This window comes from Bombyx mori, chromosome 1 (genome assembly GCF_030269925.1).
Source record: "Bombyx mori chromosome 1, ASM3026992v2".
In the NCBI taxonomy this organism is placed as follows: domain Eukaryota; kingdom Metazoa; phylum Arthropoda; class Insecta; order Lepidoptera; family Bombycidae; genus Bombyx; species Bombyx mori.
In genome coordinates this window covers 7882444-8026622 of record NC_085107.1, presented here as the reverse complement: position 1 = coordinate 8026622, position 144179 = coordinate 7882444, and the positions used below count along the sequence as shown (strand labels likewise).

The following is a 144179-nucleotide window of genomic DNA, read 5'->3' as shown; positions in this document are numbered from 1 at the left end:
GGGAGCAAATAATTTTTTTTTGCACTGTATGTGTTGACGAGCTCAGGACCTACACGGTGGTAAGATGTCACAGACACAAATGCTTATCTCATTGTGGATACCTACATTCGGACATTCTGTCATAGTTTTCAAACTGGAATGAATGACTTGTAGCAGAAAGATACTGGCACAATATGGGTATATTGCACCATCGAAAATTGCTCGTTTTTATAAGTTAATCTTTTATCGTGAGAGTCATTTTGACTGCCAATTTATCGTTCCTTCTAAATGACTACGATATTGAACACTACTCAAAATACGCCGCAACAAAAACAAAACTGTTGGATTGTTGCAGCGAGATTCGTTAAAATTGTGAATCCTTTCTTTAAACGGGTATTTTTCATTCATCAATTTTTATTTAATCCATATTAACCTAACCAAAGTTTTGTGGAACCAATATTTTGTGGAATAAAATCGATTCGCACCATCAGGAATCCGGTTATCTGAGATTTACGACAGGCATTTTGTTCAGATAATCAATTAGAGTAACTAACATGATAGGTTCATTTTTTGTAATTCGGCCGCCGCTGTCATGTTGAAAAAGCAACTGTATAATATTACAGAATGAACGAATGCGCCGGTAATACTCGCAGCGTTCACGACAGGACGACGTACACTTCCTCGAATGCATAACGATAAAATTCGTTACGATTTTTGTTATGTAGAAACGTCTATTGTTAGTGTGCGGGGACCGTGAGCGCTTTGGAACTTTTTGAGCAGCTTTAAAAAGGGATAAAACCCAACGTAAAAACCCACTTCCAAACTGTACATTTGATTTAAAAGACCATTCTATTATTAAACATTTATAAGAGAAAATAACAAATATACAAAGGCTGTGTTTAATTTGTGTAATATTCAGTTATTCAAGAGATCCAAAAATAAGCTGGAGTGCTGTAGAGTAATTAGATAATTAACTTACATCTAACTATACGATTAGCGATTAGGTCAGCACTGCCCGAAAGCAATTTAATGTCTTGAAATCGACTGGTATAATAAATGACTGTGACCTCACTTACTCATTAACAACGATATAAAACATTATTCTATCAAGACCCGTTAACGTTTCAATTCAGCATTTCAATACATATAAACTTATATGTATATGTTAGGAAACATTCAAACCTTCAACAGCATTCAATGTGATCGCGGCGTTTTATTATTCTCTATCGGTCGTCGTAATACGTATTATGGTAGGGAGGTTTATGAGTACGATATGTTGAACAGCGGTTATTTAGACTACGACTTCATATCGCTAGGTGGGTGGTAGAATTCAGGAGTCGCTCCGGTAATTATTAAGCATTGAGTTGTCCAAGGTCTCGTTCACTGACCTATGTAATTAAAAAACACATAGCGATGTTACAGCAGAGACTTCTTCAGCTATGAGCAACCGTTGGCTACATGGGTTCATAGCGATCGGTTGTACGATGGTGAGTTCTTCGGGATGTGGATTATAACATATATTAAACCAATGAGTCTCAGTTGTGACCGAAAACTTAAATGCTTATCGGTCACGTCCGCTAGGACGTAGTTTTGGTATACGACAGTGAATCCAGATGAACCAAAAAATATCTAAAAATCGATGTTGCAAAATTTAATTTAATTTTCCTAATTGAATCTTCAAATATACTGACTGGCATCTTTATCTTATTATTCTTTCCAAAGATTGTAATCGCAAAGTACTTAGTAGTCGTGAAACTCAACTAAAAGATATTTTGTGTAAACCAAATCTATACCCAAACATACTCAGATTCAATTATTAAACGACATCAAGTTTTCAATTAAAAATCCGTGCATTTGACGTTCAGTCGTTCCCGCTAACGAGCTGATAAGGTTCTTATATCGCCATAACGTCTCACATTGCCATACACGTCATGTCACACACGAGGCTTTCAAGTATTAACAAGGTCTTGGCCCAAAGTAGGTTGTCTGGTTTTGACGCGTGTCTTCGGCACTTGAAGCTCGTAATGAGCCTCTTACATCGTTACATGGTTCGGAGAAAAATGAATTTTGTTCGCAGTGTCGGCTTATAGTACATATTTACCACATGCTTCATAGTTCGTAGATCACTTTTTATCGAAAAGCATTTTATAATTGTTTTTATTATGTATGAAGATTTGATTTATATTTAATACGTTATAATTCAATAAAGAGCTCCTTTTTTACTGAAGTGTTCTTTATTCAAGTGTATTGTTTATTATAAAATGTGGCCCATAAATCGTTTACCAATCGTAACCTTCCAATATTACGGAAACAATTTTGCTATACTCCTAACGTTTTTCGGTCGCTACGTAAAATCAAACAATTTCATAGTGCAAGCGTAAGCAACACAGTGCCGTAACGGAAAAAAAAAACAAAGAAATGCTTGATGGCACAATTTTGTATAATAGGTTAGATTAGACCAATAAAAAAGAATTGCTTTTGCGTTAAGGCTTCGACGGAGACGCGTTATTGGCCACAATATCAGTAATATTGTTACCACTCGTGTTGACTCAGTGGAGCTAATCGATGTGACGCGTTATTACATTTTATCGGGGAGACGAGAAAAGAGGCACTCCCGTACGAAAACAATGTATCCAAGAGATAATATCATTTATGATACAATACAAACCTCCGTGATACGGATACAATGATTCGTTTTACGATACCGAACAGAATTTTAGATTGGTTAGTATCGAGGTTAGGTTAAACTAATCAGCAGTTTGTGTTTGAAAGAAATGAAAAAAATACAAACTAAGTTTTACAATCTATTTTCCTACCTTCTTCTTTTTCTCCACCTTATCCCACTAGGTGGGGTCGGCACAGCTAATTTTTCTCTTCCATTCTCTTCTATCAGCCGTCGTCTCAACACTCACTCCTCTCTCTCGAGAAGACATGGATGGAGTGTGTGAATGACGATACTCATATCGTCATTCACACACTCCATCCATGTCTTCTTCGGTCGACCTCTTCCCCCATTTCCATACATCTCCTAGTCACATGCATCTTCTCTCTACGCATCACATGTCCATACCACGCTCTTTTCTATTTTTCTACCTAAAATATGAAAAAATAGTGGTATGACCTCTTGTTAGCTCACTCGTCTGTTTTCTATTATCCTGTTTGTTTCTGCCGTGAAGCAATCATGCATTACACTACAAATGATTAGATTGGTTGAACCAATTTAATTGAGGTCCAAACGTTATATCTCTAGGTATTTTTTGGTACATACATTAGCTTCAGTAAACGCTTATTACAAGGTGCACGAACAGTTTTTCTGGCCTGTTATAAAATTGTGAGCCTTTTATGCGTAAAACGTACACTCGGGGATCATTAAAATAATTAATAGAATGCTAGTTTTAATAGTATGCCTTAAGATTGAAATCCGAGCTTAATCACGAATCACACACACTTCAATACTTAAATTCATTTTGTGTATTACAGTTTACGTTTTATCTTGTTGTTTTATTTTTTAAAAATAAAATTACTATGTATTTACAAATAATTTAATATTAAGGCTAGTCGATAGGTGGTAGTAACTAAAAAAGAAACTTACTTGATAAATAAATGAATATGGAAAGCTATGGATTTACAATTCGTATATCTATAATCGAGTATTTTTTATTATGAATCTATTTCGTTCATTATAAATATAAAGCCATTACTTCGTTGCTTAGTGGCGGAATATTGAAATTATTGAGCGAAGTTTTCAATTTACTTACCCACTCAATTTCTAAAGTCCGAAGAGGGAATGAATAGGGTAGGTACGACAGGTTAATTATATCCACTGATAAGCAAGATCCGACCTTCTACGCTCTTCTAATACAGAAAAGCCCTTCAGAGATATAACAATCACAAACTTGGTCCAATAACTTGTTTAATTGAATTTTTTTGAGGTTTTTATTGGGTAAAATATTTCATTAAAATATTAATTATTTCTACAAGCTTAAAATATAGTTTATGTTTAAGCAGAGGAATTTCTCCCAATTACAATAATGTAGGTAGGTACTATTACACATTTGAAATTTTTGTCCTTTGCTTTTAGTTAACGTTTATTGAATTTTCAAAGGGTTAACCGCCCCTAATTGGTTAATTGAGGGAAAGGTCTATCTTTGGACCTTTTACTGAATTTGTCTTAGTTAACGAATTATATGGGACGACATTGGGTTACTTATGTTTTATTTAAACAGGTGTCCAGAAAGAATAACGTCTTTTCTTTATATTTGATTAAGAAAATTATACTAAAGTCCTATAACAAGGTACATTGTAAGAGCAAACTGAGGAAATAATAAGAGGCAGCGTTCTTTGAATATTATAAAATCATACACTTAACATCCGCTGGGCCGAGAATTCCTACACCAATCTAATGAATAAAAAAGTAAATTTTATTCTTATAAAGTTTAGTTTAGAATTAGCGTTTAGTCCATTATGCAATCATTTTAATAAATAACTGAATGTTACTATTTAACAAACAAAAAAAAGACTCTTTCCACTCATCCCATATAAGCCCGTGGCGTGGCACAAGTAATCGCAAACCTATTATTTGTTTTCCCGAATGTCCCATAAAACAGTAGGAAGCGTTCTCAGCCAGAAAATTTAATACTGCACCGCCCGACTTGTCACGTTGGCTGTGTCAAATAAAATAACAGATTATCGAACGGGGCCCGTGATCAGAATAACAAATGGCTAATGGCTAAAGCGGTTTCAACTAAGCAGTCACGTTGCTGAACTTAACAAACTCGAAGTATGTTAATTTCGAAGCGCACATTTACAATGTTGATTTTTATGAGTATTTCGTAGGCTCTGGAATTACAAAAAAAAAATCCATCATTTAAATTCGCAGTCACATAAAGTTTTAATGTCAATACGATGTAAAAAATTTAATACATTATAATTAATGATCATTGATTTGTTGATTATTAGTGAAATCTGGTCACACTTCACGATGACTGCCGGTAAATATATTATAATGAAAAATATCGATATGTTGAAATTACTTACAGGCCATTTGTTAGTTGTGTTTGCTGATTTTGGGAAATGGTTTATTTTTCAAAATCTTAATGAAGCAAAAGAGAAAATGACGTAATTATACATAAACTGAATCTAAATAGTGAAATGTCAATGATTTTGGTCAAATTACGAGATCAAATTACGATTTGCTGGTGGTAGGACCTCTTGTGAGTCCGCACGGGTAGATACCACCACCACCCCGCCTATTTCTGCCGTGAGGCAGTAATGCGTTTCGGTTTGAAGGGTGGGGCAGCCGTTGTAACTATACTTGAGACCTTAGAACTTATATCCCAAGGTGGATGGCGCATTTACGTTGTATATGTCTATGGGCTCCAGTAACCACTTAACACCAGGTGGGCTGTGAGTTTGTCCATCCAACTAAGCCATAAAAAAAAAACTAGGCGTATGCTTTATATGTAAAACTAGTTCGAAAATATATACATAAATCAAAGATTTTAAAAGTTGACTCTAATTTAAATGATCAAGAAAATTAATAAGTATATGTAACAATAGAGATTTTGGCACCATAATGAGCAGTTTTGCGGTATGACCGTAGTGGCTCTAAAAGGAATCCAATTAACTTAATAGTGACTGGATCCTAGCGTAGTTGTGGGTTAGAAAAAAATACTTGGACAGAAGGTTCACATTTCTATGAGAGCAGCGAATTTTTATTCAAGAAACACAATTTTGTTGGAAAAGAAGAAATAGTCGTTTTGAAGTCTATCAATTTTTTTACGAATATTATAACGGCTATTTCATCAAAAATATTACGAGTAAGTATATTAAGTTTAATAAATTAAAAATTGATTGATAATTTACGAGTGTGACGATAGCGTTTGTTACGATGAACTTTGAGTTTCAATTTATAAATAACTGATATAAATGTCTACGTTATGCAAAGGAGATTGTGTGTGTTGTTGTCCACGCGCAACAGTGACCTCTCACCATCTGGTGCTCTACCTTCCTAGGTAACAAAAGCCAACTGGATGTATTAATTAAATTATCGCCTAGTACAAGTACATAATAAAATCAGGTTGGGTGTGTTTCCATGCCTTCTGTACAACGTAACTTTAGAGCATAGTAATGCGATTTGCTTAAAAGCCTTCATTTATAGCCCATTGCTATTAATCAATATACGAGCATATAGTATATAATACGAACAATAGTACTCGTATAGTTTTCCCGGCTTATCTTTAATCGTGGAACGCGGTTTAAGGATTATTTATATATTTTTTTAAATTATAATTATGGTAGCCGATCAAATAGATACCTACCTTTGATACGCTCCCGTTTTAACTGTAGCACCACCTCCCACCTAAGCAGAGTTCATTCAACTATATAGAACTGCTACGCACATTCACAGTGATTAAAGATCTTTCAACTAGAGATCTTTTTTGTCACATACATCGTGGCTTAAAGGATAAGATGCCCGGTGCATTCGTATCGAGCGATGTGAGTGCTCCTGTGTTTAAATCCCGCAAATAGGCACTATATTTCTAATGAAACACTTAACTCATTTTCACGAATTACTTCCACAATGAAAGTATAATATCATATGATAAAAATCAAAGCCGCAAAAATTATAATTAGTATAATGATATCTTGAATACAATCATCTTGCGTAAGGATGTCTTTTGTGCCCGCATTGTAAATCCGTATTGCGTTCTGATTTGAAGAATAGGGCAGTCATTGTAATATACGCACGTTCCAAATTGAGTGACGGCAGTAAGGTTGTTGATGTTTATCGGCTCCGATAAACATTTAACACTAGATGGGTCATGAGCTCGCTTACCTGTCTAAGCCGTAAAGAAAAAAATTGACGATGTCCCGAACGTGACGACGTGTCCTTTTTCAGACGAGGTTTTTGGTGAGAGATTTAAGTTAGGCAGCAGCTTGCCATTGCTGAACTCCATAAGTGACAGCAATCACTCATTATCAGATGGACCGTATGCTTACAAAGGTAACAATTAAAAAAGTCAAAATACACATCTTATTCTTGTCTCTAAGTTTCTTTTTTTATTACCCTTGTAGGCAGACGAGCATACGACCCACCTGATGGTGAGTGGTTACCGTCGCCCATGGACTTCAGCAATGCCAGGGGCAGAGCCAAGCCGCTGTCTACCGCTTCATACTCTCCACAAGCCTCGTTTGAAGAAAAATGACATGTCGTCATAGCGCTCGCGAAACACCGGGGAGGGGAGCTCATTCCATAGTCGGATGGTACGTGGCAAAAAAGACCTCTGGAAACGCATTGTCGATGAACACAGGGGTTCTAGATAATATGGATGAACTCTGCTCCGATGGCGAGAGGTGCGACGGTAAAAAGGAGATGAGGGGATCATCTCAAACAATTCCTAAGAGCACACCCCTATTCAAGTACTTCAACACTATGTTACAATATTAAAGACATTGGAATTCTTCAGTAAATTCCATTTTCCATGACCGCCCGCGCGTCGTTTACCAAAGTTTTTAAAAGCAGATGTCTGAGCAACCTGTGCGCTAACTTTTCATGTCGCGAACTCGACGACCGTTCGAGTCTTTAAATTGTGTGAAGAAACCAAACTATTTCGTGTGGTATTTCAATTATCTCGAGTCGGCAGCGTAGCGTTTCCACTTTATTTCCTCTTAACAATGATCGAGTACACGAAATAGGTGGCCATTAGTAGTTAACGTAAGTAATTTCGAATGCAGCAGATCTGATATTTGTATTCATGAGTCATGAATGCATTGTGGAACACAATCGGATCAGGTATCTCGTTAGGCTTTTATCAAGCAACAATGTGCGATTAAACTACAATGTGAGTTAAATAGAACTCCACATTTGCTACGTGCCTTGACTATTTTCAACTGATCAAAGGTACTCGTCGGATATATGCGTTGGCGGTTGTCAAAATGTAGATTTCGCTCCCGCTGACGAGCTTATTTACGCAACTAACGGTTGACTGCATCAGTATAACAGTCATATGAATCTAACCTGCGGTGTTTTACATTAAAAAGTCATAGTAGCCTAATTATTAAGACCCCTACGGTGGCAATGAGACCTCGCTAGCAGGAGCCAATTTTACCGAACAAATAGGCACAAAATATATTTTCGAACTAACAGCTTTTACATTTTACATTGTGTAATGAAATGAGTGAAATGATTTCATCATCCCGCCTATTGCGGTCGTAGTGCAGCAGTCCTCCTTCTTAGTTCAAAGGGGGGGTACAGCCGATCTCACAATACAATGAAGTCTTCAAGGTTGTTGCTCATTCTCTATGACTTGATAGCATTCGATGGGATGTGAGAACGATCAAATGTCAAGCACAATAATAAATATCAAAAAACCTATCGTGAGATTTTAACCTCTAAGGAACCGTAATTACTAACAAATCACATCCAGGTTTACCTTTAAGACGCAGCGCCATCAAAAAAGGTGTCTGTCGGCGTGGAATAACAATTATAATTGAATAATGGCAAGGAAATTAACAGAGAGCGGGCAATACCGTGTCTGAATGGAATGCTTAATATTATAGTTAATGCCATCAATTAGTCAACAAGCATATTGTCCTAAGCTGGAGTACAGATTGGTACCTGACCTCTGAAGACCGGCCGTGACCCATATAATCATTGGTATTATCTAATAGTGCGTGGTGAGAGATTGATCACGAGTGCTACCGATTAATAATGTAGCTCAGTCATCCGTGACCACGAAAACTGTAAAGCTATCTTTATATTGGACATAGTAAAACAAAAATGTGACAATGGATGGCAAAAATTTATAAATTATAGCGGCGGTATTATTATATTACATATATATATATATAGGTATATATATTTATAAATATATTAGGGTAGCCGTTGTAACTATACTTGAGACCTTAGAACTTATATCTCAAGGTGGGTGGCGCATTTACGTTGTAGATGTCTATGGGCTCCAGTAACAACTTAACACCAGGTGGGCTGTGAGCTCGTTCACCCATCTAAGAAAAAAGAAAAAAAAAGCGGCCCGCTCAGGCGTCGCTCGGGTCTTTAACAAAAATTTCAAGATAAAAAACTATAATACGCACACAATACATTAACCCTTACATTTGCGTAAGGTTTCTAAAAATAGTAAATCATAAAGGTAGGTAGAATAATAATTATTATTTTAATGAACTTTTACTATCATTTAAATAATATTTGTTTTTATCTATTTTATTTTTATATTATCTTATTATTTTTATATTATTGTTTTTCTAATTTTCGTAACATTATTGGAGTTTTAGTAAGGATCCCTAATTTTTTTAAAAAGAATATAACCTATGTCACTCGAGGATAGTGTAGTTTCCAAACAGCGAAAGAAGTTTTCAAATTGGTTCAGTAGTTTCGGAGCCTATTCAATACAAACAAACAAACAAATCTTTCCTCTTTATAATATTAGTATAGATATAGGCAATATTAAGTGTATAGATTTTTATGGAACACAATGGCGTCGAGCCGAATACAACGTTTTAGTCAAAGACCGAATTTCTAGATGTCCCTTTTAGTAAAATTAACATTTCAGATTGAGGCCTCATTCTTAGCTTGAGCCTTCAAATGTTTTGAAATACGTAAATATAACGTCGGAAAAACGCTAGGTAAAATTTATTTACAAGTTCTATAAATACCGACCGTTTCGAATAAGGTTTTATATTTTTAATCAATCAGCGAGCATGTCTGTGCTCTGATATTAATTCCTTTTAAGCGTTAGAACAAAATTCACCTACATGTGGAGACGTATTCTTGACGCTTAACCTTTCTACTAATGCAGTTTACGATTTCTACTTCGACACGCTACCAATACCGTCTTTACCATAAGGGCACACGGGGCCCGTGCCCAGGGCCCCCATACTTAGGGGGCCCCGAAAGACGGACAATTTCTCTCACACGTTTATTCTCAAAACATTGTTGTCGGGCACATTACCTACACTTTTTTCACAAATCAGTAATCAGAAGGTATTTAGAAGGCATATACTATGCCTATAATAGAAGATTTTGCTCAACAGAAGTCCCGAAAGAAACCGTTATCGAAATCGTAACCAAAAAACCAGCAGCATTCTAATATAATTAATGACATATTATATCATACTGTATTTGATTACCTATAATAAATGGTCATACTCAGTAAAAAAATGTTATTATAATTCGACATTTTTACATTCCAAAAGGGCCTCAAATTCTTGTGTGCCCAAGGGCCCTATCCTAGTTTAAGACGTCCCTGCACGCTACCCATATCTTAAAGGAAGGGAGTAGAGAACAGAGGGCAGTATAACTAAAAACCCGCTGTCACTTTATGATCGGCACCTGACCCGCGCATTTCATCGATTTTACGTGCTATATCTGCCTTGCTGTGTTACTCCCATCATCTCATTCCCACAGGTGTAGGCGTAAGGACGCCGAATTAGCAATAAACTGATAATTTAACGTAAAAGAAAAAGTTTTTTTACAAAAATGAACATCGCAACTTAAAAGAAAAGCAGCTGGTGGATTCCTTCTACGTGTCTCCTACATGAAGCTATACATAAATGATATTTTTTGTGCTATATTTTATCTGTTGCAATCTAGTTGTCTTTATGTTTAATAACTTTTATATCATGTATAAAATCATCAAGCAGCGTCTATTTGGTATAGTACAGTCTCGAATGGTGAATTTCTTCGGACACGTTTCGCGACGAGATGGCCGGTCCATAGAACGCCTCGTTGTACAGGGAAGCGTTGATGGTACAAGACCGCGCAGGAGGCCACCAATGCGGTGGACCGACCGAATTAAAACTGCAGTGGGAGGTCCCCTAAATAAGTGCAGTAGAATGGCCTCGAGCAGGGAGAGATGGCGCGACATCGTGAGACGCATCAAGTCTGCCCCTTCCAACACTACATGACGATCACGACCACTCTGTCAAGAGTAACACGACTGAAAAGAAGAAGAATATCATGTAAAGTTTAAAAGGCCTTAATGACTGAAAACTATGTTCCGTAGTAAAATATTTTTCATAATATTTCTAATTTACTTCGTGCATCTACCTCATAATAATGTACGGGCTTAAATCTAGTCCAAGCTCTAACATACTTATTACACTGTCTTGCATTATCGTAAATCATTTTACGGTACATTGAAAAGAAAATTATTATCAGCAATAGAACGAAAGTTATTTTATACTAGTGAACGTGAGAAAAGATAATATTCTATCCAATAAATTACTTTAGGTTCGTAGCTTGGTCTACGATAATGGTATGGGAAAAATCCTTTCGGTAAATTTTTCTTTTCGTTAGCACGTTACGTTTCCGAACGTTCATAGGGACTAATAGTTGTGTTTAATATTCTCATACTTATAACATTCTCACTTAATTTTGTTGGTGTTGATTTATAGTAGATTAAAAAAAAGAATACATTAAATATTTAAAAAAAAAATATTTTAAATTTTCTATGTTATATTTATATCTCTATAATAATAATAAACCTAAATCGCAGTTCAATTTAGAATATTGGATTCAAAACATTGATTTTTGAAGTGAATTTTCATATCGCATATTGCAATATGGAATAGAAATCTATTTATTAACTTTTTGCCCCTACCTAATCGTTGTTAGCCTAAGGGGCTATTCCAGTTACACTGATACTCACAGGGCTCAACCTGAGAGAGCTTGCTAAAACTAGTGCTAGCAAGAGCAGTGCTTCACCGAATCTACCAGCGGATGGGGATCGTGACCTATTGAAAAGATCCGCAAAGAAACAAGTGAGTTGTGTCTATGGGCTAAGTTGAACGTTGAAGTCGTGGCCGTATTCGAGAACGGTAACCGATGTTTGGAGAGCCTAAAAGTCCAAGAGAGGGTCCGGAGGATTCGATAAGACGTGGTGAGGATGACGGTGGTTTTGCATTTTCTCTTCGCCTGGGTCGATTATTAAATTAGAGGCCACCACGATAATAAGGTTATCGTGTCGCGCCGCTTTTTAGAAGAAGAGTTCTGACGCTATCTCCAGATACTTATGTACTTGTCGTGAGAATCAACATTCCTCATCATAGTGCCCCGACAGCTACCCTGCATTAAAAAGATACTGAAGCCTGCGGAGGGGGATTATTCTCCCCTTAAGCCACATCGGAAACTGCACACACCAATGTCATCTCATCATCATCATACCGAATCACAAAAATATATCTCCACGGTCATCACTCTCATTATCACATTTATGAATATGTTATTCCTCGCCGACATTACTCATCACCCCTGATAGGCAGGGAAATCAAACCCGGGTACGGGAATTCCCCGGGTCCGACCCATGCCTCGGTAAGGAGACAGGACTACCCGTCGACATTTGAGAACGGCGCCCCAAAGTTATAGCAATATACAGCTCTCTACTGAAGTGATTTCTTTTTACGTAATTTTTTTTCAGTCCACGCATTTCCACTTCATGACATCAGCCTCCCCAAGGTTCGCCAACCAGGTGTTACGGACGTTTTACGCAATACCTAAACCAAGTTAATCTTCAAATTCATTCGTTTTCCACTAAATGCTAATAAATGATGATCAACAATCATCATCAATGGTAATAGGCAAATTGTTTACTGTTAAAATGTTTACTGATAAGTTCAGATTATTTAAAAAAAAAACGGAGATTATTTCTTCAATAAACGATTTAAACTGCTCTTCTGACAAATGAGTACGCGTCGAAGTTACATCGTTAATTACATCACAGGTTAAACGCGCGAGTTCCAATTAACACTACCCAGGTTTTCGCGAGTGAATTCGATGTAATGCTAATGTCAATGCAAGGATGCTTCAGTGTATCTCGTTTTGATTTTGTATTTTTTTTCTGCACAGAGGTTTACGGATATATGTATGTGTGCATATGAAGGTCCTTTCACATAAAAATGGTAATTAGACGGTGTTGTGGGTCTTTTACGCTAGTCAACCAAGCTTACCTAAGTGTAAATATCTCCATATCACGCCCTGCCATCAGTTATAAAGCAAATCAAATTTTCGATTCTATTTTGTTTTCATCGTGGAATTTATCCGGGCGTCTTTTCTAAGAACAAAGTACTCTTAGTAATCGCCTTACTCGATATGATTGCACAGGGCTTATTACTTGCGGAACTTGGATGCTCCACTATACTTTATTTCTGGTTAATTGTTTTTTTTTTTACTAAACTTAGCTTTAGTATTTGGCAGGTTAAAAAGCAGTTCATTGGCAACCCTGTCCGTTAACAATGTTAAATACGACACGCGCTCATTTTAGTTGTTGTACCAACAATTATGACCGGCTGATAAATGACAATATCACATTTATAATCAAATAAATCAGATATTATTGAAAAGCCTTATTAATTTAAACATGTTCATTTTCATTTTCGGGTTTGCTTCATTGTTTCAAGTTGCTTAACTTCATTAGTATCGATTTTAGTTAAAACATTTAAGCGGAGTAGGAAATTAATTTGGTTTGTGGTTTATAATTGTTTTCTGTAATTGGCGTTGAAAAGCACCATGTTTGGTTATTAGCGTTCTGTTTTAATTACGGAATTATTGTATTGTAATTAGTTTATGTAGAGAACGCTCTAAAGCTTGCTAAGTAGGATGAGATTTTTCATACGAGTGTAGTTAGCTCTTATGAACACATTAAGCTATTATCTCACCTTGAAATAGCTACTTGCGACGGTCGCAATAAAATTTTTACACGTTTTTTATTTTTTATTTAGCATACTTTATCTCTGCTTTACTGAAACGGTATGTAGGGGCAAAAGTGTCAAACCAAACATAAGATTCAAAGTAACTCACTAATTACTTCAATTGATAGCCACTGAGTTTCTCGCTGGATTTTCTCAGTGAGTCGCGATTCCGATCCGGTGCTAGATTCTGCGAAGCACTGCTCTTGTTAGGGCTAGTGTTAGAAAATTCTTTCAGGTTGAGTCCTTGAGCCGTCACATACCCGTCAGCGCGAAGACGGAATAGCATTTAGAATTTACTTAGAATTTACTGGTGGTAGGACCTCTTGTGAGTCCGCGCGGGTAGGTACCACCACCCTGCCTATTTCTGCCGTGAAGCAGTAATGCGTTTCGGTTTGAAGGGCGGGGCAGCCGTTGTAACTATACTGAGACCTTAGAATTTATATGTCAAGGTATGTGGCGCATTTACGTTCTAGATGTCTATGGGCTCCAGTAACCACTTAACACCAGGTGGGCTGTGAGCTCGTCCACCGATCTAAGCAATTAAAAAGAGCCTCTGAGACTACGAGCCAATAGGTAAGGGAGAAAACCAACCTCATGTTTCATGAAACAATGTAAAATTCTTTTAACTAGAGGGTGTAAATATCATCCGATTGCTTAATAACAATGCGTGTAGTCAAGCTACGTTCGTTATAGCCGACGAAATAGCAGCAATAACTACACGCTGCGGGCTTCATTGTCGCGAGAACTGATACGCTGACCTCGTGCAGTAAAACGCACGTGGCGCTCCAAACTTTATTATAAAGAAAATAACGCTTGCTCATTTTACTCGTACTATTTATTATAATGGAAAGTTTACAAACATAATGTACGTCAATCTTATGTCATGCCCACTGAGTTTCTCGCCCGATGTTCTTAGTGGGTCGCGTTACCGATCCGGTGGTAGATTCTGCGAAGCACTGCTCCTGCTAGAGCCAGTGCTAGCAACACACCCGGCTTGAGCCCCGTGAGCTCACCTAAACGTCAAGGAGAAGCTGATATAGCCTCTCAAGGCTATCAGCATAGGTAGGAATAAAAAAATTAAAAAAATTTAAGTCATTTGTTTACGTTTGCTTGTCATCAATCACTAAGGATAAACTCCAGTGGTACCAGACAATATTAAATTCTATTAATGGTAATAGGGTGCATAGTAAGCCCTCACGGATAGACCGGCATTGCTACTTATTTTTGCCGAGATAAACTTGTACATTCCTATTTTATCGGTGAGGGACCCGTGATATGATACAAATGAGACTCGATCTCATGACTCAAGGGGATGGCGCTTTTACATTGTTATTTATAGACATTACCACTATTATTATTATTATCGCGTTATCTCCTATGGGTTAAAATAATAATAATAGTAATAATCGTGATAACGTGTACAGCAATTTCATAACTGTATATAAACATAACGCAAAGTAACTTAGTATATTACACTTGCAATATTACACTTTCTAGACGCTCGGGCTACTAGAATGTTTTGTTTTGCACAGGTTTGAATTAATTTGGGACCGAAAAAACATAGCGCACGATAAAAAAAAACTATAAAATGTATTATCGCCACTTGATTCAAAATGAACTAGCGACAATTCTGTTAATTCATTTTGGTTATTTGAAAACTTAACAATATTCAAAGTTTGTACTATTCACACATTTACGGGTGGTAGGACCTCTTCTGAGTTCGCACGGGTGGTACCATCACCATGCTTATTTCTGGCGTGAAGTAGTAATGCGTTTCGGTTTAAAGGGCGGGGCAGCCGTTGTAACCATACTGAGACTTTAGAACTTTTATCTCAAGGTGGGTGGCGCATTTACGTTGTAGATATCTATGGGCTCCAGAAACCACATAACACCAGGTGGGCTGAGAGCTCTTCCACCCATCTAAGCTATAAAAAAAAGTAAGTTCAGATATTTTTGTCGTAAAAACGAAACCAAGAACAAGTTAAAAGGGATATAAAAAAAATTAAAATAATTATTAAGTATTCCTAGATCTAATTTTGATCAAGGATATTATAATAGGAACTTTGTCACTGGATACGCCTTGGGCTGCGTTAACGTGGACATACAAACATGCGTCTTTGAGATTTGGAGACCTCCTAGGGTTGAAAAAGCATTCCTTACATTTGCATTAATCAAGATTTAACCAAGTAATTAATTAATTAATTAAAAATTAATTAATTAAATTAATTAATTAAAAATTAATTAATTAAATATGTATAATGTATTTATTTATTTAAATCAAAATACAGTTTAGCTTTGTAAAACTATAGCAATTGAGTTGCTCTTATAAAGAGAAACAACATTTAAAGCTATTGCTTCACCATTATTTTTATATCTTTTTTATATTTTAATATTGCAAAAATGCTCTTTATAATATGTCTAATGTTCTAATGTTTCAATAATCGAAATTCTATTTATGTCATCTATAGAAGAATGATATAAATAAAATATTAACCTCTTTAAGGATTAATCGTATAGAGGTTACATATGTATTAAATTGATGAATAAATCGTTTCAAAATTAACATTTGAATATTGATATTTCGATTTACTAACATTGTGATAAAATTATAAGAGCTTTAGTGTTTTTTGTCATCGTATCGCCAAAGCATTTTGGGTAGCGCGAGTAATTTCATCTATAGCTTCAGTGGAGCGTGCCTAATTCTCATATTATGTTTATATTTAAATCATAACAAATATTAAGTCTTTACGTGTATGTACGCAAAACTGCAATTACAATTTTTTATATGGATTTTATTGAAAATATTGAATTAACAATTGGCTTTCTTACTGTTTTATCTGAACCTATCAATTAGAAAATAAAATACTGCGACAATAGTCTTTTTCAATAAATTAAATATGTTTTTGGAATTCATGGAACGGTTTTTGATAGACAACATCAACGTAAGATAAGTGGCGCGTAAGTCGATACATCTATACAAATAAATAAAATTGGAGTGTCTGTTTGTAATAATAAAATAACTACTTTTTACTAAATGCGTAAGTATGTATACCACCGTGCATATACATTTTTTTATTATTTTTGTGTGTCTATTTGTCTGTCTGTTTGTTTATTCCGCCTAATCTCTGGAACGGTTCGACCGATTTTGACGAGACTTTCACTGATAGGTAGCTGATGATAAAATATAAGGAGTAACTTTTTTAGACTAGCTTCACCCTACGTCGTCACCCGCGGTACGCGGGTAGCATCGTGGGACTCAGCTATCAATAATAAAATTTAATATTTCCGAAGCGAAGCGAGGGCGGGTCGCTAGTAATGTAAATTTAGCGATGCACAGCGGAGCATGCTCGGTATTTACTAGTTGATTATTGAAATCATTTATTTTATTTGTTGTCTCTTTGCTATATGGCTAATCAGGTCTTACAACGCTGATTAGAATTTTTGTTTGGATGACGCGTGTAATTGCCTCCAAGCAAATCTAAAGAGAGCCGAAGCGCAAGAGGGTACAGACCGCAACCGTGGCAGCCCTACACAGCTGTTATCACCACAACATCCCATTTCGGCTTAGTTAATAACTTTTAGAACAACTTTCAGAACCCTTCCGCTTTCCAACGCTCTTCAAAACTGGACGGCTGCAATGTGTTCTCAGCACAAAGGCGAAACGTTTATTAATAAGGATTATATTTGTTTATTCTGTGTGAAGTGTTGGTAATATGTTTGCTATGCCAGCACAGAGAAGATTAATTATAAAGTTAATTTAATTACTTTGCCTGTACTCTCACTCGAGTGTACGACTTTAATTATTAAACGACATTGAACGTCATAGCGTGATTAATTAAATCAAATAAAAATCATATTATATTTATTTCGTTACTGAATACGAGCCGCTAAAGTAAAAACATATTATTATGTATGTACTAAAGGAATTTCTGATTACACTTAAAAAAAATTGATGCGATTGAATTTTTGAAGTGCATTAACTTTGTAAAGTTGAGTGAGTTTAAAGGTTGTCGGGACGGACGATTCTCGCGACACAAGGGCTTTCATCTTGATTGCAACGCTCCGAACTCATAAGGATTTACGGCGGACAAACGTTGGTCGGCCCGCTTCAAGAAATAAATAAAAGACAAAAGTTTGGAAACAAAAAAGTTTTAAGTTAATTTAGAGAGAAAAAAAATGCTTTTGCTAGTTGTAGGGCTGCATGCCGCTTCGGTAGGCACAAGCAACCTGCAATAAAATTGAGGTTTCGACCTCGGGTCATTCGACGTCATCCACATTGTCAGGTTCATGTCTATGTCGTTATGTCTAACACTAGGTGGGTCGTGAGCTCGTTCATCCAACTTCAGCTATAAGAAAGTGAAACCGCTTTATAACAATGAAAACTTGCTTAGTTGCAACAATTTTTAATTATTATTATACATTATTAAAAGTAAATCTAGGTCAGAATAATGAAAGAACAACAATCTTTAATAATCGCATATTGGGTTATAATAAATTTGACACTGATCAAAATCACACGTACTAGAAGTGACGAAAGAAAATGAATATAATAATATAAAACAAACTCCCTTAGCAACACTCACCACAGCCTCCAGTCCAAAATACGATCCTTCCCGAGCCCACAAAACGTTTCTTATGATAGATGTGCCCATTACCAAAAGATTCATTATTAAATGCCGGCAAAAAGTATAACAAAGAGTCTTTATTCACAAGAACGACATATTCCTCGGGGAATAGCTGCTTCTACACGCAATAACTGAAACTGTACTACTGTTTACTAAATGTACAACATTTAGAAACATCGTTATTCTTGTAGCTGATCGGAAATTTATTGAAAAATAATTTAGTATCGAGAATCAGGCAGTCAATATAAAAATGAGTACAGCTACTGAAAGTATCGTTTAAATTTCCTTGACAGTCAAGGGGCTGCTATAATTTAAAATCAATTACGCGTAAGTACAATGAATACGCACTTGCCGTATTTATGTGGATCCTGAAGTTTGAAAATTGAATTTAGTGGTTCCAGTCAAAATTGTGGCGTAAAAGCAGAGACAGTTGGAATCCTTTAATTCCTATCTTTTGATAGCTTTGTTGGTCTAGTGCTTAGTGATCTTACTTCTGTACTAGTGAGTGAGGTTTTAGTTCCGGATTAGATGTGTCGACCGACGTCCAGTTTTGGAGTAATTTGGAGGGCATAGCCAATTTGCCGTCAAAACTGCGGGGAGCTCTTAATAGATCGAAGCGGTATGTCACGCCTAAGCTTTTGCTTTTAAAAAGCACAAAACCAACCTCGCGTGGCGTACTGCTCCCACCTCTGGGTTGAGGCTCTCAAGCACCAGCTGCTTGAATTTTACTTCACATACTCGTAGATGAAAGCCGGCTTGGCTCTGGCATTGTTGACGTCCACGATGGTAATCACTCACCCTTGGGTGGGCTGAATGCCCGTCTGCTTATAAGGGCAATAAAAAAAGACCAACGGTAGTTTTGATCCAGCGGAATTTTTCGACAGGTATCAGTTGGCAACATTTTCAAGGCGATATGATCGAGGTCCAGACAAAAAATTCCTCTTTGGGGAAACCGTGTTAAAACGAAAATAATTAAAGTTTTAAAAAAATCAGCTATAGCTGCGCGGATAAGGTTATGACGTTAGTAATGAATGTTATTGTTTTGAGACATGAACATCCTACCCTACAAATCAGCCTACGTGCTAGCTTCGTGGCAGTAATGGGCAGGGAAAGTGATGGTATCTACTCTGGATGGACGTGCACCAAACTAGAATAAATTGAAAACGAAATCCAACTTTGTTTCTTACGAACTGAATGAGATGAATAAACTAAAATTTTGTTATTAGCGTCGTCTGTAGTCATTCTGGTGCGAATTGTTCTTAGGGAACTTGAATTGAAAAGCCTTCCAGGCTCAATTTGAATGCAAGAAAACTTTGCAATGGCTTTTATTCCTTGTTGGGAAGTAAATGAATTTATGACTGGCGATGAATTCAGTGTTTTTTCTCAATACGACGGTTCAGTTTGAGTGTAAATGAAAATGAAGAAGTTTTTCTGTTCTCGATACCTCGTTGAAACGAACTGCGGATAACGAATCATAGCTTGGATAGCTTACCAGACATTTTAGTAAATATCTCTATATATAAAAATGAATTGCTGTTCGTTAGTCTCGCTAAAACTCGAGATCGGATGGACCGATTTGTCTAATGTTGGTCTTGAATTATTTGTGGAAGTCCGGAGAAGGTTTAAAAGGTAGATAAATTAATGAAAATGCTCGGAATTAAATAAAAATAACAATATTGTTTTCCCTTTGATGGATCCCCCGTCGGACGGATTCCTTTTGTTTGTTTTAAGTTTATTGAGGCACTACGAAGTCTTCACGGGTCAGCTGGTCTCTAAATAAATATCTATCTACCTTCAGATGTACCTATTTTTAATGCATACCGTGCAGTAATTAATTTCAACTGAATTTCAATTGTAGCTCTAATTTTTACTAGAGAAAGACGTATATTCGGGTGGTACGAAAAAAAAAAATTATAATCAAAATTTTTTCTCATGATTACAAACACATTTACAAATAAATCAGCGAGATTGATCATGCGATTTTTAAGCAATTTTCTGTTAAATAAATGATATGTAATATGTGCCAATCGATTTTATTTCAATACTTTTTAATATTAGTCATTAGTTGTTAGCAGCACCTTGATTTATGGCTGTCAATGTCGATTGGTAAACACAGTGATACTATCTCACTCTTCAGATCACATGACATTGCTTCACTGCAGATATAGCTAGAGTTATTTATTTTCTGTGTGATCGAGTTTTCCTTGTGATTTGAAAGTCATCGTGGCCTAAAAGATAAGATGCTCGGTGCATTCGTATTATGCGATGCAATGGGTATTTGGATTCCGCAGACCGGTACTAATGAAGTTTTTTAATATAATTTACATTATTATATTACATTACATATATTTAACATCAATTCATTCACAATTCCACTTCGACTTCCACAATGAAAAAATTACATCATGTAACAAAAATAATCCGCAAGACATCCTGTGAGTCCGCACGGGTAGGTACCACAAACCTGCCTATTTCTGCCGTGAAGCAGTAATGCATTTTGGTTTGAAGGGTGGGGCAGCTGTTGTATGTGTTGTACTGTAAAAACTGTGTGAGGCTTTAGAACTCGTGTCTCAAATCGGGTGGAGGCTTTTATGTTGTAGATGTCTATGGGCTCCGGTAGCCACTTAACACTAAGTGACCCGTGAGCTACGCCTACCGATTTAAGCTATAAAAAAAAAACAGGAACAAAGCCGAGCTTTTATCGGTAGACAGATTTTTTGCAGCAAAAAAGCAGTGACATTGGCCGTGGAAGGATTGCGGCATACTTTAGCATTTACTAAAGAATTCCGCAATACATATTTATGTAGTAACATTTTCGTAAGCACGTGTGACTATAAAGAATTAATATTAATAATACGCATAAATATTAAAATATTATTCTGCAAATTCTGAAAATTGCGTCTAAGTGAATTTACTACGTAGATAGAAAATGTACCTTGATTTATCTCTTTAAAATTACTAAAGAGCAGCTGCTAGTAAGTGGGGAATGTAATTCAAAGGAATCTTGACGAGCTAAGAATCAAATAGTCAAAGCTCTTGTGAATGTAAATTTGTGCTTTTGGACGGTGAAGCATAATGTATAAGGGGGAAAGCATGTGATTTTCTTGGTGCCGATGTCGAATTGGTAAAACCTCCAGTGCGGACTGCATGGCAAATGAATTGATTATAATAAAAAAAGACTTGTGGCACTCGGGGACTGCCGCGGTAAAGCTATTGCAAAGCATTTTTTATCAACTTATGGAATTACAATTAGACAATAATAATTTAATATTAAAACAATAATAAAAATAAGACCACGCTATATTTATAAACATTAACAAAAGCAAAACATTAACTGTCCCCGTCACACTCATAAGCTAGACCGCGTGAGAGAGGATGGGCAGACTTTTCATGATGCTCATGCAGTGCGACGTCACGCCGCGCGCTTATTCACAAACATTACACCAGCGCAACGTGTGAATGTGTTGAACGCGAGCTACATAGTAGGCGTAGTGGGGGTGTCAGGTTATTTTTGTTACGGAATTTCTTGATTCAGTCGCCGCGCTCAAGGCCCGCGATAGAAGCTATGCAATAGTTTAAAAAAATCATACGAAAAACAACATTATTTATTCAAGTTGCCATGAATAACAGAAAATGAATTGAGTAACTTCTGAAATTAAGATTTATCTAGAACATGAATGCTAAGTATTGTTTATGTGAAACAATACAAAATAATTGAATTCTTGAAAATTTTTTGTTTTTTTTAAACACCACATTGATTTCACTGATCTATAATTAATTGCTATAAATTATTAAGAATACAATAATTTGAGCAGGAACTTCTCAAATCTTATTGTTATTGGTAACAATAATAGTTTCTAATTAAGAATACAGCTTGCTTATACCCACAAGAATAGTTATGAGATGTAATAAAACTGGCCGTATTTATATATTATTTAATAGTCATTCGAAAAATCCATTTATCACGTTTATGCATAACGCTACCGAAATACGAGTTTTGGTAAATGGAATTAGTTTCCCTAACAATTGACGGAGACGTAATTAAAGTGTGATTTAAACTGGAGGCCACAACAGCATGGACTTGTCGACGCAAATTAATTAGAGTAGCTAAGCAAAGCCTTTTGATCGTTGATGCTGCACTAACATCGACACGGATAAATAAAATTTGTGTAAAGCACTGTTTTTTTATCTATAAAAGCATCACGTAATAAAAATATGTATTTGTTATTAGAGAGAGAGAGAGAGAGAGAGAGAGAGAGAGAATACACTTTATTGCACACCAAAACACAATTTACATTCAAGAAACAATCACGATACATTTGTACAATAGGCGGTCTTATCGCTAAAAGCGATCTCTTCCAGACAACCGTTTAATTTACAGAAATTCTGGAAAATATAAAAATATAGCAGGTTTGTTGCGGTGTACTATAGATAATACATTATTATAGAAAGGCAAATTATTAATGAGGCGACTAACAACTTATTAGGCGATTAACTACATGGTTCCAAAAAAAATCATTTGGTAGTGGTTAAATATTTTAGCAACAATTATATTATAATGAGCTACAAAACACAAGATCTATAATAACTAAATAACGGCTGCCACTATAAGATAGTAAATATATTAAACAGGAAAATGAAATAATATGTGAGGTATTAAAAATAATGACTTGGCAGCTAATATTAACAGTGGGATATCAAATATTGTATTGTAGTAACTATTGGCTTCCATATAAAAATACACCTTCGGGCAGTAATTTCAAGCAGCTATAAAAATTAAAACGGGTCCCAATTTTAAGTATTAGGATATGAGAATTTTTGTTGTAGAGTTGTAAAGTATTGAAAAAATCGTATTTATTTAATTATAATAAATTGTTGTTGTTGTTGATTGTAATAAAAAAGTATATTTAGTACCTAATGAAGAAGTTAAGGCTACGGGTATGACATATGATAAATCATGACATACATTTGATGAGTTCAAAGAAAAAAACTTCGCATTTTGGAAAACCGAATTACCTAATGCAGGATGGAAGCAAGGCACATGCACGTGTCCTCAATTCTTTAAAATATACATCTGTAAATATATATTGGGTCTAGCCATACGGCTAAAACTAACCACTCCACCTTTAGAGGCAAAATTGATTCCGATTGGACTCAAAAGAAAACGTGGGCGCCCTACTAAATCAAAGCCTGCACTAATATTGCAATAGCTTTTTTATTAGTTGTAGTACTTTTTATCTACCTTGATATAGCTTCTTTCATTTATAATGTTTCATAAATAAATAAAGATAATTGTTCTACTTTTGTGCCTTTTACTGTTTACCATTAAAAAAAATAATAGTATACCCCAATAACATTTATTGCATGCCGCAATTTGCATTATTTAGACCTTATAAAATGTCGCAAAGAGTATGTTTTTTATAACTATGTGCATATTTTATTCTCATCTCAGTTAATTTTATAAAAAATCTCATTGTATAATATATAAAGGCCTATTCTCTACTTTATATTCGCCGCCAAGTTGTCGCCTAACAACAAATTCAGTTGCTTCACCAAAAAATCACTGCCAATTTAAATTTAAATAAAGCGAATATAGCGAATAGAATACAATATAAAGTTGCTACTTTATACTTAAAATGCTATTTTACTGTAGCTGCCTAACCCATTATTTTTGCTACCCGTTTTAATTATTTTTAAAATCCTAAACGAGATTAGTTTGTCGCCGCGTTAAATACATGCCTTATAGAAAATATATACATACAATAAATAAAATATATACCGTTTACATATATGTAATATGAAATATATACCAATCTACATACTTACATACAATATATACTAATATGCTTACATACACATAATACCGCTTGGATGGTGAATGAATTATCAAAAAATAATGATATTAATGAGAGTTTAATTGTGAATTTAAGTAGTTTAAGAATGCGACTTCTGTGACTTAGTTATACAAATATATAGACCTGCTAAGTCCTAAAATGCAAATGAATTTATCACAATGATTACGTATTTCACGGCGAATGCCGACCACATTATTTATTCATTGGAAGCATGATCCCTGTGGCCGTATCATGTCCTGTTACGCTACTGACCAGACTGCATTTCGCCTCTAATTAATTAGAACTAGTTCCCATATTGTTGTTTATTGAATAGAAATTCTAAATTGGATCTAGTTTCGTCCAGTTTGTTTGACGAAAGTCTTTTATAGGAAAAGTATTGTATTAATTTCTTTATTTAGGATTGATATAGTGAGTTTCTAGACGTGATCTATTGGTATTGTATATAATGTACATTGAAGTCGTTTTTTTGTTATTTTACAAATTTTACATGTACATAAATATTATAAAATCTACATTAAAAATGTATGGTATTACAGCAATAAGCTGAATTAATTGGTTACAACTTTAATTATCGTGACTTCATTTTTAATGACATAATTATTAATTAAGAAACAAAATAATCCTTATGCAGTTATTATTAAGTATTAATTCTCAGAAAATATTCGATACGAAATGATGAATCATGGATGTTTTATGTTTAGTTGACCGTTATGATAAATGCGCCACAAATTCAATGCAATCGATTACTAGGAAATTTATCAGCAAATTTTGTGATTTGAAATAATAACAAGCGTTACGTTTTACTAAATACTATTGTTTTCTGAACTGTACTTCGGACTACATATAATAAATATTGCTGTACTGTACATAATTGTCGTGGTTATTTTCGATAGCTTAAAATCAATTTATTATAATTATTACTTTTATTATTTTTAATATGAATATGATAGAAAACAATATGAGGTTTGCAGTTTGTAAGCAGAGGTCTTTTGTTCCGCTCAATTACCCCCGAGTACCGAAGGCAGACTCGTGATAAATTCTTGCCGTGACCTGCATTAGAAATCACGAATAAACTCGACGGGTCTTATCTCTCTTTTGGCGTATTGTATAGGAGATTTTTGAGGAAACACGGAAAAAATATCAGGAGGCTGTTATAAGGTGAATTTAAACTACGTGTCTCAAATTTTCCTTAACATTTGTGTATGAATTTGCAAACTTGCAAATTAGAAGCATTTGAAAAAAAACTCAGATTTTTCATTTGTTTTAATTAGTTGATAAGTTTCACCTGATTAGTTCCAATGAATAATGGTATTTGTTTTACATCCAAATCATCAAACATGGGTGAAATTTATTTTATTAAAACGTTTTTAATTTTGATTTTGAAATTTTTTTAATGCCCTTGTAGACAGATGATCATACGGCCCACCTGATGGTGAGTGGTTACCGTCGCCCATGGACTTCAGCAATGCTAGGGGCAGAGCCAAGCCGCTGTCTACTGCTTTTTTACTTTTATAAGTGAAATAAAACAGTAATTAAGGAAAACTAGTTTACTAGAGCCGTAGTATTTATTTCATTAATTTAATTAAAACTACTGACACCAGATATCTGGTTTAAGTTGCGTATTTCTCTTCGAATTATTTTGAATTGCTTACTTGGAATTTCTCATTAACGTTCAGACATTTTATTATTTTATCCGATAGTCATTTGTAATATTTTAATTATTTTTTCAATCAACCCTGGCCAATGCTCGTACAGAAATCTTAAAAAAATTCAAAGTCATCAAAAGGGAGTGTTCCAGCGAAAACTCATTCAGCAAAAAGGGTCGAACAAAGAGAAACGATAATTATTGAGTTTCACGACCAACTGCTTTTTGAAAAGAACGAATCAGTTTCATTTCGGAATCTTACCAAAGTTTAATTACTAAGAGGATATAATGTGGTCATTAGTCACTTTAAGGAGATGGAGACACTTCGTTTAGGTTCGCATCGATACATTTTATTGCGCCGGGGCGCCACCTGATTCATTTTATTTGATTTACGATCGTAATTCTGCACGGAAACGGTGTTTTCAATTTCGAAAGAACGCGTACAGAGGAATCCCAATGAATAATGATGTAAATTGCTAAAGACCCTGTTGTTACGCTACATTTCCATTTTACAATTTTAGGCAAAGTGTCAATAGCTTTATTATGAAGAGTCCACGTGTAGTCGTACCTAGCCTAATCTGTGGTAGAAACCTATTTTCTAAAAAAATCCCGTATGTAATACATATTTATTCCCCAAGTACTATTACGATGATGGGATAACATCAAATTATCCAGCAGTATAGCGCAATATGGCCTCCCATGTGTGGCTACCACTGTCCTGACTATTCTGCCGTGAAATATTCTTGCATTCCGATATCAACGTTGGTAAAAACTTTATTTAAAATATAATTGATAGATTTACCATATAGGTCTCCCTTGTTGTTTTGTTGAGTGCTAAACAAAGTGAATTTCGAGTTCGAAACCATTAGTAAGCAGAACTTAAATATGGGTCATACACATACATAAGTTCAGGGTGTATGTTGTTTAAAAAGAATGGATTTTATTCAAATTAAATTATATCGGGACATGAATTACAGTTACCATTTTAAATACAAATGGTAATCAAGCAAAAAATTATTAAATTACCTTTTTAACTTATTTTTTAATTTCGCATTATCCCTTTCTGTGGAGTGTTCGCAAAGGCAGTTGCTACATTTCGATATCATTTAATGTTGTTTGGTGAGAGTTATCGCACAATGAAATGCAAATATATCTTTAGTATATATGTCAAATATTTAAAAATATGCATATAATTATTATAAATACATTAATTAATAATAAAAATTTAAATAAACATTTAGTTACTCGCAACCGCGTCACTTCTGGACTTAAAATTTTGCCAAAAAAATCAATATCTACCAAAAGTACTACTCACCATATATTTTTTATACTGGCCACATTATAGAGCTATAGTAGAATTATTTTGTGTCCGTGCAGTTTGGGTCATAAAACACAGCCCGGCTAGGGCGGTGAGCATGTTGCGCGGGCGCAACGCCATTGTCGATAAAAACAAATGAACTTGCCGATCGGCTAGATCCTTTGGCACTGCGTAGGGATCTATCTTCCCTATGCATACTTTATAGAATTTACAATGGGGAGTGTTCCGAGGAGTTGTTCAATTTAATAGAAGCCGCTGATTTTCGCAACCGATCGTCTCGCCGAAACTATCATCCGCACCATCTGGATGGTTGGCGTTCCACTACAATGCGTTTTAAAAACAGTTTTCTGCCACGCACAGTAAATCTCTGGAATTCGTTGCCATCAGCGGTCTTCCCCAACAACTGCGATATTGGGTTATTCAAGAAAAGAGCATATTCTTATCTGAAGGGTAGGCAACGCACTGGCGTAAACGCTGGTGACCGTGGGCGGCGGTGAATCACTTACCATCAGGTGACCCGTCTTGCTCGTTTGCCTCTTAGTTGTTATAAAAAAAAAAGTCATTGATTCTATTGGTACTGCATCAGCATCAACCGTCACTGGACTAAGAACACCATCTCCGCTCGAATCGTTTTTAAGCACACCGTCTCCTGAATCGACAACAAGAATAGTCCGTCAACCACTAACCCCACGGAAGCAAAATATAGTATATACTGACTCAGATGACTCAGTAACCCCCAAAAAATCCAGATTCCATACATTCTTTGAAACCATCGACACGGAGGACTCAATTGCATCCCCAAAAAAAGTTAAGTGTCAGTCGCTTTTTGATGATAGCAATGAAGAAAATGTTTAAAATGTATTTATATTTTAATATAAGTAAACTACTGTTTAGACAAGTATATTTTTTCAATTTTGATTCTTTTCTGTACGAGTCTGTCCCTTCTGTGGTCAAGAAAAAAGTTAAAAACCCTGTATTTCAGCAAAACCTGAAAAACGATCTCGTTTTATATCTATATTATAATTTAGACACTATGATTAATGCTGTTCGTTAGTTTTTTTTTTTTTTTTTTTTTTTTTATTGCTTAGATGGGTGGACGAGCTCACAGCCCACCTGGTGTTAAGTGGTTACTGGAGCCCATAGACATCCACAACGTAAATGCGCCACCCACCTTGAGATACAAGTTCTAAGGTCTCAAGTATAGTTACAAGTATAGTCTCGCTAAAACTCGAGAACGGCTGGACTGATTTGGCTAATTTTGGTCTTGAATTACTTGTGGAAGTCCAGAGAAGGTTTAAAAGGTAGATAAATATGAAAATGCTCGGAATTCAATAAAAATAACAATTTTGTTTCCCCTTGATGTGTCCCCCCCCCCACAAAAGTTTTAGTCTTTTATTTATCGATTGAGGCACTACGAAGTCTGCCGGGTCAACTAGTAACTAATAAATGAGACTAACTGATTTTGTAAAAATACGAATGATTTTCTTTTTCTAAAAATTTTACTTTTTTCAACATTACAAGCGATAATCTTTTCTGTTATCTCACTCGGCACAAAGTAGCCAATCTTTTGAAACGGTAACTTCGGGAGATGTTTTTATGGTGTATAAATAAATTCAATACACGTCCACATTGATACGGCCCGGTTACGGTTTCAAAGGGCCGGGGAGGGCTGGGACGGTACGTCATCTGCGTGAGGCTTTCATGTTAATTGCACACTCACAACTTTGATATTTTACGTTTACACCGACGACAATTTGCATTTAATAGTCGTGGATAAAACTTTTTGCGGCCGCGTGTGCATTAAGCTCATCATTTGTGGCTTTGTTGGTTAGTGTTACGGCGAATTTAAATTGTTATGAATACCGGACTATTTTTATTGACTTGTAAAACTAAAATTGTACAGAATGGTTGGTATTTACTTATTAGGGTAGTATATAAAATAAGAATTTTTACATCTTTTCCGACTTATTGGCTTGGTAGCCTAAGGGGTTATTCCAGCTACGCGCGGACAGGTGGTTAAGCTCACGTGCTTAACCTGAGAAAATTTGTTACATATAATAATTTTTTTATTGCTTAGATGGGTGGACGAGCTCACAGCTCACCTGGTGTTAAGTGGTTACTGGAGCCCATAGACATCTACAACGTAAATGCGCCACCCACCTTGAGATATAATTTCTAAGGTCTTAGTACAGTTACAACGGCTGCCCCACCCTGCAAACCGAAACGCATTACTGCTTCACAGCAGAAATAGGCAGGGTGGTGGTACCTATCCGCGCGGACTCACAAGAGGTCCTACCACCAGTAAAATGGGTAGCGATTCCGATAGCCTGGGTCGGATATGTAATTAGCGGCAGTCATGATAGCAGGGTCATCGTGTCGCGCCGCTTTTCCAAAGCGTTCTGGCGCTTCCTTTAGATCGTACGATCGTTCCCTTAGAGCGTATCGGTTCTAAATTTAAGTCATCATGGGGATCGACATTACTCACGTACCGCGGTGCTCCGATGGAAATCTTGCCAAAACGGGATTGGATAACGTGGAGAGAGTGCATGTGCATTCCGCGTGAGAAAACACTACCCTTGCATAGGTCATCACTTGTTTATAATTGATGAGAGAATGTTAAGTAGTTAACTCTTGTCTTATGTTCTTTTCAAATTTTGTTTTTTATGTCGTACTGTTAACATTTAAATTTAACCTATTTTCCCGCTGTTTGTAAAATTGCTGTAACATGTCGTAGTAGCGTGTTACAAAAGATTGCTGTACATGCCTGTAACTGGCTTACATACCAGTACTTAATTTTATACTTGTTAATTTTACGCTTGAATGTTTTGTGTGTATTGCTGTTGGTGTGTCTAAATAAATAAATAAATGTATGCAAGTTTTATAGAGTCACTTTGATACGCAGGGATCATTTGCAATGCTTGTAAATCATCGGGTAGACCTCTACATAAAAATACATTTTACCATCACATCCCCCGCCACTGGAGCAGTACATCCATTCTATCAGGAACCGCTGCGTTCATTGACAATATATTTTAAGAGATCTTTTCTGCCACGTACCATCCGGCTCTGGAATGAACTTCCCTCCACGGTATTTCTCGAGCGTCTTTCCGAGTATCTTTCTCCAAACGGGTTTGCAGAGAGTACTTCACGGTAGGCAGTGGTTTGGCTGTGCCTAGTATCGCTGGCATCCATGGGCGACGGTAACCACTCACCATTACCATGTTGTAAGTGGGTCTGCCTACAAAGGCAAAAAAAAAACATAGGATTGTCAGCTTAAAAAGGTCATATTCTTTGAAATATTTGTGTTCTTTGAAAGCGGTTTAACATGTTAATTTATTTATGGCGGGTGTAAGGCGCTCCTGGTTAAAACGAAAGCAACCGCTAGTGATACCTCTAAAGAAACAATTTTAGATTGATAAAAATGCTCCTAAAATTGTCTTCATTTATTTAATTCACTTTGATTACCCTTACAATCATGTTATCGCGAGGGAACGCGGTCAATATCCTCCACATGTATTTGCTTTGCATTGCGAACTCACGAAATATTCACCTATTTAAATGCAATTTATCATGCCAGCTTGGCGATCAATATTGTTTTCGAATTGTGTTAATAATGCATGGTTTTAGTTATAGCTTCGAAAAATATTTCCTTAATCTCGGTATCCGGACTATTTATTAGCTAATCGTATAATGTTGTTAAGAGTAATGAAAACAAATATCCCTACCGGTGATTGCCATTACAAATACCCTACCAGCGGGGTACGAGGCTCTAAGTAGTGTTAAAATAGACATAGAATGCAAAATAAGACGTTTGTATATTTATACTACTACTACTACGGAAATTTAAATATTCCGCAAGAGAATTTGCAACGAAACAGGCAGCACATGTTGATTTTGTAGTAGTGACAGACGCTTAGGAGCACAATTTCGAAAGACAAACAACGTTCGAGCTGCAATTTACATGACGCGTCACTGAGCATCGCGCCTCGTCGCCGCGTCGCTGCGAACTAGGATCGCGTTGCGTCGCGCTGCATAATTTTATTCAACCCTAATGCAATTCCGGATCTGGAGTTATCTTACTTATCCGTGGAGTTTCATACAATTCAGTAGTTTTTCTTTTGTTTTTGAAACCAGGAAGTCCACGGGGCTAGAATCGTGCAAAATTTGAGATATTAGTGTAAAGCTTGATTTTCTTCTCTCAAGTCTGCAGGCTGACGCCGGTGGTATGAGATTCTCATTAAAATGCTTGAACAAAGAGATACCGGTCTCTGATATAATTACAACACGTATCAATGCCTGCAGCGAGCGCCTTTTGTGAACGTCTGTGTGATAGCAGCCCTTCCACAATTTATAAGTAGTTCGCACGATGAGAAATACAAATAACTGAGAGTATGTATAATACTGTAATAATATAAATATACTAGCTGACCCGGCAAACGTTGTCTTGCCATATATGAGTCGACTATTATCAAAGCCGGCAATCTGACTTTTGGACAATGATTGGTAAATCAGAAAAACGAATTATTGACTTTATATTCCATTGGCAGTCAAAAAACTCTTCGGAACGACATCTTAGATAAATAACAGGTTAACTATTAACCTTTATTTAATGCAGGTTTTGAACCGTATTCTTTGAAGGAGACGATTATATTCAAATCAATCTGTATTGACTAATCAATAAAAAATTTTTGTCCAAATGCACAGATTGCCACCTTTGATAATAGACGACTCATATAATATTTCTAGAGAATTTCTAGTGTAGAAAAAAAATTACTAACTTATTGGAAGTGTATAAGGATGTGGAATATGAATGAAAAAGCCTGGAGCGCTGTGAACGATGAGGGAATGTTGTTTAAAAATAACAAAACACCAAACATTAATTGTTTTAATTTATTAAAAGTAATAATTATATATATAATTAATTCATTACATAATATTAATCTCTTAATGCTGCAGCGTGAACAATATTTTTTGTTAGCCCGTCTTTAGCTAATACAAACAAACTTGATGGTTTACCCACTCTAGAGCATGCAACGTATAATTGTCCGTGTGAAAAACATGGTGTGCTCAAATCTAAGCCACAAACAGACATTGTTTGGTCTTGGGATTTATTAATAGTCATTGTAAATGCCAATCTAATCGGAAATTGAATACGCTTAAATTGAATTGGCACATCTGTGGGTATAATAGGTATTCGTGGTATCAATATATTTTCACCTCGAAACTTGCCATTTAAAATTGTGCCTTCGATAACGTTTTTCATTATTTTTTTTATGACTAATCGCGTACTATTGCATAGCCGTGGCGGGTTCAAATAACGAAGCAAAATAATTGGAGATCCAACCTTCAATTGTTAGCTATGTGGTGGCATGCCTGGCAAATCCAGTGAGTTCAAAAACTCTGTTGGAAAATTTACAGCTTCAGTGCCATCGCAAACTGTATCAATATATTTATATGATACCAAGTCCCATGGCAATAACTGTTGTATCTTCAGATTTAAAATGTCAACGTCCACATATTTTGCGGCTAACATTGCTCTTTCTGCAAGCCACTCGAGATTTATGTAATTCGTGTGTACATTGGGAAATATTTGTTCAATGAGAGCATCTTGCGAATCAATGATAGTGCAGAAATCATTCGCTAATTTTATGTATCCAGTTTCAGCTATAGTGACTTTTCCATCACCGATATCTAAGAGTTGTTTTGAGAATGTTTCAGCGGATGGATCTTGAAGCATTTGAACGCGCATATTTACTTTCAGCTGTACTATTTCAACATAACGCCACAATGTAGATGATTTTAAGCAGGCGTTGATTTCATCAGCGTATGTTGAACGTGGAATGACGGGAAGTGTTTGTCTGAAGTCACCTGAAAGGACTAACAGAGTGCCACCAAATAGTTTGTCGTTGTTTTTAATATCTTTCAATGTCCTGTTCAACGCCTCAAGCGAATGTTTGTGTGCCATGGTACATTCATATTTTCCACTCTAAGCACCGCCAGGTCACTGCCTTTATGGACATAATTGCAAATGTATTTGATGCTCTTCACAGAGCTGCAGAACTCAACATTAATATGAGCATTGTACGTTTTGCTCAGCAGGGGCGAATATGGCACGACCCAACGATTGTCAATATCAATGTCGGTGTTGCTGATGTTTTTAAAAATGATTGTTCGCCATTATCTGGATTCCTTCGACGATATATTGGATATCCGTCGACATTTGTGATTGTATCGTTAGTGAAATCTTAAGGGAATTTTTTTGTACATATTCCATCTGACATGCAGGGCGATGAACTAAAAATGTTTAACTACTACGCTTGAAGCATAAACACTAATAATAGCCGAAAACTGTAGAGGTAACATCCCTACTCCGTGCTGTTTACAGGGTGAGAAGTGACACCGGTAGACACATGGAGGGGATAACTTACCAAGTGATAATAATTGATGTTATCGAGCGGGATAGAAGATGATAAAATTATGAAAATGACTATTAAAAAGCAAGGGTTAATCGTAGAAGGGTGAAAATTGAGGATTGTATGTATTTTTGTATGTTGTATCATAAAAAAATAGAAAATAAAAATTTTGTCTAAAAATTAAAAAAAAAAATTTAGGGGTGGACTACCTCTAACATTTAGGGGGATGAAAAATAGATGTTGGCCGATTCTCATAGATACCGGATAAGCACAAAAAATTTCATCAAAATCGGTCAAGCCGTTTCGGAGGAGTATGGCAACGAAAACTGTGACACGAGAATTTTATATATTAGATAAAAATGAATTGCTGTTCGTTAGTCTCGCTAAAACTCGAGAACGGCTGGACAGATTTGGCTAATTTTGGTCTTGAATTATTTGTGGAAGTCCAGAGAAGGTTTAAAAGGTAGATAAATATGAAAATGCTCGGAATTAAATAAAAATAACAATTTTGTTTTTCCATTTATGTGTCCCCCATTCGGACGGATTCCTTTAGTTTGTTTTAAGTTTATTTTATACAAAAGTTAAGGTCTTTTATTTATCGATTAAGGCACTACGAAGTCTGCCGGGCCAGCTAGTACTGTATAAAATAATATAAACCCTAATTTAAATTAAAATATCTAGTGCAGAAATTAACAAAGCCGGCAATTAAAAAGAAACATATTTTTAATATCGAGAAATAGACAAAATACTTTAACTTGGATAGACGAATTATATCATGTGGCACTTGTTGTTACTGGGTTTTCTATAGGCTACAGATTTAAAGTCAAACTTAGTATAAGTCAACAAGTCGAAGTTACACTTTCATTGATAAAACGGTACTCCTCTCCTCAAACTATAACGCATGATTTCTCAACTACTATAGATATTAGGGGGAGATTCAAGTAGAAAAAATAAATGTAATTAGGAACACATTTTGGGGTAGTAAAAAGAATATACCTCAAGCCGCGGCTTTATACTTTAAATCTGAAAAATAGCTGGATTTTTAATCCTATCTGGCTATTTTGCAAAAGTATAAGTGACAAGAATAAGATCTTTCGGCCTCCACTAATAAAAATGTAGTCAGTATCAAAGTAATCATTTGTAATAGATCAAAAAATCTTTGGTGCAACAATATTTTGTCTTTTGTATTTGACAGATTTGTAGTGAAAACCGTTTTGAGTAGGTATACCTGTTTTGGTGTTTAAATTTTCATAAAGTCAAAATTGTATTTATGTTTAAGTTAGCGCCTTGAAATCATAGTCACTTTAACATTGATTCAAAATGCTGGTTTCATCATTGAGAAGTAACGAAATGAAATTAAAGGCTTTCTCGTATGATAATTAGAAAATATGATTAAACCAGTACGTATAATAAGAATAGTCTGAACTAGTTCTACAGCATCGAGCACTGGCTAAAGATTTGCGTGCAGCAGAAATTCAAACGCGCGCTGTATAAAGCGCAATCCTTTAAATTGAACATCTAAAATAAATGAAGATAGCGTCTTCAAGACTCCAATATCAGATAGCGGCTGCCTTTTATTTCTTACAAGAATATTTTAACACTCTGTATACATAAGTTAGACGCATAAACGTACGGGTAATTTTCGTCGAGTGACTTGTTTTTGAGTGAATAGGTAATTTACGAGAGCGCGCACCTGCGTACCGGGGCATTGACTAACAGAGGTCTTGGCTTTATGGCTATTATACGGAGGCACATTTCTAAAGGAAAACCTTAACAAATGGAATTGGCATTACTTTGTTACGAGGCCGGGTGACGTAGACCTATTAAGCGAGCGCGATGCCCACTGAGAAAATAAGATAAAGATATCAACACATCCTCTTCAATTCACTTCTGTGTTACAGAGAACTGTTGTCGCCCCATTGTACTGTTTTATATACCTTTGAACGAGAATAGATCTATGTATAATATTTTTATTCAATTCTTTCAGCCTATGCGGATTTGTAGACGTAGGTAGAACGTTTCAAGCTCAACTAACCAAGTTACTACTATTATCTTGTATTATATAAACACGATTCTAAGAGAAAAAGTTTTGTTACAAATTCATTCAATAGCGATATCACAATATGTTGTTGATCGGATTACCTTGAAGTTTGTCTTTAGTACATATATCGAATGTGAGAATTCGACAGAAATTTGAGATTATCTTCGAATATCTTGGGACTCTAAATAGACCGCAATGTTGATGTTACTGCTTTAACTGAACCATATATAACTAATATTATCGATGAGTACACTATTTAATTTATGTTTTGATCTCTTGTTCGTTGTCATTTGATCTATATTTCTCATGAAATGTTGATTGAAAATTATTTTCGTATTAATACGCGGAATTAATTTAAACGAAGCTCGAGTAATCTGTCTCATTTAAATTAAATTTATTTAACTACATTTAAATCTGAGTATTTATGAATTTCATTCAACACTAATTAAATTTAATATTAAGCTTTGAGCTGACTGAAAAAGATTTGTTTTTCTTGAATTTGTAAGTGTTGTTTAAATGAGATACAATATTCGAAATGATCTATGTGTCTTTGGATTTTTTCTTTTCTCTATTCACCCCAGCACAACAATGATGAGTAAGGCGGATATTATGTATTTTATTAAAAATAAAACGCACATAGTTTCGAACGCTTACAAAATAAGCTATGCAGTTAATGTGATTATGGGAATGTTAAATGTGATAAAATTGTTGGTAATTAACACTTATAAATTTGGCCTGATTACTTCTGAATAGACGAAAAGCCGTCATAATGGTTCATCTTGCGATAAGCTTGTTACTACATATTTATGTCTATTTCTTATATTTATATTATTATATTTATAGTAATTTCTATCTATTTATCTACCATCCTTACTATCTGTCTATCATCCTCCTATCATCGTTTCGTAGCAGTTACCACTTCCTATTTCCAGTATAAAAAAACCATGACAATGCACGGAAAAACGAAACGCTTTTTTTTATCTTAAGTGTTTATTCAGGATTCATTTGTGCTTCTTAGTAAATTTAAAGGGTTCCTTTACATTCCTCATGCTGTTTTTATCAAGTATTTATCTTTCAAATTTCGGTTTGGGGAACTGCGATATGATATTATAGTACCAATATGATGAGATAATGTTGAAAAAAAATGCACTTCAATATAATACAATTGAAAATTGTGCGTCAACGACCTCATGCGATACTGGACAGTTTTTATTCCTATTCGTACACTCTTGACAGAGTGGTCGTGGTCATGCATCAGTCGGATCCTGCGATACTAATGCTCTCAGGATGCGACGCCACGTGGCACGATGTTTCGCAGAGTGAGAACAATCATTTATGTTGGAGTGAGTCACAGATTTTATGAGGTCGGTCCATCGTGTTGGAGATCGTCCACAAGATCTTTTGCCCTCGACTTTCCCTTGCACCTCCAACCGCTTAATGGAGTCCTCATTACGAGTGATGTGCCCGAAGAACTTGAGGATTCGTAGTGGAAAGTATCCACCAGTAGTATTTGCTATAGATTGCGGTCTCACAATATATGAATTAACTTCTGGTTTTTTTTTTATTAAACGAAAAATTAATGATATTCAAATCAAATCAAATCAAATAAAAAAAAAATTATTCAACATAAATGAGATGAATTCTTTTTTTTTAACATTGTTTTTTTTTTTTAATATAAGTTTTTTGTTAAATATTCATTTTGGTAATGAGTATTATAACATAACAATTATTACAATATTGAAATGCCCGGAGCGAGCAACTCATTCCCACTTTGTGCAATATTCAATCTTCTTCTGATAATCACATTAACCTGTATCTCTTACCTGAATTAATATTTAGACGAGTTGTGACTATAGTTTTTTTAGAATTCTTTGTCCAATTACCAGGAAGCACATCGGTAGCCTCATGGTCACAGGCAAGTTCGGGGGACGGGGTCTAAAGAATGAAGCCAGACAGAATTGGTATTAAAAAAGGTACTCCGCGTTATAAAAAAAATATCACTCGAAGAAGTGCACTAGTGTAAGGGTTCCGAAAATGCATAATCACTCACCAAATAGCAATTATTTCAGGGCTTATGTCACGATCCTCACTAATGAAGGACCGAAGTGACAAAAAGAAGTATCAATAAATTAATATTCTCTGCCTATATCAGTTCAAATTTTCGGTTACTTTTTGGATGTTATGTTGATGTTTGATTTATTTTTAATTTATTTGTGCATTTTAATTTTCTGGTCTAATGAAAACCAAAACTTAATACGAACATTATTATATATTTTTTTATTTCATATATTAGTTATGTGCATTGTATTTATAAAAAAAATCTCCTGATTTAATCCGGAGAAATACTAAATTCCGCTCTCAAGGAAAAAGTACAATAATTTTGTCTATGACTAGTCCCAGATCACGTCCTCTGTCGCGTCGTAGGAATTCAGATTTACATCACTTTGATGTATGAATAAATTTTCAAAAACCAGCGCGAAAATGAGTTCGTGAAATTCAGCAACTGTAATTATAATATCTTTTCAAAAGTTCCAACTTATTAGATTTATCATCCAGACGAAATTTAAAATCTTATTCCAATAAAAACTGTAGGTACCTCATACTTCTGACTTATATAGTTTTTTTTTATACTATGCTATGAATGATTTATATAATCTGTATCGTCTGTATTTTAAAAAGAAGAGCTGTAGTGAGGCATTAAAATTTAACTAAAAATAACGGTTGTGACGAAAAAACTTGAGCCGAAGAATTCAAAATTAAATGGGATCTGAGTTTCTTAGTTAAATTAAGGACGGTTTAGTGTCATTCAAAATAGCTAATGCTAATTAATTAATATACGAGGTTATCATTTAAAAGAAACAAAAATGATTTGCAAGAAATATTTAATTTAATGGACTGAAGTGTCTACGTTGTATTCTTATTCATAAATCTAGAGCATTAGGGACGATTCGCATAGAGCTATGGTGCACGTGATTATTCAGGGTTCGAAATACGTTTTCAATTCGTAATTAAGGATCAATAGCAAGCTCGTTCCGTCCTTCGGACTCATTGATTTATCTTACCTGTTATGAATTTATAGCAAAATTAATTTAAATAGAGTTTCGTAAAGTACTCACCGTAACTTGTCGCTTTATATTGCTTTTCATTCAATTTACTCAAATTTGGAAACGAATTTTGGCGGCCTGACCAATTTGCCTTTCAAAACTTTAAATTGGTTTTGTTCAATGAGTGCAAGTCATTGACGTCATTAGTTAATGTTGTATTAAAGGAAACTTTATTGGGTTAACGTATATTAATATCAGTATAGATTTGTTTAAAGGCCTGAATTCATTAAATAGGCCTCCGGGTCCAATGGAACGCCTATAGCCCAAAAAAATAATTTAAAACCAGATTACCTATCCGTGTAAACCCACAATGCATTCTGTATTAGCCACCGCCCGTCTTCTTCTACATCTTCTTCTTAGCAGGACACTCTTGTCAGAGTAGTCTTGGTTGCGTTGATGATGTACACATAGACCCCTTTTTTTTTTTTTTTTTTTTTTTCGGGTAGAGGGCCGAACCTCCTACGAGGTCCCCGCGCAAAAGGGGCGCGCGGGGTATGTGAGACTCAACGATCTGCATGGTGTTGTGAGCAGACCGCGGGCCCAAGGATTTTAGGACCCACCCACTAAACGACTCCCCTGCACTCTTACACCCGACGTCCGATCCCCTCCGAGGTCAGAACCCGGATGAGGTAGGGGGGCTACCGCGGTCAACACTACAACCAGACGGCGCGGCTCACCCCAAGGACGCCCAGCCGACGGAGCCTTCGAGGCGAATCGAAGGCTCTGAAACGTCGGCCGTCTCGATACGGCAGCCCGTCGGGCCGCCCAGACGGTGCCGCTGGTGTCCCGGAATACCCCGCTGGACCAGAACCAGCCTGCCGGGTCGGGACGCGATACACCGTCGACCGGTCGCTCTATTCACTCCACGGCAGCGCGCTAGAGTGCTGGTAGCGCGCCGCGCGGCCTCACCCCCTCAGGTCGCCCCTTGACCTTCACCGGGGGGAGGCCGCCACCTACAGGGGCCGGGACGTACGGGCGTATTCCCGCCTCCGGCCCCCGGACACATAGACCCCTTTTTTTTTTTTTTTTTTTTTTTTCGGGTAGAGGGCCGAACCTCCTACGAGGTCCCCGCGCAAAAGGGGCGCGCGGGGTATGTGAGACTCAACGATCTGCATGGTGTTGTGAGCAGACCGCGGGCCCAAGGATTTTAGGACCCACCCACTAAACGACTCCCCTGCACTCTTACACCCGACGTCCGATCCCCTCCGAGGTCAGAACCCGGATGAGGTAGGGGGGCTACCGCGGTCAACACTACAACCAGACGGCGCGGCTCACCCCAAGGACGCCCAGCCGACGGAGCCTTCGAGGCGAATCGAAGGCTCTGAAACGTCAGCCGTCTCGGTACGGCAGCCCGTCGGGCCGCCCAGACGGTGCCGCTGGTGTCCCGGAATACCCCGCTGGACCAGAACCAGCCTGCCGGGTCGGGACGCGATACACCGTCGACCGGTCGCTCTAATCACTCCACGGCAGCGCGCTAGAGTGCTGGTAGCGCGCCGCGCGGCCTCACCCCCTCAGGTCGCCCCTTGACCTTCACCGGGGGGAGGCCGCCACCTACAGGGACACATAGACCCCTTCCAAGAGCCTTTTTTTTTTTTTTTCGAAGGATGCTGTCCCAGCGATGCGTCTCTGGATCTAGCGGTTCAATGCGTTTCGAGTATACTGGACCATGTTGGACTCAGTTGCTTTCTTTATTATGCTAATCCAGCGGGTAAGTGATAGGCCGTGTGATACCTTCCACCTGACTTTGAATCACTAGTCTCTCAATCAGTCTTCTTTTCTAGATATGTGACCAAAGAACTTTAAAATTCGTAACTGCGCAATTGACGAAAATCGGTCTTTGAAACCTAGTACTGCCGTTATTCTAAGAAATTAATAAATTTTGGATCCTATTTTTATTACAAGACAATTCCACAAAAAAACTGGTAGTAGGACCTCTGGTGAGTCCGCACGGGTAGCTACCACCACTCTGCCTATTTCTACCGTGAATCAGTAATGCGTTTCGGTTTGAAGGGTGGGGCAGCCGTTGTAACTATACTTGAGTCCTTAGAACTTGTATCTCAAGGTGGGTGGCGCATTTAGGTCGTGCATGTCTATGGGCTCCAGTACCCACTTAACACTAGGTGGGCTGTGAGCTCGACCACCCGTCTAAGCGATAAAATAAAAAAATAAAAATTATCAATTTGAAATTCACGTTATGCAGTATAATTTTGCTGTGATTTGGATTTTTTTCAGCTCCAAAGACGTGCAGGGTTTTGTTGTAAAATAACGAGCACATTAGCCAAATTAATGTTGAAGCACGCTAGTTCTTCGGACAAACGTGAGCTTAGCTAATAAACATCCGTGAAGCTTAACCTGTAAATAGTGTTGGGATTCACAGTGGTCACTTTCGGTGCTAAACACAGCTCATAATACATATATTTGCATACGTTAGGATTGCTATACTGTGCTTGTTTCGCTTGTCATAATATATTAGGTGTGTGGATTTTATTTTTTACAGAACTATCGCTTTAAAGAAAATGGGCAAATTGACACAATGCCTGTTTTATTGTATTTAATTAAATTATAATATTTTGTTAATTTGAACGTTAAAAATATAAAATTAAATATTATTGTAAGTCCATTAAAGTTCACATAAGGTATAATAATTATAAGAAAAACAGTTTTAAAAGTAAAAGAGCAAGCTAGTTAATTTTAATGGGATGCTTTGAGGCAACTACTTAACAAAAATTACATGCAAAGATCTTTCCGAGTTTTAAATTGGCAAAGGGGATGGTCGCAAACTTTCCCGACGCGAATCTAGTTACCGTTACACAATGAAAATAAATATTTATTGAACATTCATTTAATGTTTAAATTTATTTTAATAATGTTCAGATGAACTTAAAATTTGCAAATAAGTTTTTATTCAATTTATAGTGAAGCAATTATAAGTTATTGTAAAACAAAAAAAAAATTTTTTTAAAAAGGGTTGATTAGTTCGCGGCGCTGCTATAGTGTGGAGTGTTTACCGGATCCTATAGACTTGACAATATAAACTTGTATTACTACTTGTACTAAACTATCAAGCACACTACTTATACTAAATAGATGATATGATGAAAGTGAGTATTCTCATCACAAAAGACCATATTATTATTTCCCGTTTGTTGTCTGTCCCGACTAATCTCCGAAATGAATGGAGAGATTTTGACAAAACTGTCAAAATGTTGATATTATAAGGAATAGGCTACTTTATTTTAGAAAACGGATTGGGGTTCCGTGCTAAAAAATAAATAAAACCATTGGTATTGTGAACGGAATCCTATTTAAATTTGTTAATTAATATCAGAAAAATCGACAGCAAGCCGTGGCTGGACTTAAGTGGTACATTTTATAAAAGTTTAACTTGAACACAAAATTAATAAATCGAGACAACCTTCTAGTCTGTATTGTGGTAGGTTGAGGTCCTAGCGTCATTCAAGTGCGGAATGCCTAATCTCAGCGCTTCGAACTGTAGGCAGGATCCAGGTGTCTGGTCGATATTTCGGTGCTGTTGCGTTGTGGTAAATGAGCGTAGACTGTATTGATTGTAGAGGTATTTATCTTATACCTTTAAACGAGCAATTCTTGTATATTAATATATAATTATATAATCTGAATCTCGGAAACGACTCCAAAGATTTTCATAAAATTTAGTATACAGGGGATTTCGGGGGCGATAAATCGATCTAGCTACGATTTATTTTCAGAAAATGTTGTTTTATTTGTGTTTTCAATAATCAACTCTTCCCGACATCTATTGGCGAATAATAATACTATTTTTCTTAATTGAGGGCAACTAACCACTTTAAAGACACAACAAGATGGCGTTATAAAAAAAAAGCCGAGCAAAGCTCGGTCATCATCTAGTTTGTCCTTACATGACAAATTAAAGACTTAATATAAAAGAAATATAAAATCAATGCGTCGCTCTTGGCGGCTGGATTTTAAAGAGAGTTGGTGTCCGAAATTATTATTGAACAGATGCACCCGCAAATGAGGTAATACGCCTGGTTCTGGGGGATTGACCCTGGGCGATGCGACAGAAACCAACGTGGTTGGATTGGGAATAATTACCTGAGAGCATCACTGATATGATTTGGACACAGCTTAGCGTCTGGTGCTCTCTACGGGATGAGAGGCACCATGTTCTCTGGCCAACTTAAATAAAAAACTTTTTAATTCATTCTATTCATTTCAAATAATATTTGTAATTGAATCCAGAAAGCATTGTTTGACTTTCTTAAGACCCGTGAAACCCACTGTGAAAAAATTTAAATTACATTTAAGGATCGAATAGTATGTATGTAGTTGAAAATTGATTTTCGGTTTTTAAGGAAGAAACGATTGCACGTAGTTTCAACAAGTAAGCTATGTGTCAGTATGGTATGCTGCGAGAGCATATTTCGGATTAATAATTATGCGTGAAAACCACAGACTTGAGCCTTCGTATGCGTGATATCCAAGCCGTTTGATCAGCATTTGATTCCCAACGTTTGATAGTATAATATACATTGCAGTCCCTATTAGAGAGGGCATTGCCTAGACGATCAGATTGCACGAAGAGATGTAACGAAAATGAAGTTAGACAAAAGATATTTGGAGCGATCCCAGGCTGAGACGGCACATGAGATGGCCACTGGATAAACTGAAGAGCCGTCCGTGCAAGCGCATTATTGACCGCCACCAAACGGCCTACCCCGTGATTAACATCTAATTTATTGCCACATCTAGAGTTACAGTTCAACGTAATCAAGATAGATTGCTCCTTTGTACGTATGTATATTAATGCTTAAATCATACACTGATTATGTACGTGACTGAACAATGTTATAATTACAAATACCGTGATTTTTATTATTTTTATTTTTACTATTTATACATTTGTGGGAGTCCGTAACAAGTGAATACGGAGCGGGTCATGAGGTCATCCATCTACAATAATTCAATAAATCAAATATAGTTTTTCTCATTTAAATTTTTTTATTTTTATTCCATAGATGGTTGGACGAGCTCACAGCCCACCTGGTGCTAAGTGGTTACCGGTTACCGGCCCATAGACAACCGCCATAAACAGCAAGCCGCCAACCACCTTGAGATATGAGTTCTAAGGTCACAGTATAGTTATAACAGCTGCCCCACCCTTCAATCCGAAACGCATTACTGGTTCACGGCGGAAATAAGCAGGTTGGTGGTACCTACCCGTACGTATTCACAAGAAGTCCTACCACCAGTAATTACGCAAATTAAAATTTTGCGGGTTTCATTTTTATTACACGATGTTATTCCTTCACCGTAGAAGTCAATCGTGAACAATTGTTAAGTACGTATTTCATTAGAAATATTGGTACCCGCCTGGGATTCGAACACAGGTGCATCGCTCAACAAGAACGTCTTATCCTATCGTATCGAGAACTCAATGCAAACTACTACTGTAAGCCAAGAATTCCTTCGAGCTGAATTGTATTGCTTTTATTTCGATGATCTCTTTTGAAAACTTATTTAGTATTATTGTAACTTCCACCTAATGTCTCAAGGTGAGTCTTCGTGAGCATGATCAATCAAATGATCTGTGTTTTCATCTGCTCATTACAATAAAAATTATAACAGTTTAACATACTATCATTGGTAAGAGGGAAGGTTAGCACAATAATTGAAATGTGCATTAAAAACGTCATTATAGAATAAGTCAAAAGGAAATGAATATCATAAGAGTTCGTCGCTTCTTGCTGCCTCATTAACAAGGATTTTGTTTAATAATTCAAAGAGACATTAGCTCAACGGTGAAATTCTAAAGAATTATTATTTGAAAACGAAACCCAAAAGGGAGCCCAATAATAATTCTTAGCTGGAAACATGGCAATAATGGCGTAGGTCAACACCATCTGCCGCCTTCTGATTTATGACATCTCCACGAAAAAAAAAAAACGCTCTCCGACAGTCGCTTCGGTTCGTTTCTTGCCTTTCTACAAATGACGAAAAAAGATTTTAGCGCATTTCTGCTATGTTTGTGACCTCGCCGAAGCTCCCCGCGTTGTACTTACTCGAGCGATATCCCGAAATTGTCGCGGGACCCGTGTACTTGAAGTACGAGTGACGTATTTCATCGAATGGACGCGAGAGAATAATGTCATTTTGAAAACAAAAACCGTGATCCTGTAATAGCAATTTTGTACATACATACATACATACAATAAAACAGATTTTAGGAAAACAAACGTTGTTCGTCTTTTTGTGAATGCTAATTTTCAGAACGCAGAATCCGGTTTAAGATTGGTATTGGGTGATGCATGGCCATCGGTATGCAGTAATTAGAATATATACATCACATTCCATCGACATTTCAAATGCATAGTGTAACGGATATTTTGTACTTTTAAAATCAGAATGCATTACGATTTCGGGATAGAAAGAGCTAGGACGATGGACGATCCGAGCGGAATCACAATACGCAAAGTATCTATTTGTAGTACCATATATACGACCCAAGCAACGAAACAGGCAACGAAATTATAATCATACGTCAACGATATCAGAGGCTGCCGCTGCAAGCTGATGCAGACTCTCCTGAAGCCTTGTTTGAAGAAGGACATATAGCACTCGGTAAAATCACGAAATAGGGTTTCATTTTCTAAGCGTACGTGATAATAAAGATCTACGCGCTTTAGATAGCATAGATGAGCTGTGATCTGACGCCGTCAATATGATGGTAAAAAGGGAACGAAGGGAATATCTCGATCAACAACTTTTTAGGGTAATCACCATGTAATACACGGTACCAAAGACAGAAAGAGCCCAAGTTTCTCAGTAGATCAAGATGTCGCAAACGATCTGTGTCAACACGCTCACTATTGTTCGATAAAGTAAAATACGATTTTCGAGTCCTATCCATCTAGAACAGTTACTAACAGTTATGCGTGAAGATCTTTGCGCTAATCCTTTTAATTGGTTCACATAATTTCCAGCTTTGAATTTTTCACGCTCGCTTCATATAACTCATAATTTTGATTTGAAGACGTTAATGTTGTGAAGTAAGTATTTGGTTTTGAACAGTTATTTACAGTTAAGCATGAAGATCTATGCGCTATTCCTTTTAATTGGTTAACAGAATTTTCAATTTCGATTTTTCGCATCGGACGCTTTCACATAATTCATAATTTTGATTTGGAGACGTTAATGTTGTGAAGTAAGTATTTGGCTTTGAACAGCTATTTACAGTTAAGCATGAAGATCTTTGTGCTCTTCCTTTTAATTGGTTCACAGAATTTTCAATTTCGAATTTTCGCATCGGACGCTTTCACATAATTCATAATTTTGATTTGAAGACGTTAATGTTGTGAAGTAAGTGTTTGTTTTTTTAAAAATCAGTTCTTTCCACTTTCACTAGAACAAGTGTCCTTCTTCAAACGAGGCTTATGGAGAGTATTAAGCGGTAGGCAGCGGCTTGGCTCTGCCCCTGGCATTGCTGAAGTCCATAGGCGACGGTAACCACTCACCATCAGGTGGGCCGTATGCACGTCTGCCTACAAGGCCAATAAAAAAAAATAAAAAAAGTGGGCAAGCAATGGCTCAGCCGCCATGAGGGTGAAGTAACCTCTAGTCACAATAGTAATATCGTACATTAGTGCATGTTGAATTAATAACTTAAGTTGTAACGTAATTTTATTCAGGCTCAAAACGTTTGTCAATAATTTTGATTACTTATCGTTACTGCTTTTACTGGTGGTAGGACCTCTTGTGAGTCCGCGCGGGTAGGTACCACCACCCTGCTTATTTCTGCCGTGAAGCAGTAATGCGTTTCGGTTTGAAGGGTGGGGCGGCCGTTGTAACTATACTTGAGACCTTAGAACTTATATCTCAAGCTGGGTGGCGCATTTACGTTGTAGATGTCTATGAGCTCCAGTAACCACTTTACACTACCAGGTGGGCTGTGAGCTCGTCCACCCATCTAAGCAATAAAAAAAAAACGTTCATAACTTTCGATCTAAACATAATCTTGGTGATTACGTATTCACAATCAACAAAAACAAAATAGTCTGAGATGAATGTGAGTAGCGTAGCTCATGCAAATGTTTCTAATTCAATTTATCGTCTTAGCTAAGTGACTTTTATAATCCAGTGGGACGTACGCTTCTATATTACCAAGTTGAAAGTAACGTTTAAGATACTTGAATCGTAATAGCTGAATAATAATAAAAGTAGTTACATCATTTTTATTTGGAAGAGATGTGAGAGATCTGAATGAGAGATACATTTAGTTTATAACAGAGATTAGAGGGGCAATGTAATAAAAAGGCCATTTTGCATTTTATCTCTTTATTACGATTTATTATAACAAACATTTAAGTAGACAGTTTCATATATGAATAAGTTACATTTATGCTAAGTAAACAGGTATGCAGTAAACACATTCTCGTAACGTCGGTGACGTTCGTACAAATGTTTGAATAAGTTAGATTACTCAGACATTTCACAAATAAGACGATCGATTATAATAACGGTAACATTAAAATATATCTTAACTCTAAACACTAACAATGAAACGATTATGTAAATCAGTCGTTTGAAGGATAACTTCTAAACATTGTATAACGTAAATGTGTTTATTTTTATTATCATGGCAATAACAGAAATTTATTTAAAACGACTACTGATCGATTGGTGATTTAAAATAATGTCATTAAATACAATGTAAATGTTTATCAACAATAAGGAGATCAGGCAAGATAACTAGAAAGAAAAATGCGAAATTATTTATTACAGCGAATTAAATTCATTTTTATTATTAAAATTTTGAAATGTCACATCGTCTGTAACCGACCGCAATTAGCTGAAAACGCGTGTTTTCTCAGTTTATGTTTAAAATAAAGTATTTTACACCGATCCGGTAACAGAATTCAGCCTTTCGCAGAGGGACGGATGTGGCCACGCATTCCATTAAAACTCGCTTCATAATTAACAGCGCCGATAACTTCGTTTACTTTGAAATCGCTTCCATTAAAGATGATATTCAAACAATTACGGATCATTTTTCTCCACATGCGTTCGAAAGAAAAAGCATGTAAACAAAATTTATCATATTAAATATTTACCTGAGCTAATCACAAGCTCTTTGTGTTCAAACAGCTGATCAAGTGGCGGTCTGAGGTTATTATATAAATTCGGCATTAATTATGACGTCACGTCATGTTGACGGTAATTAATTATTGTGGATCGAGAGTAGATATTATGATATATCTGACATGTGGTCGTTGGAGGTGTTTGACGTGTATCGGTAATGATTACAATTGAAAAGATAATTGAGTAGTTGTTCTGACGAGTTTAAATCAAGACCGTTTCAATCTGAAAGTTCCGATGATCGTTTTCTTTATATTTTGGTATTAATCTTTAGTAAAGTATCTCTAGTAGTTTGTTTAAAAAAACGATGCATCATTTAACTGTCTCAATAAATAAAGGAATTCATATTGGCAGGCGAATGTTGTACGTTTCCGTCTATATTAAAATTCTTTTTTTCTTATCGAAATCCCAACAACGTCTTCTTTTAAATTAAATTAATTTTCAGCAAGCAAGCAAGCAATATGGAAAAGAACTGATTTATCCGCAGCTTATTTACAGACCGTACTTAAAAATTAAAAAAAACCTGTAGGACGGAAGCTTAAAGTAATTTAAAGTATTCCTTTAAAACAATAAGGTTTATGACATATTAACTTAAATTACGAGCGATAGGTGAGATAAAGATTAAAGATTTTTCCCAGAAATTTGATATGATTCAATTTTTGCCTTTGGCATCTCTAACCTAGGGTTCATGATGTCATCAATAGCATTTCACAAAAGAAAACGTGTGTACGAATTCCAAGGAAACGGAATCTACTTCAAAGTTACAGATTATTAATTTACTTAGTGTGCATACATCAATAGAGTGCTGTATATGTGTTTATGTATTACATATATCGTAAAGTCACAGTAGCATTCTCGTAGCAAGACTACAATTCAGGGTTACCTCTATAGAGTAAATTAGGTCTACCATTATCACACAGCGACTTATTCTACGCTTATGAATATACTTAGAATGTTTTGTAATAAGATATTCAAGTTAGAAATTTAAGTTTTAACTACGAAATTTGATATTAGTAGTAAGTTCGCTGGTAGAAATGGAAAAAATGGGCATTTCCGTACCGACACGAGGGTGTGTTCCATTTGATATAATATCGTACGGAAATGAGAATATTGATGATAAATTATAAATACAGTAGTATTTGAATTATTTTAAATAAATAATACTTCTTATAAAAATAATAATCTTTAACAGCAGAATTAAGAAATATTGAAAAGTTGGAGTATTTGTTTGTAATTTGGCACAGAAGAATCAGACGAATATTTATAGACACAAAAACACCAGACTAACATTAAAATACAATTACATCAGAATTAATCTAAGACGATCACTTAGCGAGTCTCAAAGTTCCATTCAAACGTTAATTCTAAAATAATATTAGGCGCAAAAAACTTTGAATTTCTCACAACATTAAACTATGCGATCTAGATATTTCGATAAATATTACAGACATCGTGGATTCTCAACGGTTTAATGAAGCATAAATACAGAAAACACTGAACACATACTCGATATTACGAATATAATAATTAAGATCTGCAAGCGGGTCGTTAATTATGACAGGAGGGCAGCCTCGTGCCCGTCCACGGGAACTCGGCCATAATTAACATTTATCTTTACTTAACTACCAGGTGTAGATAACTAAAGAATTTTATAATTACATCATCTAATTGAAAAGTTTAAATCTAAACACGTAATAAATATAAGACCCTGATATTCAACTACTTTTAAATACGACAGGTTTTACTAAGTTTTCAGCACGTGTATAAGGAAGAAGATGCATGTTTCTGTGTATTAGTTCCTAATAAGTTACACATGTTTTTACGTATTATAAATCAAAGGTTTTGATATAATTTATGAAAGTTCCACTTTTTCTGAAGGGCACCACGCATCATTCGATAACATAAATTATTTTAAAATGCGACTAGATCTATGTTTAGAGCCAATAAATTATCTCCTAAATTGTAAAATGTATATTTAGTTTATTATAAATATAACATTATCATAGAATTGAAATAAATCATTTTGAGAAAAAAAAGTATCGTTGATACATTAATTAGCCGAACATGAAAATTAATCTAGAAAAAGTAATCCGAAAATCTAATTTTCTGCATTAAATTAATATCCCACGGCAACTGAGCTTTTCTTACCATACAGCAATAAGAAATTTATACGATAACAAAAATAAAAAACGTGCTGAGCCGCTTTATTCACATCGGTCGTTTGTACTTGATAGAGGTCGACCAAAATGGATATTAGGGCATTCCCAAACTAGTTTCGAATTGAAACGCGAAACAAATACATAAATCTAACCGATCTACACATCTCTACCATGTAACTCGCTCGCATAATACACAAACGTACATACGATGAACTGTGCACTAAATTAGTTCGAAAAAGTACATTCTAATTCACTATAGGTACAGACGCTCATTGCGTATACGTTAATTAATTAAGATATTCAGGGTCTTGTAATGGGTCGAATAATTATTAGAGGAAATTTTGTTAAATGCCGTGGTATTATTTGATCGTTTACAATTGATAGAGATCAACTGAGGTGGATTGTCGCCTGGGTTGGGATAGCCGGCGGCAGACGCTGGCCTCCCGAGCCGAGGATCAGACTTGCGTGAAGCTAGCGTGCAGGGAAGTCTCCTCCTGACCGATCTGGGTGGCCGGGCTGTAGTACTGGGCGAATAATTTTTTTATATTCAAATTTATACATTTTCAAATGATTTTTGATGAGAGAAGGTCATTAGGTAACCAGAACATAGCTGTGTTTCACCAGCATCCTTGAACTACCAATGCCTCGAACATAATAATTAAACGCCCTGCCTATTTCCGCCGTGAAGCAGTAATGCGTTTCGGTTTGAATGGTGGGGCAGCCGTTGTAACTATACTGAGACCTTAGAACTTATATCTCAAGGTGGGTGGCGCATTTAGGTTGTAGATATCTATGGGCTCCAGTAACCATTTAACACCAGGTGGGCTGTGAGCTCGTCCACCCATTTAAGCAATAAAAAAAATTGTCTGTTTTATCAATGCCATTGATACTTTAATATAACGTCGTAAAATAAATAAGATTTAATGTACACGGATTTCATGATGATTTTATAGCAATTCTCAAAAGAGAACCCACGAAATTGAATGTTTTTTTTTGTTGAAAGGAAAAATTTCTTACATATTTATTCTTTCATAACACCGTGTAAGGAAATGAGGTAGCGTTGAAATATGTAAAAGCGCGCATCTAAATGTTATAAAAAGGCCGTAACTTAGGAATCATGAAACTATCATAAAACTCATGCTGTGCCCGATGTTAGAAAACATACGCAGAATTGAGTTATGACATAAAGAAATGGAAATGTTAACTTTCTATCGTGTGTAAATAATTGTGAATATAAAACTCAATTCCTCATGTTCCTTCACGATTATTTTCAATGGAATGCTGTAACGGGATTTGTTCATTTCTACTTACGCTCACTCCAGTGAAGGCTCCGCCATTCCATCCGAGTCGGTCGCTATCACGTTGTGGGGTTCGCTGAGAATTGTTCTTCCTGTCACGGTTGGTTCCAGACGAAGCAAGTTGAGCGCGGGCGCGTAACGCTGCCCCTAGTGGGACATTGGCGCGAGCTGCTTCAGCACGACCATGCTGACAAAATTCCAATAATGCCACGCCTAAAGCAAGACCCAGTCCACCCAGCAAGACGTAGAACAGTCCCGCCACTTGACCTAAAGTCAGTTCCGAGCCTTGAACGTCCTGAAAAATAATTTTCATGTTAGTTTTGTTTGTCTCGACAGCTATCAAAATAATACTGAATTTAGGGGGGCAAGCTTACCTGGTTAGCTTCACACTCTGCTTTAGTAAACCATTTGCGGATGAGTTTTTGCAACTCGCCGTCATTTTTAAGTGATTGGAGGGCAAGGTTGATTCCGTCCCTAAAAACACTTCTCGTTGTAAAATCTACGCACTACGTTAAAACCTAACGTTATTTTCGCAAGCTTTCGCATTGCAATTCTGTTTTGGTAAGTAGCTAAGCTATTTCGCTAAAGCTTAAATAGTTAAGAGTATAAAAAGGATGCCCACCGCAATTTGGATCCCTTCGGCATTGCGACTGCAAAATCCTGCACCCCAGTGCTGGCAACGGTGACTAACATTTCACAGGGCTTTTTATCATTTTCGCTATTAGAACCAGCAGGATCGAAGATAAAATTAAGCCAGCCATTCCCTTCACCTCCTTCTTGGAACATTGAATTTCCTAGATTGCCAGCCGTATCCTGTCAAATTAACGATAGTAATGTACATGTATCTAGAAAGTGTAACATAATAAATAAATTATTTGTATTACCCACCTCAGGGCATGTCGCTAATTTGTTGTATGATTGACTCGGTTCCGATATACGTGTCAGGGTGAGGTAAGACGCCAAATTGGCAGTGTACGACGAGATAACGATCAATGCGAAAAACCACCAAACCGATCCTACAATTCTTCCGGAAATCGATCTGAGGAAATTAAATTTATGTATGTTTCTCTCGTGAAAACGCACTAATGAATAAAAAAAAATTATATATTTTTTTTTTATTGCCCTTCTAGGCAGACGAGCATACGGCCCACCTGATGGTGAGTGGTTACCGTCGCCCATGGACTTCAGCAATGCCAGGGGCAGAGCCAAGCCGCTGCCTACCGTTGAGTACTCTCTCCACAAGCCTCGTTTAAAAAAGGACAAGTCATAGGGCTCGGGAAACTCCGTGGAGGGAAGCTCATTCCAAAAGCCAGATGGTACGTGGCAAAAAGATCTCTGGAAACGCACTGTGGATGAACGCAGTGGCTCCAGGTTGTATGGATGAACTCTACTCCGGTGGCGGGCGGTGCGATAGTAAAAAAGAGATGATGGGATCATCTCAAACAATTCTTCAGGGCACTCCCCATGGAACATACGGAACAAAATACAGAGAGAAGCGAAGCCCCTCCGCAGACTCAGAGATCCCAAACGATCCGTTTGGAATCAAATTATTTGATTTTACGTTAAATATACATAACCTGAAAACATTTTATGGACAAAGCACTAGACGTTTAATACGATTTACTTTGGGATGTAGTTGTAGAGTGACTCAAATTTTCGGTTTCACTAAAATATTTGTTTGGCGTGTCTACTTATTAATGTTCTGCTCTTCGGTGTGAGAATTTTATTACTTTAGACAATCAAATATTAAAATATACACTGACCTCGGCGTAATGTCGCTGCCCTGCTGCATAAAAGAACCCAACGAAAACCACATAGAATTCCAGAAGGTGAATTCGTTGACCGCGGTCGTCTGAAACGTTGCGAACGATTTTAATTAAGTTAATTTAAGCGCCGAAACATTCTTGAGGAGGGTTCGTTTTGTCTAGCTTCAAGAATTACCATTACTGGTGGTAGGACCTCTTGTGAGTCCACGCGGGTGGGTACCACTACCCTGCCTATTTCTGCCGTGAAGCAGTAATGCGTTTTGGTTTGAAGGGTGGGGCAGCCGTTGTAACTATACGTGAGACCTTAGAACTTATATCTCAAGGTAGGTGGCGCATTTACGTTGTGGATGTCTATGGGCTCCAGTAACCACTTAACACCAGGTGGGCTGTGAGCTCGTCCACCCATCTAAGTAATAAAATAAAAAAAAAGAATATTTTGATGTTTTAAAATTTACCTTTGTTGTTGCCACTTCCGAGTGATCCGAAGTTTGAGAGTCGGTGAATGAAATCAAACGCCATTCGTGCGGGGAAAATCTCGATACCAGAAATAGTACAACACTAACGGCGAACAAGCTGAATATAATGCAGAGCTGTGAAGATTTAATACAATCATAGGTTTCATGTAAATTTATTATTGAACTAGCGGCCCTCTCCGGCTCCGCTCGAGTCTTTAACAAAAATTTCAACGATATTTGACGTTGTTTTTTTTATTTTTTAAATAAAGGAACACTTATTGCGGCATAACTAAAATAGTTAGACATATGCTGTCGCGACACTGTTATTTTATTCTATCATCAATAGTTTTCGCAGGGCATGCAATGTAAAGAATATTTTAGGTAAATTTTCTACTCCTTGGGCTACATTATTGGAGATTTGGTAAAGATCCCTATTTTTTTTAAACTATGTCACTCGGGAATAGTGTAGCTTCCAAACAGTGAAAGATTTTTTCAAATCGGTTCAGTAGTTTCGTAGCCTATTCAATACAAACAAACAAACAAATATTTTCTCTTTATAATATTAGTATAGATAAAACTTTAATTAAGATTATTTCATACCCATATTTCCTTAGAAAGTGGATGAAGAAAACTGAATATCGTAGTGGGGTCCTTGAATGAATTTTTTTTCGTTTTGACATCGAACGACAAAAATGGTTTGCTAAAGTCAATAACAGTTTCTCTTTCTAGTGTGATCGTGAGTGGAGCTATAGCCATATCTACTTCCTGAAAATAACAAGTAAAATCACATATTTAAAATATTTTGGGTGAAACTTTGCGCTGTTATTAAAATGGTCTACGTAATTTTATGATATATATTTTTATTAATTGAAAGCATCAGACAGGATTACGTCGTCATTTAAGAAGAAAAAATCCGTTTATGTATTTATAAAAAAATCCAGTTCACGAGGTGTTGTTTAAATTGATATTTTGTGTTAAAATTAATTCACGCGAGAAAAAGGCTGCACTTTACTCAAAAAATTCCAAATTCGATCTCTACAATACGTTACAACGTTTGGAAGAGTTTGTACAGTCTACTCTGGCATACAATAGGTGGTTTCCAATAGCTATTTGCTTGAAAAGGTTTCTAGGAATTTCACAAATATGCTTTTGACGTCGTTTTTTTTTTTTTTTTTTTTTTTTTTTATGATTGAAAGTTTACTGGTGGCCCGAAAGCCTTTCCAGTTTCACCAGGACAGGTGGGCGAGCAAAGGCTCAGCCAAGAGGGGTGGGATTTGCTAACAACTGCCCGAGCGCCTCCGAAGGAGACCTAACAACTCAAGAGCAATTGTTTCGCGAATGAATCTACTACCGGATCGGAATCGCGACCCGCTGAGAAGATCCGGCGAGAAACTCAGCGGGCTGATGCATGGGTTAGGTTGCACGTCGACCTCTTTGTCGAGTTCGACGAGTACGGTTACCGGGGTCCCTAAGCCTGCCCCTAGTATTAGAGCTGAAGGCATCTAATGCAAAGGTTATTGGATCTGATGGATCCGTAAGGACGTGTCTAGGGCGTCGACGGTGACTGGCTCCTGCATGATCAGGATTCGGGGAGTAGTCAGCGGCGGCAACGATAAGGCGATTATCATGACGCATAGCCTTATCGAAGTATCGTTCCGACGCTGACTTCATGTATTTCCGAATTGATTCGAGGCCCAGGTCGTCGTGTAGGTCAACGTTCCTCACGAACCACGGAGCCCCGACAGCTAACCTGCAAAAGCGGGATTGTAGGGATTGGAGGGTGTCTATGTGTGTGCGGGCCGCGTGAGCGAACACCACACTCGCGTAAGTCATGACGGGCCTTATGCAAGTTTTGTAAAGTGTCACCTTGTTCCGAAGGGACATTTTACTCCGCTTACAGATCATGGGGTAGAGTCTACCGAGAATAAACGCGGCACGGTCACGGACTGATTTTATATGCGGGCGGAATGTCATCGATGCATCCAGGGTAACGCCCAGGTACTTGACCTTCCTGGCCCAGGGTATGGGTTGTCTAAAGAGAGTAATCGGGGGTGTGAGATTCCTCCTCCTAATCCGGGAGGAAATCCGTGTGGAGCTTCCCCTCTGAAATAGCACCGCAGTACTTTTCGCTGGGTTGATGTCTATGCGCCATTTTCGGAACCACTGTCCTAGGGCTAGGGCTGCGCTCTGAAGCTTCTTCGCGATTAGGGACTTATTTCTACTAGAATAGTAAACAGTCGTGTCGTCGGCGAATAAAGTTAAATGGGTCGGCGGCGACCGGGGAATATCGTTGACGAATAAGCTAAATAGGAGGGGTGAGAGGACAGAGCCTTGCGGGACTCCAGCTGTGAGAGGTCGTGGGGAGGAGCGGGTTCCCTCGACTCGATATCGAAAAGAGCGGTTCGACAAGAAGTCCCGTATGATGAGCACGAGACTATCCGGCACGCCCATGTTGAATAGTTTGAAAATCAAACCATTGTGCCAGACTTTGTCGAACGCTTTTGCGACGTCGAAGAAGAGAGCTCCCGTGTATAACGGTTTTGGTCGATTAAGCCCCACAAGAATGTGCTCCGTGAGGCGGTGCACCTGTTGAACGCATGAGTGATTTGTACGGAATCCGAATTGTTCATCGATAAGAATGCCCTTGGATGAGACGAAGTCTCTGAGGCGTTTGTAGAGCAGACGCTCATACAGTTTGCCTAGAGACATGAGGAGGCTAATCGGGCGGTAGCTCGTCGGATCATGTTTTGACGTCGTCCAAGTGAGTGTTTGCTATTGGAAAATCTTGCATTCATATTCGAATAGGTTGGATTTGGAATGGACATTGGAAATATACTTTTTATTTTATCGTATAGAGCTCGCTTGAAGACTGAACACCTGGTAATGTTTACAAATGTAACAAAACTATAATGTATAATGTTAAACAAAAATATTAGCGAAAAAAGCAATTTCAATAAGTCGATTTGAAATATGTATGTATGTTTGAAAATTGAGATGAATATTTTATTTAAATTATAAAAAAATACTCATAAAATATATAATAATAAATAATAGAACACATTTTACTTTTCCATAATTAAAAAACGAAGTGTTTGACCATATGTTTGATGTTGTCCTTAAAATATTAATAATGTACATTAAGTAGGTAGGTAAGGTTCAAGTAGAAATAGTAATTAGTCGTAACGAAAGTAATTATTGATTGTAATTAATCTAAGAGTTAAGATAGCCAATGGTCATGATCCAGTTGTGGTTGTGCAAGGTCATGATTGTTTATGCATCGGATGTGAAACTACTCACAGAAAAGTAGCTTGACTTTTGAAAAACGAATTTTATCTTATTTTGATTTTTGTGACGTTCGCATGTAAGGTCGGATGATAGCCTGAAAACTGGTAGCTTTAATATTGAAATGTCGAACTTATGTATCAGTTCCCTTCGAAATCTGGTAGTTTATGAACTGGTCATTACAGAGGGTTAATAAACAAAAAAAAAAAAAATATAACTTTAGCATTAAAATGTCGTGCATATTTTTCCTGTTCATAACGCGATTTTCGAAATTTCGAACATAGTTCGTGATGTCAAAAACATATATTAAAAGTAAAAAATAATTTAGAGTACTGTTCTGATCTACTAAAATAAATAAAAGAGGAAATTATGAGAAAAATTAAAACACTTGATCTTCTTAAATACAAAAACTTTTATCATAAAACAGAATTGATCTTGCCCAAAAATCGTTCGAAGCAAACTGACCTAATTAGAAAGTTTATCGTATGACCCGTCCCTTAATAAACTAATACAACCAAATGCAAATTCAATTAGCACATTTAAATCATCCTTAATAATTCGATCACTAAAAAATATATCCCTAGCAAGGAAAAGGGTTTTTAATTATTTTTGAGTGAAGAGTATTATTACGTCGGCAAACGGATAACTGAACTGATTTCAACTCCTTAATTTCGACTCCCAAGAGGACTGGCCGTGATAATGCTTTTACCACTGTCTATACAGAAATGTCGCAAGATTTAATTTACTTTATTATGTACTTAGAACTCGTCTTTAACTGTATTAAAACGTAGCTCCCTATCGAATTTCCGTATTAGAAAGATTAAATTTGTATTTGAATGTATGTCGTCGTTTGAAAATTTTAGGCTGTTTAGCTGGGTTAGCTATTGCGAATTAAAAAAAAACAATGGCCATTGTAAGTTGTTTGTTGCGTCATTACATTAAGGAAAATATCGTAGACTGTGGTCGTGTGGTTTCTAAAAACTTTTGCACGACCCCTATGATCGAGTGACCCATTTTTAAGAAAACTATTGTAATTTGTATTACCTTCCTGACGAGTTCGCCAACCATCCCGTCCCAACCGCCAACTATTTTCGGATTGTCGTTTCCGTACTTTCCGTCTTTCACCAGTCGTAAGTCATCTAACAAACGAAAGAATCTTTTAGGACACATGTCTATACTTAATTGAAAAATGAGTTTTCATAGACCGTTTATTGTTGTTAATGTTTCCGTTCAAATTTATATTAGGTCAAATGTATTATTCCTGTCTCGGTCGACAGCAAAATAGCTAAGTTTATGAAACTATCACATTAATATAGTTAGACAGTGTTGTGAGAGTTAGATTACAACTTGTAGGTATTATCTGATTGGACATTGAATACGGAATAGGTCTCACTTCGAAATTCGATTTTCACATAACACGAGCCGGGAGACTTACATTTGATTTCCAACTTATCCGATAACATTTTGGCGAGGTCTACACAGAAGCCTCTGTATGGGTCGTTAGGCGTGGATTCCGGCCCGCCTGCTTTATGCCGCATAACGTATGGGGGCTCTTCTATGGTGGACACTATGTATGTTTTGTTTCGATCGTATGTTCCGGGGGGAGACAATGGTGATAGCTTGGGCACCACCGGCACAAGTCCGCGGTTGTCATACCACGTCGCAATCTGTGTTGAGCATGATTGAACATTTTTAGTTTTTTGTATCATTCATATGAGTATTCAGCGTCGGATAGCTTACGATTTTAGTTTACTTACTTTGACCATTTCACCATCAACAGTGAGCTCCATGATTTGCAAGGTAAAGTTGCGACGATGGCCCTCTTCGTTGAACCGAAGGCTTCCGGTCAGCCCATCTAACTCCGTCTGAAGCAAAACGTATTACTTTCAATTCTACAATGCTTCTTGTACTTCGTGGACAGCGTAATTCGCGTTGCTCAATACTTACGTACTCCAATATCTTTCCGATATCTTGGACGAAGAACCTCTAATCGTGCAACGAGAAATCCATTTGCCCTGTTTTTTTTATTTTTATTTTAAATGGAATTTTTATATTTTTCAACGGCGAATCCGAGCAGTTAGCAAGTGCGAGGGTTAATTACACGTCACCCGACGAAACCTAATTAATCGTCGGGACCTCGGAACCGTCCTCATCGCGCCCGATAAAAGACGGACCCGTATTCAGCACCTGTGTTCTTGTAATATCGCTCAATTTAAATTTCGCACGACATTATTACGGACCTGATGCACCAAATAACTCGTATTCAGGACAGATAGACGGTAAAAGTTTTTGGGCCACTAATAGCGTAGGGATTCGAAAGAGACTAAGCACGAAGCAAACAGAGTTCTTGACTTTTTGGCTTAGATAAATAAAAACTCTTTACGTCTTGAAGGATTGGAACTTGAACAAACATATTAATAACGTTCTTGGTTAATAAAGTTGGTCCGTTTTCCTTGGTCCGATAATAATAATTAAAAAAAAAAACATTTTTCACATCTCCCGATATCATTGGAAGTTTTAATCGATTCCCAATTTTGTCGAGTACATCTCTAAACCTGATCTCCATAAAGTAGGTAATAACAAAAAAAAACTATGTTCGCGTTAATTAATTTAAGATAACCTACCCGTCAACGGAGTATTTAGTTCTACGCACTTAATTAGGAGGCCGTATTTGCCGTAAACGTGAATGAGTGGTGTTGTTCAACTACATAACTGTTTATATCAGCGCGACGTTTCATGTTGCCAACGACGTCATCCACTCTTCATTACAAGCCTGTGTGAATAACGAAGCATTCGCTAGCAGTCGTAATTGAATGTATGAACCGATTAATCATTCGCATTCGCAATAGTGTATTCAAAACGTCCGTACAGAATAGGTAACACTTGATGGAGCTACAACCGTTACTTTCAGAACGAAGCCGAATGTAGGTGACGATACAATGAACTCGAGACCAGAGACCGAGCTAGCGTATAATTATGATATGAGCGTGGGTTGCTAGACAAAAGTTATGGCTGAGTTACATAATAACGTGCTAGTGGGTCTCGGCTGGGGTCATTAAGGCGGTCTCTAGTTTTAAGTACCTTTTTAATCATCCGTGATATCTTGTCGCCGTGTTCGTAAGGTGTAATTTTGCCTTTAGGGTTGCAGTCGATGATGCGGCTTGTGTTCACGTTGGCATTCCGTCTTATCGTTCCCCTCAGTATATCTGGCTTCTTACGGAGTAGCCGCACTATGGCGTCCACCAACACCTGGACCGCGTCGTACATGAGGGCAGCTTGGGCCTAAACACAGTGGAATTATTAAAAATACACTTTAATACATATATAACTCAAATATTAATTATTTAAAATGTATGAGTATTTTAAGAGAATATTTTAATGTTTTTATAACATATAGAGTTCTTTTCTATATGGAATGAAAAGAAAAAAATTTAAACTTTTTGTTTGATTTCATTTTATTATCCAAATTTCGTTTGGTGGCACTTTCTTGGGGGATTTGAGCTCTTTCGATGTACATGAAATGGTTATATACCATATTATATGTATATAATACATACGTAATACGTATTTTATAATTTTGGTCTTCAGTTATCGTCGTATCCTCTTGTACATGTGAATTTATCTAAAAATAACCTTTAATAATTCATTACTTTTGTGTGGGCGAAACACCCCTTAAAGTCGCTCCCCAAGATTCTCATTTCAACGTTAATACCTGAGTTGTCCCCCAAGATTGACGACCAAAACAAAGAGACAGATTTGGACGTTGTCGAGAAAATCTTCGATAAAAAGTTCCGCATAAAATCCTTAGAATTGTAAAGTACTCACCGAAATAGAATTCTTCTTCCAAACATCGATAAAATCTCTTACGACTTTTCTCGAAAAATCCAGTACTCTAAACCCAGTTATGTTAATAGCTCCGAATTCTGTGACCTCCCTTTCCCAGCGATCGTCCATCACCTGGATAAACAAATACATTGTCGACGTCTAGACACAACTTAAATATTGTGGCAGCAAATTACGTTTGTAAATTTGTATTTTTTCCAGATCACGGTTCACGAGTTCAAAGTTTAATTCTCGTAGTTCCTTTTAGATTTCTAACATTAATATAGAGCTCGATTCTATTTGCTAATCTTGTTTTCATTCAATTCAAATAAAAGTATGTACATTTAATTCATATTTTATCTTCTTCTCTTTCTTATTTAACTTAAATTCTCAGTTGAGGAATATAACGTGCGGTAATAAATTAGTTCTTGATTAACGTTAGAAATTTCGTCTTCACATATTTAAGTTACAGTATTAATTACGAGTAGGAATTATTAATTTCAAAATGTCTCGTCAAATCCTGAATACGACCGCTAGAACGCAAATAGCGGTGACCTCTTCAGCCTCCTCAGAATTCCGACAATTAGGCTTTGACTTGACTCGGGGATTACTTACCAGACCGCTTAGAAAATAATGGTAGTTCCGGCGCCCGAGCCTTACGTCGCGCACGTGCAAAATTAGAGCTTCTTTAGCGAGTTGTGTTGTGGAGTCGAGTACAACGTATTTATTGCTCCAGCGATCCAGACGCTCGATCGAGCCGAGAAATGCGATCACGTCAGTTGCGTTGGAGACGCGTTTCACATTAGAAATTCGAAAAGTAGCGTTGCCCGGTTGCAGACTTTGGTACAGTTGCTGGAGGCGAAGCAGACCTATAAGAGAAACACATTTGAGCGTTCGCGTTCGATTCAGCAAAATCGTTTTTTAGCAGATATTACTCCATTATTATACCTTAAAATATATTAAAACAAAATGGAATAATCTTTTTGGAACAAAGTTCCTTATGGGACGATGCGGTGGGGTACCCTAACCGGGAAAATACCGTCCGTAACCTAAGATTTTTATTAGTAATGCACACAGTGTACGACTTAACTTTGTAGTAACGTACAAAAAATAACATATTTTTTTATCATTCATTGACCACGATCTCAGAGTGTTCGTTTGCGCAATACACTAACTAGTAACTCTTATGCAAACAACCGTGAATGAATGTACCACAATAAGTTCGCACGTTACTGAATGACCGTGGGTTGTTGCGAAACCTCCAGTTTTATTTTATTTATACCTCGAATAGAACTTAAAATTAATATTTTTATAATAAGGAACTTCGTTCCTATCCGGTGTCCCACGACACCACACATCTTCTTTTTATTATAAGCTTTGATTTCTATTTTTATTAAACGCATTCTTCGAATATGAACCCGCACGGATGGGTAACATCATCCTATCTATTTCTGAGGCGAAGCAGTCGTGCGTTCCAGTTTGAGGGATGCGACAGTCGTTTTAACTTACAATTTAGACTCGAGCCTGATATTTTACGGACAGCCCCAGTAACTCTTAGGGTGTCGTGAGTTCTAATCATCTAGCAAAATAAAAAGAGATATTTAACGTAACACTTTTTGATACTAGACCTCACTCATGACTTTTGGCTTCGCGAAATTTGTAATTCAGAAGGCATTAAATAATTTGCGTTTTCCCACGATAAAGAGATTCAAGTTATATCACATTTATAAAATTAGTATGGATGAATGTTATAGACAAATCCGAAAGATCACAGACTAGTCTTAAGTTTGTAGTCTTTAATTAAAAGTAGAAGAAGCCTTAATCAAAGGCCGAAATTGCTTGGTAATTCAATCTTTTTTTTTTAGTCAAACCTAAGATTGCTTCATTCAACTGGTTCAATAAATATGTAGTAAGTTGAAATTAATGTAAAAGCCCTTTGAGCAAGAGAAAACTCTAAAGTGAATATCTCAAAGGATACCATTTTTATAAAACTAATTAACTGTATTAGTATCCACAAAGTATTTTGCTGCTTGAAATTTCATTTAGTGTTTTCCGAAACATGTTTGAAATTTATAATTTTTCAAATTTCTTTCGGTAGAACCACAGTTTCCTGGTGGCTAAACGGGAATTTATTAATGAGTCTTTTATCTAATAACAGATTTTAATTATGACAAAACTTTTTTCTGTGGTCATAAAAACCGAAAAACTTTTTGCTGGAGCTCCAAGCCGAAATTGTCACAATTCAGTCCATCAGCACAGATTAAATAAAGTCCGACGCTCGATTGTTAGTTTTTATTTTGTGCAATATCATTAGGTGGATTACCTAAAGTGTATTTTCGTCTTACATACCTATGTATTATGGAAGCGGCTTCTGAAAATGTTTTTATCAAAAATAAGATCCTGGGATACGTGGATTGCTTAACTAGTCGGATGTATATTTATTTTACACTAAATTTTAAATCTTCATTCGAGTATGTGTATATATAGGGTGTGAAAAGCAGGGTGGAGAAAACTCTTCAACTATTGTAAATGTTTTAAATTGAGCTCGATGCTATTTATCTGTCTGTTTAGGACATCCTGCAAAATATTTATAAATTTTGTACATACAGAAGACACAAAGAACATAATTAAAAAAAAATGCGTGTTTTGTCGACAAATGAGTGCTTTCCATAATGGCCAACACCTGAACTTTAAGTAAATATGTATCCGATTATTCGATCTCTAGTACTCGTAATAAGGCACACAAGGAAAGAAAAACTTATATTTTTAAATGTCATACTAGGTCTGAACAAAATTGTTGTATATATAAAGTAGTAGTATGCTAAAGTCGTTCTTCACCGCAAAACTATCGTTGGTTTAAAATGTGATTTAAAATTCAAACTTTTAAAAGTAGTTCAATCGGCCTATCGATTTATCTTTTCTATTTATTTGTATACTCTGTGCCATGAGCAAGTATCAAACCCAAACACAAAAGGCATGTGCCACAGTTCATAAACAGTTTTGAGCTGCCGCATCGCTGACATGCTACGACAAACCTTTTCCACATGTCATAGTCAAAGAGATATGTCATTAATCATCGAAAAGATTCATTATGCAGCTCCCGATGTGGCACTTATATCATAATTTAAGTGTAATATCCGCGAAAAGATTGAGGTGGTGACGAAGACGCGCCGAGAAGAGGGTTGACATGCGGGTAATGAAGGCGTTATCGTAGGATTTGTCGCGACCATGTCCCGGTTGGCCCACGCCCTACGTCCTCTCGTTGCAATTTCATATCGTGTCATAGTCGTTGCCCTTTTTCTATTTTTTAACACCTTCACGCTCATAATTCTTGATGATTTTCTAGTATAATGAAGAAGAGACTTTTTTAGTCATTCTAATCCACATTTAGGTGATATTCATTTAAATTTTAAGTTTCAGAAAGAAACAAAAAAAATGGAGACAAGATTCCATTTCACGTGAGCCTTAACTTCGAACATGCTTACGTCTCATTCATGTTACATAAAGTCACTCGGATATTTAGAGTTTAACTGGACTCAGGACGTTCGCATTCATAGTAAACTGGAACTAACTTTCCGAGCGTCTTTTTGCAACATCTGCCGAATTCGAATCTAAAAGTTTTTCTTTATCTTGAGAAGTCCAGCTCGGTAACGACTACAGCTTATCTGCTTTACGGAATCGAGTTTAAGCTTGAGCATTTATATCGACATATATATATAGCTGTGAAGAAATACCCCGGAATTTTATTTGTGAAATCGCAAAGACTTACATACTTGCATGATGGTGTTTAAAAAAAATATGAGATAGTTTATGGAAGCAACGCTTAAATTATGAAATGATGATTACCGAAACAATTGTAAGATATTGTTCTTGTTAGTTGTAGAATAATTAGAGTACATACCTCAGTGATGTTTGAGTAGCGATTGGTGGCGAAATAATATTTGGTATCATTAACCTGAACGTGACGATTGGTTTGCAAGTACATACTGAATGGAATCACACATAGACTGTCGAGTAAACTAGCATAATAATATATGGAAATAATTCTATTGACATGTTTTGAATGCCTTCTTAATCATTGACCGATTGATGCGGATTTTTAACACTCTGTGAACATTTGAACTCGATAAATGGGACAGCGTTTAACTTCTTCTTGATTATAGTTCTTATCTTAAAGATGAATGTTTCATGAATACAAATGAATGATTTGATTTTTTTTTTATGAATTACAGCAATGGTTTTTATGATTTTGAAAAAAAATATTCAAATTTCCCGTCTTCGACTTTACAGCCAATTCAGAACTTTCGAGTACTTTACAGTTTTAATGGTGAAATTTCTTTTGACCACATTTTAAATAAAATTTTCCTATTCATATTTTTTTATTTGCCATATATATTAATGTCAAATAATCTAACACGGGTTCAAAAAGTTAAATGAAAATACGTTTTTACACTGTTTACGAATTAAAAATGTCACAACTGTCTCATAACGAAGTGATCTCACAAAATATAATCGTATACGATATTCAATTATCGCCTCCACGATTTCGACAAACTCATCGTGCGAACTCTGTCTTATCGAAAAATAAATTGTTTTTTTGGTTTCTCTTCGATAAATTGTTCCGCAATAGCAAATAGTGGAAGGGGGCTAAAGCGACAAATTGTTTCGGGTTGTTACCCTTATTTTAGTGGAAAAAAAAAACTTGGAAAGAAAACCAGTTCTTTTTTCCCGGAGAAAATTATCTACAGGCACAGACTGGTCGGGAGGTCGGGACTAGACGGAATTCCGGCGTTGTCGCTCGTTGGACGTGATTCCTCTCTAGAAATGATTACGTCTTTTCTTATTGTGAGAAATGAACGGAACTTCTGACAGTGACCAAGAAGTGAATTGCTCGGTGTTCGTGACCGAGGGGGTAACATTTTTGATCTAGTCGCGTTCTTAAGCGTATTTTGTGTAAGGGAACACGATTCAGTGCAACGAAGTAAAACACTTCGGATTGCTATTATTTTTACCCAAATAAATATTACTTTGACTACTACAGAATTCTCCCGTCTCAAATAATCAACTTGCGGTTCTATATGAGCAGTCGGATCACTCTTTAATAAAAACTCGTCATATGTACACATTTTAATTTTAATAGACATCTGTTTCTATTTTTTCTTTTTGGGGTCTTGTACTCTTTACATATTAACTAAATTTTACTCGATTTTCAATATTCAATTGAAATATTCAATGTTTGTACATACGGTTGTACATATAATAAACGCAAACATGGTCGTACAAATATGGGGTATATACGCTCGAATTTCCTTTTATTAGCATTCCACCAGTGTGCCTGTTTGATGGCCTTAACTATATATGGTGCGCCATTCTGGGGCCAATCTCTGACTGTGAGAGTGCCGAAGCTGCTGTAGCAGCTAAAATGGCTGCACCGGCCAAATGGCTTTGTCTATAAGTGCAGCACCGGCACTTATGGACAAAGCCATTTGAGGTTATCGTAATGTCTCTTTTGTGGTGTCATACGTATTGGCGTGGACTCCGCAATCCTGAAGGTATCCTGGTGTCCTGGAGACGGAGGTGATCGCTGCTGATTACTAGAAACAAGCCACCTTCGTGGCTTGGGAGTAATGCTTGGCCGTCCTAGTATTATCTAAGCGTAGAAGATCCAAAGGAGTTGGGGGTATGGTCCCGGCGACTTTCTGATTCTTTGGTCAGTACCGTAACCTGTTGAGGTCATTCGCCCGGTTTTCAATCAGAGCTGAGCTGGAGGCAGAGTGCTATCACTCTATGGAAACCTTTTGCGAGTGGACCACCTTGCAGAAGTAGGTGTATAGGTGAGCGCTCTTCTCTCTTAGCACTAACTCGTCGCAGTCAAGCTGGAGGAGTCTGACCCGAAACCTGAACTCTATACAGTTTTGTTGTAGTAAAACATAGTACAATTATGGTGCTCGACTAGTGTTCACAGAGTGTAGTTTTTATACCTTTAGAAATAAATAGTCATAGTGGAGCATGAGCGAATTTCACTAGTCACTAATATTTACCACCTGCTTCACGCAGACTGCTACCTTACACGTCCAAGTAAATTAAGAAAGTTTCCTAAACGAGTCACTATACATTGTTTACAAAATAAGTTGAAAATTTGCAATAACAAAATTCAAAATTTCTCTATATTTTATTGATTAAATAGAACTAGACAATGACCAAGCTTTGCTCGTTTTTTTTTTTTGATAACGCCATCTTGTTGTGTCTTTAAAGCGATCAGTTGCCCTCGATTAAGAAAAATAGTATTATTATTAGCCAATAGATGTCAGGAAGAGTTGATTATTGAAAAGACGAATAAAACAACATTTTCTGAAAATAAATCGCAACTAGATCGATCTATCGCCCCTGAAATCCCCTGTATACTAAATTTTATGAAAATCGTTGGAGCCGTTTCCGAGATTCAGATTGTATATTGAAATATATATATACACGAATTGCTCGTTTAAAGGTATAAGATTGCAATTTATATTTTAACCGTGGATGACATCTATCGATCGATTGGGTATTTTGAAACTATTGCTTACTTTATAAAATTTGAAGCGTCAACTGCACGTTAGATCTTTTTTTTTTTTTTTTATTGCTTAGATGGACGGACGAGCTCACAGCCCACCTGGTGTTAAGTGGTTACTGGAGCCCATAGACATCTACAACGTAAATGCGCCACCCACCTCGAGATATAAGTTCTAAGGTCTCAGTATAGTTACAACGGCTACCCCACCCTTCGAACCGAAACGCATTACTGCTTCACGGCGGAAATAGGCGGGGTGGTGGTACCCGTGCGGACTCACAAGAGGTCCTACCACCAGTGATTACGCAAATTATAATTTTTAAAAGATCTACAGGCGCTATCCGCAAAATGCTTCCACGACGAAGGAATAACTTTTACGTTATAAGCGAAACACGCAGTAAATTTGCGTTATTTATTTGTGTTAGAATGTACTATGAGCATGCAGAGCGCGTTTGCAATATCCTACTAATATAAATGCTGCAAAGTTATTTCTGTTTGAAGTACGGAATAGTCACGTTTTCTATATAGTGGCAGCGTTTACGTATTCATCCTTATAAGCTCCGGTAATCGCTTGACATCAAACGGGCTTGGCCTGTCCATCTATGGTAATAAAAACCGAGCTGCTTACGTCCAAAAACACCCAAAAGTTGCCCAAATCGTCAAAAATGTAAGTCAACTACTACCACTATTTGAATAGGACTATTTTGCCTATCACTACACAGTATAAAACAAAGTCGCCTTCTCTGTCCCTATGTCTGTCTGTCCCTATGTATGCTTAAATCTTTAAAACTACGCAACGGATTTTGATGCGTTTTTTTTTAATAGATAGAGTGATTGAAGAGGAAGGTATGTATAATAACATAATAACATCCATTAAATAGTGGAGAAATAAATAATAAATTACAGTTTCCGAAGCGAAGCGAGGGCGGGTCGCTAGTTTATTTTAAGTTAAATTTCGTCATACTTAAAAAAAGAAGACTTTTATGCACTCACTACGTAATAATAGAAAATATACATTTTTCAATTTCACGTAATTCACCGAACATGGAAAAGTCTATTTGAGAAAATGTAATCTAATATTGCAGGGACTGAGGTTATTTTTATTTTATTAGTATAACATAATAATGTTAAGCCCTCCGGGTCTGTTCAACCTACGTTCAAATTTCGTACGAATAATTTTACTACTACCTACTTATTCTTTTGTAATTTATTCTATTTCGTTTATTTTACATTCATTCATGAATGCTTTTCCGCTGATTTTCTTTCTAAGGATCGCGTAAAATTATTATAAATGAACAGTAAATACAATTAACCTAGAATAACAAAAGTATATATTTTTTAATGTGTAGTAAAGTACAAACAAATTAATTCCCAAATTTAACCATTTTTTACTATGCCTTTTAGTTTTATTACATTGTAATGTTGGATTCATGTTTTTTTTTGCTTAAATGAGTGGAAGAGCTCACAGCGCACCTGATGTTAAGTGGTTACTGGAGCCCATAGACATCTACAACGTAAATGCGCCACCCACCTTGAGATATAAGTTCTAAGGTCTCAAGTATAGTTACAACGGCTGCCCCACCCTTCAAACCGAAACGCATTACTGCTTCACGGCAGAAATAGGCAGGGTGGTGGTACCTACCTGTGCGGACTCACAAGAGGTCCTACCACCAGATCCTATCATCATGTGCAATGCGATTTTAATAAATTATGTATTTGTGTATGTGTGCCAATCAATAAATTGTAGGTACTTAAACGTACCTCGGCCCTTCTCTTCTCCCCTTCTTCCTCTCAGGAGGCGCCGGAGTCCGACATAACCCGGTTCGTTACCCCCCTCAACCGGGTATCCGAAAATGGATTCCCCAGCGTTAAAAAAAAAAAAAAGTACTTAAACGTATCAAAGTTGATATTGATTGAGTATGATCCCAACGTAGTATGTTGTTATTGGTGTCAGGATCCAAACTAAGTCCATACGTATATAATAACCGCGCTGAACAAACAGCACTATATAATTAAAATCAAACATGAACAGCAAACAATTTAACAAAATAGAAAACCAATTTCACCAAAACCAATTTTCCTTGTTGAGTTTTACAGTTGCAAATCGCCCTGTATTATTCGATGCCACTAAATACCGATTTGGATTTGTGTAAAGAGATGCATATGAATGTGGATCCAGCAATCATGGCCTTTCTGCTGTTTTTTTGATAGTCCCGTTGTATATCACCGAAGATTTTCATCAGGACATCACTAAATTTGAACAGGATCACTTCGACATAGTACGAAGCTTTCGAACCATCGTATACAGCTTTTTTGTACCTTTTATATCAAAAAATAATAAAATGATAATATAATCGATGTAGTCAATTCAAATAGTCAATTAAATATGCATTATAACTCAGAAACGACTGCCTGCTCAGATCTTGATAAAATCGAAATGGGTCTACAAGAGGAGCACTAACTTTGAATTTTAACAAAAATCACAAAAGTCTTCAAATTGAAAACTACCTACTTTTTTGAGATCGGATAGATTACTTATGCTAAAATCTAGAGACAGAAACAAGTACAGGAGACCTTTGTAAAAGTAGATCTAACATATTTTATGTAAATAATTAATCCCATCCTGCTGTTTATTTATTTATTTAGTTGCACCAACAAAGTGATCATCAAATAACAAATCATCATAAAAACGTCATCTCAATTATAGGTGCAATCGACAATGCAATAGTTGACCAAATCTTGAAATTAGAAAAGTAAGATTAATTGAATGAAAATACAATGGATAATTTTAAGAAATATGAAATCCAGAGTAATACTTTTTCACAATTAACATCAATTTTGATATGCACACTTATTAGAAAAATAATGATGTTATAAAAATAATAATGTATAAAATACATATTATATATATTAAATACTTATTATAAGTAAAATTAGATTACATTAAATTAATTAAGATTAGGCTATATTCAGGTTATGTTATATTAGCGTTAGAGATGTTAAAATGGCGTCATAAAAGACATCATTTAGTTTTAAAAAACAAGGGTCGCTCCGTGCGTCTCTAAATACACAATTAATTAAATCTGTTGAAATATTTATCCGGTTGAATGTTCGGGTAAGAACTGACGGCTATCTGGAAAACGCCAATGAAATATTCATTAAAGTCACAAAATAAATGGATATTCTGAATTTTCAAAATGAGACTGAATTATAAATGTGAACACATTAATTCCGGCGGCAATATGTGTCTTTTAATAAAAAAAATATTATTCTTACGTCAAATGTGTTACTTATTGGATTTAACTGGAAAGCGTTCTTATGTTATGAAATGAGTGTAAAGTTTGCGAAAGTAGGCAAATTAAACATATGTACATATTTGATTTACGGTCGTAGAAGTCGTCGTCATATTTTGAAGAACTGAAGACTAATACATTTGACGCTAAACTGGGACGTTAGCCAAAACACCGTTCAAACCGTCTCTCTCAAATAATCATATTTTTATCCAAACCATCTAGGAAGAAAATGAAAGCATAAGTTATGATCCAGTTTGAATTGAATGAGACTTCCTGAAATTCAAACCCGAAACGTCTTTCGGTGTGCTGGCTAAAAGCATTCTAATCTTAGTATTGCACCAGCGATTTCTCTGAAGACCCAACCAACACGTTACTTGTTACTAAGATTTGATTTTAATTTTTAATTGCTTTTTTTGTTATATATGTTATATTAGTTTTAGCTTGCAATACAAACGAGAAAATACTTTGTAGGACACAGAGACAAAATGTAAAGTTAACCAATTTGCACGTTCTATTTTCACATCATGCTTGTTCGATCCGAACCCAGCGCCCTCGTGGCAGCCTAGGGCTCCGGAAACCAGCACGAGGTGCCCGTCGAGCATGTGACGCGATCTGCGGCGCCGCATGTACTATTTTAACAAAATATCATCTCATCACTCACCGGAATTGATGACCTCGTCGCCTCACGCCGTATCACATATGGAGAAGGGTTTAGGGCAGGAATGGATAAGGATCAGCGATATTGCAAATCGTTAGCGTAGACCGTCACATATGCGGATACCGTCCCGTTCGAGAAGCAAGACAAAGTCACAGATGTCAAGTCGCGAAGGCACCGTCAAATCGCGATCCGTGTTGTCGTGGTAAAAATTCAAGTACCCACGGATTGGTTTCGAACAATGCTTTTTTCGAAGATAAGAAACAGTGAATCTATTTTTATCTTTCAAATAAACATTAATTAGCCTCAACATGTCTGGTTTGTCACATAAACATGTACGACCGAATGCGAGCGATTCCCCCGATAGTGGCACTTAGAGATTATTTGCACTAATCCTTTAATCTTATAACGTAATGAATTCCCTTTTCGTCTGCAGGGGCGGCATTGTTTAGGGAACACATTAAAAATAATTTAATTACTCCGCTCCACAGTTACTGTTAACGTATCCCTCATTGTCTCCCGCTCGGTAATGTCACTGAGAAATTGACGTTTTTAGTTGTGTCACTCGGTTTGTTTTGTTTAGGATAGATATTCATTGTATTGTAAGATTCTACACTGATCTTAATCTAAAAGAGTAGAAATTAATTTGTAACACTTTTTAAATAGCAGATGCTCGTTATGGGCAGTGTTCAATTTGAATATACTTTGTTTTTTTTTATCGGGTGGATGAGCTCTCAGGCCACCTGGTGTTAAGTGGTTACTGGAGCCCATAGACATCTACAACGTAAAGGCGCCACCAACCTTGAGATATAAGCTCTAAGGTCTCAGTATAGTTACAATGGCTGCCCCACCCTTCAAACCGAAACGCATTACTGCTTCACGGCAGAAATAGGCAGGGTAGTGGTACCTACCCGTGCGGGCTCACAAGAGGTCCTACCACCGGCCTTTTTTACCTTCCTACTTTTGACTACGTCCGAAAATGTATGAAAATGTGACTATGTTTTTACCTATTTTTGATTATGTCCGAAAATTGTGTCTGTTAAATTATAATTTATATATTTAAGGTGCTTTGGATTCTCGAAGAAGAAAATCTTATAGAATCATTTTACTGTTCACCCGTCTGTTTATTTGTCTATCAGTTACTTAAGACAGTTTTTATGTATAACAGTAAATTGTATCAAATTGAGTAAAAAGTACCTAATGTCAAGTAGGTACTCATAAAAATCTCAAACTTCTCAGCCAATTTAAACAAATAAAAAAAACCATATTCACTCTGAAAATCTCCAGTTGACTCATAATCTTTAAATTTGGCAGGACGAAAGGCAAAAGTAAAGAAACCTAGAGAATATGTAAGTTTTTTCGACCGAAATAATAAGTTTCTCCTTTAATCAAAACAGCTTACAGTAAGTAGCACTTGATAGATAGCATTATTATTTTTTTAATCACGCTATCATTGTAGTTTAATAAAAATGAATTTCTAAGTAATTGAACCTTAGCCTGGAGCTTTTGACGCATTTTTTAGATGCCAGTTTTAGACGCATTTATTTATCTGTTTTATAAGCTCAAGAAATGCGATTCTTTCCGAATAGGATCGACTTGAATCATAGATCGTTTTTTCTTTCAACGTAACAAACAAACAAACAAAATCTATATTTGTTTTATATTATTTATTTATGGTTGTGTAGCTATTCTTCGAGTTTATGATTAAGGTGAAAAATGTATTTTAAAGAGTATAACTACACTTTTGTGTTGATGTGTTCGATTAATCGTAAATTATTTATTTCGAAATTCAATAATTGAAAGAACCAAAATAATATCAAAATTATTAGCTTTCTTCGAATATCTATTCGTTTCTTGCGAAAATCGAAAAAGAAATCTAAATTTTTTTTAGGAAAAAACGGTTATTCAAATATTCTAGCAGTATCGGTTTCAATATTACATTACGAAATGTTATTTTAATACTGCCTGTTGTTTCAAGTTATGGAATGAAGAACAAGTAATATTTTATATGAAATCTAATCGATTCATCGTTATTTTTCGGTTCAATTCTTAGCGAGCATGCTTGTTACTGATTTGATTATTGGAGTTTATCTTACCGTGAGGTAAGAACCCTTGCCAGCTAAAAGACTAATACGGCGCACAAAGAAGAGAGCTTCAACAGAATCCTTGACTCGATTTTATGTGAATCGAATATCGAAGCTTGAGATATCAAAGCAGAATATGTGTTGTGACGTTGCCGAAATCACACACAAAGCCATTACGATGTGTATCCGATACAGGCATTGAAATCAAAAGCTTAGATTTATTTTTCAATCGGTAGGCAGCGGCTTGGCTCTGCCCCTGGCATTGCTGAAGTCCATAGGCGACGGTAATCACTCACCATCAGGTTAGCCGTATGCTCGTCTGCCTACAAGGGCAATAAAAATTATATATATCACAACAGAAGGATAACATAGAACGATAAATAAATAATCAAACTTAACATTGCAAAGGTATTTCGAAAATGAAATTACTTTTCCTAATCACAAATTAAATACCTAAAGCGGGAATGTTTGGCACGTCAGCGCGAAATTAAATCGTGCGAGTATAACTAAGTTGGGTCGTTATAATGCAAAAGCAATAAAATTCATTAATGGTTTCAGTAAGGAATCCGCCGAGCGTGCGGTCAGGGGCGGGAAATCCGTGGATTTTATACATTAAACTCGCTGAATAAATTGGAAGCCGATTGGGCCATTTCGATCTAGAATTCGCGCTCAACCTGGGACCCGGACTAAAATATCCATAAATGAAATTTTATTCAAGCTAATAATATTGAATTGACATAGAAATGTATTAAAATTGAGAGCGAACATATTGCTTTTAATTGGCTCTTATCTTCCTTTTACCTTAGTTGATTAATTAATAAGTGATTTAAGATTGATTTTGTTTAAAATACTTTTTTAATTAATTTAATGTTATAGGTACATTCTTCTATATTTTCCATCTATCGTCCATAAATTTATCTTGTTATCATTTATTTCTCACAGTAAGTAGCCTATAATGTTATTTTGTTATTCAAACGTTACTATTATAATGAAGTTGAGTATGGACATAAACACGGACTTTCAAAAGTTTCTTTCGTGTTTAGACCGCAAACGTTCGTGCAATGTGATTACAGAGGCATTTACTCGGCTGAGTCAAGACGCTAGCTTGTTTTATTCAGAGTCTTGGTAAATCCTTCCTATTCTGTAGCAACAATACGTCGGGATCACGTCTTCATTGTTGCCTGTATCGAGTTAGGCGATTAGGGTGCTTTAATAACAGACCGCGACGCACGTAATCTATCGCTGTCATAAGCTCCTTCACTCACTCGTATACACTTTAAATTCAGTTTTAATAGATTACTAGCTGTACCCGCTCGCTTCGCTGCAGCATTTAAAATAAACATTATTATTTCTCACTCCCACAAAGATTCTCATCATTAACGCCCCCGCCACTGGTGTAGGGAGTCCAATACTGATATAAATATTAGCTTATCCATTAAGTACATGTATTTTCTACACGGATACCAAGTTTCAAGTCAATCGGATGCATGGTTCAGTAGTTATAACGGAACATCCGTAAAAACCACTGTAGATTTATATATTAGTATAGATTTTACGAGAAAAACTAAATTCTAAATATTCGTGCTACATTCACTTATTAAAGCACGTTCCGGCGTAACTAAAAATGTACATTTTAATAACTGAAAAGATATTGAAGGTTTAACTAAATGCAAATATTCTACTACATTCGTGTATCCTTTTCAACGGACAGTGGGCGCTGATGAACTTACCTGTGCAGAGTGCAAATAAACATGTTCCGATATTAAAATTTCTTTTTGAGGCATAGAATGGTGCGCGAGCACTTTTTCCGTCAAACAAGAATAGGCACGGCGTAGGCCATTACCGGGGTAAGGGTGATTCAAAGAGCACACGATAAATAGACAAGTAGCCATTGAGCTTGTAGGGAGTCAGCATTATTGCGTTCTGAGGGCTCACTGTCGAAATAGAGCCTTTTGCATTTAAAACCGAAAAAAATAATGAATTACTATAATCATTTACAAAAAAATAATATTAATGATGTCGATGACATGGTAAATGATGTAATATTTGATAAAAGAGATCCTATAGCTTGAAGCAGTATAGGTTCAGTTCTTAAAAATGAACTGTTCATTACTTGGAGAGTGTCAAAAGTGCAAACGATTGATAATCACAAGGGACCTCGTTCTGATCATGATTACGTCACAGAACGATGACCCTGCAGATTGTAACACAAAGAACGTCAAAATGAAAAGCTCAGACTTACATTTTTCGACAGTAATTTTATTTTCACACGATTCTTGATGTATTTGAAACAAGAAAAAGGGACGAACAGGCTTGCAGACCTAGTTTTATTATGTACCAATTTATAGACGGGCGCAAAACTTGGGAAATATCAAAGCAGCCGACATTTATTCGAAATATTTTACACGGAAACCTTCTGTTGACGTCTTTCATGTGCCAGCTTGGCTCAATGACACTTGAGGAAAAACTGAAAAAGTTTTATAAACTACCTCTCCAGCACCGGGAATAGGGTCCATATTTTAGATTATAACTTTAAACAGATAAGGCTCTGGACGTTTCATTTCAGCGACTTATTAAGTCTGCATAATTGTGTTTCGTTTAGTTCGTATACGAACTATAATTTGTGGAGTTATTCGTCCCATATAAACTTAATAGCACTTGAATGCGTAGTCTTTGGGAGTAGAGTATAGTATATCAATCATATAACAATAACAGTTACAAACTTCGCAACGATTTACCGAACATTTTTATTATGTGTTACATTTTAAATTATTAATTTATTGCTGTTTAATTGAGAAATTTATTGAATATGATAGAAAAATAACTAGCGTGTCCAAATATTATATGGTAATATACTACAGCACTAAAATTTTGCTAAAACAAATTGTGACTGAATCTTACGTTTTTTGCCTATTGCAAATTGACAGGAATAGAATAATGGATAAAATTATACAAATAGCAAAAAATGTAACCAGTTTCCACCTCTTTAGTTTATTATTTGAAGCTATTTTATTATTCATCGGTTATTTAATTTCAGAATCATAAATTTACATTAAACTTAGAGAAAAAATATATTTTCATGTCGGTACAAAAAAAATCATGTCGCGCGAGCATTACTACCTGCCCATCTCCGAGAAAATCGCTTTAACATGTAACATGACGTCTCGATCGTATTTCCAATAGAAAAAAAAAGTATAGGTATTCAAATTAGTATCTGGTGTATATCGACTTTGATGTGACAGACATGTTGAGCAGGGTGTCTTATGGGCATCAAGATATTCCTGGTACCGCTTTGACTGCGATTCGATCTTCACATTATTTCCGGTACGTTTTATAAAGTAAGCTAAGATCACTATAGAGTTCACAACCAGTTTGGCGTTAATGTATACAGAAGCAATAGAAATAGCCAGGAGATTGGCGTCATTTGCCTTGAGAAATTAATACCAAGTGCCGATTTTATTCTTTAAGGGATATCACACCCTCCAAGTCGGAACGCGTAATTGATTCACGGCATAAATAGGCGGCACAACATACGACTTTATTTCATTATGGAAAAGGTTCATGAATACGTGTTAAGTACGTATTATATTTGGGAAAAAAAAGTACCTGCTTACGGTACTTGAACACTTGTATCTCAATGCTTGTTAAGAATATACCGAGAATCTATACAGTAGTCTCGATGTTGCCTAGGGTTGCTAAATATCGAACAATACAATAATAAACAATATATAATAAAATAATTGACTACCGTAAGTTAGACAGTCTACATTCAACGTAACGCACACTATTCTATCTAATTGGAGTATAATATGTACCATATTATCGCAAATTCAGTATTAGAATACCAAATGTTATAAACAAGATAAGGGATCTAGATCTAGAACGATGTGTAGTTGTTTTTTAGATATTTCAAACACCGAGAATTGCGACAAAAGCAACGCCTATCGTCAATTCAGATGAACGTGACACGATCGTAAAGAACCAACAAAGTAGTGAGAACATCGCGAAGCTAATCCTCATTTCAGATGCAGTACTATCTTGGTTAATGCTTAAGGCCACTTCTTTAGCATCTGCATAGTTTCCGGCAGCGAGACAGCGGACTGCTATGACATCCGCACTTGCTTTTTATGGCTTTTATTCGTTTTTATTTTCTCCAACTGAGTAGATGGTTCGCGTTTTAATGCGAACTTTCATGTTACGACACTATCATGTTCTTGTGGAGTAAGATGTGTTTTATGTCACCTTCAAAGCACTCGGTAAAGTAGACTCTATGTGTGTAACAATTTGCACCCTCACACAATTGAACTTTAAGACCAGTAAAGAATTTTCCACAGATTAGTTAACCGTTTGTTTTGAAGTTGTCCAGAGTTTTCGAAAAACTCGAAATTGGGGGCAGAGTATGTTGGAAAGTTAGTTTTTAATTAATTAATGTTCTTGGCATTGCACAATTTGTATCGCGGATCAAAAGATGCGCAGATTGTACCGTCTCGAGGGAAAACAAGGAACGATTGCCTGTTGATTTTGCCTTACAAAGCAGGTTCATAAAATTAGAAGATTATTGAAAACTTTAGTATTTTATTTCCATTTCAGCTTCAAGACGCTCACTTTAGTTCATAAACACTAAGGTATTTTTATTTATTTAACGTATTTAAGCACTTATCAAAAGTTCGTAGAAAAAAGTATTTAAAACAGACCAGACTGAATAGATATTTCCCCATAATTCCGCATAAACTAAAGCATTACATCCTAACGTCTATTTCAATTTTGTGTTATCTATATACATACTTCGGCAAACGTTTTTGGGCGTATATTTACTTATACTATGTTGTATTTTGATGATAATATGGGAAACGAAAGCTACGTTCTTAGGCAAATAGACGTTCACGTATGTACCTACTTTGCAAACCACATTTTATATGTAAATGGGCTTTTCCGTTTGCAAAGTGCTCCTTTCTCCGAGGTGATCTTATGACGGTGACATAAAATGAATTTTATGTCGCTTTGGACGCGTGACTACGTCACTCAAAAACTAAGCTTATTTGATACTGTAGACGCGGAGGAATATATACAGAAACCACGATAGGTGTATATTTGGCACACGGGAAGAACATGGTTTGTTGTATAGCATTTTTTACTCAAGTGATAATATATTTAAAAAATAAAAACTCTAACTGAAGCTAATAAATAAAAAAAATGGATTATGACACAGGGCTGGGGATTAATTTTGAAACAAAAAAACGAAATAATTGAAAAGCGTTATCCAAAGCTTCTACCCTTTTGACTATAACGGGCATACTAATATGCCCGTTATAGTCAAGTGAACAAAATCTAAAGTGTTACTAAATATTCTTTTAAATTACGAAGTCATTATTTTATTGGATCTATACTTTATAAATATATTATAATTAAAAAAAGAAAAACAATAATAGAAACATGTAACAGAATCAAGCCCACAAAATTTATAAATTTTATTGATGATACGGCGTCTTGGAAGCCCGTACGTATATCAACTGCAAAGCTGTCATTAGAGGTTGATTTGAAGGATAGGACAGTCGTTATATAATATAATTGAGATTTCGACCTCATGTCTCAAGATAGGTAGTGCTATTTACATTAGGATGATGACGAGATTTAACACCAGTCAATAAAATAATTCAGTGAATAAAGGCTATTAAAAAAATGATAGACGGCTATGGTAAAAGTAAAAAGACCCCATTTAAAGTGTTAACATACTTGTTTTTTTTTTTAATTTACTTTAACCACAAATTCTTTATTGACGCAAGCTTCATTTAAGTGAAATGCTTAGTACGGCGTGCAAAGACGAAGGTTTTACGACTTTTTTTGAGTTTTTAAAATAATTCAAAACATGGCGTCGTGGCCCTTAAAAGTTTTTATTGATACCGCAGCGGTCTCCGAACAGCGGTCGTCTTCAGCGAAATTATATTGGGGAACTGCTTCCGAGGCAAATGAAATGAGAAGCCATTGTGTGACATATTTTTCTACAATTTAGAAATCAAGTGTCACAATCTTATGACTTTAACAACTGTATCACGGTATACGAGTCCAATCTCGGTTGGAGTGAATAAAGATTAAGCATGTTTGAAATTCATCGTCTCGTCATGTTTTGGTTCGTTGTTAATATTATACTCCTACGTCTTATGAGACAATTATTTACTTTCCTCTTTTTAGAACTCCATCCCATACGTTTGTTTAAAAGAACGTTAAAAATAATTTTACTATCCTGTTAACATAATGTGACTCCCCCCCCCTTGCGTCGGTTTCCTCATTACTGAGGGTCGTGGTCATGGCCTTGAAACAGTTTGTTTTTTATAGTGCACCGCCATCTGTTCCTATCTGCAGCTGAGTGCAGAGCATCGTGCACTGTGGTATCCAGGGCTGCACGAATCTGGTCCGTCCAACAGGTCGGGTCCTGCCTCTTGGTCGCTTGCCCTCGACCTTTCCAGTGACCATCAATTTCTCCAAGTTGTCACTGTCTTTCCTTGCGATGTGGCCAAAGTATTCAAGAATCCTTCGCATGCATATTGTGACTAGATCATCGAAATATTTGCCTTGAAAATTTAACGTGAGTGATACTAGGCCTCAGGCAAGTTCAGATTATTAGTTATTCATTTAGAAGCTCTTCGCTCATTTTCTTTGTGTCAACGTTAGTTCGTTTCCTCTTTTGTTTGCACAAAACGGAATCGCGTCAAGAATACAAAATAAAGTCATTATTGTAAATACTGCACTCATTATTCGAAGAAAGGAGTTGAAATATTTCATCCCCTCGCAGAATTAGAATTCCAGCCACGGTTACTTTAAAAATTTCCCTTCTTTCGCTGAGAAATAAAGGCGTAACGCCTGCTCGTTTTAATACTTTACACAGTAAGGAATAATAATGAGATAACAATATCCGAATTTACAATGGCTTGTAAATATTAATTTCTATTTTGTTTCTCGAAGTTTTGCGATATCGTTAAGCGGCTCTTTTTTTTTTGAGGAATAAATTGGAAGCATTTTTGATTGACAGTACATTTATAGGAATGTGCTTAAACTGACAGCCGGTGGTAGGAAATATTAGCTCGACCCACAAGCAATTATGTATTCTATTGCAGCGAGAGTATCTTAGTTAAGGTAACCATTCAGTGTGAGCACGTATGCTCATCTATTATAATGAATATAAAGAAATGATTTTAGTATTTAAGTTATATTTGTATGTATATTTTATATTTGTATGTAGCGGTAGGCAGCGGCTTGGCTCTGCTCCTGGCATCGCTGAAGTCCATGGGCGACGGTAACCACTCGCCATCAGGTGGGCCGTATGCTCGTACGTCTGCCTAAAGGGCAATAAAAAAAATATTGACGTACACACACATGCAGACATACATATATACATACAAGCACTTCTTTAGTAAAATATTTTCGTGCTCACCGTCGTGGGAATCATACACGTATATGACGTTCTTCCAACCATAGAAGGTGATGGTGTCGATGACAGCTCGGTGGTAGTCCGGTCGCATGCTGACGGCATAATCGATGAGGCCCGATGACGGTGGTATAACCTGTATGAACATTTTGTTTTTAGTATAAGAAACTTCCACAGTGCAGAGATCTTGTTTGCCACGTGCCATTCGGCTTTGGAATGAGCTCTACTAAATACGTACTATGAATCTGTGTTTTTATTGCTTTGTTAGCCTAACAAGAATACGCCTACTGGTACGCTGGCGGTAAGCTATCGCCCATAGACATCCGCAACGCCAGGGGCACAGCCAAGTCTCTTCTCCAAATCTCTTCCTGTGGTCATGAACTAATTCCACGAGATAGGAATAATATCGTATCATAAAAACCAATCCATCAAAAATAAGCATCCTCGTGGCAAGATGTATTGTGAACCCAACGTCTTATTTCTACGATGAATAATTCAGATGTTCCAATTTGAATAGTAGGACAGTCGTTTTTCCAGTGCATGTAAGACTTTGATCTGATGACTCAGAATAAAAGATATTTGGATTGCAGTAAAAAAAAGTAGTTTTTCAAAATTAATAAGAGTGTTTTAACAGGAAATCTTAAAGGAATTAAAATATCTAAATTTTTTAATTCCCGGTTTTTTGGTCAAGTAACGTGATTAAAATAACGAATTCTAGTATTGCCATTGATCTTTATATTGGTGCGAATTTAAAAATTGATCGGTTTTATTGCAGTTAGTGAAAATAACATTAAAATTTTTCTTGATTTAAAAAATAATTGACGACAGGTTAAGTGTTAAAATACTTTTTGTTAAGGAGCCGATTTTTTTTAAATCCTCTCAGTCTAGATATGAGATCAAAGTCATTTGTAAAATTGTTGTATTGCCATCGGTTTTTTATTGGGTATTAAAAATGTGTTAAAAGTATTAGTTATAGCATTAATAATATTTATTTACATTCTGTCAATGTTTTACTATTGATAACGAGTAAGTATAACTTTTGGCCAAACGCATTTTCAAAAGCTCGATTTAAAATAAAGTAGTTGGGACGGTCGTATTGGTAACAATCAAACTGATAATGTATCAAAACTGCACAAAATACATTTAATATAAATAATCAAAATTAACACCATCCGTAATTATGTATTATTAGTACACATTGTATTAAAATACGTTAAAACTTATGCTTACTCATCATCAATAATAAAACATTGACCGAACGTATAAAATAACTAGCTGTACCCGTCCGCTTCGCTGGACATTTAAAATTAACATTATTATTTCTCACCCCCACAAAGATTCTCATCCTTAACGCCCCCGCAACTGGTGTAGGGAGTCCAACACTCATATAAATATTAGCCTATCCATTAAGTACATGTATTTTATACATGGATACTAAGCTTCAAGTCAATCGGATGCATGGTTCTGTAGTTATAACGCAACATCCGTAAACACCACTGTAGATTTATATATTATTATAGATACAAATTTACTGATGGTGTTGTTTTTGACGAGATTTTTGATCAATCGGTCTAATCAGTCTAACAAAATTCTGCCATGCTGCCAAATTTTGCCATGCTGTAGTAACTACTTACAAATAAGATGATATCACGTAATACGAGTAGTGATCTACTTTCATTACATTTTATATAATTATTTGGGCTGAATATAATGTTTTGGATTTGGTATAATAAATTGATGATTTAAGTAAAGTAAGCTTTCAGGCGAAAGCGAAGGCGAATGTGATTTTATATGGGTCACAATAAGCTAGGCTGTAGTGAAAGCCTCCCGGAACACTTAAAGCTACAAATGCAAATGTATAACTGGCCCTTGATGCTGATCTAGTCTCTAGGTTTAGGAGGAGGAGAAAATTAGGAGGAGAAAGAAGCCCCTTTGAATGTACTGTGTGTCTGGGCATTTTAGGCAGTAAAAACACTCAGTTATCGGAGAGATTCTCGGAGTTATCTCAGGAGGTAAAGAAAATATGTTCAACTAAAATAATCCAGTCTATACCGGATTTGGACTTGGACAAAGATATCTAAGACATTGCGCAGTGACGGATTGGTTTGTTATAATCCCATTGCTCCTTGTGAGCAATGATATTTTTTATAGTCCTTAGGTGAATATACGGCCCACTTGATAGTGAGTACCATCGCTTACGGAAGTCTCCAATCCCAGGGACAGAGGCAAACCGCTACCAGCTTATGATCGATAATCCCCTAATCCCCAGGATGATAATGGATTTCTTAATTATTATCGTGTCAATATTATTTTTAGGTTTGGCGATGTTTATAATATGTTATCAAAGTTAAGGCTCGACTAGGCGGAGCCCGATGACTCGCATTGCTCGGACCTAAAGTGTCAATTTCCTAAATGAAGTTTTCCTTCGGAAATGACTGCGCGTTACCGGTGAGTTAACTTAGGGTCAGGTGTTTTTACTTTAACTCGTTCTAACAGTCGCATTAGATATTAAAATACGACTGCATAATATGTCAAAGGTAAAGTGTGTGCTCCAATTATGAAAGAAACATTCGAATTTGAATACTTATGTACATATCGACGCTTGAAAGGCAAACGTGACTAAGCGACAATGCGTGAACTTTACAGTAGACTAATTTAAAGTTGAAATACCTGAAAAAATACAATAAGCACGAAATTTTAAACAAAAGAAAAGATGTGGTGTCGTGGGACACCAGGTAGGAACGAAGTTCCTTCGGCTGATGTAGAATCGACACAATTTGCAAAAAAAGAAATGGTGCTCAATTTTATGTAGGTTTTCTTGGTTTTTCTCTTAAATTTTGCTGATTAGTTTTTATTTAAGTACGGGAAAGTATTTAGGAAATTCAGTATTTTAGGAAATAATAAATTACGTAAAATAAAAAAAAATAGTAATTCAAATTATCAATTAAAATAACAAAATATATCTCTTTATTTTTGGTTGACAACATAAAATTACATAGAAATAGAAATAATTACTAAATAGAGAGAGAAGGGATTAGAGAACGAAAAGAAAGAAGGAGAAAGAGAAAGGTATTATACACTACTCGCTTGTGTATGCGACTGTCGCGCCTGCGCACGTCTCATTTAACGGTTTTATTCCACGCACTTTTTTCCACGGATTTTTCCACGCACTTTTTTCCACGGATTTTTTCTTACGGTTTTACTATAACATTTTTTTCAGTTCGGTCGCGCAGCAAAATCCCTATCCCCTCCAAGCCTGCCGTAAGGAACTTCGTTCCAATATATATTTTAACGAATCTAGCAGTAGTAGAATCTAGCTAGTAGTTGTAGGATTGAAATGATTTTAATAGACCTAGAAATATATTTTTTTGCGCATTGAATATTGCCTATCATTTATGTACAAAGCAGCTATTGTCGCTTAGTCACGTTTACCTTTCGAGCGTCGATATATACTTTCTGTTTACTCTGATTTACCAATTCCAGATCTATTATTCTCTAGGAGGATTGACGGTTAATCGTTTTTTAGTTAAATCAAATCAAATCAAATAATTTTTTTTTATTCAACATAAATACACACAAAGTACACACTTGTTGAACGTCAAAAAGAACTACGGCCAATTCACAAAACTATCTTCCGTCCTGAGAACAACTGGCAAGAAACTTAGCGGGTATGCTTTTTGTTTTAAATATTAGATTTTTTTTAAATATTCATTTTTACAAGAGGTATTATAACGTAACAATTATTGCAATATTGAAATGCTCGGAGTGAGCAACTCATTTCCACTCCAAATCACCACTCCGAATCCCACTCCAAATCAGCAATACCAATACAAATACCATATTACTGGTGGTAGGACCTCTTGTGAGTCCGCGCGTGTGGGTACCACCTCCCTGCCTATTTCTACCGTGAAGCAGTAATGCGTTTCGGTTTGAAGGTTGGGGCAGCCGCTGTAACTATACTGAGACCTTAGAACTTGTATCTCAAGGTCGGTGGCGCATTTACGTTGTGGATGTCTATGGTTCCAGTAACCATTCGTCCTGTGAGCTCGTCCACCCATCTAAGCAATAAAAAAAAAATACAAATCCCAATATTTGAAGATGCAGATGACATAATGTCCAAGAAACGCTAGGAGAACCTCATTCCAGTACCAAAACGACAAAAATAATTTCTGGAAATGAACTGCACACCGGTGGCGAGTAGAGAAGTAAATGTGCCGAAATCGTCGCAAATAATTTCTCCTGCAATTGTTCGCTTTTGAAAAAAGCGCGACCGATATTTTTACACTTCAACGACGTTTCCGGTATATTCGTTTTCTACGTTAAAACATATTCCGTGTTGTTTGTTCATATTTAAAAAGTCTGCTCCCATGTTAGTCTCGTAAGAAGAAACGTCGAGAAATATGTGTTTTTGATATTTATTCGTACTTTGCACTGAACGTACAAAGTTACGAGCGTTGACAATCCTACATGCAAAGAGTATTTATTTAGTGAATTATTAATTTGCAACAAAACATACGGTGATTCCATGAAACTTCTGAAGAAAAGAAAAGGAAATGATATTCTCCTTCAAGATACGTTTGCCAGTAAATCTACAAAGTAACAAAAAAAGTTGTTTTTCGTTTTTCCATCTCTATAAGTGGGCTTAGAGTCCTAGGGTAAAATTATTAATGTGGAACCAGAAATTTTCAAGTATCCACGATGTATGAACAGTTCACCTTTGAAACATCGTAGGAATTGCTCAAAATTCAAAAATAAAATCTAGTATTAAAACAATGGACTACACATATGTATTCAAAAAAAATACTGTTTCAGTTAATAATTGACCATTAAAACTGTTTTTTTTATTGCTTAGATTGTTGGACGAGCTCACAGCCCACCTGGTGTTAAGTGGTTAATGGTGCCCATAGACATCCACAATGTAAATGCGCCACCCACCTTGAGATATAAGTTCTAAAGTCTCAGTATAGTTACAATTTTAGTTACAAGTTTTTAGTTACAAGCTTTAGCTTTACCTTTTCAGGAAACCAGGGGGTCACGAACGGCATCTGGAAGGTGTTGGAATACGAGTGCAGAGTGTCGAAGGAGTCCGGAGTTACAGCACCCAGCATCGCCATTACCCCACGTCCGAATTGATTGCAGACTGCAACAAAAATATAACGATAAGCTTAAAATATAAAATCGCAGTTGAAATTATTAAAAAAATGACATGGAACACAACAAATATTAAATACAAGATGGTCGCCACTAGACGGAGAGCTGTATTGCTTAACTACGAAATAATTTGAAGGACGAAGAAGGTCTTTGGCCCTTCCTATCACTGTGTTCCATCCCGTGGTTTGGATGTTTGGGCGAAAGTGTAGGAAAGTCGCTTCACATGAGTCACTTCGGTAGACCCAAAAAAGAGGAAAATCCCGGAAGAGATTCTTCCTCAATTCAAAAAATTTTGATGACTTCCATATTCTAACATCATCATCATCATCAGCCTTTATCTGCCCACTGCTGGGACATAGGCCTTCCCCGATGCCTTTAACAGAATGCGGACCTCCGCCTTCCGCATTTAACGACTTCCCGCCGTGCGCACTAAGTCGTCGGTCCATCTAACAACGCCCGTCTAAATTTTATTTAAAAATAAAAACTGGAGGAGAAGCTTGATAAACAGTTTATAGCGCACTGTTGCATTTATTTTTGTTACATACATACGTTCTATAATTTGAAATTTTTCGAATACCGCACTATTTTATTGGTCATAGTCGTTCATAATGACGAAAAATTACCTAAAAATGATTCATTAAAAACACGGTTAGACTGTAAACGTTTCTTAAATCGATACAGTAGATTTCTCAATTTCGTTTCTTCTCACAGCTCACCGGAGTCGCTTTAAAATAAAGTTACTGAAGGCATTGGATATGAGTTAACTTTGTGTCTATCTAAAGGAAGTTTCCCATTCAAAGGATCGTATTTCCAGTGCAACACTTGAAAACTTTAATCTCAGGTCATAAGTTTGTTTGCATCTTGTATATATTCGTGCACCAAAATAGCTGGGACGTTATATTTTATGATTGAAAATTTTAAATCGAGTGAAGAAAGTTGTAATGTGTTAAGCTCTACTCGTGCGGCGATTCCGAATATGAGGAGTGTCTGTTGCTAATGGGTGAGACGACCGGGATAGTCGTGGCACGTGATGCTATTTTACCCGGAAACAGAAACTACGGCATGAGTTACGTAGGTATATGTAGATTTGGGATCGTGGCACATAATATAAAACTATTCCACTGTTCTAAAACCTTCTGTTATTATAATTAAAAATTATCTGACACCCTTTTTTACGCCTTGCTCATTCAACCGTTTTCACCATCTTTCTTTTTCTCTGTCTTTCCATCTGTCATTTTCTTTTCCTTTTCTTACTGTTTTCTCTCAATCACGTTTTAACACTTCGTTCCGCGCTCTTTCCATATGTTCCCTTCTTACCAATGCTACATGTATGCAGCACATGTTCACGAACAATCAAACGCCGAATATTTATAGTTAGCATAATAATATTATAATGTGCCCACGCATCTGGGTACTGTTTGCACCTATTTTTATCACAGGACAGTTAAGAAATCCCCGCAGGCCGCGTAGATTGGGGACGACCATCATGTTGTCACGTCTATAACGTTATTAAAGTAAGCCTGTAATACGTTTGTCTACTTATTGCACAAAGTTATTACAGAATTTCCAAAGACCATAATTGTATAGCAGAAGCTTTCTCTATATCTCATAGTGAACATACTCGAGATTGTGATTTTTTATTTATTACCTTTGTATGAGGCAGCGATGCCAGGGGTACAGCCAAAACGCTGCCTACCATTAAGTACTCTCCGCAAGCCTCGTTTGAAGAAGGACATGTCATAGCGCTTGGGAAACACCATGGAGGGGAGTTCATTCCAAAGCCGGATGATAAGTGGAAAAGATCTTTGGAAACGCACTGTCGATGAACGCAGCGGTTCCAGATAATATGGATGACCTCAGCTCCGACACCGGGAGGTGTGATGATAAAAAGGAAATGGGAAATCATCTCGAATAATTCCTCAGGGCATTCCCTATGTGACATATAGTACAAAACACAGAGGGAACCGAGGTCCCGCCGTAGACCCAGAGATTCCAAGAGACCCGCAAGTACGGCACTATCGACGATCCGAACAGCCCGTTTCTGTATGGAGTCAAATGGAAATAGCTGGTATTTGGGAGCCCCGGCCCAGAGGCGAGAGCAGTACTCCATGAGAGGCCGGACTTGCGCTTTACAAAGTGCAAGTCTTTGCCCAGGCGTGAAATGCAACTTCGCTCTGTCGAGGACTACCAACATTTTAGTGGCCAATTTGGCTTTAACTTCCAAACGATTACAATACTGAACACCACCAGAAATATCGACCCCCAGAATCCCTATACACGGGGAAAGCTGCAGGGATACTCCTTAAAATTGCGAAGCTATGACAAAAGAGTCCTTCTTCGCAGTGAACGCGCAAACTTGTGTCTCCAATGGGTTGAACTGAACAGAATTCAGTGGCGTTAAAACAATACTATAAACAATATTGAAATCAAATGCTAAACATTAAGATAGTATCTGAAGTAAGGAGTTACATACATAACGTTGGCTCTCCTGGAAGTTCTATTTGTATTTTGACTAACATTTATTACATAGACGCGTTTATTTTGTTCCTTGTAAACAATTTACAAAATTACAATTCACGAATGCTGTCAGAAAAAGCGAATGCACTACGTATTTGGAATTTAAAATTAATGCTATGATTAAACATTACGATGATTAATCGTTCGCAGCGAGTCTCAATTACAAATAACGATGTTCAGGTTTAATTCAGTTTACCGACTCGATAACGAGGGCTAATTATATTATTGTTGACTTCGTTATTTTTATTGCAAACAACGCTTAAAGTTGTGTTTAAACAGTAATGCACCGTCACATTTTCCAAATGAATATCGCTTTCGCTAAGTTTAATCAACAAAAACCCGTGGACCGCTTGTTAGTCTGTCATAGATGGTAATGAATAAATTACACCTTTTTTTTTTGGTCAGTAGGAAATCGCCGGACTTCCGCCCTCCACTGGGAATGGAGGACGGGGCATGTCAGAGTCAAACTGACTAAAACCTACTGTGGCGCAACAACCAACGTCCAAACCTCGCATGAGACAGAACTCATGGAAAGGCAAAGGGGGGAAAGTGAAGCGTTTAGTGGGGAGCACATCTCTCCCATCACCCTTCCCCTCGGGACGCTGGACCGGCGGTCGTCAGCGCTACGACCACCAGCCCTCTCGGTCGGCAGGCTATCCGAAGCCCGCCTAGATGGTGCCGGTTAGAGTGAGCATAAATTACGAATTACGCTTAAGCGTACGCTTAATTCATTACGTAATTCTTCTAATGCTCCCGCCTTCTTTGGTTAATGCGGCGATTTTTTTTTTATATATCTTTCATCACCCCACCGGAAGAGACTCCAGTATCGGAAAGTGCGATTGCACATGCAAGCTGGTGTGAATTTATGGTTCAACTAAAGGACCTGTCGTGTCCTCCTACTTGTATTCCTATTTTTTGGGATTGACTTGGGATTGTTATTTTGGCAAGAGCAGTTTTGGCTGTTAACTATGGCTGTAGTTGGAAGGTTGCGAAGGCATCTACTCATATGTTCGGCTTCATTTCTGCTTTAGGTCGAAAAAGCTCATTCTGGCTGCACGCATAATGTTTCAACTCATTGCGTCACCCTTTAAGTACAGCTATTAAGGCATGTTGTAAGTAGGCATTATTCTCCTATTTCTGCCGCGAAACGATAAGACATCACCAGGTAGGCCATTAGACTACCTTAATTGCATAAAATAAAACTGAGGGAAGAAAAAGATTAATTAAAATTTAAACGTTAGCAGTTTATCTCCGCCACGAAAATGTGTAAGTTGTAATGACCGCGAACATTCATAGTACTGTAATTAGGAGTGATTTCCCCCTTAATTTATGGCATGAAAACGGAAATGTTGAAACGTTCCGAATACAACAAAACACGTCTACAGCTTGTTATTTGATGCTGAATTATAATATACGAAATATACGCACTTATTTAACGCATCGATCATAATATGTTTTTATTTTCATGTTTTGTATCCGGTAAATTAAAGAATAGCATTTTTATTTGTGTTCTCTTGTATTATGAAAAAAAAAAAATATTGAGCCGTCACGGGACTCCTGGCAGATGTGAAACATCGACATTATTTTGTAAAAGTAATATGCAGAAAAGAACAGATTGTGATAGGAATTAAATATGTCATAGTGATAAAATAAAATATTACGAAAAAATAATTTGATTTCAAGTAAAACACAGGTTATGTGTACTGTAGTAAACAACACTGTATACACTACGGAATATACACTATAGGTATCCGAGCTCAGTGTAGCGAGAGAGATGGCTTAACGCCGGATCGAGTGAGAGAGAATCGCACAGTCAATTGCGCATGGCGACGCGCCGCCACGGCATGCGTCGCCACGCCAGAAATCCGTTTTACTTGCAGTTATAGATGTTTCACCTCAAAAAGATTGTCTAATTTGATAATAAACAAGCACTATAAGCACTAAAAAGCAAGCAGTTCTCAATAATCTGTAGAAAGGTTTAACGAGATACAGAAATAAAAATATCTTCTGAACGGGAACAACGGAATCCAGATTCGTGGTATGCTAGTCAGAATCGTCAACCATTCCATACCAACGAAGTAACCAATGTTTTCGTTCGGCTGTCTGTGCAAAAGGGTAATGTGACTCTTCTGTGTATATGTATTTAGATTCATTTTACAGGGAAGCGTGGCTGCGATACATTTTTGGATTATAAAAATGAATCTTCATCATTACCGCTATCGTTACATTTTAAAATTTAATTTTGTGTTAATTACGAATACTTTACAGTTTTCAGTGGTATTCATAGGCGTGTGTGTAATATTATGTTATCATGCCATATTATGCCATCTCATCTATATATTAATACGTGAAGCAAAAACTTTGTATCCCTTTTTACGAAAATTGCGCGGACGGAGGAGTATGAAATTTTCCACACTTATAGGGAATATACAGAAGAAGTGCACAATGCTAATATTTTTTTAAAATAATGCATAAAAGATAGATTAAATCAATGAAGACAACATTACCCACACTACATACCATGTATTTGACGCACACACGCATGTATGCATACTATTTATTGTCATACTTTTGTTCTTGACGTCCGTTGTCAAATTGAGAATAGATTAAATATTGTTTGTCTTTGTTAATATTTTTTATAGTGTAATCTTGGCGAAATTTGTGTTTATAGAAGTATAAAATACAATCATAATAGTGTACAAACTTACAATTCCAATTAGTTATAGTCGAATTTCGACTACTGTGGGACCTCTAGTTTTCATAACAATAACAATAACTGACATAAACGTTTCTTCACACACATACAGAACAGTGAGGTATGACGGTTTGCTTAACTTAGGCTTTCTTCTTGACGTTAAGAGGACACTAGGTTTCAGATAAAGATTTAACCGTGAAAATAGTTTTATTTATGCCTGAGGCTCGTGATAAATGTAGAAAATAATACTATTGTTTCGGATTAGTGGTAACGAGAGCACACTGCATACTAATGAGGCTACTAAATGTAATATTACGCCGGCGTACGGGAAGGCACAGGACAATAAACTGTTATTAGCTTAGTGATTTATTTGAGATCTTATTTAATGCATACCAATTTTAAGGTCTCTGTAACCGCACTTAACAATAAAATGTATTACTATATTCTGATGGCTTTAATGTACCGGATAGAATGAAATGTTACACATTTTTTGTGAAAGTAGGATAGACATGGAGCCTACGCAGTATGAAGGTAGCCATTTCTTTCGGTGACGTCATAAGCCGCAATATAAGTTATAGGTACATATTTTGTTGTCTGTTAATTTCTTAAACTACCCCAAGATTTAAAAGGCTCTTAGCTCAAAATATTAATTAAATAATTAAAAAACTCTTCCTTTAATATATGGATCTCAACCTGAATTTTAAAGCGTTCCTACAAAAGTAAGCAATTCCATTGTGACTTCTATCTTATTGTTGATATTGAATAGAAGGATGATATCATTTTCCCGCCACGCACGCATTAGCGCTCGCAGTACTCCCAAATATTGTGTGGGGCGTTCGTGTTGAAATATGGATGGGGTAATAAAAAAAAGAGCAAATATCGCTGGTTATGCCCTCAGGGACGCATATGCCGATCACGTTTGGCCAACAACACACCCTCGCAGATACTTCACTCATTCTAAACTAGCCGGTACGTACGAGAAAAGTTCATAACAATTTCCTTTTTGTAGGCCCGTGTTCAGTGAAGTTAATACGCCGAATGTTAGTTTAAACTTGTCGGCAACTCAAGGCGCTCATGAGCCTTAGAGATAAATCCTTCACGGATGTGGAATTTAAAATTCAGTACTTAAAGAAATTGTATACGTGTCCCCCAATTGGTCTGATGGTAGGGCCCGATGGAAGTTTGTAATTTGCGGGCATAAATAATTATAACAGTCTTTACAACTTACAGTTATTCAGGTGCTATTATATCAAGTAATCTTTTTTTTTTTCCTATTTCTGTGGACGAGCTCACAGCCCACCTGGCGTTAAGTGGTTACTGGAACCCATAGACATCTACAACATAAATGCGCTACACACCTTGAGATATAAGTTCTAAGGTCTCAGTATAGTTACAACGGCTGCCCCACCCTTCAAACCGAAACGCATTACTACTTACTAATTACTTAATCTACTTCTTAGTTACTGCTTCTCAACCTTATGGTAGGTTTTGTCGAGAGCTCCTTGCTGTGAGTCGTTTAGGTCTTTATCTTACAAAACAACATCAATTTCTCGGTTTATTGTTGTTTTCAGTAAAAGTAAATTACACTTTATTCTTAGAAACATTATTCATAGCTATTTTTGCAATTCAAAGTAATTTTTGTAAGAAAATTAAGTAAATCAGCGATATAAGATGCAATTTACTTCAAATCGTTTAGCTTTAGGGCTCTTTTTGATTAAATTATTTATTTGCTCACTTTAATAAATTGCTGATGAAATCTGTATCTAGTCTTCGTGCTAACTAGAGTTGTGAAGTTTTTATTTATTGCTCTAGATGAGTTGGTAACCTACCTAGTGATGCCCGGGACTCATTACAACATGAATACATCCACTCGACTTGAGTAACCGGTAAAGTTTCAATGGTATTGTAATTACTCTACAGAAAGTCAAAATAATCACGATCCTGTATTTTAATTTCCCAAAAAAAAAATTACATACGTTCTGCAGGTGCAAGTGCACAACCTCAGTATTTGAGTCGTGTCATTGTGAGCATCTCAAACAAATTCCAATCGAGATAACAGGATTCAGCGAAGGAAAAGCTTTTATATTATTTCAAGTATTCTAACATTCCATATTTCCTGCAAACTTTTCTCATTACAAACAAGTTAGAAATACCTGTGTACGGTAGCTCAGTAAATATTTGACTACCCGTCGATGTAAACGGCAAAAATATCGTTTTCTTGTGTTATTGTTTGTAATGTAAACTTTTTATGATTTTCTTTATGTTCCTCCCTAAAAGATGTATGATATGAATTTCCTCCAGAGAGGTACTCAATAGTGCGCACACGTGGCAGTGACACGTGTAATATTATGATACGATGTACGCTGCGTGTTTATTTCGCCAGGACTTTATGTATTAAAGGTGAAGATTATTAAGATATTTTGTCTTTCAAGGGCGTCCGTGGCTAATCTACACTAATATATAAATCTACAGTGGTTTTTACGGATAACTAATATAACTAATGAACCATGCATCCGATTGACTTGAAACTTGGTATCCATGTAGAAAATACATTTACTTAATGGATAAGCTAATATTTATATGAGTGTGGGACTCCCTACACCAGTTGCGTTAATTATGAGAATCTTTGTGGGGGTGAGAAATAATAATGTTAATTTTAAATGCCCAGCGAAGCGGACGGGTACAGCTAGTAGGGTATAAAAGTAATGTCAAATGGTTTTCAAATGTGTCTTCCATACTCCTCTATCATATAACATTTCTTCGCTCACTCCCCTCTTACGTATTTCACCTTTCACGCAATCCATCCATTTTTGTTTTGTCTACCTCTTCCTCTAAAGCCTTTCACATTCATAGTTAAAACTCTCTTAACAAACTCATTGTCATTTTGTCTCAGCAGATGTCCATACCATCTCAAACGCGTACTTCGTCTCTGTCACAGGTGGTTTTGAAATGTGTATCTATATATTAATACGTGAAGCAAAAACTTTGTATCTCTTTTTACGAAAATTGTGCGAACGGAGGAGTATGAAATTTTCCACACTTATAGAGAATATAGAGAAGAAGTGCACAATGCAAATATTTTTTTAAAATAATGCATAAAAGATACATTAAATCAAAAAAGAAAACATTACACACACTACATACCATGTATTTGATGCACACACGCATGCATACTATTTATTGTCAAACTTTTGTTCTTGACGTCTGTTGTCAAATTGAGAATAGATTAAATATTGTTTGTCTTTGTTAATATTTTTTATAGTGTAGTCTTGGCGAAATGTGTGATTATAGAAGTATAAAATACAATCATAATGGCGTACAAACTTACAGTTCCAATTAATTGTAGTCGAATTTCGACTACTGCGGGATCTCTAGTTGATTTTAATTTCACGTGTTTGTAGTACTAGAATGAGCATGCTAAGCTGTGAAACTATTTATTTGCTTCGATGTTCTAGTATGAATGTGTTATTTTTTAAAACATTCCGTGAATTTATAAGTAACTATTTGGAAGTTGCATAGGAATCTTCTTCCTAAGCCTTGAGAGGTGAGATCTAATCTATTGTTTAGTATGTTCCACCTATGAAACTGAAAAGATTGAATGTTTCGCCGAAGAAATAGGAACAATGATGGTATCAATTGGGGAGGATTTACAATGCACCCAAGTACCACTCGAACCCTGGATCATCTACCATTGGTAACGGTTTCGATTCCCACATCAGGCTAATATTCATGTGATGGACAGGTTTGTTTGCCGTTTTCCCGGGTGATTATTATCTATATACACATGTATTTATTTAAATGTATATAATATACATATGTTAGTCTCTGGTACCCATAACACAGGGAATCCTAATTTGGGGATTTATTTATTTTTGGCTGATTTGTTCCCAGTTATTATTATGCGCTGCGTTATCAGTGATATTTTCTGAGAGGAAATGACGAACAAATGCCAGTTTGCAATTTTCAGACGGGCGTCAACCTACGAGGTGCTTCTAACGTTGTCGATGTCCATGAGCAGCAATAACCACTTTCCATCAGGTGGACTGCACGATCGTCTGCTTTCTGAGGTATTAAAAACTTTGTTCGGTCATTATGCAAATGACGTGAGTATTCTCATTTACTTGTCGGTAGTACTTTGACAATACTTTCTTTATTTCTCTACGTTATTCGATTTCTCAGTAATGAAATGATAAATGCTGTCTTCATTTTTTCGTAATTCTACGATGAGTTATTAGAAACGACAGTCTTTGTTGTATGTCTTGTGGCGAGTAAATGTTTTTACATTGTAATGTCGTTGGTCAGGTCGGAACGGATTAATCGCTTGACACCAGGTAAGCAGTAAACTCGCAGTTAACTCGTCTGCCCAGATAGAGCAATAAAAAGTTCCTTACTTTGTATATTATAGTAGTATACATATCCCATAAACATTGTACAAGAACTCTTAATACGATTTTATAGTATACTAGCGACCCGTCCTCGCTTCGCTTTGGAAACATTAAATTTTATTTATTTACCCGCCGTTATTATAGTACCGCGGATGACACCGTGGGGTGAAGCTAGTCTAAAAAAAGTAGCCTAAGTTACCCTTTATATTATCAGCTACCTATCAGTGAAAGTCTCGTCAAAATCGGTCTAGCCGTTCCAGAGATTTGCTGGAACAAACAGACAGACTGACAAAAATTGTAAAAAAAATATATTTTGGTGTATGTACCGTATATATATTCATATGCATTAGCAAAAAGCGGTTATTTCAATATTACAAACAGACACTCTAATTTTATTTAGATGTATAGATAGCTGAGTCCCGCGATGTTAGTCGCGTTTATCATCGTACCGCGGTGACGCAGTGGGGTGAAGCTAGTCTAAAAAAAGTAGCCTAAGTTACTTCATATATCATCAGCTATTTATGAGTGAAAGTCTCATCAAAATAGGTCCAGCCATTCTAGAGATTAGCAGGAACAAACGGACAGACAGACAAAAATTGTAAACAATGTTATTTTGGTGTATGTGCCGTATATATATTCAGATGCATGTAGTAAAAAGCGGTTATTTCAATATTACAAACATACACTCCAATTTTATTTATATGTATAGATAAAACGTGTATAATAGAAGTTATTACTATATACATAATCGTACTATATTTTAGTGGTGGGAATACAGCAATTTCGAGTTAACTTCCTGAAGTGGCCACGAACGGCTTATATTCGCTTACCTGCACTGCCGCACTCAACTAGGTAGTGAAGTGGGGCATTCAATTTATACGTCTTAGATATTTTTCTTTAAAAATACCGCGTGTCTTTTCTTTTAATACAAACTTCCACCTATATATTATTGAGTACACTCCACAAACAGCAATAATACTGAATCATTTACATGAAAACACGTCTTATAGGATTATGTTTGGGTCTAGTTCGTGGATAGTAGTGATAGGAACGTTCTGGACTACGGTATTTCCCGAGCGATGTAAACTTTTGACACACTTCTATTATGGTTTGAAAAGAGTAGGAGTGGTTCTTAACCCCTCGTTTTCACAGGATCCGTTCGTTTGCGACCTCGCAAGAACCTTTTAGCGATACGGATCAATCACGAATGATACATATCAAATTGAGACCATATCTTTGTCTTCACTCTTTGGCCTAGCTGCTTTTGATTTCCTTTTCTTATTCGAGTTGATATAGTCTATATTGCAAATCTTAAGTTCAAACTTATTACGAACGAAACGAGTTCATTTCTCTTTATCGAAATGACCAATTTACTCAATACTCGGTATTCAATTTCCAATAATATTTTTAGTCGTCTTCATTTCTTGATTTTTATAAATAAAAACAAGACGTCATTAATGTTCAGAATATTGAAAAAGTTTTAAAACACTAATTAGCATTTCAGATGCTTTGCAAATAAGAATTTGAAGTGATTCCTTCACTTCCTTTGGTCTTTATTTTATTTCACACGTTACTTTCTAGATCGTACCTTGACGAAGTATTTTTGAAGACGAGTGCCTTACATTAGCAGCGAGGCACTCCTCAACGGAGTGAGTCATCAGCACACAATAGCAAACTAAACTTTATAAATTCACGAGTTGATGTAGCACTACGTTCGTAAGGAGCTCGCGAGTGTAGAGGTTCGCACGGACGTCGTAATCTCTCTTAGTAGAAGGCTTGTTTGCAAGCCTCTAGCACCCGTATTCCTCCACGAGCGCTATTGAGTTGGGTGCCCTACTTAATACAGGGCTGTCGGTTTTTTTAATTATAGCCCCGGATGATAACCTCATTTTGTATGTCGAACCTGAAAATAATTCTGTTTTTGTTTTCAGCAAGGGGCGACGCGCGAAACTGAAGGGTCCAATTTTATTAAATCGCCATGTTGTTTTCACAAGTCAAGGTAAGTTTACCTTGCAACGCGATTTATATTTTTAAATAAAACAGCAGGAGCAACGTTGTTTACGGTAAAAAGTTTTCGTTGCAAATTTCAACGTTTTATAATCTCTACAAAGTTTTGATAAAGCATCTGTCAATAGACGTTAAATAAACTTATTGTGATACAGAAAATTTATTGCTACGGAAATGTTCTCTTTCAAGATCAGGCTTACGTAAATCGTGAAGTAAAATCGAAACTCAACTTGTTAAAGAAGTTAGTTGTGAGTGCGGATGAAGTGTGAGTCGCAAACTAATCTTGTCGAGATGCATTCAGTAAATTCGAACGTACACGCTATCGGTTTTCGGTCTGAAGTACCTACGTGATAAATAGTTGATGTGCGGTTCGAGATTGACTGGAACATTGAACGCTGCATTGTGCAACTTCAGATACTTGTAGACGTATAATCTATTTATGAATTAATTTAGAAAGACTTCATCGGAAAACAACACTTATCTATGCATAACATTGAGGATTAATAAATTCTAGTTTTTTTTCGCGTTCTCCCAATTTAAAAAAAAATTAGGTTTTGTATTTTTTACTTCAATCTTCAATCAATACTTTACTTCATTCGAATTGGGAGACTAGTGAACATTAAAACATAATATAAACAAACATTTTGTTCAGTCTCATTGTAATGTTAAATTTAAATGACCTAATTAACGTATAGCCGAGTTTTTGGCATAGATTCTGATGTTGTACGTAAAGTTGGTATGACTTCTGGCAGCCCTACTTTCACTTTAAGCTGTGCTGAGCTTACCTATGCGCCGGTATTAGCGATGTGCATGTGTGGAAAGAGCGCTGATTAGCATATTTTGCTTACGTAAACGAATTTTGTCGTCTCACGTGAGATGTAAGATGAAGGCACTTTTATTTTCGGTATCAAGAAGCTAAAGAAAAAAAGGTATTAAATCATTTTTCTAGTAATGGTGGTCGAGATGTTTACAAAAATAATTATCTATATTTAAACAGACAAAGACAAATACAATCCATTACCTTTTTTCTAGTCCGTTTATCAACTAACTTTCTTTTTTGTTTGGTAGCTATAGACGATTTTCAGTGTTACAAATTAAAAGAAATATAGACACAATAATTTTTTTGCATAATTTCATGAAAAAAAATTCAGTTACGTAACTAAAGGGGATATTCTAATATGTTATACATGAAATAAACCTATGGCTCAAGGTGTCAGTGGTGTGGCTCCAAAACATTACTAATCTGAAATATCCGGTAATGTAGGGTAGAAATATTTGAAAATCTTCACAACCATTACTGTATCATGAATTTCATATTAAAATCATTAATTTAGTATGTCGTTTGTTATTGGCAAATGATTGCGTCTTCAAACTGTCACGACAGCGTCAAGATTTTTCATCGGCAGCTTTGAACATAATGATCGAACCTCGTCCGGGTTATAAAATATAGATTGGATTATCATTCCGATAGAGGCACCCGTCACGTGCGGACGTGCTCATCGTCCACTCGATCGCCCGGTCTTTGTTCGCCCGGCTTTTGTTAGCCCGGCCATTGTTCGCGCGGCCTGTGTTCGTGGTACATCTGCCGACTAAGTGCTCTTTCTGGAAGTTTTTATTTGTTTTGTTTCCTTTTGTTGTTTCTGTGTTCGTGGTACATCTGCCGACAAAGTGGTTTCCTGCAAGTATTTATTTGTTTTGTTTCTTTTCGTAATTTCTTTTTTGTTGTGCTTTTTCTTTGTCCTGTAGTAATCGCGCCGCATTGCCACCTGTGTTCAATAGAACCGCTCAGGTCCGAGAAGTTGGGGCCTCGCCGCAAGGCGAGTGTTTTCAAGACCCGGGGCCGCCCCACCTGGGTACTCAGCGATCATGGACGCTGTATTCGCGGAATTCCTCCGACTTCGCCACCCACAGCTCGCCTCGGAGTTTCTGGCCTTCAAGGCCAATCACACTGCGAGCCCTCTCGAGGACTCCGCCGCGCTCGCTGCTCCTGCGTCGCCTGTACCTGCGTGCAGAGCTTCTGCATTGAGCACCGCAGCCTCTGTCGTGCCTGCCGCTCCCGTGTCGCCTATACTGGCGAGAAAATCTGCTGCGTCGTCCGCCGTGACCATCGTTTCAGCTGAGCGATCATCCGCGGCCTCCGTCGCCCCCTCTAAAACACCTACACTTGCTCGTAGGTCGCCTGCACCCGCCTCCTCGTGCTCCGACTCTGACTCGGACATGGAGGTCGACCTCGCCCCCGCCTCATCGACGGATGGATTCACCCTGGTACAGAAGGGTAAGAAGCGTGCCGCGGAGTCTCGAGCTCCCGCGGCCGCTAAAATTAGCAAAGCCGTGAACGCGTCGCGCCCCCGCCCTCAGACTCCCGTTGCGCCCCCAGCCCGTGCCACTCCGTCGCCGCGTCCGGTGGCACAAAATAAAACCCAGACCCCTCCCCCGGTTATCCTTCAGGAGAAGGCAGCTTGGGATCGAGTTTGCCTGGCCCTTAAGGCCAAAAATATAAATTTCACGAATGCCCGTAACCTCGCGAACGGCATTCAAATTAAGGTTCAAACACCCGACGACCATAGGGCCCTCTCTTCTTACCTCCGTAAGGAGCGTATAAGTTTCCATACGTATACGCTCCAGGAGGAGCGCGAACTCCGCGTTGTAATACGCGGAATCCCTAAAGAGTTAGATGTAGAGCTCGTAAAAGCCGACCTGTTAGAACAAGGCCTACCAGTGAATTCTGTGCACCGTATGCACACCGGTCGCGGTAGGGAGCCATATAATATGGTTCTAGTCGCTCTCCAGCCTACCCCCGAGGGTAAGAAAATCTTTAACACACAGACCGTCTGTAGGCTCTCTGGTATCGCTGTCGAAGCCCCCCATAAAAAAGGCACTCCTAGCCAGTGCCATAACTGTCAATTGTACGGGCACTCTTCCCGTAACTGTCACGCGCGCCCCCGATGTGTTAAGTGTTTGGGCGATCACGCCACGGCCCTCTGCGCTCGCGACCAAAAAACCGCGACGGAACCGCCTAGCTGCGTCCTGTGTCGAACACAGGGTCACCCCGCGAATTACCGTGGTTGCCCCCGAGCCCCTAAAATAAATCGCCGCGTCGCCCGCCAAAACCGCCTCCGAGCTTCCGGCCCAGACATCAAAGCCTCGGCACCCTCTGCGTCGCAGGCTAAGCCAGCGTTCGTTCCGGCGGCGGTGCCCAGTGTCTCGGCCTGGGCAAAACCGCTGCCGTACACGAACACGGCTACAACTCCCTCCTCCGCGATTCGTCCCGCCCCCGCGACTTGCCCTCCGACCGCGTCCGACAATCTCGCTTTAGCGATCGACTTCTTTCAGTCGATCAACTTTGAGCGCGTTAACGCTTTGGGCGACGCCATTCGCGCTGCCTCCACTGCACAACACTTTATCGCCGTTGTGCAGGAATACGCCGACGTATACGCGTCATTAAATACGTACGTCCTCCCCTCACTCCGCCGGTAATCAATGGCGTATATAAGTAGAATAAAGCCCCTATCCGTAACGATAGGATTTTTTAACGCTTACGGTCTCGCAAATCAACGTGATCAGGTTTCTGACTTTTTGCGTGACCACCAAATTGATATCTTTTTAGTGCAGGAGACCCTACTTAAGCCCGCGCGCCGTGACCCTAAAATCGCGAACTATAACATGGTCAGGAACGACAGGCTCTCTGCCCGTGGTGGTGGTACCGTCATTTACTATAGAAGAGCCCTGCATTGCGTCCCGCTCGATCCTCCCGCGCTCGCTAATATCGAAGCATCAGTGTGCCGAATCTCACTGACGGGACACGCGCCGATCGTTATCGCGTCCGTTTATCTTCCACAGGATAAGATCGTTCTAAGCAGTGATATCGAGGCGCTGCTCGGTATGGGGAGCTCTGTCATTCTGGCGGGCGACCTAAATTGTAAACACATCAGGTGGAACTCACACACCACAACCCCGAATGGCAGGCGGCTTGACGCGTTAGTCGATGATCTCGCCTTCGATATCGTCGCTCCGCTAACCCCGACTCACTACCCGCTAAATATCGCGCATCGCCCGGATATACTCGACATAGCGTTATTAAAAAACGTAACTCTGCGCTTACACTCGATCGAAGTAGTTTCAGAGTTAGATTCAGACCACCGTCCCGTCGTTATGAAGCTCGGTCGCGCTCCCGATTCCGTTCCCGTCACGAGGACTGTGGTGGATTGGCACACGCTGGGCATCAGCCTGGCTGAATCTGATCCACCATCGCTCCCGTTTAACCCGGACTCTATCCCGTCTCCTCAGGATACCGCTGAAGTCATAGACATCTTAACGTCACACATCACCTCGACATTAGATAGGTCATCGAAACAAGTTGTAGCGGAGGACTTCCTTCACCGCTTCAAATTGTCCGACGATATTAGGGAACTCCTTAGAGCTAAGAACGCCTCGATTCGCGCCTACGACAGGTATCCTACCGCGGAAAATCGTATTCGAATGCGTGCCCTACAACGCGACGTAAAGTCTCGCATCGCCGAAGTCCGAGATGCCAGATGGTCTGATTTCTTAGAAGGACTCGCGCCCTCCCAAAGGTCTTACTACCGCTTAGCTCGTACTCTCAAATCGGATACGGTAGTAACTATGCCCCCCCTCGTAGGCCCCTCAGGCCGACTCGCGGCGTTCGATGATGACGAAAAAGCAGAGCTGCTGGCCGATACATTGCAAACCCAGTGCACGCCCAGCACTCAATCCGTGGACCCTGTTCATGTAGAATTAGTAGACAGTGAGGTAGAACGCAGAGCCTCCTTGCCACCATCGGATGCGTTACCACTCGTCACCCCGATAGAAGTTAAAGACTTGATCAAAGACCTACGTCCTCGCAAGGCTCCCGGTTCCGACTGTATATCTAACCGCGTTATTAAACTTCTACCCGTCCAACTCATCGTGATGTTGGCATCTATTTTCAATGCCGCTATGGCGAACTGTATCTTTCCCGCGGTGTGGAAAGAAGCGGACGTTATCGGCATACATAAACCCGGTAAACCAAAAAATCATCCGACGAGCTACCGCCCGATTAGCCTCCTCATGTCTCTAGGCAAACTGTATGAGCGTCTGCTCTACAAACGCCTCAGAGACTTCGTCTCATCCAAGGGCATTCTTATCGATGAACAATTCGGATTCCGTACAAATCACTCATGCGTTCAACAGGTGCACCGCCTCACGGAGCACATTCTTGTGGGGCTTAATCGACCAAAACCGTTATACACGGGAGCTCTCTTCTTCGACGTCGCAAAAGCGTTCGACAAAGTCTGGCACAATGGTTTGATTTTCAAACTATTCAACATGGGCGTGCCGGATAGTCTCGTGCTCATCATACGGGACTTCTTGTCGAACCGCTCTTTTCGATATCGAGTCGAGGGAACCCGCTCCTCCCCACGACCTCTCACAGCTGGAGTCCCGCAAGGCTCTGTCCTCTCACCCCTCCTATTTAGCTTATTCGTCAACGATATTCCCCGGTCGCCGCCGACCCATTTAGCTTTATTCGCCGACGACACGACTGTTTACTATTCTAGTAGAAATAAGTCCCTAATCGCGAAGAAGCTTCAGAGCGCAGCCCTAGCCCTAGGACAGTGGTTCCGAAAATGGCGCATAGACATCAACCCAGCGAAAAGTACTGCGGTGCTATTTCAGAGGGGAAGCTCCACACGGATTTCCTCCCGGATTAGGAGGAGGAATCTCACACCCCCGATTACTCTCTTTAGACAACCCATACCCTGGGCCAGGAAGGTCAAATACCTGGGCGTTACCCTGGATGCATCGATGACATTCCGCCCGCATATAAAATCAGTCCGTGACCGTGCCGCGTTTATTCTCGGTAGACTCTACCCCATGATCTGTAAGCGGAGTAAAATGTCCCTTCGGAACAAGGTGACACTTTACAAAACTTGCATAAGGCCCGTCATGACTTACGCGAGTGTGGTGTTCGCTCACGCGGCCCGCACACACATAGACACCCTCCAATCCCTACAATCCCGCTTTTGCAGGTTAGCTGTCGGGGCTCCGTGGTTCGTGAGGAACGTTGACCTACACGACGACCTGGGCCTCGAATCAATTCGGAAATACATGAAGTCAGCGTCGGAACGATACTTCGATAAGGCTATGCGTCATGATAATCGCCTTATCGTTGCCGCCGCTGACTACTCCCCGAATCCTGATCATGCAGGAGCCAGTCACCGTCGACGCCCTAGACACGTCCTTACGGATCCATCAGATCCAATAACCTTTGCATTAGATGCCTTCAGCTCTAATACTAGGGGCAGGCTTAGGGACCCCGGTAACCGTACTCGTCGAACTCGACAAAGAGGTCGACGTGCAACCTAACCCATGCATCAGCCCGCTGAGTTTCTCGCCGGATCTTCTCAGCGGGTCGCGATTCCGATCCGGTAGTAGATTCATTCGCGAAACAATTGCTCTTGAGTTGTTAGGTCTCCTTCGGAGGCGCTCGGGCAGTTGTTAGCAAATCCCACCCCTCTTGGCTGAGCCTTTGCTCGCCCACCTGTCCTGGTGAAACTGGAAAGGCCTTCGGGCCACCAGTAAACTTTCAATCATAAAAAAAAAAAAAAAAAAAAAAAAAAAAGATTGGATTATATTAATATTCCAATTCTCCCTACCTTTAATCCCGTTACTAATTTATTCCCTATTAAAACTTTCCTAACAAACCTATTGGCTCGCTACTTTACGGCATGGGTTTGCGATTAGCTTAAAATATCGAAGGGCGAGACTATGCGAAAATTTATAACAAAAAAAAAATTATAATAAAATTAGGTGTCTTTATGGAAATACCGAATTCGTTTTGGCAGCAAAAAATTCTTAACGATGTTTAGTTTACTATACGTTTTTCATGTGCTTGTGTGTGAATACTTCGTCATCATCATCATTAGGGAGTTGTCTACTGATAATGACAGTGCTGGCATAGGTCAATACCAATTTACAAAAGTGAGCACGTTCTTCTCATTCTCAGCGACCACCCTTCGAATACGAATAATCAGTACGGATGTTTAATACAAATAACACATTATAATTTTCTTACAAGATTTTATAAGCAAAAGTAGAAATCCGTCAGTCAGTTCTTGTTAAGCTATTGCATAGCTTTTATCGCGGGCCTTGAGCGCGGCTTACTGTAATCATGAAATTCCGTAGGTAACGAAAAAAACCTTACACCCCTCACTCCGCCTACCATGTAGCTAGTGTTCAACACATTCATACGTTGCGCCTGTGTAGTGTTTGTGAATAAGCGCGTGGCGTCACGTCACACTGCATGCGCATCATGAAAAGTCTGCCCATCTCTTTCTCGCGCGGTCTAGCTTATGAGTGTGAAGGGGACAGTTAAGGTTTTGCTTTTATTATTGTGTAGTATAGCGTGGTCTTGTTTTATTATTGTTTTAATATTAAATTATCATTGTCTAATTATAATTGCATAAGTTGATGAAAAATGCTATGCAATAGCTTTACCGCGGCAGTTCCCGATAGCCACACGTTTTTTTTTCTATTTTTCGTGGTTATTGTTCTACGTAACTTTCATATTAGATCGCATTAATTGTTTTCAAATTTTTCGTAGGAGCAACGGCAATCATAAAATTTATTGTACCGAGGAAACTCCCTAATTCAATTTCGAAACAATTTGAGAAAGCAATGAACACTAATCACCGAGCTATTACCGTTTTCATCTCCTCACTGTTTACGATCGTGCTGTGAACATCACACTTTCAAACTATTATGAGCGAAATTGACGTAATGACCTGTGGATGTGGTGTAATAAAACCACCCCACGCGACAATCCGTCTTCTATTCTGGGAATGAATCGAAAATGTTTCAATCGTAATGTTTTTTCCCAATCGCTGAGCTTTCAGGGATTCTTGTGTAAGTTTGGTAGTTTATTATCGACAAATCGGCTACAACTAAAACACACAGGCTATCGAGTCGAAGGCACTATTAAGCTTAGAAATAAAAAAATGTGTGCGTGTACTAGTGTACACACGTAAGAAGTGAAACTTGTTTATGGCCTTATTTTTCGAAAAATGATCTACATGCAACTTTCTAGAAATTGGTTAAATAAAGTTAAATTAGATAAAGTTTAAACAAAAGGATTTTATTATCATAGACATGAATACAAAAAAGTTAAATTAGATAAAGTTTAAACAAAAGGATTTTATTATCATAGACATGAATACAAAACAGATGGCGCGTAACGGAAAAAAGTGACGCGTAACCGAAAAATGTGACGGTAAATTTTTTTCCAACGCCGATAAGGAAGTTTCACTTCAAAAAGATTTCAAGTATTTTAGAAATTTATGAGTAAGAAAAAAGTTATGGGTTTTTGGTGCTGTTAAAACCTTTTGACTTTATTAACCAGAGACGCTTGTTTTGAACATATCCACTGTCTGCTTGTAATCAATGATACGTACAATATATATTATATAAAAATACGAGTACTCTTTAGAAATATTTCGTCTTTATCAAGCCGGAACATTTATGAGACAGAAAAGATTTACAACGGCTTTCACAATACTGTATTGAAAATGCTATGTTTAGGTTCAGAGTATTGCGCTCTATATTCGTTTCGGTCCTGTATAGAGCAAGCGCGTGCCATAAACATTCCTAGCGACCCGAATAACTACCGCCTTACCTACCTATCTACCTACCTCTTCCTCGATACTATGCGTTGCACCCGGAATGTCTTTCCGCGCCATTACAAGAATTTCCAATGAGATTTTCTTAGCTATATTTCTTCGTTTCGAGATCTGAACAAATAAATAACGAACACATGTTCAAGAATGACTTCCACAGTGAAGGCATGTAATTGGAGATGTACTGGCAAAAGTTAGGTTATTTCTTCTGCTTGAGTTATCGTAAAGTAGTCCTTAAGACATGAGGCCAGAGTCTCGAATGTATAACGGATATTCGATCGTTTGTACCAGACTGAATGACTATTCCGCGGTACAAATAGGCATGAAGGTGTTGACCTACACTTGCGAGCTCAAAAATCGACCAGGTCACCAATAAAATATTTCGAAACTGTCCATGTGTTCCGAATCTGTAATAAAACAATGAAAACCAGTTATATTGTTCTGCGATTAGAGCAGTTAACGAAATGGTGCCTCAGCGCGTATACCCATTTGTGACAATAACAACTGAAAAAAAACCGGGATTTATTGCATTGAAAAATGGAACCACCTGTTTTTAAAGTACAAAGTGTGACTGCGATAGTTTTATTGCCTGCGTATTGCGACGAGCTCACGGAACACCCAATGGTGTTGGTGCCCATAATATGCCACGTGAATACCGTCACTCACCTTCTAGCATAAGGTCGAAGTCTCAATTGTATTATGTTATCGTTGTTCTACCTTTAGCTACTACCGGAATGGGTAACGGATAGCAGTGTAGTTAGGTAGGTAGGTGGCACCGACCAGTGCATGCCCACAATACGACTTAAAATTAGAATTTTTTTAAATTAATTTTGGAAGTGATCGTGGCTTAAAGGGCAAGATGCCCGGTGCGATCGTATCAATCGATGCATCGATGCTCGAATCCCGCAGGCAGGTACCAATTTTTCTAATGAAATACGTACTAAACAATTGTTCACGATTGACTTCCACGAGGAAGGAATAACATCGTGTAATAAAAATCAAATCTGCTAAATTATAATTTGCATAATTACTGGTGGTAGGATGTCTTGAGTCCGCACGGGTAGGTACCACCGCCCTGCCTATTTCTACCGTGAAGCATTAATGCGTTTCGGTTTGAAGGACGGGGCAGCCGTTGTAACTATAGTGAGACCTTAGAACTTTGTCTCGAGGTAAGTGGCGGCATTTACGCCGTAGGTGTCTATGGGCTTCGGTAACCACTTGACACTAGGTGGGCGTGAGCTCGTCCACCCACCAAAGCAATAAAAAAAAAACAAAAAAATATTACTACAATTTAAAGGGTTGATTTTGACTTTTTTTTTGTCTTTCTCATGGAAGTAATTCGTGGATAATGCCAGCTGCGTATTTCGTTAGAAAAAAATGGTACTTACCTGGGGATTTCAGTTAAGGCATAGACCATGTCCACCACGTCATACCACCACGTCGTATTCTTCAAGCAACGACTACTCTCAAGTACAAATAAAGTATCCCATTATCCTACTTAAATTCCTAATTACTATTTGCTAACCACCCTGAACACAAACAACATTGCATTAGTGCATGGATAGATGACACCATCCGATCTATTTCTGCAATGAAGCAATAATATGTTCTAGTTTCATGCGTTGGTCAGTTATTGTGTATCAAAGCAATTAAGACATTTAACTCTATCAGATCACAAGAGGCGTGGTAGATCTGCTTTTCTTCGAAAAAAATCTTTAATATACGTATTCATAAAGTATTAATATATTATGCAATGCAAGCAAAATGTACTGATTTAATTAATATTAAAACAAACCGATGCTTGTCAAGTGTTCTTATTTAGACAGACCGTTGACTTAACGAAAATAAAAATAAAAATTACGGTACGTTTCAGCCGTCGACGTGTGCGTATGTAAATAAGAAAGACCTGTTTTGAATTACTATTTCTGTAGATTAACTTCGCTTTCTTGATATTTTCGGATGTCCGTGATTACGTAAACTATTATCTATAAGAAGCATAGAAAACTGTTTATAGATGGAAATCAAATCGTAAAGTAAATCGCAACTTACAAAAACAACAATCAGTATACAACGGTTCTCTAAAACATTATGTGCCTTTTGAGAATTTCATACCTTAAGAGTGTCAGAAATTTCATTTGAATCTTCATTAAAGCCATACTAAGTAGATTGTGGAATTCCTTTCGTTCTTTGCAACGACGGACCTGCATTATTAATTTCCTTCAGGTATTTGTCATTGCAGTTAAATTAATATGCTGCATACATTGAAGTCATGATAGATTTTTTTCATTGCAGTGCCAAGAACTATTTTATGAACTAAGGTTATCGACTTCATTGCTTTACAAACGCTCTATTTTATTACGAAAAATTGGACGCTATACGCTTGGATGATTCATAACACAACAACAATGTGAATTACGCTCACAAATAAAAATCAAAACCTCTAAAGCTTAATTAGGTAGAGAGAAAACGCAATCGCCTGTTCATTACCACTTGCCTGTTCTGCTCCTGGAAACTAATAGCCGAAGTTTAGGCCGGGTGTTAAGTTGTGTACACTTGTGTACGGCGAGCCTTAACGAGCAAGTCACTCAGCCTTTCAGACGGGCTCTGATTTATTTACCACTAACGCCATCTGTTACATGACACAAGTGTCTAAATGATACTTTGAAGTTGTCAAATTATCGCGTACTTACCCCGTGAAGATTGGGATTGTGCTCGGAAACTTTCCCGAATTAGCGTTCAACGTTGAAGTTTTATTACGCGGATTATATGTATACATTACGCGGGAGATTCGTCTTAAACCGTATGATGATGTGATGCCCTAATACCCCTTGTGTTATTAATTTAATCGGATCAGAGTTCGGCCTATCTGATATAAGGATTGCACAACTTAGGATCGGATTTGTAATGAAGGTCGGTTTCGATCGTGCGTGCTTAATATATTTGAAAACATCATAAATTGTACTGCTCGATTATTATTCTTGTAAATTTGTTTAAGATATCTTTTTTTTATGTATACAATTAATAAAATTGAAAAAGTAAAGTGGTATCGAGTATATGCATTTGAATAATAAATTTTAAGGTGTTTATTATTTTGGGTAAACTCGAGAAAGTGGTCTCCTTTTCCGTAGAACAACAATTTAAGCTGTATTTTTTTTGTAATTTGTACGGAATTTTTAAATGAAACTAGTTTTTTTTAAAAACTACGTATACGATTCGTAATATTTAAGATTTTCGTAAGTTTTACGATTTAACGAAATTACCCTAGTTGCCTTGAATGAAACGTTATTATTGGATAAAGTTTATGATAATTTGTAGTCTTTGCAATAATTGGTCAGTTTTAATCCACATAATTCATTCATGCTACAAAACATCTAACATAAAATAATACTCTTTTTGTTAATATCTATTTATGTTCTTGACTGGCTCTCCGCTATTTGCTTCCAACGTATTCTCACGTACTTCATCCACATTGCTCGTAGAGGCCCCAATAGCTTAAAGAAGCTGATGGTAACTGGTCAGGTTGACGGGAGAAGATCGCGCGGACGTTCACCTACCCTCTCGTCTGATTTGGTAAAGACGCTCACCGGTCTGCCAATAACCGAGGCTATAAAGACCGCCGAGGACAGGAAGACGTGGACAGGACAACGTGTACGCATTGTGCATCGAGTGGTCAACATTTCAAATTAGACATGACCTTCAGCAATGAAGAGACCGACTCAGAAGAAGAAGATTTATGTTCTTATTCTATTATTGATCCGTTGTAATTCTATCTCTTCTTAGGTTTATGGCGTTTCCTTTTAGATTTCGCCAATGTCAAGTGTATTCTCTGCTTTCTATAGCGGGCTTTGTGAACAAGCAAGGTCACAGATAGTCACTAAAAATGATTAATTTGAGACATTAATCAACTGGGATGAAATTAAATGAAATAAGATGAGATGATATGGGACGAAATATATGTATCTCAGTAAAACGGTGGTCATTTACCGAGATTTTTTCAATGGACTTTTTGGAAGATCTCGAGAAGTTACGTCCAGCAGCTTTGTTTCATTTTTTCACATTTATGCACTTTCACAGATATTAAACAGCTAATAAACCACCGTTATTACACATTTAAATCTGAAGAAACACTAAATAGACAAAATAAAACAAATCACACAACTTCACTCCTCGCGTTCCCGCCGAAAGTCCGACACTTGTATTTATAGCAGGTCAAAGATAACAAAAAACTTCCATAAAAGTCCCGATCATTATACCGTTCAAAATTACTTTTACATAAAGATGAATATTTAACAGAGAACCCTAGTCTTGGAAATTTTATATGTCGATTCTGTACAGAATATATTAGTTGTTTAAAATTCAAAGTATTTTCAAGATTTTATTTTTTACTACATAGTTAAATACTTTATAATGATTTTTCCTCTCTAAGGACATGATAACGGCAGTTATTCAAGTGATCACAAGAGAGGCGAGTGTACAATGCGTTCAAGAATTAATAATTCATCAAGATATGATTTTAGGGGATGTTCAACGGAATGCAAACGATAAGGATTTAATTCCATGAGTAGAATGGTTCTGGAGTCATGAACACGAAACGAGGGTAGCTAAGAGTGACCACAACGTACACGCAGTACGAAGATTAAATTGAATCTGGCTTCTCGCCAGCTCGCCGTTCCCAAAATTACAAAATATTATGCTGATTTTATATGTATAGAAAAGACGCCTTTGCCTGCGGTAGTTAGATAAATTAGGAGACACGTAAACAGTGGAGTTAGGTAGGTTTTGGGTAACCAGATATTTTTTTTTTATTTCGTGCCTCCAAGTATTAAATGGTGAGAATTTTGTATAAGACAATAAGTGTATAGGGTGATATCCGAAGAACTAGATCCTCGACTTAGGTTTCCACAAGTTACTAATCCTTCAACCAAAGCAGGCTTGTAACAAAACTGTGAAATAAATCAACACGAATTTACTTAGTGGGTAAATCAATATTTAATTTTGAGCAAAAACATTAAGTATGTAATTTTTGTTGATGTAACCGTCAGAATGTAAGTAGTCGTATATGTAAGTAGGTTTCATTTCAGTGTTGGAATATTTGCTTTGTGATTGTTTCTTGCAATTTTATGAGTATTCTGAGACTGATTAATGTATTAAATGTATTTCATAATTATTATATTAATTTGTGTGGCACATTTTTTTGTATTTTTTTAATGGTATTTTCCACATGCCTTTTTTAGATGTGCCGCGAATCTGGCGCCTCACGTATGTTATCGGTCCCCGAGGCTATTGACACGACAATGTATTAAATGTCTCAATTGTTGAAAGTAATAGTTGTCTTACTGTTTAAAAAATTAATCATTAACACATTGCCGTAAAAAACGGGATAGTTAAAACTACCGGTACGGGCTTAAAAGACGCTATGATAAAAATAGAATTTAACAATAAAAATTATTTAAGACAGAACTTTACGCAAAATATCTATTGATTTCCACCTAATCCTTCTAAAATCTATTTGATCTTCATTTGATTTTCTTGGTATTTCTTCGGAAAAACAGTTTGATAAAATGAATATCGCCAACAAGTTTCCCAAAAGATAGGGGCAGAATAGCATACAATCTGTGTAAGCTCTTTTATAATCCGCGTAAGAATTTGCGGGCCACAGGAGCAATATCTTAATAATGAAAAAAATCAAAAGAACGGCACGAGGGTCGGTAATAGCGATCATCTGTGGTAAGATTGCCCTGGTTTTTTAATAACATCAAAAGGGGAAAAAGTGAAATACGTAAAATCGCTCTACAGGTACATCGCTTGGACGTTTCAAATTTTCATGGTGTCTTAAGGGTCGAAATTCAATGGACGTCTGCACACAAAGCTAAGTCTCAGTAGAACGGGAAGTACTATAAAAATTGCGTCGTCGTCATTAGTCTCAGACGTGTTTTGATTAGAGCCCGCACTGCGAGATACTGGAGCATTTATTGTTCCCCGTCGGACAGAGATGCTGCTATGTGGCATTCCGGGCATCTTCTCCGCTGACGACTCCCGATTATAATACCTATGGCCCTTTGCAGTGAGGCGCTAGGGCGCCCCAGCCCTTCTCTTTTTATCTTCGACTCGCAATTTAAAATGAGGCCACGTGAATAAATTCCGCCTTAGAGAGTACTGAAATCCCCCAAGAAAGGAGAATTCGTTTAACATTCTTGAATAACTGTGTAACGAAAAAAGGATGTAACTTAGAAGTTTTTCATTCCTTATTGGTAGTTGTAACATAATGTAAGGTAGCAGTGGACCGCGCAGGTTGACTGGCTTGTGGATATCCACAATGAGGTCGGTCGTATGTGTTTTCAAAGTCAGTAAATAAATATCATTGATTCTCGTATCTTAGCCACGAGGAATTAAAAACACTACATTTTAAAATTATTTTAGAAATACAATCGAATCCCTGCTGATTAATTTTCAACGTTTATCTTCAAGTTATAAATAAATTGTAGTATTTTTATTATATAAACAGTCATATCGGAAAGTTGGTGTTCTATTTTCAACATATACTTTTGGTATATTAATTATCTAGTGCGCCTAAGGGCTTATCTCCGATTTATGAAACTGTTAATGATTTATGAATATTATCATTAGAAATGTAATTTAAACGAAAACATTATTCAACTGAAAACATCATTAACAGTTTATGTTGCAATGTGTATTAATGAAGAAATCTAAAAGAATATGATCAAAATTGTAATGATATTGTCATATTTTTTACGGACTTTGCAATCCCGATGTACTGGTACTAGACATAACTAAAACTACTTTTTTCGAAAACATTTTATGTTTTATTTTATTCACTGTAATTTTTTTCGGCGTGTCCATTGTTTTACAATTTACGTAATAATGGACTAAAGTTATTTTCATCGACCCTTGAATACTGTTTAAAAAAGTCTAGTTTTAAACCTAACGAAATAACGATAATGTTTAAAAAAAAACAATAAGCAAACAATAGATAGTTATGATACATAGCGACTAGTCCACCCTTTAAATTAAAAGGCATGCTGTTTCGCGGCAGAAAATAACAAAACGGTGCTACATACTTGTGCATACTTCGTATAATATTTGGTTGGTCAAGAATACGCATGGTTCTGAACGAAGTGTTGAAACACGTATTAATTTAAAATCAACTGCCGAAAGTCATTTCGTATCGGGTCGATTCTCGTTACTGCAACCCATTTTAATAACCGTTCAGGCACAAGGCCATTGAAACTGTTCAGTGTGATAGCATCAATGGACAGTGACATGAGCTGTTCGTCCCCGAAATAGGTTTAAGGGGTCGCTTCCAATGAACTCGTTGGCTGTACCGAAATTCATTGGATCAAAGGGGATCTTTAGCTTGTTAGGTTTTCTCTTAAGAAATTTCGATCTCGAGAGGTTCGGGATTTTGAAACGTAACGGTATTATGAAAATAGAGTTGCTTCACAAATCAAGATATCGATTCGTACGAAAAACACGTTTTATTGTAAAATAAACGAACAAATTAACAAAAAAATGCTTTATATTAATTGTTAAAACATTTTAGACTAATTACGATTCGACAGATACAAACATTTTTAAGCTATTGCATAGCTTTTATCGCGGGTCTTGAGCGCGGCGACCGAATCATGAAATTCCGTAACGAAAAAAACCTTACACCCCTCACTCCGCCTACCATGTAGCTCGCGTTCAACACATTCACACGTTGCGCTTGTGTAATGTTTGTGAATAAGCGCGTGGCGTGACGTCACACTGCATGCGCATCATGATAAGTCTGCCCATCTCTCTCTCGCGCGGTCTAGCTTATGAGTGTGAAGGGGACAGTTAAGGTTTTGCTTTTATTAATGTTTAATATAGCGTGGTCTTGTTTTATTATTGTTTTAATATTAAATTATCATTGTCTAATTATAATTGCATAAGTTGATAAAAAATGCTATGCAATAGCTTTACCGCAGCAGTTTCCGAGTGCCACACGTTTTTTTTTATTTGTTCAACAATCGAGACGTATAATTATGTAATTAGAATTTCATACTTATAAATGATAAGCGGGCAGGACAATTTCTAGTACATCTGGTTTTAATCGATTACGGAAATACAGAGACATCGGAATACGGATTAACAAAAATCCTATTTTAAAAAAAATCGCGAACGATTAGCTTTTTTCGAATTAGATACCAAGTTACGATGAAGATAGTGTGTGATGTGGAGTGGTTGATTGGTGTTTAGTATCAGTAACGATACGAATATATGGCTTAATATTGGGGCCTTGACCGGGTAAATACCCGGTCTATTTATGGCGCAAAGTAGTACTGTGTTCCAGTTTGAAGTAGAAAGAACTTTATCGTCATGTCTGAAGGTGAGAGGTAGCTCTCAACTGATACCAAACTCGTGATAAATTGAAATGTCGACCACGAATCTAACGGTCGGTGGTAGCATTCACTCAGTGATCTGTATTGACTCCAGTTACAACTTGCAATTAAACAGTAAGTTCATCTAATCAATATAAATCTGTTTCAAAAATTTAATTTATGGTTCAAAAAAGGTTTTGCGATTGCAAGTTCGTGCTCATTACAGAGTCAGATGATGTTTTGTGTTAATGTCTGTCTAAATGACTTGTACAGTAAACCGACCTGTACGTCACTCTCTCGTAGGTTTCCTACTTCAGTGCTCTCGCGGCCGTATGCCCGCTCGCTATACATAGTTTTTATTATCTACCTATATCCGTCTTTTGACAGATAATTAAGATTGTTTCTGGTGGCTTTCGTTTTATGTGTGAGTTGCGTGCGCCCGCGTCTTATTATAATTATTGATTTAAATCGCAAATTGTTTGTATAACAAGACTAGAGTTAGACATTTGATATTAGTCACTAATCCATAGCTTTATTAAATAATACCCCTGAGATCAACCCCTCACTATACTTGTCTTTTTAGGAAGCCATGACGTCGCGAAAGCTTAAAATGATAATTTATATAAAAAAATGTTATTTAAAAACTTAATAACGTAAGGTTTCAAATTTAAGTAAAGTAATACGCTATGTGTAGATAATAAGCACCTCTAGTGTCCTAGAACTATTGTGGTCAATTGAAATTGAGGGCTGCAGTTGACTGAATCTATCAATCCAACACAATAAAGAGTTTATTGTTACCTTTGTAACCAGAATTCTGTACTGGTGGTCTAATGTTAAACACTGTGTTATAGTGACTATTCTCAGTAGTGAAATGCTTTACTACAAAGTTGAATTTGATTCACAATTTGATGAATAGTTAACAATTTGTATTTATCCCCAGTTACCAAAAGCAACAGATTTCAAGCTGTATTAATCTCTAAAAAAACTTAAACAGGCTTAAGAGTTAAGGTGAAAAGTTAATTTTCTTTGTGTTTTCTTCCTTCACGTTAATCCGTAATTAAATTTCAACGAAACACAGCAAGAAAACAAAACAGACCGTACTCTAAGTTGCAGGGAATAGCCCAATGTTGTTACGACATTTTTAAAAGGGTTAGAAAGTCGCGAGTATCAACCGGGAAGCTGAAAAACTTTGGCCATGACGAATTTTATTTCGGAAGGAATAAAAAAAGCGTGGAAGCGTTGTAGCAAAATTCCCGGCGCTTCGCTTCAAAGTGTTTTGATCAACCTACCGTGACGTGGCGAAATAAAAAGGATGGTTCGTGTTGCATTCAAATGAGCACGTCGTGTCAAGGAGGACACCGCTAAGTACAAACTTAATTTTCTTAGACTGAGACCCCGTGAAGATGCTGAAACTCTCAAACTTCTATCTCGTTTATTGTCTATCTATTCATGTCAGTTGCAATTCCATCTCAGATAACCCTAATAGAACAACTTGTTTATAGATTTCCAATTACATAGTTTGATGAAATGCTATTGGATTTTTAATTATTCCCGTTATTATCAAGAAGCCATTTAATTCACGAGCACTTCTGAAGAACTCCGACAAAGTCCTTTAGACAAAAACTTAATTTTTGTTGGAGCGGGTACGTAATTAATTTCACAGAGCCGTGTAATATTTTTTAATTAGTGCTTAAGTAATTTACGCAGTTGACAATCAAGTTCTGGGTCTTTACGGTGACAGTTGCAGATGGAAGAGATGACGATTTGTAGTTTAGGACCCGTCCCGTACCAGTGATAAGTAAACATTGAAGTTTGTGTCCAATAAGCCATGGAACCCGGAGGACCCGTATTGATTATAATGTAAGTATGCCGCCGGCGTCCGACCATTGTTCTATTCAATCCAATATTGTTAACAGTATTGGTGCAAATATGATATTCTCGATTCGATGTTTTATAAATAAAATTGTTATACTAAAAGTCTTATTCAATTTCGATCGAACCTTATAACAATATTTGCGTGAATATTTTCTGTATATACATTTATTAGGGTTCTGAAATAACTTAAAATCCTAACTGATTTTATTTGAATTTTATTTTAGAAACATCTATGGTTTTATCGTAGTTCGAAAGCTGGACAGTTTTTATTATGGAAATTACTTGTTTTCCGGCACGCGGTCGCCAGTTGAGAACCCTTCGACCCCAGAGACCATGTGTTCTACGAGAAAAGCCCTGCCCAAAAACCCTGCCGTAACCAGGAATAGCAGAGTTATCGGGATGCCTTGCCATGCGCCTTGGATGCCACTTGCAGCAAACACGGGAGGGGAGGGAAGGTTTATTCTTTTTCGAGGCCACCACTTGGCTCACCCCAGACGGCCTACATAAGACGTGTGGAGATTGTGTAGTGTCGACGTCCACGCTTAAACGGCCTAGATGGCTAGACTTCATACTAGCATTTAATAATCAAATTAAGGCTTCAAGCTAACTACATAAGCGAGTGTTCCCAGGAGGATGGGACGACGCGTCGGCGGCTACGGTCCGCGATGCGGTCCGCGTTGCCGTTGTCGCTGTCGTCGCCGAACATACTGTGTAAGAATAATCCGGTCGGCGGTGTATCGCGTTCCAACCCGACAGGCTGGTTCAACCCAGCGGGGTATCTCGGAATACTAGCGGCATCGCCCAGGTGGCCTGACGGACCGCCGTACCGCGAAGACCAGTTTCTTAAGTCGTCGATGTAACCTCGACGACCCGTCGGTCGGACGTCCTCGGGGTGGTGCCGTAAATCTACTTATAGTGCTGACCGCAGGAGCCCCCCAATTCAGATCAGGTTTTGACCCCCGGGCGGAGATCGGAAGTCGGGAGTGACAGCGCTTGGTGAAGTTGTTTGGTGCAGTATGGACCTAAAATTATCCTTGGGCTCGCGGTGTGCTCCCGACATCTGCAGATTGTCAAATCCCACATATACCTTGCGTTCCCCCTAGGCGCGTTGTAATAAAAAATAGGTATATCCACTCCACAAACTCCCACACTAATAGGAAACCGAAATTTAGAATATTTTTTTATTTTTATTAATTACATTAAAGTTTTTTTTTAATCACCAAAATCATTACAAAATTATTATATGATCATCGATCTTTGATACGACTGCAAATTTCCAAGTTGATCTCACATTTTGATAAAGGTGAAAATTACTTTTTAAGCATACCGATCAAGCTAAGAAACGCGTATAAAAAAAAACTGCATAAAACATTGTATTGTAAAAAATACACTATGACTTCTAAAATGTCTTTCTATTACAATTTTACACAACAATTTTCCTTCCCAACAAAAACAAAAGTATCTATGTTTTTGTAACTTGTATGTATTTAGGAACTAAACACTTTGCTCGAAATCACTTTAACCAGTTTATTAATGATGAACAATATTCAGGATTGAATATCACGGTTTATTATAGAAGCCGTTATTTAATGTGTGCCTTTAAAATGGGTGCTATTTATTTGAGCAATTGTACGTATAGAACAATATGTCGCGTCCCTACTATATAGGTCTATGAACAATTTAGAAATCTTCTCTTGACGTTAGCAAACGAAAACGAATGACAGTTAGGAGGCACCGCTTTTCAAGAAGGCTGGTTGGTAAGTGTCTATGCGCCTTCATTGGCTAGGCTCTGTCGTAGCACGAAGTTAGCCGAGTTGCGACGATACCGCAATCGTGCTGCGTTTTGTTTGTACTTAGAAGAAAAAAAAACACTTACTAAGCCTGGAGAGTTTGAAGGCATCTGCTGTGTTAATGACGTCGACGTAGAGCTGGAAATCCAACCGGCTCCGGTTGGACGTCGAGTGCTGAACCATCGCGAACTTGAAAGCGTTCTGGATCTCTTCTGTGTTTTGATCGAAGACAACTCCTGTAATGAAGGGAATTTGTAAGAGGCAATATCGATTTCTATTAGGCGTAATTCGTTTTGATAAGACCGTGTTGTGAGCTCGGACGAGACAGCGCCTATTTTTTCCACGAAGTAATCAAACATTCCGATTTCAACATTGCACAATACGATTTTTGTAATAATACACGTGGTTTCGACATCATAATTTTATGTGATCATTTAATTTTAATAGTGGCGTTCCTTACACTCAAAGCGGGTCTGCCAAAGTAAAAAAAAATCTATCGTTGTTATGATTAAGTGGCTATCGGAACACGTAAGAATTATAACATAGGTACTATCTATATTAATACAGATTTATTAGTATACTATCATTTAACATTTTAGTGAAAAATGACAGGATTATACAATAAAATAACGGGAATAAAAACGGAACTGTGGCGTAGTATTTAGTTATTCTATTGTGCTCTGACACTAATTTGTAAAAATGACTTTTATTTCAGTGAATTCCAATCGAATATTCGTGAATATTGTTCGTTATTTTTGAAAAAAATTCCAATACCAGGCGTTTTGTGAAGCTCAAAAATTCGTCAATTTTTGTTTTTCCTGTTGAATATTTGAGCTTTGAGTCTTTATGTTTTTATCATTTTATTCTAGTGCGTAGGTCGATGTTCACAGAATGTCCATGAATGAAATAGAAATGTGGTTCGGATTTTATTTTACTTTTTGGAACTATTATAACGAAGTTATTTTTTATGGTTTCTTAAGCCTAAGTCATGCTTGCATCATGTGATTAGATTAAGCCGCACTATTTTACTACATATCTGGATCGATAATAGAGTCGTACTAATACAGTACTACCTGTAGCAGTAGCTTGATGCGGCACAGATTAGATACACGCTCTACTAAATCTTTCTTATACCTTTAAACGAGCAATTCTTGTATATTAATAATATATATGTATATAATCTGAATCTCGGAAACGGCTCCAACGATTTTCATAAAATTTAGTATACAGGGGATTTCGGGGGCGATAAATCGATCTAGCTACGATTTATTTTCAGAAAAGGTTGTTTTATTTGTGTTTTGAATAATCAACTCTTCCCGACATCTATTGGCGAATAATAATAGTATTTTTCTTATTTGAGGGCAACTAACCGCTTTAAAGACACAACAAGATGGCGTTATCAAGCGGTCATCATCTAGTGTATTCTAATGTGAATGCAATGCACATTGGTTGATTGCTTTTATATATTTGACTAAAGCATGCGTTCGGCGTCGACGATTTATTGTTTTGCAAGCCGCATGCCATAGTATTCCGGTACTAAATTTATAGCTGTAGTCTCGCTCGAGAAAAATATGGATTTATTGTTGGCTCTTCGTAACAAATCGTTATTGGAATCTGAGATACAAAATATTAAAAAAAAATATCTTTTGCATTATGTTCATTGTAAAGTCTATACATGTCTCGGTTTAGATAAGTTGTATGACGTAACATTTAAAAAAAATCGTGATTATTTTTATGTTCAGCCTTAAACGGATTTTCGTAATTAGATTAACTTATCACGTTTCAAGATTTGCCAATTTATATATTTGGCTAAAAGATTATTTATTTATGAACACGCTTTTGTTATTTTTGATGGACATTTCGTAAATTGAATTTGTTTACATTTCAAGGTTTATATAAGGATTTTGGGTCTGAATATATCAATCTTTTGTTGTCAGAAGTGTCGTATCAAGGATTTATGGGACGATGACATTTAGATATTAGATATTTTCTCTGGAAATAAAATTCCTTTATCATATTGACGAAAAATCTGCGTATTCCACAGGCTATACGGTTGACAGTTGCTTTTCCTATTATTTTTTTATCGATTGAATAGGTACGTTTCACTATTTAGTAAATAATGTAGGTGTAAAATTGTTGTTTCAGAAATATTATAAGAAACGAATATTAATAAATATACAATATTTATGATATTTATTCTTCATTACATTGCTGTATTTTTTTACTTATTAATAGTACAAATGGTAGTTTCTTGGTAGTTAAACAGATTACGGTATTCGAATTATCTATATATTAATACGTGAAGCAAAAACTTTGTATCCCTTTTTACGAAAATTGCGCGGACGGAGAAGTATGAAATTTTCCACACTTATAAAGAATAGAAAGAAGAAGTGAACAATACTATTTTTTTTTAAATAATGCACAAAAGATTCATTAAGTCAATAAAGAAAACATTACACACACTACGTACCATGTATTTGACGCACACACGCATGCATACTATTTAATGTCAAACTTTGGTACTTGACGTCTGTTGTCAAATTGAGAATAGATTAAATATTGTTTGTCTTTGTTAATATTTTTTAGAGTGTGGTCTTGGCGAAATTTGTGATTATAGAAGTATAAAATACAATCATAATAGTGTACAAACTTACAATTGCAATTAATTATAGTCGAATTTCGACTACTGCGGGACCTCTAGTTCCTGTAAACGAGCGTCTGCTTGTGCTTGATTATACTTGATTATATTATCATTGTATGTATAAGGTTTTAGAAACAGGACAGTTTTAACTTTTAAAAGTTACGTCAACTTCACTTAAGTTAAGATGATAAACTTCACTCCCAGGGTTTTATTTGAGAAGAAAAGTTTAAGTTACATCCATGATTTATAAAGTGGCCTCGAAAGCGAAGTGGCAATGGTACTTTTCGTATTTGCACATGCGGCGAGCGACGGTGAAGTCTCTTCGGATTTCTGGATTTTCAATGTGGATTCTAGCTTTCCTTCATCTTGAGACTTGTACTTGAATTAAACATCAGAATGTACGAAAATTCAGACGGCCCAACATAATTATTCAACTTCATTAGGATATAACAGTTATAATATTATATGTCGGAGAAGACCACAACTATTAACACTATCGTCAGACATCATCGCAATAGGGTGATCGAGCTAAGAGAAATATTGAGTACACGAAACACGTTTGTTGTCTTAGAACAATTCAGAAATCTGCTCTTGACGTTAGCAAATGAAAACGAATGACAGTTCTTAGGACGGAGGCACCGTTCTTCAAGAACATCTGGTTGGTAAGTGTGATGGCGTCTATGCGCCTCCATCGGCTAGGCTCTGTTGAAGCACAAAGTTAGCCGAGTTCCAACGACACCGCAATCTTGCAAATCTTTTGGGAATCGTTCTGCGTTTCGTTTAGCTACCAAACTAATGACCGTCGCCGACCTAAAGATCAGATAATATAATTGAAGAGTCCGTAGTAGTAGCACGACACTCATCAATAAGACCTTTGGTGGTCAAACATTCTCGTAACTACGATTAATATACCTATGTACATTTCTATGAATGTTCACTTTTACATAAAATCATGAAGCTGGTGTGTGTTCACCAAAAAGTAACAATATTGTAATCAAACATAAAATCTACGTAAAATTATTCATATTGGGTGAGTTGTGAGTCTGCGCGTATAGGTAGCATTATCTTACCTATTTCTATAGCACAGTAATGGGAGTGTTCTGTTTTATCGTAAGAAGTTGAGATTTCTATCTACGAAAGTAAAATGAAATTCTGGTTCCATTTAGGACAGTAATTTCTCCTTAAGGTTTCTCCATTTGCACTCGATGCTGAGATACATAGTGTCGCTTAGACCCTTCGTAACGATCTGATCCAACAAACCATTGTTTTAAGAAGCAATTTGACTCGTTGCTAGGTAAAGTGGTAATTTGAATAAATATTTCGTTGATGATAATGACAGTATCAATATCGCCAATCAGTGAGGAATGCCACCACGACGATCACAGATTACTTTGGATTCTGGAACTACAATTGTTGCAACAGGACTACAGATAAATCCTACAGTGAATGAGATAAACACCTATGATGGTCTTTAGCTCCAAATGTTGTTTTCTCTGATCGTTTATTTATGTCTATTACTAGATGACACTGTAATCTTTTAAAAACATTCACTTCTAGGAATCGAGGTCGACAATGATACTATAATATCCCGCTCTTTCGACCTTTCTATTTCCCAACTCGCATTTTTAGCTTTTCTCAGCCTTTATCTCTCAAGGGACTCGTTTGCCGAGCTGACCTCCAAAATGTTATCGCTACACGGATAGTGTAGGTGTAAAAGTTTAATAATCTAAATATTAAAATGGGTCCTAGTTTGATAAAACAATTTTACTAAATTGATCAGCTTACTAGATCAGTAAATGGATCCCATTTTCTGTGGTTACTTGCCACTTGCTGGATCAATTTTTGGTATTTAATCGATCGTAATTATTCGCCACTATGCTTTTGTTCCATTTTTCGATGCCTCTTATTGTATGTCTTGTCCATTGCCATTTTAGTTTCTAGTTGAAACATTTTGTATCTTAGTAAGACCTCTAATGACTTTTTTTCGTACTCTGTCTGATTTTCTTAAATTCAGTATGCTTCTCTCCATAGCTGTCTGGTATGTTTCTAATTTTTTGCTTTGCGTTTTGGTGAGAGCCCAGGTCTGGCAGCCATAGGTTAGAACTGGTAGCACGCAGGTGTTGTACAGTTTTGATTTGACATGCATCTTGATTTGTTTGTTCTTCATAATTCCTTTTAGCCTCCAGTAGTACTTCCATGCAATACTAATTTCCACAAAGAGTTGTATCGTGTCACTCTTAAGTGATCGTGATCATTATATTGTGTTGGAAGGGGCAGACTTGATGTGTCTCACGATGTCACCTATTTAGTGCATTAAAAAATCATAGCCTTGGCCATATCAATTTGGAATTTAGTGAATTCCCTCGAAAAATATATTTGTGGGGTAAATTAGATTGCGTTAATAGAAAGAATCGGAGTTAAGCTTCGTCCTATGTTTGCTTCATGTTAGAGAAATCCGAGCTTACATCGAACCACTGATGCGAGTTCCATATGCCTGTAATGAGGTCGTAAAAGACAGCTAAAACGTCGAATAGAAACTAAACAGCTACGTCAAAGAAACGTTTTTAAATAAGCGTAGTAAACCGGCTTTGTTGAATAAACCTGAGTCTCGAGGCACTTGTTTCGACTTTTATTCGAGATTGTAAAAGCCTCCGCCGGAGAAAATACGCCGTGGCTTAGTTTTTATTGTAGCACGAATGGCATGAGGTCGAAGGGAACTTCCCCTTATTTTATGTTCTTACCAACAGATACTTATAATGCTTATGATTCATTCATTCTTTCGTACTTCTCATTTTAATGATCTCACGTTATCAGAGTTTGTCTTCACTATATGAAATAAATAAATAATCATGGGCATTTCATATTATATTTCATTTTAATAAAGACGTTTATGTTTATATGCGCCGTACAATTCTAGAACAAACCTCGCTTCGAAAGAAAAAAAGATAGAGCATCCCCACTCAATGCCCGCCAAAAACCTTTTAGGTTTATAGTTGATCCGAATTTAATTGTGTGCTAAATTATATTTAAGTATTTTTTGCTTTATCACCTGGTTCATTTTAAATTAAAATATGAATTAAAATACAATATAGTAAGTATATGTATGTGTGAAAATTTTGATTTGAATTTTACTTTTTTGATTTAGTAAACTTAAGTCAGTATTACTCAGTACTCAGTCAATATTAAAATAGGTAGAGGATAAGAGGTCGACCGAAGCAGACGTGGATAGAATGTGTGAATGACGATATGAGAGAGAGAGAGAGGAGTGAATGTTGACGTGACGGCTTATAGAATAGAAAGGAATAGAAAAAATTGCTGTGCCGACATCTAGTGGGATAAGATTGAGACAAAGAAGAAAAAGAAGATTATCAGTCAAGTATGCAATAATGCGAACGATCTCAAAAGGTACCGTGCAGTTGACGGGAGTTGTTTTGAAGGAGTTTTGGTGAACGCTTGTAATGTTCCTAAAAATTATCCTACTCTACGGCGATTGTGATAGTAAATGGTATATGAATCAAAATAAAAGTAACTCAAACTAAAGTTTTTAACATAATAACAATAATATCAATTAATACATTTGAAAATAATGAAATATAGATCCGTATTTAATTTACTATTACCAAATAGAGTTGATGTTACGATGGTGGCTTTTTATAAACGTCAAATCCCAAATTATGGCCTGTCTAATCCTTAGCGATTACTGTAAGCCATAGAAGTCCTAGCATCAATGCCCACTACCTAGCTTATACATAGGTCAGATTAAAATTTAATTTAAAATGCTGTAACGGCTGTTTTTCCATTTACATTGAATTTAATTAACCAATAATACGAAGCCACCTGTAAAATTCTCATTGTACTTAACGACATAACAAATACATGTATAAACAACAATTCACAGACAAAATGAAGTTTATGATTTAAACATTTATGTTGTAACCGTTTTCGAAAAACTCGGCTTCGCGATTTTCACACACGTCAAACGAATAAAGGACTGAAATTAAAATAAAAACCGCCAGCCAATGAAACGAATGCTTACTTTTTGTCAACAGTAATTCGATGTAGTTAACTGGTTCTGACCCAGCAATAAGTTTTCGTGAAACAATGGCTAAAACTTTAGATTGATAGCTCCAAAAAGAAACGAGATTTTGCTAGGCACTGAATGATATTACGTATTCAACTTACTTCAAATTGTGTAGGGGTTATAACAATATTGACATACGTAATGGTTCAGGAATCAGATATAAACTGATATGATTCATGATTTTTAGGTTTCTCTACGGCTATATTAGAAAAAAATACATCGCTGTTAGAGCATATACTCTTATTATTGTTTTGATGGAAATTAAAATAAAACGCAAAGGCAATTAGTTTCATGAATGATGTTTACTGCTGCTGAGAACTTCCCAATAATTAGTGGACGCAATAGATTAGTGAGCGGGTCAGAGGAGAGCTATTGTCAACTTAATTATCACAGTAGAATCAATATTCCCGCCTAATATGCTGTGGTAGACTATCTATTATCGTATAATATTTAAGATTTCTTATTGACTCGATTCAAGTAAAAATGTATTTGTTGAGCCATTCAATCATGGGCTTGCTCTTAAAAGAAGCTATATCGTTAACTTAAGTCTATTGGACTGCCGATGTTAAATTCCCTATACAATTGAACTCCATTCTGTTGCATTGTTTGTTCCTAAATGAAAATATATCCACAAGCACACGATATGGTTATATTTCATCGAATTTTTTATATAGACTAAAAATGATGCGATATACGACTTTTAGTAGAGCATAATATCGTGAATAAGCTTAGGTCTGTTTCAGACGTTGATTAGCGAGACGAAAGCGGCAGTCGTAGCAAGAAATACGTCTTGGCTGTTTTGTGTGGCGATATGATTGAGAATGGTCGGGGCTCGCAGTGGATATGTGTCGGATGACGTGGAATTAATCTGCGTCGTGTAAATAAATGTCGGGCGTGTGTCAGGGAGGCGGCGGCGCGGCGGCGTCTCCGGAAGCCCCCTTCTCAACAGATTGCTGTATACACTTACTTATGTATGCCGCGTAACGCTTGCCAAATTATTCTTTACCCGTAAAACAGGAACAAAGCCTTCATCATCATGTGTAACAAACGCCTGTAAATCCACCTTGAAAATTGAAAATTACGCGATGGAATGTGTGCTTTAGAAAGGTACCGCGAGCATCGCAATTACGAGGCCCGGTAAGTGGTTTTATAAACGAACACTGGGACGGAATAATACAGTTCCGATTTCGCTGTTTCATTTATATTATTTATCTGAAAGGTAATTTTCATTAGGAATGTCATTTGAACCGTTTTCCCGCAACGGAGACCGGAATCCATAAAATAGAATGAACGAATGTTGTTTGCATTTATGGATGAATATTTCAGAAGTATTTATTGTGGCAATCGAAATTCGTACGAAGCCCGTATTAATTATTCTGATAATGTCAGAAACATTTCATTCACTATGTTGTGGACACTGATCAAATCAAACCTTAATTCAATCCGAAACTAAACACTACCGATTGAGCTATCGGAGAGAGGCGAAATCAGTTATCAAACTGTCTAAATAATGTTACTTCTGCTATTAATTTCCACTTTAATTAATTTGATAAAGCTCCGTCATTGCGTCCAACGTTTATTTGCCGTATAAAGGGGATTATTTCGCTATCTGCCTGTAATATTATCGCATGCGCTGGTTTGACCAGTCGGCAGCCATTCGATTTTACATTGAAACAACAAATATCGTGGACAGCTCGGCTAAATTGTGTACCGAAAGCAAATATGAGTTTAATTATTTTTGTTAAATATGTATATATTCATTTAAAAAAAATGAAAGAACCCAAAAAGTAGCATAAAATACAAAAATATAGTTGTTCAATTTATGTACATAGCTATTATTGAGAAATCAATGTCACTTAAATAGAGATAGAATACAAAAATTAAAAAGATGTGTGGTGTCGTGGGACACCGGATAGGAACGAAGTTCCTTATTATAAAAATATTAATTTTAGGTTTTGTTCGAGGTATAAAGAAAATAAAACTGGAGGTTTCGCAATAACCCATGGTCATTCGGTAACGTGCGAACTTATTGTGGTACACTCATTCACGGTTGCTTGCTTAAGAGTTAATGTATTGCGCAAACGAACGCTCTGAGATCGTGGTCAATGAATGATAAAAAATATGTTATTTTTTGTACGTTATTACAAAGTTAAGTCGTACACTGTGTGCATTTAATAAAAATCTTACGTTACGGACGTTTTTTCCCGCATCGTCCTATAATTAAATTCGTTCCAAAAAAAAAAAGTGTGCCTATTACACAATGTTGTTGATAACATTAGGTTGGCCCTTTGGTTGGGTTAGGTAGGTGGCTTTGGTGGGTTATGCAATCGATGTATATAAAAGTTATTTAAAATAATACTTTAGTTACGCACAGATTTATTGTTAAAATAAATACGTTCACAGTACATACAATTTTACGGCGTCCCATTTCATGGAATTATAGTTTTTCGACATAAATTCGAGACCGATTCGCGTGTGACAGATGGCGCAATCGCGTTGACCGTACTTAACGTACGTATCGATAAAAATGTTTATCGAATTGTCAGGTTCTTCGGTTGTTGGTTTTGTTCACCAGGAATGATGCGGCGGACATACGACGATTACATTACACTAGCTGTCGCTATTTGAGCCATTTATTTTTCCTAACTAAGCTGATAGCCTTGAGAGGCTATTTCAGCGTAACCTTAACTAGTAGGTGAGCTCACGGGGCTCAAACCGGAGTGATGCTAACACTGACCCTAGCAAGAGCAGTACTTCGCAGAATCTACCACCGGGTCGGAAGCGCGGCCCCCTGAGAGGATCCGGCGAGAAACTTAGTGGGCTGTGTCTATGGGTTAATTCGCTCGTCGAGCCCTTCGTCGCAAGCGACGAGTTCGATGAGGACGGTGACCGGTGCTTGTGGTATCTAAAGGCACCGTTAATGGATCGGGAGGATCCGTAATGACGTGTTTTGGGCGACATCGACTGTTTACCATTCGGTCTACAGGATCGAGTAAACTTTGAGCCATGCTGCCCTGACGGCGTGTCGTAGCCGGAACAAAATCATTGCAACTCTGGACACTTCTACACACTCCCCTCAATCTACACAGAACACAAAGGTCAGTGTGCCAGTTTTTTTCATTTAATATGGATATTATCGGGTATGATTATTAAATTAGAAAAATATGCAATAAAGTATTACCGTCCCATAAAAGGTCATCGAATCAGTCACCCACCCTGTTTTTTCGTCTTGCCATCATTACTCATTATGTGGGGTCGGCGTAGCATGTTCTCTTATCATGCTGTTTAGGGATTTGGCATGAGTTTTACGACTCGCCGCCTGCCTGACATTAACCATCCTTGGTATATATCAGTAGTATATCCATTGCTTGCCCACGTTCTGCCTTGGGTCAGGATTGGAAGTCAGAAGACAGTGATCGATGGGGTTAATGGATAGTCATCGACTAAAGGCAGTTTTTAATTGCCTTTGTATATAGACAAGTATATGGCTGCGTGATGCTAAGAAGCTACCAGAACCGATGGATATAGGAGCGTGGTCATGATTACCCTCCTTGAGACATTCCTTCCCTTCAAACCGAAACGCCTAACTGCCTCGCAATAGAAATAGGTAGTAGAGAGACAGGCACCCCTACCGGTTTACAATATGCTCAACCATCGGTAATTAAAAAAAATAGAATAAGCCTTCAGGATACGGTGGTTACGCCCAATAGGAAGTAAAACATACATATACTATATTTATTTAGAACATTCACAACCTATGTATGTATTCCAAGCTCAAAACCTATCAACTGTTTCCTAAAACGTGCTCTGGGTAGTTAAAGGTGATTTACATAAACTGTTTATAGCGACGAAAACTCGTTCAATAAACGGTCAAAGCTAATGTACTTGCAAATTAGATGCAACATTGAGAGTGTCCTTTGGTGAATACCAATTGATGACTTTAGATGAAATGGATACAGTTGTTATTTGTTTTTTTGCATTATAAAGACTCGCCGGTATTTACAGAGTATAATATAGTAATAATAAAATAGCGTTGTATGGACATTGATGCGTAGAGAGAAGATGCATGTGACTAGGAGATGTATGGAAATAGTAGTACAAGGTAGAGGGGGAAGAGGTCGTCCAAAGAAGACATGGATGGAGTGTGTGAATGACGATATGAGAGAGAGAGGAGTGAGTGTTGAGATGACGGCTGATAGAAGAGAATGGAGGAATAAATTAGCTGTGCCGACCCCACCTAGTGAGATAAGGGGTAAGAAAAAGAGATAGTAATAATGAAATGAATTCTACTGCAGATTAAAGTTTCAGATAGGCACAGACTAGTGATTTCCGAAAAAAAGGTAAGATAGTGGTACCCATTCGTGCGGTTAACAATACGTTTTACCAATAGCAAAGTGGGGAAATTTGGGCAGGAATCATTTTGGGGGGAAGGGGAAGGTAGCGGAGGAGAGTGTAGTGATACTACATATGAATTAAGGGAATTATTTGATTGTGGGCAAATTTCCGCAACATAATAATTGCACCTTTTCTAAGTACATATAAATTGAAGGTAATGCATTAGTTAGTGGCTTGATATGGTACCAAGCTAAAGGCTAGGTTCACATACCCTATCCTCCGATGAGTAATTGGATAAGTTAATACTAGTCTAGGATCCTTTGATTTGAATATTAATTATTATTCACAGATTTACTAGTGAAATACTAACGGCACTTAACAAGTAACCGACTTTTTCTAGTTCGTCCACGATAGAAATATTGTTATTAACAGTACACGTGAGCGTGGATCGGCAAGTTGGATGTTTTGACGTGAACAAAGCAAAACCAGGCCGTTGTGAACGAACGCCTGGTCGTTCGAAAGGGAACGTTTTTCTACTTTGTAATATTATGGCTACATTACCATTCGTCGAATGTTCGCATTGTCCTTTGCTATATAGTTCAGCGGAGTAGTTTGTCTATTCGCAATGCGTTGGGGCGAACACGAATGTCTTTCACAGGCTCGTGTACAAATTGGTGCAATTCAAAAGACTTCGTTGCCACAAAGTTCGCTCACATGCCCAGGCTGTGGAATTTTAAGCTTGCGTGTGTCGAACATGTGCTTAGTATATTTTAAGCCTCTTGGCATCATTTCGTATATTTCTGTAAACGCATCCACTCAACTGAATATCAAATGAAGTTTGATAGATGCATGTCTTATTGATCGAACTTCAACTTTATTGGGATGCGATGCTCTATTGGATGTGTGATATCGACCTAGAATAGAACAACCGCATTCTATCCCATGGATGTCGTAATACCTGACTACGAGATTCGCTACAGAATAGTCAGTACCATTCTCTGAATATATTATTATTCTTAAATAGTCTTATACGTTAAAAAACTCGCACTAAATACACTGCTATCGCTGTTCATTATTTATTGGTTCTAAAGCAACCGCGTGTAGATACAACTAGCCTACCTATTTCTACCGCAAAACAGTTGCATTTTGCGGTTTTAAGGGTGGGACAGTTATTATAAAATACATAGTTAAGAGTCTGACTTCAAGGTTAATGGTGAAATACGCGTTGTGATGGCTACTTCAGTAACCATGTAACACCAGGATGGGACTTGAGACCATTGGAACCTCCATCTTCCATCGGAACAGCTAGAGGTAGGTAGTATCACAATAATAATAAAAATGATAAATGTATTCGGAAAAAAAGATTCGAAATAGAGAATGAAATACTTATGAAGCGTGTTAATCAAAATGTAGACACAGCTAACACGCCAATACCAACAATAATACCAATAATCTAACCAGTCAATCATTACTTGTTGATAATACTAAATACACTTTGATAGTTTCAGCAATTGGCGGTTCAAGGAATGCATTGCTGTAAATTTCTATTCTAGAATAAAAACAACTTTGAAAATAGCTTGGTTTCTTAGATTTCCATATTAATGTACATCACAGCTTACTTTTTTACGATTACTCTTTCATTTTAGATTTTACTCTATACATGTGCATAACAAGGACGAATACTTTATAAAATCTTCAGTCTCCAGTTATTTCATGGAAGGTGTAATCGAAAGCAACACTAAAATATTTTGCTACGTGAAAGTTGATTCTGGAAAATATCAATTTTAAAAATAATACTTTATCGTTACTTTGGAAGTTGTGTTTTCAAATCAACACTTTGTACTTTAATAGTTTTGAAATAACAATTACTAAATAGACAAAACAAAAACATAGACAGAATTTTGGTACTATATAAACCATGTAAAGCTTTTGAATGAAAATTAGAATATTACAAATACATCATAAAATATATATTGTAGATTTGATGCCGTCATAAAGGGTATTACAATTTAAGCTAATGCTACAATTAAACAAGTCTTGAAGCGTCGATGAAATAATAAATGTTTTGCCATTTTACAACAGTGTTGCCAACTAACCAACTAATCCACTGTAATTATAATACCAATTATTAAGTCTAAATTAGTACAACTGTCGAAACGTTTGCAGCAAATACCGTCTAAGGCGAGTTCCAAGTTGCGGTTTAGTTTTCCGTGTGCAGGCGTTCTGACTTTATTCCAGCATGATTAAGCAAAGTTGGAAACGCGTTATAGTGTTAAAACGCTGCAACTTAGCGTGTTGACCTTTTGAGTGTGTTTAGCAGAATCCTCTCAATTATCTAGTTTCGAAAGCCTGGCTTATTCTGTGTCTGAAGATTGATTTTAATTTTTGTTAGAATATAATTCGAAATACAATTTACGTAATTTGTTCGTATCCATATCATGTTCTTCTATCATTCCGTTCGTCTTTTTCGGTTCTAATGGGCATTGAACATGATATGGAAACAATGAGATAAGATTTTTGTTACATATGATATATCAATGGAATGAAGCCGGTCAGTGTTCAATCATCCGCAAAGAAATAATTGAATATGACAGAGATAAGGAGAACATTGAAAGAATTGGAAGTTATGTACTTTAATTATACACTTCTTTTATTTCGTCCCAAAAATCGCCGATGTATGAACGGCGGAATGATATTTTGAAAATAGCAAGATCGCAATCATCTTTTAACTCATTATTTTGAAAGAAGAGAACAAAATCTATTACATAAAAACTTCAGTTCTATATGGAAGTACTGTTCAAATAATTTAAATGTATTTTATTAAAAAAAACGACCCACTTGGTTTTCAGTGGTTCCCAGAGCCCACAGACATCAGAAAGTGAGTGTCGTCATCCAACTATGAACACAAGATCGAAACCTTAACTATATTGTATAACTAACAGCTGTCCCGTGTCAGAAATAGGCAGGATAGCGGTTCTTGTCCGTGCAGGTTTGCATTATCATACTAACCTACAATTACAAAACAAAACCTACCTACTAATAGTAAAATTAAGAAAGTTAAAATTTGGTAACGAACAAAAAAAAGCTTTCCTTTTTCCCACTTGATTTTAACGAAGCCAACATTACAGAGCTTTAAATGAATATACACTTCTTAAATTTCATGTGAATATTATATTTTATGTAGGAATGGGATTCGGCATCCCCGTCTGTGGTAGCCCGCTGCGCAGCCTAAATGTGGGGTGTAAATTCAGACTAGCGCGTGCTTGCTTAAGCAAAAAGCACACCACTGTGGTTGCTTTTGTCTTAAAATAAAATATATTATCATATTATTTAGTTAAACGAAATTTGCTTTAATTATTCTAGATTTTATTAAAGTCCAAATATTTTTTAGGGAGTGAGAAGTATCGTGATTAGCGCAGTTCATACCATTAATTCTTCTTCACATCGACACACTCCACTTTTACGACACGCAAGTGACGAAAAAGTGATGTAGATGATGGTCTTATTTTGTTCTCTCTCGTCGTGTAAAGTGAGATAAGCTAGCTAGCTTAGTCGTGTGAAAGGATGCTGCTAAGACAATCGTCAAACCAGGCAGGCAAGTGCGATTTTAAAATCAACTACGTACTTTCGTTTGCTTGCGTAAGATTTTTTTTTTTATTGCTTAGATGGATGGACGAGCTCACAGCCCACCTGATATTAAGTGCTTACTGGAGCCCATAGACATCTACAACGTAAATGCGCCACCCACCTCGAGATATAAGTTCTAAGGTCTCAGTATAGTTACGACGGCTACCCCACCCTTCGAACCGAAACGCATTACTGCTTCACGGCGGAAACAGGCGGGGTGGTGGTACCTACCCGTGCGGACTCCCAAGAGGTCCTACCACCAGTAATTACGCAAATTATAATTTTGCAGGTTTGATTTTTACTACACGATGTTATTCCTTCACCGTGGAAGTCAATCGTGAACATTTGTTGAGTACGTATTTCATTAGAAAAATTGGTACCCGCCTGCGGGATTCGAACACCGGTGCATCGCTTCATACGAATGCACCGGACGTCTTATCCTTTAGGCCACGACGACTTTTTTAATAAAACATCGTGAGATTTTCACGATGTTTTTATCACTGATGGTAGGCTTCATTCTAAGGCTCTAAGCTATAGACTCAACAGTCCGTTATATTTCTAAGGGAAAGCAATCATGCGTTCCGGTTAGGGTAATGGATAACCGCTGTATGCTGAAACTTCAATTTGTTTTAGCCGAGTGATGTCTTTCGCACTGCGATATTTAGACTCCAGAAAGCGTTTAATATCAGATGAGTCTTGAACTCATTCAAGGTTCTGAAGTACCAAAAAAATAACCCGTTGAAAGCAAGGTGTTAATTAAAACTAGCGCTCGGGTGTCGAAGCTGGACGCCTATGCGTTTTTTTTTGTCATGATCCGAATGAAAGTTATGGTTTACCCTTTTTGTTTTGAACAACGCGCGATTTTAACAACTTTTTGATTGGATGCATACGGTGCAGTAAAGTTTGTCGATTTTATAACACAACTTTCACGAAGTTCACAAATTGAGACGTAAATAATATTTGAAATATTTTAGAAAAAAAAAAAACAATTATGTTCATCGAAGTATCTGAGCTTGTTTACCGTTGTGGGATAATTTTGATAACCAAACATCCAGGGATTCAGGGATATCCCTAAACTTTTGTTCGGACCAACACTGTATAGTACAAGGGTGTCTCATATTTATAGTTCAAGCTTCTTTTAATATTTTCATCAAAATGAAAATAATTTTTTTTGTATTAAAAATTTGAATGTTATTTTCAGTAATATATTGAGTCAAGCTTGGATAGTACTCTATCATTAGACAACTCGATATTATTTAAGTTAAAAATACGTCAATTTTAGGTTGTGTAAATCAAATTGCGATCACTACTTGTTCTGATATAAGTGCGGGCTTAAAAAAGACCGCTTTAGCAGCCCAAATGACAATAAATTACTATGCCGACGTAAAAACAACATCCATTTTCTCAGCTAAGCACAAGTACTAGTCGTTTTAGTGAGTTCATTTTTCCTGAGCGTGCAATGTCAACACAAGATGGCGGATGGCTCCCGAGACCACACGCGAGCTCGAACCAGACGCAGATTATAACAAAAAAAGCTTAATTATAATTTACACAAGTATCTTATATTTAATTATAAGTGTGTGCCAGTATTTTTATTTGAGGTTTTGTGGGTCCCTTTTTGGTTGATATTGATATGTTAGAGTAATAAGTCGTGTGACACCATATTTAAATTTATAATTTAAGCAAGACTTTAATTGCCACTACTGAAAACTGAATAAAAAGATAACGTGTTAGATAGCGTGCGGGCAGGCGCGAATGAGTTTCATTGATCTAGGGACACTGTTATCGCTTGATTATTTTTACTCTTTGTTATACTGTATGCGAAAAAGCCGCAATCGAATGAAAATGTGCTCTCAAAAATCCTTTTTTTGACTTCATTTTGAAACACTATAGTTAATTTTATTTTACATTCTGATTTGTCTGATTTGTGTTTGGATTTGACTGACGATGTAGAAATTTATGTACAGCATATTCGTTAACAAATTAATACACATACTAATGCTACTAAATATCAAGTATCAATTAATTAGTCTAATCATTGTACTTAAAGTTCGTTCAAGAGTCGAGATCACTGGATCAACAGCATTTCTATACTAATTTTACTAAATACATATTATGTGCTTATTTAAAAGATTTAAGAATCAGGTTTGTGTACAGCCTCAGGTAACAAACCTGTTTTCTCAGCTTACAAAACAAACTTTGTTAAAGACGAACACACTCGTTGAATGTCATCAAGAACTCGGAAAACTTTTAAAACATAAACATCGCCTTCATTTTCGAAACTGGAAGGCAGCTACGATTGAGTTTCTTGTTACACATACTTTTGTGATAAATAAACACGCTGTTGTTTTTGGAATCATGGGTATTCAAGAAATTCGTTAGTTAATTGAAAAAAAAAGAGACCGTGGTAGTGCTTTATTATTTTTAATTGTTTCTAGCGTAAAACCTGCCCTTAATGTGTCGAAAATGTTATCGGGTTGTAACACATCCTGGTTAATACCCGCTCCGTGTGGGGACGGCCCTAAAATGAATCGTGCTTGGGAGTTTGACAACTTTGTAATGAAATATGCTCTCGTTGTGTTCCGTGCAATGAAATTGATCGCTTCTTGTTTTATATTTGATAACAAGCCGTTTCATCCAAGTTTTAATAAAACGTCACGTGTTAACTGTTATTAAAATTACAGAATCGGTCCATGCGACTAATTGAATTCTATTATGTCATTTAACTTCTGCTGTAAATTGATCGCTTCTGACTACTATGATAACGAAATTAAATATGAAAAACATTCGTTTTGTAAATTTATTAAAAAACAAAAGTGTGGGAATTTAATCGAAAATTATCTTTTTTTAGTGGAAAAAGTTTCTGAAATATTTAGATTTTCGTTTTTTATAAATGCCTGACTTCGAAATTCCGTTAAAATCTTGAGGTAATAAACAATATAGTAATGCAAGTAATATTTCATATGAGACAAGTATTCTCAATAACCCAAGGCGCTCTAAGTAATCTAAATTAAGCTCCATTGGATATAGCGGGCACATAACTTTGCCGACACAGTAAACTTTCACAGAGTTCCTCATTTATGATTAATACAACTGTCAAATACTTTGCTAATATGAATTGCCATGAAAAACTCTTCGAGAGTAGGCGACTTTTCATAAAAGGCTTTGAAATTATTTAGTTTTTCGTAAACATCACATTGAAATTATTATTTTTTTCTACCTAAGCTGATGGTCTAGAGCAGCGGTCGGAGAACTTTTTTAATTATTACAACAAATAATTAATACCCCAAAATATTTTTGTGTAAGTTGATATTACCTCATGGCGAAGAACAAAAAAAAACCAAATCGCTTTCTTTTAGCATCTTTCATATTATAGCCCCCATGATAATTTGAAATCGCAACGATTCTAAAGAAGTTTCAGTTCAATATATACTTTTTTACTCACAAAAGTTTCATTTTTACCCCCCAAAATTTCATTTTACCCCCTTTGGGGTAATTTACCCCGGTTCCCCGACCGCTGGTCTAGAGAGACCATATCAGCGTTACCGAGCTAGTAGGTGAGCTCACGGGCTTAAACCTGATGACGTTGCTAACACGAACCCTAGCAAGAACCGTGCTTCGCAGAATCTACCACCGGATCGGAAACGCAACCCACAGAGAAGATCCAGCGAGAAACTCAGTGGGCTGTGTTTGTGGGTTAATTTACTCGCCGAGCCCTTCGTCGCAAGCGACGGGTTCGATCAGAACGATGACCGGCACATTCAATACTACAGATATTGTATATTACAAAGCTATACGCATAGCTTAGCATAGCATAATTTTGATTTGCCGTAAACTCCCATATTTTATTGTCCGTTTGTGTATTTGACAGCGTTGAGCTTGGCATAAAAAAAAAACATCATTTTCGTTAATACAAAGCGTCGGTCGTATTTTCGATTTTGAAAGTAAAACATCAGTCGATTCCACGTAAATAAACGAAGGTAAATTGAATCGTGGGAACAAACTAAAACATACAGTGAAACTCGGCTCCAAACGTGATATAACCGAATTTGGACTTTGATTCCGAATATAAAAAAAAAAAAAAAAAAAACGCATGTGAGTTTTTTTAACGGAAATCCTTGCGGTGATTTCAATGGGATTGTAACTAAAACTGACCTCGATTGCTCACGTAGTTGAAGGTTTGAGATATAACGGTTTTAGTATGATGTATTTCATATAAGCATAAAATGTTTTCGGCTTAAAAAAAAAAGAGATAGGTACCGGGTATTCAAAGATTTATGTTAAATAATTTTGTCTGGTTAATATGTTGAAGGTTTGAGATATACCTATCGGTTTTAGTATGATGTATTTCATGTCGTCGTCGTGACCTAAAGGATAAGGCGTTCGGTGCATTCGTTGTTGCGATGCACCGGTGTTCGAATCCCGCAGGCGGGTACCAATTTTTCGAATGAAATACGTACTTAACAAAATTAAATGTTCACGATTGACTTCCACGGTGAAGGAATCACATCGTGTAATAAAAATCAAACCCGCAAAATTATAATTTGCGTAATCACTGGTAGTAGGACCTATTGTGAGTCCGCACGGGTAGGTACCACCGCCCTGCCTATTTCTGCCGTGAAGCAGTAATGCGTTTCGGTTTGAAGGGTGGGGTAGCCGTTGTAACTATACTGAGACCTTAGAACTTATATCTCAAGGTGGGTGGCGCATTTACGTTGTAGATGTCTATGGGCTCCAGTAACCACTTAACACCAGGTGGGCTGTGAGCTCGTTCACCCATCTAAGCAATAAAAAATAAAAAAAATTAAGCATAAAACGATTTTGCTTTAAAAAAAAGAGATACCGGATATTCAAAGATTTATGTTAAATAAAGTTGTTTGGTTAATAATGTTTAATTATCCGGATATGCATTCGGTTAACTTTACTGCGTAATTGAGTTGTAAGTAATATATGTCTGTTTACTAACTCGAAAGTGAAATTGAGGACCCCTCCCGGAGCAAAGTAGGGTTCGTAGTTGGTAAGTTCCGGGACATGGGTGGTCAGCATGTCTCAGGTTTCCGCATTTAATTTCATAGTAAAGGTCGTTACGAATTTTTTACGGAATAAGCATTTTTTTTCTTCCTCGCTCTCATACTTTACCTACTGTAAATGCTAAATATTGTAGAGATATTGAATTATGACGACTTTTAAAAAAAAATGCAATGTGGTGATGCGTTATGGGTCTAGCAGTAGTTTTTTTTTTATTGCTTAGATGGGTGGATGAGCCCACCTGTTGTTAAGTGGTTACTGGAGCCCATAGACATCTACAACGTAAATGCGCCACCCACCTTGAGATATAAGTTCTAAGATCTCAGTATAGTTACAACGGCTGCCCCACCCTTCAAACCGAAACGCATTACTGTTTCACGGTTAAAATAGGCAGCGGGCTAGCCATAGCCATACTAGCGGGCTTGCCAAAAGTTTTCATATCGTGAAAATTAGACAAATACGTGGTACTTAGTCGCCGTGCTATCTACCTTCTCCTATTTTAATTTTAAGCAATCCAGGAACTCATTTTAATACGGTCAAAAAAGAGAAATTTTAAAAATGGGTCAAGGTGCGCAGCAGGTTAGTGACAAACATATATTTTAATTATTTATAAACTAGTGGAAACATCACGCTTTGCTACAACTAACGCTAAATGTTTGAGAAACATCCATTTCTTAAAACCACTCTAGCACTTTCTATTCGTACGTTAATAGTACTCTGCCAGAAGCCTTTTCCGGAACGCCAGCTTTTTTTTTCCTACCTAAGCTGATAGTCTAGGAAGACCATATCAGCGTAGCCTTAACTAGTAGGTTAGTTAAAGGGACTCAAACTTGAAGATGCTGCTGACACCCTAGCAAGAGCAGTGCTTCCCAGAATCTACCACCGAATCAAAAACGCGACCCACTGAGAAGATCTGGCGAGAAACTCAGTGGGCTGTGTCTGTGGGTCAATTTACTCATTTTTATCAAAATCATATCAATGGTGTAGGAACGTGTAGAGTATAAATTCACATTATAAAATCGATTTTTAAATGTATATAACGTCATTAGACATTTAAATTATTATCTGATAAACACAATGTGACATCAGAGAAATCGAATGTAGAAAATCTTCATGGCTTTGTTTATACGTGATCGCACACAAGGCCTTCACGTATAGCTTTTCCGATTGTGCTTAAACTTTATGCAGTTATCGTTAGAGCTTTATGAATAGTATGTGACATGCTTAGTAAACTAAGATTAATATTTTGTTTTGCGTAGCTGTATGAACAGGTTCATGGCCCTTCGACCTCACAACGAGAATGCTACCACCCGCCTTGAGACATGAGGTCATTCTTTTAATTATAACGAATGACAGTGGTGAAATCCTAGAACAATTTGCTTTGCAATTCGTTCACGATTGGCGATTTCACAATCTTATATACTTTGATTGTAATGTGTGTAAAGTTTCAGGGAAAAATGTGGATATTTGGTAACAAGTTCAGAACAATTCAAGTCGTTGTAAGTGAAAGTTTTAGAAACTTAGCATTGTTTTCATTACCTCGGCAAATTTGAACGCCCAGACTTTCGGGAGTTTAAAGACGGACAAAAGGTCAAAAAATATAAGACCCCACTCCTGAAATTCGTACAACAGAAGTACTTTTCTATTTCACCCTCATAAACGAATCTCAACATTCAATCTTCAGAGGAGGCTTCATGATCTTCATTGATTTAGCATTCAAACTGGTTCTAGGCCGGTGGTTGCGCAACTTAAGATCCCTAATGCTCTAGATGTAGGGAGACGGCTGGAATATGAGTTAATCTAACATCATTGTCCATGTCACTGGAGCCTGTAGATATCACAGTCCGAATATCGTTGCCCACCACGTGATTTAAGCGCAAAGTCCCACTCTCAAACTGGAAAGTGAGACTAATTCCTTCATCGGGAAATTGTTAGTAGTATTCTCTACCCTTCTCTCTACTCTTCTCTGAGAATGTTGTGAACCTGAAAGAGTAGGTAGCAAACCTATATTCTGCCTATACTAGTGTAAAGTTTGTTGTAATGTAACTATAATATAAATCTTAACATTTTAATATTAAGACAATTTTCGGATTGCCACGTGGGACCACTGCTGGTGGGAGCGATGACGATAGTAAGGATATTAGGCATATTAAAAACGGAAAAGAATGTAGTGAATGAGGTAGTAGAAAAAAAAAAGTGGAGGACAGCGGAAGACTGTGTACTTTGTAGTGAGCACGTACCTAAAAATTTTTAAAAGTGAAATTACAAATAAATAAGTAAAAGTAAACTACGGCAGTCTATGGTATTATTTTCTGGCTGCTGGTAGCGTAATTTACACTAGACTGCGGGATCATAGTAAATCTTACCATTGGATTTATAGAAATAAACAAAAATCGCAGTCTCTATTTTATTACACAATATTTTCTACCTTTAGCGTTCAAGTCGTTTGTTAGAACGCGTTAGGCACTAAAGGAAATTGATACTTACCGTAGGAATTTGAAGGCAGATATAGTTGCATCGCTCGGTGCGTATAGAGCATATTAATCGATTATTAACTAGACAGACTATTATGTGTGACGTCTAATTCGGTATTTACGTGATTAATAGATGCTTGTTCCATTTGCTTATGATTGTAATGGATTGGAGATTTACAATAAATGTCCAAAGCGATACTGATTCATGAATATAATAAACAAACATATATGATAGAAACAGTGGTACCACTAATTTACACACATATTACCATGACTACGAGTTCATTAATTACCTTTTGAAAATGTCTCTCGTCCTCGAAAAACTTCAAATAAATTAGCATAAAACATTCTACTTCAATATTTTTTTCCTGCTAAATTATGAACGTCGGTTTTCAATATGGAAACCGTGCATGTGCTCCTTTTATTTATAACATAGCCACGAATGTATGTTTTTTTTTCAAAAGGACTCCGTTTTTAATTTAAATCGTAATACATATTGATTTTTGCCTAAGACTAAACTCTGGTTAAATGGAAATTAGGATCGATTCGTGAATCTAAGTAAGTAAGGATCCAAGGAATCTAAGTAAGGATTCGAAACCACACAAAAGATTAATCTTGTTAAATACCGCTCGATTATTTGGTCTGTGCCTTTTATTTTACCGCTCACAGCAAAGCTATTTTAGAACAGACATCTGTGTTATTGACACTATCAGAAGATATGAGCATGTGGGTCACAACTTCAATTTCCCACTTAGACAGGATTCAATGTATCACATAATTTTAAATAATCCGCAGAAACAGTTTTTTTAATTTAGAATATTTGTAATGAATGGTGTGGAGGAAAGATTACGACGTTCTGTTAAATGCGTATCACCGATGCCTATTATAGACAACGTAACTGTGTTTTCCGGCTATATCTTGCATAAACCCGTTCTGAATCACGTTACACGATACCAACAGTAGCAACAGCAAACAATTTAAAAGATTAAGAACCTTCGTTCACTTTTCGCATACAAAACAATCAAAGAAGAGGAAGACAAATAATAAATCATAGATTAATAAAAACCTGTAATGAGCCGGTGATGGGCGTAAAACCTAGTTAAGACATGCGTTAAGTAGAATGCGTGGGTCGACCATAACCCGAAGGTGCGGTCACATTCCATTTAACTTTAGGTTCTGGGGTGCAAGGCTGCTAACACTCATGGGCAACACGCACACACCCGCAGCAAACGAGGGAGCTTATGAATTTAATTAATCCTCAACGATATGATTTGGTACTCAACCCGAATTATGTCTTTATTGCATTAGAAGTGATTTCGTGATTACACTATGTAATTAGAATGTGTTCTTAGTAAGGAAGTTTGGAGTGTGATATTATTTTTGAAGTGGTTACTTAAAATCACGTGACCCAATAAAACGATGACACATTTATTTGGAACTAGCTGACCCGGCAGACTTCGTAGTGCCTCAATCGATAATCGATAAATAAAAATCGACCTAGCCTTTTGTATAAAATAAACTTAAAACAAACATAAGGAATCCGCCCGACAGGGGACACATCAAAGGGAAAACAAAATTGTTATTTTTATTTAATTCTGAGCATTTTCATATTTGTCTACCTTGTAAACCTTCTCTGGACTTTCACAAATAATTCAAGACCAAAATTAGCCAAATCGGTCCAGCCGTTCTCGAGTTTTAGCGATACTAACGAACAGCAATTCATTTTTATATATATAGATTAGGTATTGAAGCTGAAATACTGATATCAATTTTTTGATTCAATATTTTTAATCATAGTGTATATCTACCGATATAAATGTAGCGAGACAAGTAAACAATGATTAAATCACACACATTCTTTCATTGTTATGGTACCAGTACACCGATCGCATCTGTTTGTATTGTCAGATTATCGAAAACGTTTAATCAGAATTAACGGAAATCCTGTTGTATCATACAGCGTTTTTAACAAGCCAGCTTTTTCGGAGTAGTATCGAAAATTATTTTGTAATGTGTGAACGTAACTTTATAACTTTGGTTTACCTAAAAATAGCTTCAAGTAACGAGACGTATATTTAAAACTTCCAAACATGTCAGTTCTAGCTTAGTTAATCTATACTAATATTATAAAGAGGAAAGATTTGTTTGTTTGTTTGTATTGAATAGGCTCCGAAACTATTGAACCGATTTGAAAAATTCTTTCACTGTTTGGAAGCTACACTATTTCGAGTGACACAGGCTATAATTATTTTTGAAAAAAATAGGGATCCTTACTAAAACTCCGATAATGTAACCCAAGGTGTAACAAAATTACCTAAAATATTCTTTACATCGCGTGCTCTGCGAAAACTATTGATGATAGAATAAAATAATGTACTACGACTTTGTAGAACACATTATTATTTTCATAAAGTGTCCTAACTATTATAGTTACGCCGCAATAAGTGTTCTTTTATTTAAAAAAATAAAACAACGTCAAATTCGTTGAAGTTTTTGTTAAAGACCCGAGCGGAGCTGGAACGGGCCTCTGGCTTTCAATATTTTGGTTACGAAATTATGCCTTCTGCCTTTAAATACTTTTAAGTACTACAATAAAGCTCTCAAAATGTGACCAGCCTAAATAATTGATCTAACTAGTCATGTAGCTTCTCAGTGGTCATACATTATGCAAATCTGCCGTAGTATGACCAGTAATAAGCGCACGAGGCAACTAGGTTTCTGTTGATATGCAGCTGTGAAGACTTGGTTAGCTGACGACATTGACTAAATCTACACGGTAAGCCACAGGCGAATACACGATCACGTGCTAAGTAAGATTAATTAATTATTTGTATTCAAACAGTCCTGAGTGGACCGTGATATTAAACGCTACAACCGTAAACATAAATGGTATATCTTCATAAAAACCAAACAAGTATATCACAATAAAAATAGTATTGTGTATTAGAGTAAGTGTATTGGAAAATAGCACTGACCAACTTGGATATGTTCACCGCGGTCCCGTATTGTGTAGCCAACAGATAGCAAAACTCGTTCCATTTCCTTAATCAGTGTTAACAAAATTGAAACAGCACGTTTCAGTAATAGAGATTATAAAAATAAAATGAAATAAAAAAATAAAATAAAAATAAAGGACATCAAAGATAGCGACCGTTCTGGGGAACTTAAATATGTTCTGCTTTTCTTTTATCTGAAAATTGTGGAAAAACTTACGTAGACCCGTTTAGAGTTTAACAAATAATCAACATTTATGAGATAGATTTTATAAGGGTACGATTTGGATTGCGCGACAATAGCGCGCGAAATACTTTCAACTGGAAGTCGCAATTTATTTCGCTTTTGTGAATTTTATCGCGTGTCTCCGCCGCACCATTTGTATACTCACATTTCGTCCCATCGCTGCGTCACTTTTCAGCTGGTTTTCATGCGATGCCCTTCCACTCTCGTCGACTTACAATTCAGTATTCTTATCTAAATCATTACGCGTTAATTTGCCCATACCCGCATTCCGATGTATCAAGCGGCAATTTAGCTAAGCTGAAATTTGTCAATCTGTACCCAATTTTTATCCAAAGTCAATTTGTATGTCTCAATCACCCACTGAGATAAATCGTGCTACTCTTAACATATTATCGAATATTACTTGTCCACGTGTAATGATAATTGAGTACCCAGTAAGCTTGCTGGTAGTTGTAGCTTGTGTTACAAAGAAAACCTATATATTATGTGCATTGACTTGGTCCTTTTTGCTGAAATTTTAATCAGTTAAAGATAAAGCGGCCTATTTATAATAAGCATTTTAATTTAATCCAATTTCGCAAATGTAAAGATAAATTTATAATAATCTCGTACCATAATGTACCATTGATGCAAAGGGAACTATACGGGGAAATTTAAAAAAGCGATGTTACTATTATGGATATGATATACAG

The 144179-nt window shown here is 36.9% G+C and overlaps 2 protein-coding genes and 1 long non-coding RNA gene across 3 annotated transcripts; all 3 read right to left on the bottom strand.

The window, feature by feature from the left end:
- Positions 1–32482: 32482 nt before the first annotated feature.
- Positions 32483–33094, bottom strand: LOC119628948 (ATP-dependent DNA helicase pif1-like). Its single transcript, XM_038013091.1, has one exon. The coding sequence runs from the start codon at positions 33092–33094 to the stop codon at positions 32483–32485; it is 612 nt and encodes a 203-aa protein (XP_037869019.1).
- A 13910-nt stretch (positions 33095–47004) lies between these two features.
- On the bottom strand, positions 47005–143286 carry LOC101741118 (glutamate receptor 1). The gene is made up of 18 exons (XM_062671131.1): positions 143223–143286; positions 118148–118297; positions 85622–85749; positions 80616–80745; positions 61220–61473; positions 60608–60739; positions 59864–60064; positions 58540–58647; positions 58218–58449; positions 57827–57921; positions 54101–54265; positions 53501–53635; positions 53043–53131; positions 52168–52318; positions 51902–52092; positions 51654–51753; positions 51293–51574; positions 47005–50505 (listed from the first exon to the last, which is right to left on the bottom strand). Exons 1-18 carry the CDS (start codon positions 143284–143286, stop codon positions 50437–50439), a joined length of 2676 nt encoding a protein of 891 aa, XP_062527115.1. The 3' UTR covers positions 47005–50436.
- LOC110385834 (uncharacterized) lies at positions 69779–75670 on the bottom strand. Its single transcript, XR_002431080.3, has 3 exons — positions 75429–75670; positions 70946–71076; positions 69779–70287 (listed from the first exon to the last, which is right to left on the bottom strand). It is a non-coding gene; the product is annotated as an uncharacterized LOC110385834 (long non-coding RNA).
- Positions 143287–144179: the final 893 nt, after the last annotated feature.

Coding starts and splice junctions, on each gene's coding strand:
- LOC119628948 (XM_038013091.1), bottom strand. CDS start 33,094: ATGGCACACAAACATTCGCTTGAGGCGTTGAACAGGACATTGAAAGAT.
- LOC101741118 (XM_062671131.1), bottom strand. CDS start 143,286: ATGGAACGAGTTTTGCTATCTGTTGGCTACACAATACGGGACCGCGGT. Junction 80,746..85,621: donor CCCCCTGGTTTCCTGAAAAG/GTAAAGCTAAAG, acceptor ATGTTCATACAG/GTTATACCACCGTCATCGGG. Junction 58,648..59,863: donor TATCACGGATGATTAAAAAG/GTACTTAAAACT, acceptor GTTTTGCTTCAG/ACGGAGTTAGATGGGCTGAC.